Genomic DNA, 142,389 nt, shown 5'->3' with positions numbered 1-142,389 from the left:
CAACTGGGAAGGTCATATACAGGGGTCATGTGACCTGAGGATGCTGCAACCATTGTAAAAATACATGCCAGTTGTCAAGCAGCTGCATTTTGATCACACGATCGTGGGGATGCTGCAATGGTCATCAATGCAGGGACCCGTCAAAAGTCTCTTTTTTTCAGTGCTGTTGTAACGTCAAAGGATTGCTCAACCTACGGTTGCAAGTCAGGGGATTACCCATATTCTTTTACCCAATGTAACCTGTCCAGAATCTTGTAGCACCTGATATCCAGAGGTGTTGGTCTTCACATCTGCGTGTAGTTTTCCCTTGGCCACGGTAAGACAAGGTTGCCTTTTGAGTCTTTGGGCTGATCCAAGAAATTTCCAGCCAGCCTGATTTGCAACAGCCGTAAATTCCCCTGCACTGGTGGTGATGGGTAGGTAAGCCTCTACTCTTGTCACTGATCTGTCACCTGTATATATGGGGGACACAACAGTTATGCAAGAAAGGAGTTGAAGGCGCTCTGTTTTGCAGCCACCGGATAAAATGCCTGGTTTGCTTGTTTAGGGACCCGGTTCTCTATCTTTGCCACTTCAGTGAAATTTACCGTAGCTTACACGAAAAAAGATTGTGAGCTTTATTAAGAGTTTCTCCAGGGCAATTTTGCTTCCCAGATGTTATATATCTTTGATTTTCAGGAGCTGAAAAGGCAGGACGAGAAACCAATAGCTAATAAAAAAAAAAGCACAGGGATATTTCTTAACGTGCTTTTTTTGCTTCATTTTTCTTTACAGCTTTAAAGAACAAACACAACAATTCAAGCCCCAAGTAGAAAAGCCTCACAAGAGGAAAGGCTTGCACCGAAAAGCAAGGTTTTGCAAAAGGCAAAGGAGAGGTGAAGCTTTTTGAACAGCTGATCTTTGCAAATGTAAAACCCCCAACTGGACCACAGACAGTTCTACAATTGGGGGGGGGGAGAAACCACCTTTTTATTGCAATGAGGTTATTTATAAGCCACAATTTATTTTATGAATGCTAATATGTATGCAGGTAAGTTCTAGACCAGGGGTAGGCAAGCTTCGGCTCTTTTATGACTCATGGACTTCAACTCCCAGAATTCCTGAGGAATTCTGGGAGTTGAAGTCCATGAGTCATAAAAGAGCCGAGCTTGCCTACCCCTGTTCTAGACTATAACCAAAAGAGAATTTCCATTGATGATGATAACTTTATTGTCACTTTGAATGTACACCAATCGGCATACATCAAAATGAAATTTCATTGCATAGAGCTCTCAAAGGGTCACCACCTCCGAAATATACTCCTTGTTCGTGGCCCACTCAAATTTCACGTTGTCCATTTTAGTCTCTAGGGAGTGAACGATGGCAAACAGGACAGATGGAAATGGGGCTCCATGTGGATTAGCCCTCAAGTTAGCTTGTATTCTGACAACCTCGCCTTCTTTCCTTTTTCTGATGCTGACTCTTCCACCCTTTCCTTAAAGAGGCCTTGCTTCTTTTCGCCCCTGGAGCACGCTGCTGCCGCCGCCACCAACTCCTCCGAAAGCCTCTCTCTCTTCCTCTGGGCCTGCCGACAGCCTCATCCAGTTCCTTCGCTCCATAAGCTCCAGGTCCTCTCCTCCTCTGCCTCCTCTGGAAACAGCCCTGATTTGCAGTAGAATCCATCACTGGGCCAGCAGTCAGATCTTGCTGCTGGCAGAACAAATTTTCAAGAGCCAATGCAGCCACAGCCATTCCAGGCGCCGCCATCTTAGAAATCATTGCTAAACAAGGTGATAGTTAAATAAGATGAATCTGATTTTACCACCTTTTTTTGCAGCATTTGTTAAGCAAATCAATGAGAACAGAGCTGGAAGGGACCTTGGAGGTCTTCTAGTCCACCCTCCAGATGCCATTTCTCAAACAAGTGGCTGTCCACAATCTCTTCTTAAACACGTCTAGCAGTGAAGTAATCACAGCTTCTGAAGGCCTGTTGTTCCACGGGTTAATTGTTCTCACTTCAGTTTGCTAAGTGAATTATGCAGTCTTTTAAGCAAATCCAGCTTTCCCCATGGAATTTCTTGCTGGAAGCCAGTTGGAAAGATCACACGTGGGAATCACCTGACCTCAGGACGCTGCAACTGTCACAAGTACATGCCAGTTGCCATGCATCCAAATTCCAAATTCACGTGACTGCGATGCTACGACGAGCATTAAGTGTGAGAATCGGTTGCAAGTCCCTTTTTCAAGTGCCACTGTAACTTCAAAAGGCTGATAACAAATAGCTGTTGAGACAAGGACTATCTGTACAGAGCAGGCAAAGGTGTCTGAATTATCTAAGTTGCATAACTCTGGAATATTATTTAATAGTTGGGGGAAAGGAAGTTTGAGATTTGACTCAAATATGACCTGATTTTTGGGGTTAGAGATGTGTCAGAGGACTTGCTAGAATCTGAGACACTCAATTCTCTGCATGGGAAGCGAAGGATGCAGCCCCAAATACGGTCAAATCTTATTTCTAATATCGATGCAATCCAGATGCAGGTTTTGGCTTTTGAGCTGAAAAGGGACAAAGGGTTTTCAACCTCCAGAGATTTTGGACAAGAACCCTCACCCTGAGCTCTGGTTCTCGTTCAGCGCTAAAACCCATTTTGCCCTAAGCAACTGGGGTGGCCATCTCGGCAAGGATGATGGGAACTGAGGTCCAAGTAGCAGATGGGTTGCTCCTGGCAAGGCAGGTGGTTTATAATCCCTGATTTTTTTAAAAAAACACACGAAACGAAACATAAGAACGTTTTAAACTGCCCGCGACTGGACGATGCCCAAAGCAAACGCAACTCAGGAATACATGATGGTGCAAATATTGATCTTCCCACTAAGCTGCTTCATTCAGCTGCTCAATTTCGCTGATTCTGAACTTCTTCCGCTGCCTTTGCTGAATGAGATGCAACGTTAGCAAAGGCGTGATGGATACACGTGTTAAATCTCGCCCCTTTGGACCGAGAGATCAAAGCTACGTCGCGAATGCAGGCTGGCAAGAAGGGAAACATCATAAAAGCGGCGCCGCCTCCTTTATATTTCTCCCCCCGCCACTGCTTCCCAATGGTTTCTTCCGAAAAAGGCGGGGCTTCCTTTTATATTCGGGGCGTCCTATCGGCTTCCCGCACGATTCCGGTCTTTCTTTCGTATTCGTTTGCCCATCCACCCCCGTTTTTTTGCGGAACGTTGGTATGTTCCGCTCCAAGGCCTGCGCAGGCCGTGCCCTTTACGCTTCCGTTGCCGCATTCTGGAAAGGGCTCTGCGCCCTCGAGAGGCAGCGTGGGAAGCCCGGTACGCCGCTTCCGTTAGAGAGCTCCGCTTATTCCCTAGCGAGACTTACGGCGGCGTGCGTGGGGCGGCGCGCCCGAGGGACGGAAACGGCGTAGCGGACGCTCCTGGCGGGACGTGGCGGCTGCGGAGAGCCCGGCCGGAGGCGGCCAAGGACGGTAATGCTCGCCGGCTCCGCTCCTGCCCGGACTCCCCGGGTCTCTCGGCGGAGGGCGGCAGAAATCTGGGGTGCCTGATGGCAGCAGCCGGGCGGGGGGGGGGAGGATCCCCTGGTGGGCCCCGAGTAGTACTCCAGAGCCCATCGTCCCCTACCCTCTCGATGCCTTCCTCCTGGTCGTCTCCAAATGGGCTTGGGCCACCCCGTGGTTCCCAGCTGATGAACATCTTTCAGGGCCCTCCAGGTCGATGGGACTCTAACGCCCATCATCCCCAGTCACCACGCTCCCCTTGCTCTCAGGTAGCCCCCATCATCTCGACCTCTTCCTTTCCCCATCGCTTTCCGGGCTTGTGAAGCTGCGGCTCCCATCATCCCCAGCCCACTTGCTCCTCTTCCCTCCCTCCAGCTATGCTGGACTACAGCCCCCATCGTCTCAGGCTCCTTCCTTTCCTGCAGCTCCCATCATCCCCAGCCACCACAGCCTCTTTCCCTGTCCCGGAGAGGCTGGACCCTCATGCCCAGCCGGCACAATTGGACCCTCGCTCACCCTGGGGATGGGCTTTTCTGCCTCTCCATCGTCCCCAACCGGTGGGACCTCCAGATGTGGCACAATCCAGATGCTTAAAGACTAAAAAAACCCCATCATCCGCCTACCTCTCAACCCCCCTCCCCCTCCCAAAGTGAATAATACTACGGTAACATCCATTCACAAAGCCACTCACAAAGCCACACTTTGCGTTTCTATGTATGGCAGAGGTACCAAAGCTAATACAATTAATAATAAGAGTAATAATAACAATAGTTACCCTTAAATTTTATACAGGCCATCGATCTTTATTCTTTGAACTTTTCTTTAAAAAAAAAAAAATTCCACCAGGCCATTCCTCGGAGTCTCTCTCCCTTTTGAAGTTGCCAAGGCACCCAAGGAAGCCACAACTGGAATTCTGGAATTCTCCCCCCCCCCCGCCACAAAAGGGGCAAATGACCCACCCTCAAGTAGGCTTGTGGGCAGCTTCCTCTGTGCAAACTCTACTGACTCGTGTCCAATTCTTCCTCTCCAGAGTGGGATCTGTTCCCAGATGGATGGTGACCCCTGAAGCCCCTTTGACGGCTACCTGCCTTTGAGAGCCTCTCCGTCTAACCCTGGTCCGTCCTCAGCCTTGGCGCGGGACTTCGCCATGTGGCACAAGGCCCTGGCTGTGGCTCTGCTGGCCTTGACCACGGGTTATGTCTTCTGGCTGGACCCCACCTTGCAGGATTCCCTGTGGGGGCATCTCTCGGGCTCCTTCCTGTACCAACTTCGGGGGGATCCGGGGTCCTTGGAGAGCAGCATGGCGGAGGCGTGGGACGCCCTCATCACCCAGCCAGCCAAGCAGTGGGGCAGAGTTGCTGTGGGGTAAGAATGGATCGACCGCTCATTTGGGTGATGTAGAATTGAAGGAGGCCTAAATTTAAGGACGCCTCCCCCCCCATGACTTTGCTTGTCAGAAGGTCACGAAAAGGGGATCACGTGATCCCGGGACACTGCAATAGTTGTAAATATGTGCCGATTGCCAAGCGTCCAGATTTTGATCACATGACTGCAGGGATGCTACAAGGGTCTTTTAAGTGTGAAAAACGGTCATGAATCACTTTGTGCCATTGTAACTTTGAACGGTCACTAAGCAAACTGCTATAAGTTGAGGACCACCTGTGTCTCAGAAACTTTACAGAGAGGAAGCGTCCCAACTGGGCGTTTTTGCAGGGATGGGTCTGCCAGGCAGAATCCATCCATGGGTGCCTGCTTTGGGGGTACAAGGGATGTGGTCTGTTTCCATCATGGGGAAAATTTCATTTTAATGTGTGCCGATTAGTGTACATTCAAAGTGACAATAAAGTTATTCTATTCTATTCTATTCTATTCTATTCTATTCTATTCTATTCTATTCTATTCTATTCTATTCTATTCTATTCTATTCTATTCTATTCTATTCTATTCTATTCTATTCTACTCTACCCTACCTTACCCTACCCTACCCTACCTTACCCTACCCTTACCCTACCCTACCCTACCCTACCGTAACTGTTGGGTGGAGGGGAAGGCCTGGTCTTCGTTTTTCCAAAGCGGAATTGCCATCCCTTCCGAGGCAGAAGGCCCCGTGTGCAAATTGGAGGGTTTCACGCAGAGCCTTGATACCTGAGGTGGTCTCTCTCCCTTCTTCGTTTGCTCTTCAGGGTCAACGCCTGCATAGATGTGATCCTGTCCGGGGCGAAGCTGCTGCAGGCCCTCGGCTTCCGCGGCGAGGGCAGGAAAGACCACTCTGTCTTGCGTTCTGCTGCTGATCTGGAAGAAGCCTTCCTCCATTTCATGGGGCAGGGGGCTGCTGCGGAGCGGTTCTTCAGTGACGCAGACGCCTTCCACCGCATCGCACAAACGGCGGCCAGCTATCCTGGCGCCCAGGTGGGCTTTTCGCTTGAGAAGGAGGTCCTCGTGACTCAGTTGGTATCAGGAGTCCGAGGCCTCTTCCGGAGGCGTGCGAGATTTGGACCCCAAGCAGGGATGCTAAGGATCCAAAGCATATCCGGATGGCCCCCGACCTCCGCACCTTCCGACGCGAATTAAAAACTCACCTGTTCCAGCAGTCGGGCCTGGCCTGATAGCTCTAATTGGGGTCCCAGTTTGTATTTTACTATTGTTTTTCTTCACTATTGTTCATTCTGTATGCCCACCTTATTCTGTACACCGCCCCGAGTCCCTCGGGAGAAGGGCGGTTTATAAAAACAAATAAATAAATAAATAAATAAATATACGAACATGTTCCAAGGCTCCCTTAAGCCAGTGTTTCTTAAATAACTACAGGTTGATAGTGAATCTTCTGAAATTTACAGCTATGTAAATTTCTGCAAAGTCATGCTAGTTCTTGGCTGCCAGCTGCACCAGAAGCTGTAAATCCACTGTGAGTTGACAGCTTATTTTACCAATGCTCAGATCTCACTTTTAATTTAGGACTTGATTAATGGCTTTAAGATTCTTTGTTTTGTCACACTTGTGTTTAGCAGATGTTTTGAGAGCTCAAGGAACGTGTGTGTGTGTGTGTGTGTGTGTGTGTGTGTGTGTGTGTGTGTGTCCATTTTTCCTGGTTCTATACAAACAAGCCCACAAGTTTATCTCACTTGCACTTATTTTGGGAGAGACGGTAGCCGACTGGAATTAGCCGGATATCTGATGCTCAGAATGTGTTTCTGCGAGCAGGAAATGTGCTGGTTCTGGTGGGGTGTGTGTGTGGAGTGTCGCTTATCAAGATTAGTTGTCATTTTCTTTAATTGAGTTGGCATTCTGTTCCTCATCAAAAGAATATGCCCAGCAGATGAAAGAGCTAAAATAAAATGGAAAGCAAGTCAAGGCTGCAAGAGTCGGCAAATATGTCAAGGAACCGAAAGCTTGAATAAAGAGAATAAAATCCGTAATAAAGAGAACTTCGCAAGCAATCTTGTCTGTTCTCACCATCCTCTTTTTGCCCCCTCTCTCTCTCTTCAATTTTATGTTCTTATAAAATTGCCAGTGCAGAAATCTGCAGCGTTGGAAAATGGCATTGACCCATGAAACCTTATGCTTCAGCGTAATTGGCTGGTTTTTTAAAAATGCCACCTATCTCCCTCTTGTATTATGACAGTATTGGCAAAAGGCTTAACGGTGTCCCTTCACTGGAAAGTGGGTCCAATGACTTCTTACTCTCTTGCAGTTGTATGTTGGAGGAAATGCTGCTCTCATTGGCCAGAAAATTGCATCTCATCCTGGCTTAAAGGTAAGCTTTATTCTCCGCCTGTAACTGTAAATTGTGTTGTCCCTCCGGTGTTTGTATATCATAATGAGGCTGACAACATTCACAAATGACGCCCGTCTGCTCACTGCATTTAGATCTCAAGCAACAGCACAGCAAAAGAATCAAGGGCGCACATGAACAAACTTGACTTGGCAGGCATGCAATGATCGACTTTCATATCCTGCTTTTAATTTTATCAATAGGAAAATGTTTTGCCGGCGTATCCTACGCCTCTTAAATCCGGATCGGGATCCAAATCGGAAAATTCATTAAGAACCTAGCCAATCTGAGAAGAAGTTATTATCGGTCTGTTTACTTGTAGGTTCTACTTTGTGGCCCGATTGGGCCTAAACTTCACGAGTTGCTTGACGAGAATGTAATCGTCCCTCCAGAATCCCTGCAAGAATTAGATGAATATCATCTTATTTTGGAATACCAAGCAGGTATGTGCCATTTGAAGATCCGAAAGGCAATTGGTAGGGTAGTGTAAACGACTATTATATATATTATATATATGGCTGTAAGCTACAGCTTCAATCCTACGCGGGGAAAAACCCGAATGACCAAAGATCCACATACAAACACCCGCGAAAACCTCAGAAAACACACACACACACAAACACACACACACACACACACACATATATATATAACCATTATATCTTAGGTTCAGATTTGCAACATGGTCCTCACAGAACTCCGATCGATTACATTGAAGTCTAATAGAGCAATACCCAAATGCAGAAATAGTAAAAATAATAATAATAATACACCGCCCGCCCCCATATTTGTCAACATTGCAGAAGTTTTTAAGATGCACTGCCCAGTTGCCCATGTGGGAACGCATCCCTGTCACTGGTAACGGATTGCAATCTGTCACGGGTTTCCTTTTGAGCTTGGTTCGGTGGGGTCAAAACAGAGAATGAGAGGCAAGCAGTGAGCATGCTCAGTAGCAGTCTGCCCAAGGTGAAAGGTTTGGCGATGAAATGGATTGGTGAGACTTGTTCTTTCCTCCGGACTTTGATCTGCCACATTAACGTTTTGCAGCCTGCAATATTTTGAATCCACCCAGGCCTGAAAGGTCCAGTAGTGGAAATATGCATAGCTCTGCTTTAAAAAAGAGAAAGCACAGAAAACCTGACTGCATGTTCACGTGATTGAGATCTACGGTGTTTTTGCACACAAAAAAAAAGACGTTTACAACTATTATTCCCTTAATGAGTGTGGTGTTTGCTTAATGGCTGCAGTGCTTGCTTTATGACCGCTGCCAGAAAAATCATATTATTGAGTTGGTCAAATGACCATCATAGCTTACAGCCATAATGTACAGGCTCCCATTACGGGCCTGTAAGTTACTTGACTAGCAGAACTTCCAAAACTACGAGTGGCCTAATGGCAGGCTTTCCGCAGAGAGTGTTTATGCCTTTCCTGATAACCGAAGTTCAGGAGAAACTGTTAAGAACTGTCCCAAAAGCAAGATGTGTCTGCAAAGATTCCGTGTAATGATGGGCTTTTGTGTTGTGGTGTGTGTCTCTTGTGTGTGCTTATCAGGCGAAGAGTGGGGAGAGCTGAGAGCCCCCAACGCCAACCGATTCATCTTCTCCCATGACTTGTCCAACGGGGCCATGAACATGCTAGAAGTATTTGTATCCAGCCTGGAGGAATTCCAGCCAGACCTGGTGGTGCTTTCAGGATTCCATATGATGGAAGGACAGACCAGAGAACTATGCCAGAAGAGGATCCGAGAGGTAGGATCCCAAATGCTTTGGTTTCTCGTTTCAAAATTTCCCCAGAAGTGTTTTTGCCACTTAAAAAGACTAGAGATGGAGCTTCATGGTCAGGATGCTGGGAATGAGGTATGCTGCAATGCTGAGGTTGACAAACCAAAGTTTGCAGGCAAAATGTGGGCCACCCGGTGTTTGTATGGTCCACACACGAGTTAGAATATGGTCAGATGGTCAAGCCTGACCTCAAGCAAGCTCCTAGGGTGAGGGGAGGGCCTCCTGGATAGTGGTCTATCAGCAGCCTCCCTGCTGGTGCACCAATGCTGTCCATTGGCTGCCTTGCTCCTTGGCCCACAGATCTGTCAGCCATGCCCGCAAAGATGGAAGGAGGACAGGATCTGGTCCTTTATAGATAAAGCTTGCCAACTCCTGCTCTAATCCATTATCCTCCAGCTTGGAGCATCTCCTGGTGGTAGTGCTGGGGATGATTTTTATTTTTTATTTATTTTAATTCCATTTATATCCCGCCCTTCTCCGAAGACTCAGGGCGGCTTACAAGCTTAGCAGTAATGATGGGAGTGGGCATCCAGCATGATGGTCTAGGAAGATGAATCAAAGACTTTCTTTTGCCCTGCAAAGAGATATGCTTGGAGGTTCACCAACCACTCATTGACGCAACAGCCCTTCAGTCGGAAAGAAGTTGACTCCGTTGGGTGGTCTCCCTCTGCTATCTTCCTATTTGCCTTTGCTTCACCTAATCTGAATTTTTTGGTGTGTGTGTGTGTGTGTGTTTCTGTAGGCCGTAACTTCCATTTCTGACATTCCCACGGACGTCCCGATCCATCTGGAATTAGCCGGTATGACCGACCCATACCTCATGAGAGAAATAATTCACCAGGTAAATCACAATTGGTGGATCTCTTCTCACCTTCAGAAGAGATGGAAGTTGTGAGATGAATTTAAAGTATCTGGGATGCTATAGACAAAGGCAGAGTTATTTAATGGGAAGGGAAGACCTTGGCTGGAGATTACAACCCGCCTGCTTTACATATTATGAGTTGGGAACCAGCATGGTCACAGGTCAAGATCCAAGGTCTACCAAAAGGCAGATCACCACAGACTGCACAGGCCAAAAGTCCATTCTATCAGATGGCAAGGATCTCCGGCTGTCTTTTGGCATGCTTGATCCAAAGTTATGCTTTAATTTCCAGTATATCTCATGCCTTAATTCAGGAGTGTCCATCCTTGGACACTTTTAAGACTTGTGGGCTTCAACTCCCAGAATCCCCCAGCCAGCCACACCTGAATTCTGGAAGCTGAAGTCCAAGGTTGGACACCCCTACCTTCATCTTTAGACGTTGGGACTCCTCCAATGCCAACCTATCACTTGGTCTGTCTGTTAGCAGATCTTCCCTCTCGTGAACTCCATCGGCTTGAACGAGCAAGAGCTGCTGTTCCTCAGCCAGGCAGCCTCGGGACCTCACTCCAACTTAACTTCCTGGAATGGCGTTCCAGATGTGGCTGTTGTCAGTGACATCATTTTCTGGATCTTGAAAGAACATGGGAGGACTTCAGCCCAGGTTTCGGATCTCACCCGGATCCACTTCCATACTTTAGCCTACCACCTCCTGGTTACCGTGGATGGGTATTGGGGCAACCAGGTGGCCGCGGTGGCTGCTGGAGCCAGGGTGGCGGGGACCCAAGCTTGTGCCACCCAGACCATCGACGCCAGCAAAGTCTTCCTGAAGGCACCACTGGAGTTTGCCACTTCCAAGATGGAGGGGGCCTCCAGCGTCTCCTTAAACCCGAAGGAGCCCATCTCGGTATGGCATCGGAACGCCATTTCTTTCCACTACACCCCCGTGCTGGTGTGTAAAAGCCCTCTGCGGACTGTGGGCCTCGGGGACGCCATATCTGCCGAAGGACTCCTGTATTCAGAAATCCATCCTCATTAACCCCTGAATAAAGAGATCACTCCATCCGTCAAACCAAGCAGGTAGGGGCTGGAATTCAGACTAGATCAGGAACCCAAAGGGGCGAAAATATAAATGCTACCCAGAACTTGGGATTTATTGCCACAGGAATGTTTATAACGCAATGGTTAGGTAGGAAGGGACCCTTTTTGGACGGAGCGAGAAAGCCAAGTTTATTTAATTTTTTTAACAAATTAAGTCCATTTAATTTGCTCTAATTTCTAAACGGGATGTTGTTTGTTGGTGCCTGTTTATTCCAGGGTGGGATATAGGGATTCTTTTCAAAATCTTATCGGCCAGGCAGAAGTTAAAAAAATAAAATAAAAATTATTTCTTCACATTCCCGACATAGCAAAACCCAACCTTCTACTTGTTTGGAAGACCAATGTAATTTACCCTTTAAATTTTCTACTAAATAAAAATAAACTACTAAAATAAAAAATACTTCCATAGATTCCAAAGATGTACCAGCCTATTAATAGGCGAGGCAAGGGTTCTCCTCTTAGGCTCATTAAAGTGACCAAGGCTGCTGTCGAAATGTCAAGAGAAGTATTTCCTTCGCTGGATAATGCTAATTTCTTCTCTTTTTTTTCTTTTGCGGTTGCTACTTTCAAAGGTCTCTTGTTGGCAAGGGGATTCTCAAATGTGAGGCAGTTTTGTCTCCTCTAACGGTGAAGGCTGGGGGTAAGGACGGGAAAGGAGAGCCTACCGTATAACCGCTGCAGACATCTTAAACGTAATAGGCAGAACAAGTGGCAATAAATCTGGGCAAAATGCCGAGGTATATCTTGCTGAAGCCTTAACGTGGCCCTTAATAAACAACCAGAAACAATGTTTGTTTTTTTTAAACTGAACTTTGATTAAGAAAACTGAGCTTCTAGCATTTCTGGCTTGCTATATTAGCATGAGGTCTTTGGATCTCAGGAAGATGGATTTCAATTGTTCATCCCCCACCCTTTTTTTTTTTGCAGTACAGCATAAAGACAGTGCCTAATATGAGAGGGTCAGCCACATGAGTTATTTACATAAATAAAATCCAGAATCTGCCAGGAGCTTGGCAAAAGCCAGTGCAGGTGCAAGGCTTAGGGGCAGAAATTCAGATCCAAATCTGTGCTCAGTAATTCCCACTTGGTAGGTTAAGACTTCAGTGGTTGTAAATTACATGAGAGCTGTGTAAAGAGTAAAGCAAGTGGGTTTACGTCCCAGAGAGGAAGGGCAAGATTAACATATAACTTAATAACGGAACTGAAATGTTCAGATTAGCCTTTTGAATGTGACAAAATGGGATGAACGCTGGGAAACCTTAATAATGTACATAGGTAACTCTTGACTTAAAACCATAATTGAGCCTGGAATTACGGTGGTAAGTCATTGTGGTTAAATGGGTCGTCATGCAGCTGCACCCGATTTTGTGAACTTTTTGTGGCGCTGAAGCAAATCCATTTTATCCAATGGGCGTTTTTGTTTTTTGTTTTTTTGCTTTTTGCCAGAAAGCAAAAAAGAAAATGTGCCCAAATGTCAAAAATCGCCCAAAATTCTGGTTGTGTGTCCACAGAATGCTACAAATGGCTGTAAATAAGAGCCAGTTGCCAAACGCCCAAAAATATAATCACATCACTGGGGGGGGGAGGCGTAATGAGAACTGCAAGCCGAGTCGTAAGTACCTTTTGTGGGGTCCGTCATAACTTCAAACGGTCGCTAAGCAATGTACTGTGCCCCATTGACTTCCCCCTTTTTTGTGAATGTCATTGTAAATGTATTCAGACTCAAGGTACATATAGGGTACCGCCGGTTAATGAATGCCGGCGGGTTATTCCCAGGGGAAGGGCGTTCTCTGTGGGCGCGCCTGCCCTATGGAACCAACTACCCACGGAACTTAGGACTGCCCCCGACCTTCGCTCATTTCTCCGGGACCTGAAAACTTGGCTCTTCGATCTGTTTGGTCCAGACTGTGGGATTGTTAATTTAACTGGGTTTTAGATTTACTATTGGGGCTTGAATTTAATTTGTTTTAATTGTTTTTAATTTTTTGTATTCATGGTTTTAACTGCCTTGTAAACCGCCCTGAGTCCTACGGGAATAGGGCAGTATACAAATCCAATAATGTATTTTAAAAATTTACACACACACACACACACACACATATATATATATTTCATTCCTCTGCCACTATTGGGAAAAATGTGCATATATATATATATATATATATATATATATATATATATATATATATATATATATATATATAGAGAGAGAGAGAGAGAGAGAGAGAGAGAGAGAGAGAGAGAGGGGGGGGGGAGTCTGCACTGCTTATAAGGTTGCATTGCTTCTATTCCACAGTGGCCACACGGGAAAAAAACACTCCACAGTTGTTGCTTTCACTCCTTGTCTTAGTCCTTTAGATTTCAGGTCTATTTCATCCTCTTCACACCTCGCAAGCCTTTTTCAACCATTTAATCCTAGTTAGTCGTCCAAGCTATATTGGGAGACGTCATCCCTGCTGATAATGTTCCTTTCACACGTTTCCTTATCTGTGGCCTTTCTCTTTTACTGCATTCCTTCTACTTTGGAATAGCCAGTTTACTTGAGATCTTCCAAAACGGAGGCCCCCAACTTTGGGGGCACCAGGGACTGTTTCCGTGGAGAGAGGTTTTTCTGCGGACCGGAAAGTGCGTAGTTTTGTGTGCTGACTGCATCCCGCGGATGGGGCTTTGCTTGTTTGTGTGGCCCGGTATTGGTCCACGGACCGGGGGTTGGGGACCACTGTTCTAAAGTATATTTTGGTATCCAAATTGGGGGAAAAATGTGCACATTTTTGGCAGATTCTCAATAGATTTCCCTGCCCGTTCTGCTAGAACAGTGTTTCTCAACCTTGTCAAAACGTGTAGACTTCAGTTCCCAGAATTCTGACTGAGGAATTTGGCAAGGTTGAGAATCAACACACTGGAGCAGGGTTCTCCAAACTTGACAACTTTTAAGACTTGTGGACTTCAACTCCCAGAATTCCACAGCCACAGCATGGCTGGCTGGGGAATTCCTGGAGTCCACAAGTCTTAAAAGTTGCTAACTTTGGAGAACCCTGTACTAAAGCAAAGCAGCAATACCCGCTGAAGATTTACACATCTTTCTTTATCCTCCTTAACATGACCTCCTTCAAGTGTGTGGGAGTTAAAATTCCCAGCTGACACATGAGGTACAAAATTCTGCAGTTGCCAAATACAGTTGAATTGGGAGGCTGAGCTAAAAGGGGGTGGTACAAGATTTCTGCTAAAGAAATTATAATTATAGATTTGTGAGCTTTTCTGAATCTCAGGAGGCTTCTTCCTATGGTTCCTTTGTACACAGGGCTTGCCTTATCATTTTCATTCAGTTCAAAATTAATTCACTGTAATCCAAATTCTCAGGGAGTTGTCGGCTGGAGGTCCAAATGTAGGATCCAGTGCTTTAAACTGCATCGATTAAATGGGTAAAGCAGGGTTGTCCAACCTCAGCAATTTTAAGACTTGTGGACTTCAAGTCCCAGAATTCCCCAGCCACTGGTCTTGCCCAGTTGCCAAGGTTGGGCACCCCTGGGCTAAAGCATCGGCATCCATTTTCTTGGTGCCAGGCAGTTGTGAAACACAACAGTTGCAAAACTCAGCTGCGATGTGAAGACCGCGTTTTTCTTCCTTTCTTTTCGATAAAGAATAGCAGGGATTGAGTGGACCGTTTTAGGAGCCTTCTCTGAAAAGATGTCTCGAATAGCTTTTCTTGCCAAAGTATTCTGCCTGCGCCGTTCTTCTGAAATAGGTATTTTTTAAAAATCATGTACGAGGTCTCAACATGGGTGTAAAAATGCTAGGGCGCTGCACCGTGGTGTTTTCAATAAATGATGTTTTGCATTTAATGTACAAACGTGGCCTCGCCTGGTTTCTTGTTTTTGTTTTTTTTAAATACTTCACAGGTACCTTAAAAAGCTTAGGGAATGAGATGCTACTGCTTTTCATCCAAAGAGATATAGCTCTCTACGGTTTGTAAGAAAGGGACTTTAGTTCCCTGAACTTACCAAGAAATGCAGCTGAAGCTGTGAAGCTGTCCACAACGGGGCCAATGCCTTTCACAACTTTAGCTCCGTTCTTGCTTACGTGGAGAGAAATTACTTCTGTTAGTAAGTGTCGGGCTTCTCTCTACTTTCCCGACATTGTCAATAAAATTCCGAGCATTTGCCACGGTTTCAATGTTTCAAGCTTCAGTTTGCTCTGAGGATAATTCTCCTGAGCTGAGCCACCCTGCCCTTCCGTGCTAACTCCTCGGTTTATGACTGTAATGGAGCCTGCCTGTCATGATCATCAGTCGTGACCGTCGTAAAACAAGACTGCTGGCTATGGTTGTTAAAATGAACCAATGGTTCGCTATGAGCCGGTTTTCAGCAGAGCTGTTTTGAAACGCAGCCGTGACTATAGGCTGCCACACATACTTCACAGCTGCTGCTGGTTGTGCACCAGCCTAATCACCCTGTAAGGGACTTCAGTAGCATGGGAAAAGTAATATAGAGAAAGGATTTCAGTCAACTCATCACGTTTTTATTTATACAAAAAAAACCTTAACCCATCCAATATGTGTACTTCTCAATTTTAGCGTACGTTCTGCCGAAACGAGCACATAACGTACTTCTCTACTACGTCATCTAGTAGTAAATTCCACCACCAAGTGATTGGTAAGAGGATGGAATCTGCTCCTCTTAGGGCAGGGGTAGGCAAGCTTGGCTCTTTTATGACTTGTGGACTTCAACTCCCAGAATTCCTGAGCCAGCAGCTGGCTCAGGAATTCTGGGAGTTGAAGTCCACGAGTCATAAAAGAGCCAAGCTTGCCTACCCCTGTCTTAGGGGTTTCCTCTGGGTTCAAAAGTGGCAGGAAACATAGAAGTCCTACAAAAGCATTTGCCGCACAAGTAGCTGGATTCCACCCAGATTCAACAATCCCAAACAAGTTACTTGTCTAGGAATATACAAGTAGATTCCTCCGGTTATGGTTCAACAGAACAGCTGGATCATGAGATCAGAAATAGCAATAGCCTTAGACTTCTATACCGCTCCACATTGCTTTACAGCCCTCTCTGAGCGGTTTACAGTCAGCTTATTGCCCCCAACAATCTGGGTCCTCATTTTACCGGCCTCGGAAGGATGGAAGGCTGAGTCAGCCTTGAGCCGGTGAGACTTGAACTGCTGGCAGTCGGCAGAATTAGCCTGCAATGCTGCATTCTAACCACTGTTCCGCCACAGCTCGTACGGCTGGAAATGCTACCAAAAAGTAACTAGAAAGGGCTACATTCTGAAAATCTAGAGACACCTCTTAGTAGAAACTTAATCAACTCACTTCTCTTCCTGTTAATGAAGGTCCAATGGCTTCCAGGGAAATCTGCTCAAACCGTGTTCCTCTCTTCATCTTTCATTAGTCTACGTGTGGAATGTTAAGGGAACAACACAACGTCTGAATATCTCATCGGCTAATGGTGTACGGCAGGACTGCTGCACTCTTTGGTCTGGTGCAAAGTTTGTAGGATACTTAATGCACCCTGTCCCTATTGCACCCAACAGGTTCAATACAGCGCTCTACGAGCAGTTCCAGGTTGGCCCTCTCCTCAAGACTGCTCGGCTTGTTCGATGGGTTGAATTTGTTCCTGTGGTTTTAGAGTAGATGAAAGTTCCTCGGGAGTCGGTTGCTTGGGTTTAGGCTCCGAAGGTAAGGAAGGAGCCTTTGCCACATGAGTTGAACTTCCAAGAACTGGAGAAGGAGAGAGCACAAAAGTAGTGACACCAACATTCTTCTCTTCCGGTTAAAAAGCGGTGAAATGCACATTGATATTCTCACTTCTTTTATGATGCTGGAAGGTCAACGTTTCTGTACTTCATTCTTTTATTTCCTCCACTTAAGTTTATTTTATGGATCTGTTATGCTCTCTCATTATCAAAAAAACCCGAAAGACATTTGAGACACCTGGAAGCCCCCTTAGGATTGATTGATTGACTGATATTTCATATTTCCTAGCTGTCCCATTACCCTCAGAGAGGGGGGATGCACTGGAGGACCCAATTAGGGCTTCGTCAGACAAGAATTTTCCACTTTCCCATTCTTCCTGGCCACCCTTTTGGTTTTATTTGCTTCCTGCTTTAATTAAAAAAATTCTCTTATGTACAATGTTACAACTCTGAATTTGGTTCTTAAATGACTCAACTGCTTCTCCTTCCCTATTCCGGGGCCACCACCTTGAAGAGACACTGCTGGCATTGTGCAATGTGCCGTAGGGTTCCTTTCTACTTCTTCCTCTCAAGCATTCATATTTTCTCTTTCTCTCTCTGCTTCCCTGCCATCGACAAGACAAAAGGGAAATCTTATGCAGGTACTTTTCTGCACAGCCGAGTCGAGATTTCATTCTTATCCTGCCTCCTATTTGGGTCAAATGGACTCTGCCCGTTAATGTTTTTTTTTTACCTCCGTTATGTTGTGTTTGTGGCTCTAGTTGGGGTGAAATTGTTGTGGTTTTTAACCCTTCTATGGTGCTGGGAGTCACTTGGGAGGTGACATGGTTTCAATAGTTATTTAAAACATTTATATAACCGCCCATCTTTCAAACCATTCTAGGCAGCTCCCAATCAAGGTAGATAAATACCTGATACAAAGCAGAAGAGACGACAATGGAATCAACATACGATGCTCTACCTGCCTGTAGTTATGGTCCTTTTAATCTAAGCAGGGGCAGCGCTAGATACAAACATGTGGCTAGACCAGGAGTCTCCGAACTTGGCAACTTTAAGACCTGTGGACTTCAACTCCCAGAATTCCCCAGCCAGACATGCTGAAGTGGACAGGTCTTAAAGTTGCCACGTTTGGAGACCCTTGGGCTAAACCAGCCATTACCAAGACAGGTCAGAGGCCACTGAAACCAAGCTTTACTGCAGGGGTCTTCAAACTTAGCCCTTTCATGACTTGTGGACTTCAACTCCCAGAATTCCTCAGCCAGGCAAGCTGGCTGAGGAATTCTGGGAGTTGAAGTCCACAAGTCCTCAAAGGGCCAAGTTCGAAGACCCCTGCTCTACTGAGTAGCTCCCAGATCTAGGGGTTCTTGAGAAGAACAGAGAAGGCAGGATGGGTTCTGCTTAAGCCAAGCAGCGCCGGAAGACCTACCTCGGCTCATTGTCTTTGCATACCCAGCTGCGGAAGACATGGCTTGTCCCAGAGCTTGATTGGAACCCAATGGCTGTGCGCTGGGTGTGGTGCCTCGCGGCTTCGATTTTGAGTCTTTCCCAGGTTTGGCCCAGATTGCCACCTCTCCAAGCTGTAAGGAAGTGCCCAGTCTCTGGGCTATGTCCACCATCTGACCACGCAAGAGGAAAAGGAGGAGGAAAAATGAATGCCTGCTCCAATCCTGCAGCAGATTTTACCCGAGTCCCACACCAATTTTTGCCTTCACCGAAGGAAATAAGAGAACCTTGAGAGGTGCTCGTATGGCTGTTCAGAAAAAGGTCTCCATTGGCCAGCGGTTGCCAGGAGCAATTTTAATATTTGAATATAGTTTTCAGATGCTCACTTGCAGTAACAGAGGTGTCTTCTCTAACAGAACACCTCTGATGAAGTCAACCACTCCGCTCCCCTGCTGTGGAAGTTCCCATTAGTAGTTTACAACCAACCTACCTCGGGGTCAAAATCCAGGGTGCTCTCTTTTAACGCGTGGACCTTTCTTTGCATCTCGTAGTACTGAGCAACAGCCCCCGTCTTGTCTCCTTGATTGTACAGCAGGATTGCGTAATTCAGACTGATGAGTGGGTTGCATCTGTAAAGCAGAAGAAACACAGTGTAGTCTTAACCTTGAAATGCCAAACATGGTATTTGGCCGGTAAAGGGCAAAAGTGAAATTCAAGGTGCTGGTTATCACCTATAAAGCCCTACATGGCCTGGGTCCGGGATATCTGAGGGAACACCTGCTGCCGGCATCAAATGCCCTTCGCCCAGTGCGCTCCCACAGGGAGGGTCTGCTCAGGGTCCCGCCGGTAAGAGACTGCCGGCGGGTGACACCCAGGGATAGGGCCTTCTCGGTGGGAGCGCCTGCCCTCTGGAACCAGCTGCCGGTGGAGCTGAGAACTGCCCCCGACCTTCGATCATTCCGCCGGGGCCTGAAGACCTGGCTCTTCGAGCTCTCGGGCCCAGACTGAGGAGGAATTTTTAATTTGGGGTTCTTTTTAACTGACTACAGGGTTAATTTAATATTTTTTAATTTGGTTCTTAATTTTTGTATTTTGGATTTTTAATTCCCTGTAAACCGCCCTGAGTCCTCAGGGAATAGGGCGGTATATAAATATAACTAAATAAATAAATAAATAAAAGTAGGCAAATGTGACCGATTGCATTGTGGTCACCAAATTCATACAGAAAGGATTACAGAGGCTTGATTTTTGTGATCTGGGTCAAGGCAGTTGGATCAGACTAAGGATAAGGAAGAGAGAGAATAATGGGATAACTGTATTGGAAGGGACCTTGGAGGTCTTCTAGTCCAACCCCCTGCTCAAGCAGGAGACTCTACACCATTCCAGACAAGTGGCTGTCCAGTCTCTTCTTAAAAGCTTCCAGTGATGAAGCACCCACAACTCCTGAAGGAAAGCCGTTCCATTGGTTGATTGTTCTAACTGTCAGAAAATTCCTCCTTAGTTCTAGGTTGCTTCTCTCCTTGAGAGGTTTCCATCCGTTGCTTCTTCTCCTTCTGGTGCTTTGGAGAAGAGATTGACACCCCCCCCCCCCCTCTTCTTTTGTGGCCGCCTCTCAAATATTGGAAGACTGCCATTTTGGGACTTGAAGGTCCACAGGTCTTAAAAGTTGCCAAGGATGACACCCCTGCTCTATAACCCCATCCCTTTTCATGGAGTTCAGAGGAAGCCTTCCCTAAAATTAAGTAAGTAGAGAATACACACGTGTCCAGCAATGAAGCTTTCTGATAGGCTAGCCTTGCATTTTCAAGATCTTCAAGATTTGTCAGGGCAACTAAAGTAAGGAAAGAGAGAGAAAAAAGACAGAAGGGTTTATCTTCCTAATGTGGAGGAACTCTGAATTAAATTTTACCCTTGAACCAATGACATTTTCATTTTAAAGAACGGAGGCCTCACTCTTAAGGTGAAATTATCTTACCACAATTGTTTTAGCAAGGTTCGAGATCACTAATGAGGACTGTATGTCTAAAACACTATATCAATGTATACTAGCTATCGTAGCAAAGCAGATGTTTCTGGATGCCAGGAATCAGAATTTTAAGTAAGGAGGCGTGGAGGGCAGGTGCAGCATTGGTACCTGCTAACAACATGTAAAGTTCTGCCAACTTTGGCTGGAGGTGGACAGCTGCGCTGATGAAGTGGAACGCGGAAGCATACTGGTGCATTGTCAGATGGACCAGCCCAAGATTGTACAGGATCTTCCAATCAAAAGGTGCAAGGTAGTTTGCCCGTTTCAGGCAGCTGATGGCCTGTGGAAGAACATTATTTTGTCACTAGGGGATGTCCCCAGCCCACTTTCTGGGCCTTGGCTGCCCCTGCAAAACAACACTGTCCTTCTCCAAAAGAACTCCTACACTTCTGCTCGCAAATCCTGGCTAAGGTGAAGGTAACTAAATGTAATTCGATCTACTCCGATTGATGAAACCATTGAGAGACAGCTTGGTGTAGTGGTTAAGGTGCTGACCTAGAAATCAGGAGATGGTGAGTTCTAGTCCTGCTTCAGGCGTGAAAGCTGGCTGGGTGACTTTGGGCCAATTTGCAAGAGACAGCGAGTTCTAGTTCCACTTTCGGCACAAGAACCAGCGGAGTAATTTTGGGCCAATCACCAGAAGACGGTGAGTTCTAATCCCGCCTCAGGCCTGAAAGCTAGTTGGGTGACTTTGGGCTAATCAGCAAGAGACAGCAAGTTCTAGTCCCGCCTTAGGCATGAAAGCCAGCTGGGTAAATTTGGGCCAATCAGCAAGAGACAGCGAGTTCTAGTCCCACCTTAGGCAAGAAAAAACAGCTGGCTGAGCCAATCGCTCCCTTTTAGCCCAATCCACCGCACAAGGTTGCGGTTGTGGGGAAAACAGGAGGAGGAAGAGGTATTGAGTATGTTTGCCGCCTTGAGTTATTCATCGAGTATTAAAGGTGGGATAAAAATCAAATAAATAAATAAACACTCGTTCTCTGATAAAGCGATAAATCAGTCTGTTTGTTAGAACCTAGTGAAGTCCATCCTGTGGCACAACGTGTTCGCAACGCAGGAGATCCGTTAACCGCTTTCCCCCTTTATGAGTCGTATCAGCGCCGAGAGTAAATCCAGTGGCCCACACAGGTACATGCGTGCCCGTGCACACAGACATGCCTTTCTGTCTTCTGCTGAGCTGGAGAAGGCAGCAGGCAAGGACAGTTGTCCTTGCCCTTCCTCTTCCCCAGCTGGACAGTGCTCCCAACACCGGCCACGTGAATCTGAGCTGGGTGACACGGCGGGCCTCTGAAGGTCACGTGTGACTTGCGAGACACCATAGTTCATACACGGTCATTGTTGCTAGAGAAGAGCCAGTGACTATATAGCTAAACAGTTCAGATTTTCAAAAAGAGAGAGGTGTCGGGGATCCTAATGGCTCCGTGGGGAATCCTCTTACGACAGGCACCCACCCTTGCAACGGCTGCGTGTCAAACAGGGCATGTGCCCCTCCGAGGCACACGGCCCCAACCTGGCGAGACAAGGTTAGAGGTGTTCCGACTGAGAGCTTCTGCCGCCTGATGAAGTCTTTGCAAATCCTCCAGATCGGGAGGCTTTGGCGAGAATGCCAGAGGCAGAAGGCAGGGGGGGGGGGGAGGAGACGCAGCGGGGGTCCCTTCCTTGCTGTTTTTCATTTTCTCCAAATGTCGGGGCAAGCCAGATCCACCCGCCTCCCCTCTCCCTGTGTATGTGCTACCCCCCACCCCCCTTTCCCCCAGCCAGAGGCCTTGAAAGGAAAGCAAATGTACCGGGAAACAGACAGAGTAAAAACAGTGAGGAAAGGGCCTCCGTCTCTTTCTTGCAACCCAGGAGCAGAGCAGCACGAGAAACACATCATACAACCATTCCTTTAGCCACTGTTCAAAACTACAAGAGCAATGAAATAAAAGGGACGTACGACGTAGCGCTCGCACCTAGTATTGTATCCACACAGTCACACAGATCAAAATTCAGGGGCTTGGCAACTGGCCTGGATTTATGACAGCACCCTGGTGTGTGTGTGTTTGTGTGGGGGGGAGGGAGGGAGGGAGGGAGGGAGGGAGAGAGAGAGAGAGAGAGAGAGAGAGGGAGAGGGAGAGAGAGGGAGGGAGGTGGGATGGCCGTTTGCAACCTTCCCAGCCAGCTTTTGACAAGTCAAAGTCAACAGGGGGAACTGGATTCACTTCTCAACTGCAGTGATTCGTGTAACCATCATGGCTTGGTGGCACAGTGGTTAGAATGCAGGTCAATGCAGGCCCTTCCGAGGTCAATAAAACGAGGACCCAGATTGTTGGAGGCAAAATGCTCACTCTGTAAACCGCTTAGAGAGGGCTGTGAAGCACTGCGAAGCGGTATATAAGTCCAAGTGCTATTGCTGTGGCAAAAAAAGATTGTAAAACCAAGCGTGACTCCCGCCACAATGCCATTCTGGTCCCAATTGTGATGGTAAGCCAAGGACTACTCATACGTACCTCCCTGGCATGGAGGAGGAGAAAGACTCAACGGGAAACAGAGGGAGAGAATTTCTTGTCTTCCTCCTATCGAAACGTACGGGGGGGGGAGACAAGTAATAGGAAGGCAACAGACTTACCGCCACGTATTTCTTTTTGCCAAAAAAGCACATCCCAATGTTGTTCCAGAGCAGAGGGCTCTCAGGAACGGTAGAAGCCACGGTCCGGTACTTGCTGAGAGCCATATCAAAGTCCCCGTGGGTTTGCATCATGCTGCCAGCTGCCAAAATGGCCTTTAAAAGACAAGAAGCCCACATGAAACAGGCCAAGGACGGAAACGTTTCGTGAATAGAGAGTAAGTAAATACGCTACGACCCCTTCATGGATTACAGTGTATGTATGGCAGTGAAAGTTGGACCATAAGAAAGGCCGAGCGCCAAAGAATTGAGGCCTTTGAACTGTGGTGCTAGAGAAGACTCCTGCAAGTCCCTTGGACTGCAAGGCGATCAAACCGGTCAGTCCTAGAGGAGATCAACCCTGACTGCTCTTTAGAAGGCCAGATCTTGAAGCTAAAACTCAAAGACTTTGGGCACCTAATGAGAAGGAAGGACTCACTGGAGAAGAACCTCATGCTGGGAAAGATTGAGGGCAAGAGAAGAAGGGGACGACAGAGAATGAGGTGGCTGGACGGAGTCACTGAAGCAATAGGTGTGAGCTTAAATGGACTCCAGAAGATGGTAGAGGACAGGAAGGCCTGGAGGAACATTGTCCATAGGGTCGCGATGGGTCGGACACGACTTCGCCGCTAACAACAACAAATACGCTACGAGCTCCATATTGTCAGAGGGCCCCAATGGAGAGGTTGTCGTCTTAAGGTTTCAGGAATGCATCCGAAGGTCAACCTGTGGCCCAAAATGGTGAGAAGAGGTAGGATATTGCAAACCAGAAATAACTGAATTCTTGCCATCTGGAAGCAGGGAGACGAGAAAGGCGGTTCACAATCTTCCATTAGGCTTGTTGTTATAAAGTTCTTTATTTACATGCATACAGGGGTAAGCAACGTTATGCAAAATGCAGGGAAGGAAACAGGAAGCCAGGGAAATCTAGGCATGAGGTATGCGAAATAAAAGGGATTAGCTAAATTTAGTTTAGACCAACACCCGTTTAGTAGGCCTCTGCCTACCAATTATGCTTGCTTTTGCTGTGAGGATGCACTACTTAATACATTGAGGATCTCAACTCTATTCACCCCCAGGTTTCATGGAAACCACTCGCTTTTCCTTTTGTGTATCTGTTTTGAGATTCCAACCACATTCGTTCCTTCTTTCTCTGCTTTCCAATTTTTATAAACAGCCTAGCAAGAATAAATTGACTTGTCACTTGCAGCTATTCATTTCCTAACCTCCAAGACCATCACATTTACACATTTAATCGTAAATACATTAAACAAATAAGGGGGGGAAGACCATGTACCTGAATTCTATCTCAGCATCAAGCCGTTTGCTAAGCAATCTGTGTATTTTCATCTCTCTTTTACTTCCACCTTAAGCGATTCCTGGCTGCATTCAGCATTAACTTTATATGTGTGCAAAAACACTCATAACTTAAGCCTGTCCTCCTAATCCCCCAACTTACCTTATAGTTGCAGGGATCGAATGTGAGTGCATTGCCGAGGTATTCAAAGGCTTTCTGATAAATCTCAAGCTAAGAAAAGAGAAAGCAGGTAACTTGGCATGTTTATCACTAAGGGTTATTCTACCGTCGCTGCATCCAGAGAATAGTAGTCCTACACATATTTCGGGTCTAAGGGGAAGGAGGGAGAGTCTTCAGTCTACAAATTAGGTGTGGGGTGGAGGGAGAAAAACAGTGATTTACTTTCCATGCAAAGAAGGGAAAAACATCTACTACCAACTGCAGGTAGTCCCAGACTTACAACAGCTCCTTTAGTGACTCCTCCAGGTTACAACAGCATTGAATCAAAGTGACTTAGGACTTTTTCACACTTACGGCCACTGTAGCATCCCCAAGGTCACGTGATCAAAATTCAGATGTTTGGCGATTGGCACATTATTTATGAAGGCTGAAGCATCCTGGGGTCACATAAATCCCCTTTTTGTAAACTTCTGACAAAGTTAGTGGGGAAAGCTGGATTTGCTGAACAATCCTATAACTAATGATGATGGGTTTTTAAATATGTTTTAATTTTTAACTGTGTAGTTAATTTATTTTGGGGCTGTTATTTAATTCTTTTTTAATTTTTGTATTGTTGTTTTTTATTGTTGTTAGCCGCCCTGAGTCCTTCGGGAGATAGGGCGGCATATAAGTCCCAAAAATAAATGAATAAATGAATAAATAAATAAATAAATAACTCAATTGCAGCGATTCACGTTGCAGCGTTGGCAAGGAAGGCTGTCAAACGGGGCAAAGCTCACTTAGCAACTGTCTTGCTTAAACAGAAGAAATTTGGGGCTCAGTTGTGGCCGTAAGCCGAGGATTAGGTACCTAATGTAGGTACCTAATGATTTAATGACCAACTTTTCCTACCTCGAGGTAAAGCAAGCCCAGAATTGTAAGGAGCTCTGTGTTTTCAGGGGAGAATCTGAAAAAAGAAAAACCCACAGAAAAGAGATTATGGGGTTTCAAGGTGTCTGTTGCCATCATTAAATCCAAGCGTTCATTCGTCTGCAGCGGAAGGAAGAAGCTTCGTAATAGGTGGCCCCAAACGCCGGGGAGTCGAAGTCCACAAGTTTTAAAGTGGCCACGTTTGAGGACCCCTGGTCTACATATATAATTGCCCCAAATGTTTAAGTATTGAGCTTGGATTTTAAGATGAGTTTGACCCTCTGATGGAACGCCATCTTTCCCGCCTCTCCCTCCACCCCTAAAGAGAAGAAACGAAGACAATCGCTTACTCCACTGCTTTTTTATAGATTTCAATGGCTGCATCTCTTTCCCCCTCCATCAGGTGAATTCTCCCCAGAGTCATGTATGTCAGGTCATGTCGGTTGAGCTGCAAGGCGTTGTTCAGTTGATCTTTGGCCTGAACGCAAGCGAGAGAATGGGGCTCGGTCTCGTCACCCTGAACCAGTCCCAATGCTGCTCTTATCTATCCCTCCCCAACAATGTCAAGCAACTGCTGCAGGCGAGGGGGAGGGAGGGGGGGCACACAAAATATATCAAATATATCTTCTAGTCTAACCTTTTGCTCAAGACCGGAGCCTTATCTGCCCTGTATGGTGCTACTTCCAAGCCTTTAGTGCTTTATACCCCCAGCCCTCCTGTAAAACTAATTAGGGATGACATGACAGCAGTGGTCCAATATTGGAGGGGCTGCCACAAAGAAGAGGGAGGGGGGTGTCAACCTATTCTCCAAAGCACCTGAAGGCAGGTCAAGAAGCAACGGATGGAAACTAATCAGGGAGAGAAGCAACCTAGAACTAAGGAGAAATTTCCTGACAGTGAGGAACAAATAATTAGTGAAACAACTTGCCTCCAGAAATTGCAGGTGCTTCAACCCTAGAGTTTTGGTTTTTTTAAACAAAAGATTGGACAACCCTTTGTCTGAAATGATGTATGGTTTCCTGCTTGAGCAGCAGGTTGGACTAGAAGACCTCCAAGGTCCCTTCTGTTATTAGGTTACTATTCTGGTTCATTACACAACAGATGCTGCTAACCGAGCTAGGGTGGGGTGGAACACTTCGGGCTAGAGTTGCAATGAGTTTGAGGAAACGTAAAGAGACGCAAGATCCCAGCAGGGTTTTATAGGTCGTCCTGCCCAAAAGTGCTGAGGCCAGCAGGAACTTCAGGATTGATGAACTGCGGTAGAGGCGACGGTGGGTTTTTTCCTGCTCAAACCCTCCCCGTCAAAAGGCATTGATTGGAAGGCCTTATTTTCTTCTCCCCCAGTCCCAGCCGGTGGGGTGGAAGGAAAAGGTTGCAGGTTTTGATATTTCTCCCCCAGGCACATTTAAAAAGGGGGTTGGGGGTTGGAGAGAGAGAGAAAGCCTTATCATTTATTTATTTAAAAAAGGGTTACTTTTACGTAGCACAGCACATTTGTTACTAAAAGGTATAAATAGCACAACACTCTGTAGACTTCATTATATTTTATAGGCTGGTATAAGTTAGCGTAAGAGGGACAGAAGAGCCAAATACACTAGCAAGCTTCCCTTTTAAAGGCAAACTGCACCAACGCGCAAAGGAGAGAGAAGGGAGGGAACACCGTTTTCATGGCTTGAGAGAAGCCAGCCAAGAATTCTCCCTTAATAAAATATTGGCTTGGTCTTAGCAACTAGAACAAAACAAAATAGGTTGTTATTCAGGGACTGCAACGTTACTGGAAGAGGCAACCTTCCAGTACAGGGAGCAACATAACAAGCTAAATATCTGGATTGGAGAGATACGGGAACCAGCTGGGAACTGAAGCTTCAAGATAGCATAAGCCTAAGTTGGAGATTCTTTTTCACAAGGCAGCTTGAAGACTCTGAGTAATGAAATGCAAAGTCTGGCTTTCTCATCAGAACCAAGAAACAGCTTCGAATTCTGGAGGATTTCTGGAAAGCTGAGACCTTGACCTATAAGCCATGGATTGCCTGGCATATAATATAGCTGAACGGCCCGTTTTTTTACCTTGTTGAAATATTTCAGCTGCAGGTAGCAGACACCCAAGTTATGAAAGATCTCCTAGGTATGAAAAGAAGGGAGGTTTATAAAGCACTCAAGGAAACGGAAACCATTTCTTGTTGCGTATTGCAAAACGCTGATGTCAAGCGCCTTATTTACCGCAAAATTCAAGCAAGGACACACCTTGCAAGTAATCTGAAAAAGCAGGAAGGATGCAATTTCATAGCTTGTCCCAACCTGCGGCTTGCTCTCTTGAAGGCCATCCTAGATGAGAATGCTGGGGGTTGAAATCCAACGTATCGGAAGGGCAGGAGGTTGGGAAAGGTTACCAAAGAAGACATCAATATAATGAAAAGGGCAACTTAGTAAAAATTTAGCCAAATACGTCAATTAAATTTTCTTCTCAGACTATCAGCCTACATGGTGCAGTGGTTGGAAGGCTGAACTAGGAACAAAGCACCCCACGTTCTGGTCAGTTCCAATCATAATCTAGAGCAGAACCTCAGATGTGGAGACTTCCAATTCCCAGAATGCCCCAGCCGATCGGGAATTCTGGAAGTCGGTCCACCCATCTTAAAAGCGGCTAAGATTGAAAAACGCTGATTTGGACAGTTAAATTTGAATGTACTGTACGGATGCAGAAAATAAGATTTTGGTTCAATAGCAATATTGTGCGACAAACAGGTGGATCTGTTTAGCATATAATATATTTTTCGGTTTGCTGCCGAAATACTATGAATTGCACAACTGGCCAACATTTGAGTCCAGAAAATATCCACCACAATGAAAGAATGCATGCTAAGAGGATATGGGTCTATCCACTTAGAAAATTATTTCTTCCGGATGGGGAAAAATAGGAAGATGGGAGCCTTGTTGTGTATATCAATCAGAAACAACCCTGCCTCATCTAGTTTGTTCTTCCTCTGGAGATGGCTGGAGATCCCATCACAGACTTTACTTTATAGGCCCTGAACCCAGCCTTAATCCTTACCAAAGAACAGCCTCTCCTTGCTCACGTGTTCATCCCATGTTAAGCCAAGCTGTACACTTATACAGGTAGTCCTCAACTTACAACCACAACTGAGCAAAATATTTATGTTGTTAAGCAAGACATTTGTTAAATGAGTTTTACCCAACGTTACAACTTTTTTTTTTTGCCACAGTTGTTAAGTGAACCGCTGCAGCTGTAACATGTTTCCTTAAGTGAATCTGCCTCCCCCATTGACTTGGCTTGTCAGAAGGACACAAAAGGGGATCGCGTGATTCCGGGATACTGCGACCGTCATAAATATGAAGCAGTTGCCAAGTGTCTGGATTCTGATCATGGGGCCTTGGGGATGCTGTAATGGCCGTGTGAAAAACAGCCCTAGGTCGCTTTTTTCAGTGCCGTTGTAACTTTGAGCGGTCACTAAACAAACTGTCATAAGTCGAGGACTACCTGTATGGCAGAAACAGGGTACTGGAGCCGCATTTCGTCTTGCAAGCTACATTGAGCCTTGGTGGAGCAGTGGGCTAATGCCTCCTTAAGTAACACCAGCTGCCTGCAATTAGTGCAGGTTCGAGTCCCACCAGGCTCAAGGTTGACTCAGCCTTCCATCCTTCCGAGGTAGGTAAAATGAGGACCCAGATTGTTGGGGGCAATAAGCTGACTTTGTAATAATGCCGCTTGGGGTGTGTGTGAAAGCCCTAATAAGCAGGCATATACATAGAATGAAGGCTACTGCTAAGCTTGTAAGCCGCCCTGAGTCTTCGGAGAAGGGCGGGATATAAATGGAATTAAAATAAAAAATAAATAAAAAATCCCTGTGCACCAGTTTCATTGCAGATGTTTCTCCCCCTGAGTCGTGCTTTTAAAAAGTGGCTGCTGCTTGTGTAAAGAAGGGGGGGGAACGTATAAATCTGGTGTGGGGTCCTTGACTGATTTGTCCACATCCAATCCCGACAATCCTATTTAGTAAGGAGGAGAGCCTCACACATACCCAGTCCTTCTCGTTGTGTTGAGCTGCATCGTTGTAGACTTCAATAGCTGCTTTGTGCTTGCCCAGAAGGAACCTGCAACACATGCCCTCTTTCTTATTTTTTCCCCCAGCTTGATTATGGGAGAGGAAAGGGATTGTCGGTCGTCATGGGATCAAGGAGCTTTTAAGGAAGACACTTGCACTCCCAGACAGAACCGAGCAGGCGAGAGCTGCCTAAAGAATGGTCATCTTTACAGCCAGAGAGGGGTTGTATAAGTGGTCCTTGACTTACAACGGTTCATTTAGTGATTGTTCAAAAGTACAACGGCACTGGAAAAATACGGACTTGTGACTGTTTTTCACACTTATGACCATTGCGGTATTCCCCCACCGTTCATTCAGACACTTGGCAAACTGACTCCTATTTATGACGGCTCCAGTGTCCCAGGCTGGGTCGTGGGATCCCCTCTGGCGACCTTCTGACAAGCAAAGTCAATGAGGAAGCCAGATTCATTTAACGACCGGGTTACTAACTGCAGGGATTCATACAAGAACTGTCGTAAAACGGGGCCCAACTCACTTAACAACACAAACTTTGGGCCTAACTGGGGCCATAAGTCAAGGACTACGTGTAAACTCCTCTGAGGTGGGGGAAAAACATATTGCTCAGGATAATATGCCAACAGACAGATTTATTATTATTTTTATTATTATTATTGGAGAAGGGCAATAATAGAATGAATTATTGTTGTCTTCTGGACCTGCTCGGGTGCTTCCTTGAAGCATCAGGATCATTGCATCCCTGAATCACTGGATCCCTGAATCATTGCTCTGATCCAGCTGTTCTGAAGCACGCAGTCAAGTAAAATACACGCTGGGAAGCTGGATTACGCACGTATGGATGCAAATGACAGTGACACCATCTTCAGACGTCCTATCTCATTCCATGAGGCACCGTGGATCAGGGGTCCCCAAACCGTGGACCGTGGCCCACTGCCAGGCCTTGGGCTATTGGCCACTGGGCCACATTGAGTGGGTGGCTGGTGCATGCGTGTGTGCACATGCGGGCAGCCCCACTCGTGTGAGCTTCACCGCAACTGTGGCAGATGTTTGCAGTGAGTCCTCATGGCCCCATGCGCACAAGCAATGGGTGTTTGTGTGCGTGCGTACGCATGGGCGTGCGTTTACCCCTCCCACAAGACCATCCCTTCTTCCTTCCCCTCTTCCTGCTCCAGGCCACCAACCCCCAAACGTTGGGAAACTCTGTGATAGATAGGAAGAATAAAATGACACTTACAGTGAGCGGGCCACCTGCTTGAGGTTGTCTGCACATCGAGGCCTGAGAATCGCACAAGTCTGGAAAAGCTCCAGAGATTCGTGAATTTTTCCTTCCAAGCGAAAGATCAAAGCTAGGAGTAACATTGCCATAATAGCCCATTAATCAGGAGGATTCCATCTTCATATTTTAAGATTAATATTTTAATTTCTGCTAATGCTTTACGGAACAGTTCTGTCTTAAAGGACAGCCTCAAAATGTTTCAGAGATGCACATGAGTAAGCAAGATCAGGTATCCTGTTCTTGGTTATACTTCTATTCAAAAACTGGCCTCCCTGGAACTATTTTTCATTTTAAAAACACCCTGGAGTTGCAGCAAATAACCTGATGAGGGACATATAGATTGCCCCTCGGCTGCACGGAGACACGATCCAGATTCTCTAAGTCACTCCAGGTAAATTAATTTTTTGAGGTTTGAATTTCACGTCTACCCTTCACCAAACAACCAGCAATGGTGCAAGTTGTTCTATAAAACAGGATGTGCTGGATTATTCAAGCACTGTAAGCTTCACTTCGATGATCCCCAAAGAGGTGCTTGTGTGTTCTTACAAAACACATAAATGCAGCTTGAAGTCTGTTTAATCCCCAGGGTCGTTTTCGCTTACCTTGAACATAGACTGCGTATTCACACATTCCTTGGGTTTCCTGCAGTTGCTCCTTGATAGCAATCTGAAGCGCAAAGGAAGAGAGAGATTCAGGAATGGGAATTTTTGATTTGGAGAAGAGGCAGGAATGTCATCAGCTGTCCAACTGACCAGTCCTTTTACAACAGCAACTTAACTCTGAGTTATGGAAGGTCGGTCTCTGGGGAAGGTTGGCACCGAAACTTAAAATGGGTGTCCTAAGAATAAGAGATGGTGCTAGGCAGCGCACAGGATGTGCATGCTTTTATTACCATTATGTTTTCTATTATAACAATGTTGCCTTACATTTTTGATCAAACCAAAGACCATCTGGAACTCTGAGCTTGTTAAATCAGAGCAAAGAAGGAAGCAGACAGATCCAGCTGTGCCTGAAGATGTGAGATGAATGGTAACAAGGGATTCAATAGGACAGGGTAGAATAGGACAGGACAGGGCAGGGCAGAACAGAACAGAATTCTTTATCAGTGTGATCGGACACACAAGGAATTTGCCTCCGGTACATAAGCTCACAGTATACCTATAAAAAGGGACGCGGTGGCTCAGTGGGTTAGGACGCTGAGCTTGTCGATCGGAAGGTTGGCAGTTTGGCGGGTCGAATCCCGAGTGCCGCGTAACAGAGTGAGCGCCTGTTACTCATCCCAGCTTCTGCCAACCTAGCAGTTCGAAAGCACGTAAAAATGCAAGTAGAAAAATAGGGACCGCTACGGTGGGAAGGTAACAGCGTTCCGTGCGCCTTTGGCGTCTAGTCATGCCGGCCACATGACCACGGAGACGTCCTCGGACGAGCGCTGGCTCTTTGGCTTTGAAACGGAGATGAGCACCGGCCCCTAGAGTCGGAAACGACTAGCACGCATGTGCGGGGGAACATTTACCTTTACCTTTATACCTATAAAAAGCAAGTCGTAGGTCATAAATCATAATTACAATCATTAATCGTAAGTTACAAACAACTGATAAATCATAAGAAACCCAATAGGAGAAGATAGTAGGCAAGACGAGAAGATGAGAAAAGATGAGAAATGAGACTGAGCCGTGGGAATTAAGTGTTCAGCAGAGTGATGACTTGGGGGGAAAAACTATCTTGACGTCTAATTGTTTTGGCATGCAAGGGTTGTAAGTAAAAACAGTCCTTCGTCGGGAAAAAGGCCGCCTGACTGAACGCAACTTAGGTGTCACATATTTCTTCTCCTCTTCCGTGACAGGTTTCATACTGCCACAAAACACTTTGCGACTTGATGCCGATATCTCTGACAAACTGCCGGCTAGGGAAGACTTATTTTTTTCCCCCACCATACAGCATTATCCGCAATTTATAGAGTTATCCCAAAGAGGGCCCCAATCAACTTCAGAGCACACACCGGGTGGCAATCCTGGTTGGCGCTAACCACAACTAGTCACACTAATTAGGATTCTTGGGGGGGGAGGGGAAAAAAACGGGCTGTGCATAAAGAAAGGAGGGGAAGCCAAACCCTGGTTTGAACAGTCATGGAAAACAGAACTGAACGCGCCATACGCTGGGAACAAAGACCTGGGTTTTTCCCTCTTCTCTTGTTGACAGGGCTGTTCAAGGTCTGATATGTTCCTCTGGGGCTGGGGCTACACTCAGACTTACTTACTTATTTATTTATTTTATTGAATTTGTATACCTGAATTTGTAAATCTAAAACCCAATTAAATTAACAACCCCACAGTCTAGACCAAACAGCTCAAAGAGCCAAGTTTTCAGGTCCCGGCGAAATGAGCGAAGGTCGGGGGCAGTCCTAAGTTCCGTGGGTAGTTGGTTCCATAGGGCAGGCGCACCCACAGAGAACGCCCTTCCCCTGGGAATAACCCGCCGGCATTCATTAACCGGCGGTACCCTGAGAAGGCCCTCCCTGTGGGAGCGCACAGGATGATGGGAAGATGATGCCGGCAGCAGGTATTCCCTTAGATCAGGGGTCTTCAAACTTGGCCCTTTTATGACTTGTGGACTTCAACTCCCAGAATTCCTCAACTAGCGTGCCTGGCTGAGGAATTCTGGGAGTTGGAGTCCACAAGTCATAAAAAGGCCAAGTTTGAAGACCCCTGCCTTAGATAGTCCGGACCCAAGCCATTTAGGTCATTACCAGCACCTTGAATCTCACCCGGAGATGACTGCCCAGACAAGTTTCTGCAGTCTTCTTGGCAACATTTCTGCAAGTGATATTTTTGGCCCTTCCCTTCTTTCTAGGGCTGAGAAAGAGTGACTGGCTCAAAGTCTCCCACCCGTGCCTAAGGCAGGGCTGGCCCAGGGGATTTGATGACTTCACCAACCTCGTTCCTACCTTACACGCATCGTAATCTTTGTGGACGTAGTACAAGTGGATCAGCCAGTTCCTCTTCTCCAGAATGGGAAGGTCGGGCGCTGCGAAATAGGACGGCAAAACAAATATTTAGAGCGGTGCTTCTCGACCCCGACACAACTTGAAGATCTCTGGAATTTGAACTCCCAGAATTCCCCAGCCAGAGATCTTAAACCTGGCAAGGTGGAGATTTAAATACGCCACTGACTCAACCAGGGCAACACAGAGCAAAATCTGCTTTTCTTGCCGAAAACATAGCAGGGGGCACCAGCAGGAGACCGAGGCCGTGCTACGCAGTGGGGAAGATTTTTGAAACATCCCTGCAGAAGAAGCTGAAGATGTCACAAAGTCTTGGCGACCACTATTCCTATCAAACGATCTTGCGTTCCCATCTCCTTTTGGAGTTGTTCAGAGCAATTCGTATCTCACCGAAAACAGCCTCACGACGGAAACGAAGGTGATACAGGCAAGTCCTCGGCTCACAACAGTTCGTTTAGTGACCGCTCAAAGTTACAATGGCACTGGGGGAAAAAAGGAACTTGTGACCGTTTTCCACACTTTACGGCCATTGCAGCATCCCCAGGGTCACTTGATCGGAATTTGGGAACTTGGCAACTGACTCGTATTTGTGACGGCTGCAGAATCCCGGGGTCACCGGATCCCTTCTTGCGACCTTCTGACAAGCAAAGCCAATAGGGGAAGCCAGATTCGCTTAACGACCGTGTCACTAACTTAACTGTGATGATTCACTTAACGACCGTGGCAAGAAAGGTTGTAGAATGGGGCGAAGCTCACTTAACAAATGTCTTGCTTAGCAACATAAATTTGGTGCTCAATGGTGGTGGTAAGGAGGACCACCTGCAGTCAAAGAAATGATCTCTTTTATCTAAGCCAACAAATAGACTAGACTAGGCTAGAGCTGGAAGGGACCTTGGAGGTCCTCTAGTCCAGCCCCCACTTAAGCGGGAGAACCTATACCCGTGGTGGCAAACCTGTGGCACGCAGAGGCCTCTCTGTGGGCACGCGCGCCGTCGCCCCAGTCCTTGGCCTTTCAGCTGGGTTTTATAAAACCTTTTCGCTTTAGGCCTCCACCGCCATGTGCAAAAAAAAAAAAAGTTCAATCGATCAATTTCAACTTCTCGCAGGGGAAAAAAAAGATCTTGCAAAGTTGGAATTGATTGATTGAACTTTTTAGTCCCACCCAGTCTGCTATTACCATTGCAGCCACACCCACCCGATGGGCCACGCCCACCCAATGGGCCACACCCACCCAGCACCCGACGATACATAAGTGGGTTTTGGGTTGCAGTTTGGGCACCCGGTCTCTAAAAGGTTCTCATCGCTGACCTATACCATCTCAGACAAGTGACTGTCCAGCCCAGCCTCATCAATATTTCAGGTCAATGGCAGAAAAGAGGTTCCATAAACTGAACACTGTCACACTCAAAAAACAAAAAATCCCTTTACTGGGCCACTCCAACTGAGTTCCTGGATGAGCTGCATCTGTAGGAATACGTGATCCTTTATGCCAAGGTCTAAGGCTGGGTGGGGGGTGTTTCCCATCTGCCAACCCCACTGCCCTTCCAAAACCAGCTGAGGCACGCCAATTTTCCTGGGGAGAGATGGGGGGAACGACGACATTACACACTTGGGCTGCCATTGCGTGATTTCTGCCGTTTACAAAATCATTGCAAACTGGTTTCCTCTTATTTTTAACGACACACAGGTTAACCCGAATTTTAGTTCTTATTCTGGTCCTGCCGCTTCGCACTTTTTTTTTTTAAGATTATAACCGCTGGCTTGAAAAAAAATTGTTCACAAAAACCCCCATAAAGCCTTTTAGAGATAATTACTAATACTTTAAAGTGGGCCCTGAACCAGGAGTAAATTTCACTCCTTTTTTTTAAAAAAAAAAAATTCTGCGGAGCATCAGGCTGGTTATTGCTAGAAGGGCGGTGAGACTGAGATAGCATGGCGAATCTTTTCCTCTTACTGTGGGGGTGTTTTTGGGGGGGGAGGAGAGAAGAGGTCAGCTCTGGCTCACAATAGGATCATTAGGAGGGAGCCCCCAGCTACTAATCCCGATCCAGTATGGCTGTTCTGTGGTTGGCTTGGAAGTTTTTAAGGAGACGCCGCCGCCATTCACATCCCACCAACAGGGCTTGACGTGCGCCAAACTCATCCCTGCAGCTGAGATGGGGGAAAGCCAAGGTAACCATAGCAACTAAGAGGGAGGGGGGAAAAAGTTTGCAAGTGGATATGATGATAAAGGAGCTCAGCAGAAAACAAAATGGGGTGGTGGGGGGAAGCTGCTGAGACAGCAAATGCAGAGGTGAGGGTGAGGAACAGGATCGTTGTCTAGGCGGGGCAGGCAGTTCACAATGCAAAAAAGCTTTGCAGAGAAGAGGTGTGTGTGTGTGTGGGGGGGTCCGAGCTATTCTCCAAATCACCTGAGGGCAGGAAGAGAAGTAAGCTCATCCAGGAGAGATTAAAAACTAGAACTAAGGAGAAATTTCCTGCCACTGAGAACAATTGTGGGAAGCTCCAATACTGGAGGTTATTAAGAAGAGACCGGACAGTCATGGGCCAGGAATGGGATAGGGGTCTCCTGCTTGAGCAGGGGGTTGGACTAGAAGACCTCCAAGGTCCCTTCCAACTCTGCCATTCTGTGTTCTGAGTTGAGGACAGGTTGTCCTCGACTTGCAACAGCTCATTTAAGGACTGCTCAAAGTGACAACGGCACTGGGAAATGTGACCGTTTTTCGAACTTGGGACCTTCGCAGCATCCCCCCAGGATCAGGTGATCAAAATTCAGACGGCTTGGCAACTGGTTCACGTTTAGGACGGCTGCAGTGTCCCTGGGGGTCATGGGTCCCTCCCCCGGCCCTTGGGCGATCTTCTGACATGCAAAGGCCCATGGGGAAGCCAGAATCACTTCACAAACCAGGTCACTAACCTGTCAACGGCAGTGATTCAGTTTTAACGACCGCGGCGAGAAAGGTTGTAAAATGGGGCAAACTCACTTAACAAAGGTCTCGCTTTGGGGAGGGGGGGGCTCAACTGTGGTTGTGAGTGGAGGGCTACCTGTAGTTCTCAATTCGCGTCACGAAAGATCTCCTTCCAGATGGCACCGACTCAAACGGGGCTTCAGACTATGTCTCCCATTCACCTTTCCTTGAGCAAAGGCAACTGGCTTGTTTCAAAAAATTTAAAAAAAAAATCAGGGTAGGTGGGGAGAATAAACCATCTGAAATGGGTTGCTTGAGCGCTACGGTGAATGCTAATCACTGCAAGTAGACCTCTGGAGCATTTTCAATATGTTGGACTCGCATACTCAATTCGACCAATTTATTTGCAAGGTGGCAGGAAGGATGAGGACTCTCTCTCCCTCCCCCCCCCCTCTCTCTCTACACACACACACACACACACACACACACACACACCTACATGTATCTCTCTCTCTATACACACACACACACACACACACACACACATATCTATATGTATCTCTCTCTCTCTCTCTCTCTCTCTGGAATCACTGCAGTCACCTTCAGCTGCACAGGAGCTTCCCTGCCAACCAGTGGACAAATTTAGTGCTTTTCGCAGTCTCGCTGCAAGGTGGGGAGCATCAGCGGACGGTCTAAGAGCTGGTAGTCAGCATAATTTCCCCAAGCACCAATATAAGGTGCTTCCCTTTATTTATAGGCCCGCTGGTCAAGAAAAACTGAGATGCAAGTTTGTCGCGCTGTAATTTCTTTCGGTTCTCATCTACTACTCAGCGTATTTCGATCTCAAAACCCAGCATGCAATTTAGGATCTTCTGCAGGGGAAGCCAATGTCCTGTCACTGAACTCCACTTCTGGAGGCAGGTTGTTCCACTGGTTAATTGTTCTGTCAGGAAGTTTCACCTGAATTCTAGGTTGCTTCTCTCCTCGACTAGCTTCCATCCGTTGTTTCTTGTCCTGCCTTCAGGAGCTTTGGAGAATAGCTTGATTCCCTCTTCTTTGTGGCAGCCCCTGAGATACTGGAAGACTGCTATCATGTCCCCCCCCCCTGCTGCTTCTCTTCATTAGACTAAAGGTAAAGGTAAAGGTTCCCCCGCACATGCGTGCTAGTCGTTTCCGACTCTAGGGGCCGGTGCTCATCTCTGTTTCAAAGCCGAAGAGCTAGCGCTTGTCCGAGGACGTCTCCGTGGTCATGTGGCCGGCATGACTAGACGCCAAAGGCGCACGGAACGCTGTTACCTTCCCACCGTAGTGGTCCCTATTTTTCTACTTGCATTTTTACGTGCTTTCGAACTGCCAGGTTGGCAGAAGCTGGGACGAGTAACAAGTGCTCACTCTGTTACGCGGCACTCGGGATTCGACCCGCCAAACTGCCGACCTTCTTATTGACAAGCTCAGCGTCCTAACCCACTGAGCCACCGCGTCTCTTTTCATTAGACTAGAAATGCCCAATTCCAGCAACCGTTCCTTATATGGTTTAGCCGCCAGTCTCCTGATCATCTTTGTTGCTCTTCTCTGCGCTCTTTCTAGACTCCCAACATCTTTTTTACATCGTGGTGACCAAAACTGGATGCAGTATTCCAAGTGTGGCCTTACCGAGGCATTGTAAAGTGGTATTGACACTTCACGTGATCTTGATTCTATCCCTCTGTTAATGCAGTTTGAAGTTCTTAAATTGCATGGCCTACAGGAGGGTCTTGCTGTGGCCAACTCGCCACAGTCAACTCGCCATAGCTAACTCACCATGGGACAAGAGTCACACGAACATTGAAAAAAATGGTGAAATAGAATCATTAAAGAAAGGATACCAATGAAATGTGAACGACAAAAATTACTTTTTAAAAAATGTACTTTAAATAATTGAATTGTTGAATGGTCTCACGGCAAGTTGACTGCGGTGAGTTGTCCCATTCTGCCTGCAGACAGGCTTACTGCTTCTATCTCAATAATTATAATTATTAGGATTTTCTAGGCAAATATGCCTGAACGGTCAGTACCTCTCAGAGCAGGTGATCTTGCAATATTCCTCCAACTGTTCTACCTCTGCTTCAGCTGAATTTGCAAGGCCTTAACACCATCAAACTCTTCCTGTGAAACACATTTGTAAAAATATCCTTCGCTGCATCCTTCTTCCTCAGCCCCATTTCTATCCTGCAGACGGTCCAACAAATGAATCAATAAATCTCTTTAAAGCACAAAATCTTGGCAACCGCAGCCTCAGCAGCTCCAAATATGGAATGTTTGCTTTCCTGCTTTCAGACAAAGCCAACTGTTGCTGTTTCTCTACTTTTAGCTTTGCTTTGTTGCGCTAAAAATGTGAGGAAATAAAAAAAAGAGTGTTTCCATTTTGTGCCTGCATTTGAATTTTCTAGGTTGGGGGGGGGACTCATGCCTCCCCTTTCAAAGAAGCCAAGAAAACTGCAGGAACAAGGAGAGAGATGACAGCAACAGAGGTGCAAGGGAAGGGTCCTGGCACACCTTCAACAACCTGACATTCATGTGAATTGGTCTTACACTGACAGCCAGGTGCCTTTGATGGCCCTCAGCAAGGAACAAGAGAGAATTAGAACATGCATATCTGTTTTTTTCCATTTTCTTTGCAGACCATTATTTTAAAATTACTGGAATATTGCATTCAGTTCTGGTTGCCACGATATAAAATGTTGAGACTCTAGAAAGAGTGCAGAGCAGAGCAATAAATACTAGGGGACTGGAGGATAAAAGATGGAACGGTTGCAGGAATTGGTATGTCTAGTTTAATGAAAAGAAGGACTAGATCAGGGGTAGGCAACCTCGGCTCTTTTATGACTCGTGGACTTCAACTCCCAGAATTCCTGAGTCAGCTATGCTGACTCAGGAATTCTGGGAGTTGAAGTCCACGAGTCATAAAAGAGCCGAGGTTGCCTACCCCTGGACTAGATAGTGGTGTTCCAATATCTGAGGGACTGCCGCAAAGAAAGGGGGGTGTCAACCTATTCTCCAAAGCACCTGAAGGCAGGACAAGAAGCAACGGATGGAAACTAATCAAGGAGAGAAGCAACCTAGGACTAAGGAGGAATTTCCTGACAGTGAGAACAATCAGTGGAACGACTTGCCTCCAGAATCTGTGGATGGTCCACCACTGGAAGTTCTTAAGAAGAGATTGGACAAACATTTGCCTGGAATGGTATGGCGAACCTATGGCACGGGTGCCACAAGTGGCACGCACAGCCCTCTCTGTGGGCACGTGCGCCATCACCCCAGTCCTAGGACTTCAGCTGGGTTTTATAAAACCTTTTCGCCTCCACCGCCGTGTGCAAAAAAAAAGGTTCAATCAATCAATCAATTTCAACTTCCTAGGGGGGAAAAAAAAGTTGGAATTGACTAGTGAAACTTTTTAGTCCCACCCAGTCTGCAGTTACCACCACAGCCACGCCCACCCAATGGGCCACACCCACCCAATAGGCCACACCCACCCGGCACCCGATGATATATAAGTGGGTTTTGGGTTGCAGTTTGGGCACTCGGTCTCTAAAAGGTTCGCCATCGCTGGTATAGGGTTTCCTGCATGAGCAGGGAATGGAAGACCTCCAAGGTCCCTCCCATCTCTGTTTTTCTGTTAAAATTATAATTCTTTTAAAACAAGAGAACATGGAGAAATCACTAAAGCTACCCAGTATTATATCTGACTGCTTTAAAAGTTTGCCAGCCAAAGAGAATGCTGGCAAAGATCAGGGATTGGCGTTGCGGTCCAACATTTCCTCCACGTTCCAGTTGGTAAGGCTGATTTAGAAGGGCGAGGCTGATCAGAGACACAAAAATCAACTCTCTAACCAGAGGGGTCTTAATGGCATCACGCTGTACATAATCCAGATACGGTATCTGAAGGTTAGAGGCCTATTTCTTCCCATTCTCGCACGCGGAGCAGGTAGCTTTGAAATCTCGGTATTCCCAAACCACTGCTATTGTCTCAGTGCTTAATGTTCTCTTTGTTCGCTTTTTTTTTCTCCAAACTGCCACTGGAATCAACTCTAAATCAAACAATAAACCTGTATGGCTTACAGTTATTTACAGTCAACTGGGTTTAATAAAACCCGTCATAAACAATTCCGAGGCTTGCAACAAAGCTGTAATTTATCTCGCTATCCTGTATTAACAGTCCCCCGTACACCAGAAAGGCAAAAGTGTGATTGAAATGGGGAAAGAAAGAAAAAAAAAGACCATTTAAGCAAACAAAGAAAAGGAAGACATTGTTTGACTCTGCATCACCCCCTAGTGGAATACAAGCAGTATGGCAAGGGCTCTTTTTTTCCTTTCCAGAGGTCTGGAAAGACAATGTGGAGACTTCTGCTATTATTATTTCTAATAATAATATTGTCGCCTGATATTTGTCACCCCAAACTTACACCCATTTGTTTAGCAATGGTTGGAATTTACAACAGCACGGGAAAAAGGTTATGTATGAGCGGTCCTCAGACTTACAACCCTCACAGCATCCCCGTGATCATTTGATTGAAATTTGGGCGCCTGGCAACCATCGTGAACTGACGCCAGCTGCAGTGTCCCGGGATCGGGTGCCCTTCCTGGCCAGTTTGGGGGAAGCTGGGTTCACTTAACGACCGCATGGTTCAATTAACAACCACAGTCATTTGCTTAGCAGCTGGGGCAAAAACAGGTCGTAAGATCAGATGCCCTTCACGGAACAACCGCCTTGCTTAGCAGTGAGAATCCTGGTCCCAGCTGTGCCGTAAGCTGAGAGCTAGCTGTAGCTACACCAACAGCGGCATTTGCAGGTATCAAAATGATTGAGAAACACGGCTGTGCGGGGTTCAATCATGGCTGAAACCGAACTGTACAGCGGTCTTACAGTTAAGTGCTACCCCATTTGCTAGACTCGCAGGCAACCTTGGCTCTTTTATGACTCGTGGACTTCAACTCCCAGAATTCCTGGGAGTTGAAGTCCATGAGTCATAAAAGAACCAAGGTTGCCTACCCTGACGGGGCGGGGGGGGTGGGTCAGTTTACACAACTCATTAAACCAAAGCCAATAAAAACAATGATAAAGCCATTTTACTCTGGCAGAACACAGAGCATACGAATCATTTAAACAGTTTCAAAAGAGAATGTGGGGAGGGGGGGAAGAGAACAGGATTTTCACGTAAGATTATATACATTGATTTTCTTCTTCTTTAGGTCTGAGTATTCCAGTAATATTAAAACAAATTTAAAACTTGAACGGTTCTTCTTACAAAGTCTCCCCAAGTTAAATCAGCTTTCGTAAGACTTGTGTGGCAACATAAGCCTCCCAGTATACAATCCAGTCCATGAAGCATACAGTATTTGTTTTCCATAAATTCTGCCACTGTCTTAATCTTTCCACTGAAGTAGAGTTATAAAACAGGCGAGCTCTATCCCTCGGTGCTTAAAAAGTCCTGGAGGGTCTTAAAACAGAAACTTTTTGTTATGCTGCAATCTCGCAGACAAAAGCAGTAGCAGTTAAAATCCCCGATCACCGTTGGCCCTTTTGAAGTCGGAGCTGGCATGCTTCGAAACTCCTGGGGTGCTACATGTTGGATGTGGAGAATGCTACGAAATGCAGCTCTGGAAATGTGTGACAAAAAAAGCACAGCCAAAGAAAAAGGCATTCTCATAAATAATCATCTATCAGCTCTGCCTTTGCCCAGCAGGAAATTCAATCTACCCCAAACCTTATTCTATCCGAAAAGATTTACTCTGCTCCGCTGTTCCGCATTTCTTTCAACAAGAGAAAAATTCAAACCAGCCATTCCATTTAGTCTTCTGCTTCTGTACAGTTAAAAAGCCTGTGATGAATCTGTCTAAAAACCAGGATCCTTCCAGCTGATTCTTTCCTTGCCTCTGAAGCTGTTCACAGACTTTTATGGCAGTCTGAATGGATAATGTCACCGTCTAATGGTACTCTCCCGTGTTCTCCTACTGCTCTCTTACATTCATCTTTTCTCTCCACCGCAAATAAGAACGGCAGTGCCATTTTTAGCAGAGGCAGGCCAGGGAAGAGGCAACTGAGTCAAGATGGCAAAAACTGGGGTGCGTGGCAAGTTGCAGATGCTGTACTTTACTTTTCTCAACAGATTTACTACACTCATGTAGTAGCAATGATGCCATTACAGACAGTCCTCAACTTAGAACTACAGTTGGGACCAGAATTTCCCTTGCTAAGACAAGACAGCTAATAACAACAACAACAACAAAGTTGGAAGGGACCTGGGAGGTCATCTAGTCCACCCACCTGCTCAGGCAGGAAACCCTATACTATTTCAGACAAATGGCTGTCCAGTCTCTTCTTAAAAACGTCCAGTGATTGGAACATTCACAGCTTCTGGAGTTCTTAAGTGAGCGATACCCGACACCCGTCGAAGTACAGGATGGCTTAAAGCTGTGGTGGTGAACCTATGGCACGTGTGCCGTCGCCCCAGTCCTAAGCCTTCAGCTGGGTTTTATAAAACCTTTTCCCTTTAGGCCTCCGCTGCCGTGTGCAAAAAAAAAAGGGGGGGGTTCTCTCTTTTTTTCTCTCGGGGGAGAAAAAAAGATCTCGCAAAGTTGGAATTGATTGATTGAACTTTTTAGTCCCGCCCAGTCTGCCATTACCACCGCAGCCACGCCCACCCAATGGGCCATGCCCACCCGGCACCCAAAGATATGTAAGTGGGTTTTGGGTTGCAGTTTGGGCCCTCAGTCTCTAGAAGGTTCGCCATCACTGGCTTGAAGCAAGGAAAAATGGACTCCAAGGGATCCGAAGCTTTACAGAAGTCGGTTCGAGTTAAATTCTAGGCCACAAATGCCCAGCAGGCAGAGTGGTTTAGTAAATTTCCCAAGTTTACTTCCAACAAGTACACTTTCCAATAGACTATTTCAGCCAGAGTTATTTGCTCTTGCTGCTGCTAAGCTGCAAAACATTATAAAAGCCGGATCCTTTTTATTCCCCCCACTACATCTGATTTAAATTATTTTAAAGGGAGGAAGTTTATTCTTAATACTCAACCGCCTTTGCATTACTCATAAATTCCAGAAAGACAGCTTTCCTCTGTTCTTCTTTGCCTGTTTGGGAACAGTGCACAAGGCCAGTTCCTGAGCTAAAACTGCCCCTGCCAGCTCTTCTGATTGTGATACATTATGAAGGGGTAGGTAAAACAGGCACTATTGCATTATATCGCTCAATGTTTTTGCTTCGACACGCATCTAATTAGGAGACTTAGTGAATTCTTCATTTTTGAAAAAAAAAATAATCTTGAATATACTGGAAGGGCAATTAGGTAACATCAGCACTGTGAGTAATGCAAGACCTTTCCAGTTAAGGACTTCAGTGTATATATGGCTATAAAACCGTACCAGCAATAATGACAACCAAAATACCACATATTTAGATTAATCAAAGCACCCACAAAACCAACGGTTAAATAGTTCAGAATCATACGGCTGGGTATTCTGAGATTAAATGACCGACACCCCCCCCCCGCCGCCCAGCTCCACCTCACTCATTTATATAAGAAATATTCTGAATAGGATACATGAAACCAAAGTTATACATCTCTGTCATTATTAGAGGATATATATATATGGGGGGGGGAGAGGGGGGAAGGTGCTATGTGGAAGTTCCCACCTATTTTATTCCAAATTAAGTACAGATTACCTTTCCTAGTGGCGTCTTTTAAATGTTAAAGAGCAAAAAGAAGAGAACCAAATCCTGGGATCGCATCAGACTTGGCCCGTAAAGAGTAAAAGGTAAAGTTTCCCCCGCACATGCGTGCTAGTCGTTTCCGACTCTAGGGGCCGGTGCTCATCTCCGTTTCAAAGCCGAAGAGCCAGCGCTTGTCCGAGGACGTCTTCCGTGGTCATGTGGCTGGCATGACTAGACGCCAAAGGCGCACGGAACGCTGTTACCTTCCCACCGGAGTGGTCCCTATTTTTCTACTTGCATTTTTACGTGCTTTCGAACTGCTAGGTTGGCAGAAGCTGGGACGAGTAACAGGCGCTCACTCTGTTACGCGGCACTCGGGATTCGACCCGCCAAACTGCCAACCTTCTGATCGACAAGCTCAGCGTCCTAACCCACTGAGCCACCGCGTCCCTTTTGTAAAGAGTTAAGAGACTGGCAAATCTGAATGACTTTACTGACAACAGGCCGTGTAAACTGGTCCAAGCAGCCATGCAGGAAATCTATCTGTTGTCCTCTTCCCAAAAGGGAGTGGGCCGGCCTAAAGCAAGACTCAACCTAATAAGGGAGAAGAAGTGACAATATTTTGCCTCACCCCATTATCATGGCAGAATCAAGCTTGAGTTAAGCACTCAACAGAACTGCCCATTAGCCGGGCAGAATGACAGAGTCATAGAGTCAAGGGTGGGGCAGAATGATAAGAGTCATAGGGCTGGAAGGGACCTCGGAGGTCTTTCTAGTACAGTCTTAAAAGTTGGGGCAAGATTAAATTAAATTAAAGGGAAGTGTTTTTTCTTCACATGCTGACAAGTGAATACTTTGGAGACAGTAGTTCAAATGGCTAAAACAACTAGAGAGATATAAATCAGAACAAACCTCTTCCTGGTCTGGCTCTGGGAAGTTCTGTGGCTGCTGATGCGGTCTGAAATTATATAAAAAAGTGGAAAATGTCAGAATTAGAAACTTAAAAAGAAATCACCTTATTCACACTCCGGGCTTAAAGAGGAGAAAAGCCAACAGCCCATTCTCATGATTATTTTTTGTTACAACTGAGAATTCAAATGTATTGTACTACTGCCTCTGGACACGAAGGTCCGATTTAGCTGTTATACTTAAATTCTAGTACTTTTTAAAAGTTATTTATCTAAAAGCCCCTGCTCTTTTGCTCTTGCGAATTCAAAACACAAATATTTTTTACCTTGTCTATTCTAAATCTTCCAGATTTGAATTTTGTTTCTGGGAGATGGAAACTCTTTGAACTACTACAGTAACTGAATTATGCTACAAATTGTATCCAACTTTGCCATCTCACCACTTTATGTTTCCTTTTTTTCAAAATAACTCCCCTTCCAAAGACAACTATACTCTTAGAGGGAAGGTATTTTATTAACAAAAAAAATTGCTGATAATCAGCTGGGTATTAGCAGATTAGCTATCATTAGCAATATAATAGTTTAATTCCCTTCCCTTCTGCTTGCTATCTTCCCTCTGTTATTATGAAATCTGAACATTATGAGGTGCAGAGTTTTTAAATGTGAAATACAGTTCTCACTTGCCTGGTGGTTACCAACAACAGTGGCATGGAAAAAAAACCCAGAATTTTTTTTTTAAATTGTGGAGAAGTCATTCCTGCTTTAGTCTCTCTGTGTGTGTGTGTGTGTGTTTGTGTGTATGCATATATGGACGGGACTGGACTGCACTGGACTAGACTAGAATAATGATAGGAATAGAATAGAATAGAATAGAATAGAATAGAATAGAATAGAATAGAATAGAATAGAATAGAATAGAATAGAATAGAATAGAATAGAATAGAATAGAATAGGATTCTTTATTGGCCAAGTGTGATTGGACACACAAGGAATGTGTGTGTGTGTATATACACACACACACACACACTGCTCAAAAAAATAAAGGGAACACTTAAACAACACAATGTACTGTATTTAATAGTGGGATGTCTTATTTTCTGTTCCCTTTATTTTTTTGAGCAATATATATATATATATATACACACACACACACACACAAACAAACATACATTCATAAATACACACACAACCAAGTTCCTTGTGAAATTTATAAATGCAGAGCAGCTAAATCAACTGCCAACTATGTAATTAAATATACAAAGTGTTATTCTAGGTCTCTATAAACACTCATCGAGGAGGATAAAAATGAGATCAGATAAATGAAATGCAGGGAACACAGGGAGTGGTAATTACCTAATTAATAAGGTAATTGTCACAGCCAATATTTCCTGCATTTCATTTGCTCTGATTTCATTGGTTACAGTTCTTCCCCTTCCTATCAATCATCTCTACTCAGAACAACATCTTGTATATATCATTGCACAATATAATCATTAGACATTAAGGTGCCTTCAGATAACTTCCTTGTTTTTGCTGCAACAACTTAATTCAGCGACCCTTTTGGAAACTGGGAATGTATACACACATCTTAAGAACAGCGTAAGGTGCTTTAGTCGCATTTCTTTTTAGCAAGTACACATTGCTTTGTAAACCATTTCTGTTCTCCTCCAAAGGCTGAAGATACACCAGGGATAAGAAGGGGCAGAACTGCCGATTAGGTTCAAAGCAAAGCATAAAAAAGTCACTAATCTCTTTGTGAGCTGAGTCTTCCTTTGCAGGCTCAGCATTCAGCTGAAACATGGCCATTTGGAGAAGAAACAGTGGCATTAATCATAGGCAGCCACGTCACTAGATCAAGAGAACAAAGCAAGGAGGAAAGTATTGTTTTTCTTTCCAACTGATTTAGCCTTCGCCCTGAACTTCCAATAAATAAGCCCCACTTTCTACCCCCCTCTCAACCAGCACAGGCTCCATCAGCTAAGTTTCTAGGTGACATATACGTTTACCTAATAAAAACCCAGTTATATGGAATACACCTTGTCAACCACAAAGGCAACTTCAAGTACTCCAGAGGTATTGGTGGTCTACAAAGACTGACTTACAGCAAAATCCTGTTTTGTTTGAGACATCACCTTAAGGCAGTCTTAAAGGTAGGCAGTTGAGGGAGTGGATGGATTCTTTTCAAAGAAAACTTCATCCTTGCATATGAATGCAAAAAGGAGATGGCCTACATTTTACAAATCTCTCACAAACTTGCTGGGTGCCTGAGATTCTGTTTAGACGCTTCCATGTGGATTTCTTGCTGATGATCCCATAGCAGGGCTGTTTCAGTTGGGTTTCGCTGCTTATGACATTATTTTCCCTGGGTGATTTTAGCTGACAGCAACTCCATCTTTCTTTTTAAGATTTTCTAGAGACCTAGTTTGGTGTGGTGGGTAAGATGCTAGCATAACATCAGGAGACTGTGAGTTCTAGTCCTGCCTTAGGCATGAAAGCTACCTGGGTCCTGTTGAGCCAGCCACTCACTGTCAGCACAGCCGACCTCACAAGAGTATTCTTCTTGCTGGACAAAAGGGGCCCAAATAGTATGAATGTTCACTTCCTTGAATTATGTATAAAAAGAATGGGATAAAAATCTATTCTATAACCAATAGTAAGCATTGTTGGGGGCAATAAGCTGACTTTGTAATAATGCCGCTTGGGGCCCCCCCGAAAGCCCTAATAAGCAGGCATATACATAGAATGAAGGCTACTGCTAAGCTTGTAAGCCGCCCTGAGTCTTCGGAGAAGGGCGGGATATAAATGGAATTAAAATAAAAAAATAAAAATTAATTTAAAGGATGTTTCCCAGATTATTCTAAAATGTGAAGTTTTGCAAGGCTTTATATGCTGCTATGGTTTGATGCTGTTTTACAAGATATATTCATTGGTGATTAACTTAATGATTGATTGATTGAGATAGACAGACAGACAGACATTTCAAAATAGTTTAGAATTCACACAAAAGGGTTCGAACTCTGGAAACAAGAATAAGCTTTGTTTAGTTAAACTGTTGCTTTGATTTCTTATAGCCCTTGTGCATCACTGCTCAGAGAGGAATCTTTACATTTAAACTTCAAAGTTGTTTTACAATCATTGCTGTTAAGCACTTCCAACTTTAACAGCACTCTAAGATAGTACAGAACAAATAGAGAGATTTTTAAAACCAGTTTGAAGCTCTTCCCATAATACCTTGAGATGCAGAGTTAACTGTGCTGAATGAGAATGGTGTTCTGCTGAAAAATTCAGTCTAAAAATCTTACCCCAATTAAAATGTCAAACTTTCCTATTGTAGCACCAAATATAGTCAAGCAGAATAGATAATCAGTTGGCTCCTACATTGTAATTCTTTTGCCAAAGACAGCATGCTGTGCTAGAGCTTTTATTAAAAGAACTATTAAAAATCCTGGAACGTGTTCATAAAGAACCAAGATTTTAAGTACACTCTCCAACTGTGACCATCAAAAAAAAAAAGGCACATCCATGAGTCATGTCTTTTGAAGAGAAATACTAAAAAAATATTTTAATAAATTCCTTATTAAACCAGGTTGCCATAAACAGAAAGCATAGTTTAAAATCTTCAAAGGTACAGATGACTTTTTTGTGTGTGATCTTGTCTTTACATTTCACAGCAGAATGAAATGTAAAACTTCTGAAATTGTAGAATGGACTACGATATTATATTTTTTGAAACACTACTGAGGGAGGGAGGAAAGTACTGAGCATAGAAAAACAATAAAAAGATTATACATATTTATATTTATATTTATTAGATTTTTATACCGCCCTTCTCCCGAAGGATTCAGGGCGGTGTACAGGGCAATAAATATCAAAATACGAAATACAAAAGTTAAAAAACATTAAATAATTATGCCCGATGTAGTACCATCACCCTTCTGGGTACTACAATAGGAAAGCCACTGATTTATTTTTTTTAAACATTTTTGGGTGATTATCCAGCAACCATTACATCAGATAGTGGGGGAAACGGAAATTTATGTAAGATATAGAAATGGTATCTGAGGTCTATACTTTTCCTTCTCATGGCCCACTCTGTGGCTTTTTCACTTTATATCATCTTCTTAATCTCTAGACTTCACTGACCATTACGTATTGCTTAGATCCTTCCAGGAAAAGTGAGGAGAGCTTGGCCTTTCTCTAAACAGAAGCCTTGGTTTTTAGGGCACTAATTTATATATGTGGGTTTGATAATAAACAAACACTCTTCCACAAAATAAGGACTACTATATATTAGCTGTCAAAATCCAGAAGTCAGAACATTGCAGCAAAAACCTGGTCACACAGATCTATTTCAAATCAAGCCTAAAGATGGAATTAATTCTAAATGAAATTTAAAAACCAGTATTTGAACACATATTCCACCTTATAGACCATAATATGCTTATTTTCTCCTGTTTCCTTTTTATTCTTAAACACTGCCTGTTAGATTACAAGCTTAGGCTGTGGCTTTTTAAAGAAAAAAAACAAAAAACACTTGTTCAGTCAAACACAAACTAGTAAAAGATCTCAGATGTAGAAAAACAATAAGGTAGGTTCTACATTTAGGCAAGAAAAATCAAATGCACAGGTATAGTATAGGTGGTACCTTGCTCGATAGTAGTAACTGTGAGAGGGATCTCGGAGTCCTAGTGGACAATCACTTAAATATGAGCCAGCAGTGTGCTGCAGCTGCCAAAAAAGCCAACACAGTGCTAGGCTGCATTAACAGAGGGATAGAATCAAGATCGCGTAAAGTGCTAATACCACTTTACAATGCCTTGGTAAGGCCACACCTGGAATACTGCATCCAGTTTTGGTCACCACGATGTAAAAAGGATGTCGAGACTCTAGAAAGAGTACAGAGAAGAGCAACAAAGATGATTGGGGGACTGGAGGCTAAAACATATAGGGAACGGTTGCTGGAATTGGGTATGTGTAGTTTAATGAAGAGAAGGGTGAGGGGTGACATGATAGCAGTGTTCCAATATCTCAGGGGCTGCCACAAAGAAGAGGGAGTCAAGCTCTTCTCCAAAGCGCCCGAAGGTAGGACAAGAGGCAACAGATGGAAACTCATCAAGGAGAGAAGCAACCTAGAACTAAGGAGGAATTTCCTGATAGTGAGAACAATTAATCAGTGGAACTGCTTGCCTCCAGAAGTTGTGGGTGCTCCATCACTGGAGACTTTTAAGAAGAGACTGGACAGCCATTTGTCTGAAATGTATAGGGTTTCCTGCCTGAGCAGTGGGTTGGACTAGATGACCTCCAAGGTCCCTTCCTTCTTCTTCTTCTTCTTCTTCTTCTTCTTCTTCTTCTTCTTCTTCTTCTTCTTCTTCTTCTTCTTCTTCTTCTTCTTCTTCTTCTTCTTCTTCTTCTTCTTCTTCTTCTTCTTCTTCTTCTTATTATTATTATTATTATTATTATTATTATTATTATTATTATTTAGCATTCCAATGTAAAATATCATAGCCCTTCAGTGAGTTACCAAAATCTACTCAGATGGCCAGTGGGTCACTACAAAAGTTGCTTTGCAAAATTTCTAGAGGCTACTAAGGTTCATGCTTTTTTTCAGGTATCTGCTACAAAGGCATGACTTTTCACAGTTATCACATTTCATAACTAAACCTAACAATGTACAAGATAAGTACAATAACCACAACTTTTCCCCCATGGACCCTTGGCTCTGCTTTTCTTCCCTCCATTATTTTGACTGTACAGGTAATCCTCGACTTACGGCCACAACTGAGCCCAAAATTTACGTTGCTAAGCGAGACGTGTGTTAAGTGAGTTTTGCCCCATTTTACCACCTTTCTTGTCACGGTTCTTAAGTGAACCGTTGCAGTTAAATTAGTAACACGACTGTTAACGTGATCTGGCTTCCCCACTGACTTTGTCAGAAGGTCACAAGAGGTGATCACATGATCCTGGGACAATATAAACTGTCGTAAATATGAGTTGGTTGCCGAGCATCTGAATTTTGGTCACGTGACCAATGGGGATGCTGTAACGGTCGTTAAGGGTGAAAAATGGTCATAAGTCACTTTTTCCAGTGCTGTTGTTAACTTTGAACAGTCACTAAATGAACGGTTGGAAGTCAAGGAGTAGCTGTATCGATTTTTACATGGAAAGGTCTCCAAGGGAGGGAATTTGTCAAGGTGGGGAGCTTCCAGCTAGTTACAATTCCAGCAACCAAAACATTCTGCGGTCATCATTATATTTTCACCCCATTTTTTTTTATGTACAACTCAAGACAGCTGACGTTAGATCAATATTCCATGTAACAGAACTGAGTCTCCCGGTTCCTGGGCCAGCCCCTTCCCCACTGCACCAAACTGGCTCTCAGCATGGCAATATCTCCTGTCCATATTTCCCCTTTAAGGGCTGCACTGGCAGAAAAAAAAGAGGGGGAGGGTAGGCTTGAAAGAAAGGGAGCCAGGTTGTTGGGGGGGGGGGGTCAGGGTTATTGGGAGTTGGGCAGCGTACCAGTGGAATAAAATAAAGAGGAATAGACTACTTTTGAAAAGTAGTTATGGGCTGGGTAGGGAGACTGAGCAAAGAGGAAGCGGGTGTTTGCAGGTCTTGCAAAAGGGATGAAGAGGAGAAAGAGAAGAAAGGAGGCAGACCCTCACGGGGGGGGGGGGAGGGACTCCATAAAATCCCCCAGGTTACTGCACCCCACATGAGCCCTAATCTGCCTAGCCAGGGTTTGGGGGACAAGCCACAATAGGCTGACCTGGAACAAGGGGCTAAGCCATGGTCCATAGCTAAGAAGCCTAAGCAGGGGGTTGGACTAGAAGACCTCCGAGGTCCCTTCCAACTCTGTTATTCTATTGTAAACTACAACTGGCTGGGTTCCCACCGACTCAGACCCACCCCGACCCCAGCAGGGCCGGGCCTGGTGGGTGAGGCACCCCAAGAAGACGGTGGGAGGAAGGGCGAAGCGCCACTAGGCCACGGAAGGCCTGGCCAGAAGGGTCCCGTCCCTCCGGGGCCCTCCCTCGGCTCTCAGAAGGGGGAAAAGGCGCAACAGGTGGGAACCCCCGCTCACCGGTCGAGCCGTCACCTCCGCCATGGCGCCTCAGCTCCCAGCAAGCCGCCGCCAGCTGTCCGTTGCCTAGGTGACCAGCCACCCCGGAAATAATCGACGGAAAGGGCGCCGGGTATCCTGTTGCCACGGTAACATAGAGCTTCCGGTCCCTCTAAGCTCCAACCCTGAAGCGGCGGCGTGTGGAAAGAACGGAAGTGACGTCACGGGCCTCGGCCGGGATTAGGGAGGGCTCGAGGAAGGGATGAGCTTCTTTAGATTTGGCTGGCTTCTTCAGATTTCTCCACCCACCCCCATTTTTGTCACTTGGACTCGCCCACCGAGATGGGTGGACCGCGACAATAAGGGGGGAGCGAACTATTTTAAAGAGCCAGAGGGGGGCTAGGAAATAAATTATCAAAAATCTGCCTTGCTATTGCCTTTTTTGGGATCCTGCTAGCTCGAGGGACGGAGTTTTCCGCTATGGCTTATTTTGCATTTTTATGGCTCCACCAGGGCGGTCTAAAATCTTTGCATATTCCAACGGTGTTGCTTTTTTTAAAAAAATACTTTTAAGAATTGCACGGGGATTTCCAGATTTCTGCAAAGAGCTGCTAAAGCCGCTAGCATTGGGATGCCCTTATTATATATCACTTTTCCACACTTGGCAACTTTTAAGATAGGTGGGCTTCAGCTCCCAGAATTCCCCAAACCGTAATCTGGGAGTTGAAATCCGTATCTTTAAAGTTGCTGAGGTTGAGCTGCACAATTTATAGTCTTTTTCAACAGTGCTTAATTCTTATGGAACCGGTTTCCTTATTTTTTCCACCCAGAAAAGTCTTAGAATAGCCCTTTTGGGGGATCACTCTATCTGGAGAGCTTTTTTTTATGTTTAACTGAAGTCTACCAGGTGTTTAGACTGGATTTGGTATTTTTATCCACCTAGCGAGGCCTTCCCAAGGACCTGGGATAGGCAGATGTGCATGTTTGATGGTGTTAAAGGTCTCATCTGAGGATATAAGCCAGGGGTCTTCAAACCTGGCCCTTTTATGACTTGTGGACTTCAACTCCCAGAATTCCTCAGCCAGTGTGCCTCAAGCTGGCTGAGGAATTCTGGGATTTGAAGCCCACAAATCATAAAAGGGCCAAGTTTGAATACCCAATATAAGCTGTTCCAAGTAAAGCTGCCTTTTTGCAGTTGACCGATGATGATCTTGTCTGTGCTGATGGTGTCCAAGTGATGCTCCAGGTGTTCGGGGATTGCACCCAAAGCACCTATGACTATTGGTGTTATCTTCGCTTTCTTTTGTCGCTCAATTTCTATTTTCTATTCTTTTTTTTCTATTCTGTGTCCAGGTAGTGCCATGTCCAATTAGGGCTGTATTTCTCAACCTCAGCAACTTTAAGATGGATGCATGCATGCCAACTGGGGAACTGTGGGAGTTCAAGTCTACCCAGTTGCCCGGATTGAGAAAGTCTGTCTTACATGGTTTGCATAGTCTGGTATAAAAGTTAAAACAGCAAGTTCAGTGAAGCTGAACAAGCCATTCAGGTTTTGTTTACTCCTTAGGATGCCCAGCAATTAAGGATCCTGGCAGTAGGGCAAAAATTTATAGCCTTCGGAGAAAAAAATATGTTGACTTCATTTAAGCTTTAAGTAGGGTACAGTTCAAAGGAGAACTTGCATAACTAGGATGAAGTGCTCAATCTCTTCCTCCATAGTTAACCTCCATTCCCCTAGGTTTAATTTTAAACATCCATCATTAAGCAGAATGTAATGAAATGTATTTATCCAGGATGCAGGAAAAACTCTCTCCTACAATGTGTATTAGTTAGCCTGGTTGTGTTGTTCAGCACGGCTCGTGTTCAACACACCCACTGCAAAATTGCACTTGAGTTTAACATTTAATAAAGTGATTTAAAAATGTTCAACTGTGTAAGGAAGGTGGAAACAATATTCTGATCAGCACAAGAAAATGCTGCTGTTTCTATGGGAACAAGCCTGGGCAATATGGAGCACGTTGGCAAGGTTCAATTTGCTAGCTGTTGAAAATTAAAAAAATATTCAAGTGCAGCTTTCAAAAACCGTTGCAGCAGAACACAAGTTAAGAATCAAGGTCTTTTCAATGAACACTGACCCGATTCACGGGGATCTTCAGATTCTTTCAGTGCTGGTGTAAAAGATGTAAAAGCTTTGAGAATCCTCTTAGGTGGTGAGAGTTAGAAAATATAAGTTTTCCGGACTTGCAACAAGTGGACTTTACATTGTTAGTCATTCGATTTTTTTTCCACCCAAAGTCACTTGAGGGTTACTATAGGTCGGGCTGGCTTTGCATAGAGTTGTTTACAACAGGTTTTGCAGGAAAGATTTTAGACAGGTAACTAAGTAACTTGTTGCATCACTCAAAGAGGCAAAACCTTAAGAGCAAGAAGTCCTGATGTATAAATAATAAAATGTATAAAATGAAGCCATAAGCTGTATTGTAATGATTTAACTACTGAACTTCTGTTCCATCATTGTCTGAAGGTCATCGATCAAAGCTTGAGCTAATTTTTGTCTGGCTTACTATTTAATTTTTTCCCCTTCTCTTAGGACCCATTACAACTTTTAAAATTACACAGGACCCAAAAAGAGCTTGTCTGTAGGGTTGGATCTATCAATATTTACTGTATTAAAAATTAAAACAGATACATTTGCCCCCAACTTTTCACAATTGTTTCATGGGATTTTAATACTGATTTATTTTTCAACATAGACTGGCAAATAATTCTGCCCCCCCCCCCCAGTGAAAGGGATTCTTTGGGTCTTCTAGAAACCCTGGAAGAAGAAGGAACACTGGTTTAGCCAAGATTGTAGTATTACTAAAGGAAAAGTCAGCTATGTTATTCTGAATTTCATATGGGGGGGGGGGGACTACCAAAATCACATTAAGGCAGATAGGGGATGTGATGTGACTTTGGGCCAAAGACAAGGCAAAAGGCAGATTAGGCTGCATCTGAAAAGCTATACATCACAACGAGGACTAACACCTGATGGGTGTTTACCAGCTGTTCAACTTACCCAAGGTGTTTTCCCTATGGTGTAAGGAAGATGCCAAATCACTGCAAGCGAACGCTCAAAAGAAAAATTACAAATGAAATAACAAAATAAAAGTTTATTAGAATTAGGAACGCAGTTTCTCCCTCTGATTAGCCTTAACATGGAACAGTCCGCCAGTTACAATGAAGTCTAAGAACAGTTAATTCCACAGCATGAGGAGGTGCACTTTTTAAGATGGAGGGAAGAAAAATAGAAAAAGAAAAAGAAAATAAAAAAGAAACTTACAAGCCTTCGGTCATAGCCCAGTCCGCTCATCTTAACCATCTCTCTTACATGCTGGATTACAGGAGCGCTCTCTATACATGGGAAAGTTTGCCAAAGAACACTACTCTTTTGTCTCACACAATAACTGATTTCTAATACAGCAGTTGTACTACGACACTTGAGTTAAATGGTTCTGAAAACTTAAAAGACGATTTTGATACATAACACTAGCGATAAAACCCAATAAGGCAGCCACTTCGGTGGGGGAGGAGAGAATGAGAATGTGTCTTAGAGGACCCTCGCTCCATCTGCCCATAGTTATGGCAGCACAAGCCATAATTTCCATAGATTGCACCAACCAAGGTCTAAAAGTAGCCGAGAATTTCTTTCTTTTTTTTAAAAAAAGGTACTATTTGCTTTGTCTTCTACAGGATAGGAAAGCAAGGAAGGAGAGGAGTATAGGTCTAGAGGTAACCCTATATAACAGTGTATCTCAGCAACTTGAAGATGAGCGGACTTCAACTCCCAGAATTCCCCAGCCTCCTCCTGGCTGGGGAATTCTGGGAGTTGAAGTCCACCCATCTTTAAGTTGCTACGGTTGAGAAATACTGATTTAAATGATTTGCAAATCCCAATTTTAAGAAGCTCCCCTCCTGACCCCACATGAACACACAGGGGTATGAGCTCCTGAAGTAGAAGATGCAGTGATACAATGCTTCTATATACATTTTGTTAAAAACAAACAATATTGTTTAATAATACAGGGGCAATGGCAAAGTATTGAGAAAAAAGAGCCGAACATGAGACACCCCTGGGGAACAGAATGGGTTTATTCCATGCGGCCCACCAAGGAATGGACCACTTCTTCCATCGAGCTACTTCCAAGCAGGGCCGATAAAAAAGAAAATCAATGCAAAACGCAGACACCCGCACTTAACTGGATTGGAAGCACTTTGTCATGTCTTATTGGGAGCATGCAAAGATGAAGCCAGGAGCATGGCAGGAAACCTCACCATTCAAAGCAACGGGAGCGCTGACCTTGAATGCAGAAATTTTTGGATTAGTTACACATTTCCAAAACCATTGACCAATTCCAAACTTCCATTCCAAGCAGGAAGTCACAAAGTGAAAACAACCTTCTCTCTCTCTCTCCCCCTCCCTTATGCTGAAGGAGATTATTTGGGGTTTTGTTTTAGTAACTCCCCAGGGTAAACCAAAAGCAGGTCTTAAGTCTCATCAGATGCAAAGCTGAGCTGCCAAAAGAGGGAAGCTAGGTCTCTCAACCTTGGCAGGAAACCCCTTGAAATCCAATCGCGGATTGTGCAAAACCCTACACGTCCTGCAACTATAGAAATATTTGCCAGGGGGTGGGTGAGCAGGCTGTCCCTAACACACAACTACAAGTGTCACAGGCACACATGGAATTAGCTGAACAGATCCTTGGAAACTTGTTTCTTTTTAAAAAAAACAGAGGGGGAAAAAAGTATCAGAAAAGCAGCCCTTTTAGGTAAATAAGCTAGACCAGGGGGGTTCTTCAAACCTGGCCCTTTGATGACTTGTGGACTTCCAACTCCAATTCCTCAGCCAGTGTGCCTGGCACAGGAATTCTGGGAATTGAAGTCGACAAGTCATCAAAGGGCCAGGTTCGAAGACCCCTGAGCTAGACTTTGGGGTACATCCAGCCTCCCATCCACCCCTGAATTTGAAAGTAGAAAGCTCACTGGGAAAACTCACTACAAGAAGCTCCGATACAGTAATAAACAGCTTCCAAACGGTGCTTGAAGATAACTTTTATTACAAAAAAATATGAGACTATAAATGTATTGTATGATATTCATGATTTAGTCCTCATTCAGGAAAAAAAACACCCAATGGCTCCGGAAACTATAGACCAGTCTTTCAACCTCAGCAACGTTAAGAGGTGTGGACTTCAACTGCTAGAATTCCCCAGCCAGCTTTGCTGGCTGGGGAATTCTGGCAATTGAAGTCCACCTCTCGTTTAACATTCCTGATGTTCAAAAACCCAGCTACAGACTCTTGCAACGAGACGGAGTGTTTGCTGCATCAGGCACTTTTTCCTCGCCAACCATCACAATTTTTTCCCAGCAGCCCCCATCGTTTCCAAAATTGGACACGTTAACAAGGAATGTTCCGCAGACACTTTAACCCAACATGCCCAAAGCTTCCTATGAATGAATGAAGAGCCAGTCTCAGAATAAGATATTGGATTTTCGCACGGGCAAATGGCCGAGGCCGGGGTGTGTGTGTGGGGAAATGGGGCCGTTCGAAGCTGAAAGAAAAAAAAGGCAGCCGGAATTATACAACACTTTGATTTCCAAACGGGAAACGCACACCAAGCAAGCTGGAAGTGCCCAAGGGACGGTGTCCGTTGCCAGCAAGGAACACACCCGAACAAGGGATCAACTGGTTGCAAGGAAGGGGGGGGGGAAGCGGAAGAGGAACCCCCCCCGAAAAAACCCCCATTTATCTTGTTTGAGCCACAGAATGAGTTCTTTACAGCAGCGCACACTGCCCCCTCCCTATTCCCCCTCTCTGAATAAAAAGCAAACGGGGGGGGGGGGGAGAGAAAGAAAAAGGAAAAAATGCACGGCAAATAGACATCTTGAAGGTTTTTAAAGAATAAATATTTTTTTGTAATTAAACATTATGCAAACACGTGCCACGCTTGCTTTTTTATCCATGCATATGCGCTATTTACAATTTTGAAAAATACTGTGTTCTCCTCTTTTGTTTTTTTTGTTTTTTTTAAAAGTCATATACAAAGGGTTTTCTCTCTGTGTGTGTGTTTGTGTGCGTGTGTGTGGTTTTTCCTTGTTTGGTGCCCCTTCCTTCCCCCTGCCCTCCTCCCCCCTGCCCTCCCCAAATCATCTTTACAATAAGCCAAACAACATTCACCACCCATGAACTGTCGTGTATTTGTTACGGAGGGGTGGGGAGGGGCAGGAGGAAAGGGGAAAGGGGGGGCGTAGGGGAAAAAAATCATCTCATACCAAAGTACATCAAAATGGCTGATCGGACATGAACAGCAGTGTCAAGAAACTCTTTTAAATTTCATCGGTCGTATGCAGAGGAGGAGAGAGAAAAAGTCAGCTTGGAGAAGTAAGCTACCTTGCGAGTTAAAAGTCGGGAGGGCTGTTTTCATCTATCACACTTACCGGCCACCTAGAATACTGTTGTACAATGGTTTATCTACCGTTTTTTTATTACAATATAATTTACTTAATTTTTTTTTCCATTAACAAAAAAGAGAGAGGGAAAAAAAACAAACAAACAGAATTCCGGTACTATAGACCAGCGGTGTTAATAGGCATGGCGCCCCCTTTTTTTTCCGGTGTCTGCGTGTGTGGGTTTTGTTTTAATGGTATGAGCACTCTAGATGGGAAGAGATTTTTTTTTAAGAGTTCGTTTTATGCAGGGCACTTTTCAGTCCTCAATATATTCCCACAGGTCCTTTTCATAGCCTTCATGCACATGTTGCAATAACACCCTCCGTCGACTCTCGCAGTATCTGTAAGGAAAAAGGGAGGCGAGAGCTTTTAGATGCCCAGGCGGAAACATTTCCGGGCATAATACATTTAAAGGCAACAAGGTTTTTGCCTTTGGGTGGAGTTGAGAAACTGGGGTGGGGTGGTGGTGGTCTTTCCAGTCATGTGCAAATAATTCTTGCCTCTGTGCAGTTCAAACAGTGAATCTCAACCTTGACTACTTTAAGACGTGTGGACTTCAACTCCCAGAATCCCCCAGCCAGCCATATTTTGCTCAAGTGCTGGCTTCTCTAAACTTGGCAAGTTTTAACACTTGTGGACTTCAACTTCCACAATTCCCCAGCCAGCCACGTTGGCTGGGGAATTCTGGGGGTTGTGGTCCACATGTCTTGGGAGTGGCCAGGGTTGAGAAATACCGAGTGAAGAGGCCGTGGCCCTGCTTTGCAAATCCATTTAGCGATTTAAGACCTGCAGGAGCGATCCTTCTGCAGAGGCCCCCACAATGTGCTTTATTCAGCCCAACGGAGAAGCCATTTTCACAATCGGCTTCCAGACTTAATAAAATACAATCCTTCAGAAGCTGAACTGGGCCTTCCATCTCTCAGGAGAGGAACATGCACTTCTTTCGCCGAGATTTTAACCGTTAACTTAATTTCTGTTTTGCATGTTTGGGGTTTTCTTTCACTTCAACTGTCTTGAACGTTTGCTTGGATCAAAAGTGACCGCAGGAGGAATACGTTTTCCTGCCAACCAACCTTTGTGTAGCTTAATTCAAGATCAATGATAAACATTTTGAGCCGTGCTATCCGAAACAAGGATTACCTGTATTTATCTTGCACTTTCTGCTTTATATCCTGCAGTGAATCTTGAGATATATCTCGTTCCAGGTACCCAGAAAGAACCTCGGTAGCATTCTCCAAATCTGCTTGATTATTCTAAAAATGCAAAACACTCTGATAAAAACTTAAAAGTAACTCTTTGAGTTTAACAAAATAGCAAAAAAACAAAAAACGTTCTTGTCAGTTTAGTATTTTCCATTAGCAGGCAGGCATTAGAGCGGTTTTGGAACCTCTTCAAAGCTTAAGCTATTTCTCTCCTATGGGCTTTTCTTTAGAGAAATCAGGAAACATCTGTCTTCCTAAATCTGATTAAGAAACTTGGCATAAAAACAGAACTACGTTAACACAGTGTTGAAAAGAAAAGGCCTGGTTATTTGAGAAACCACCTACTTTCTTCCTGTCCAGTAAAATCAGGCCGTCTGAAAGCACTTCAAATCCATCTGACTAGACAGTACCAACGATGCCGTCCCTGTCCAGGTGCCTTTTATCTGGAAGAAACACCCTCTGCCCCAGAAATCCAAATGGCTCCCACCCGTAGGACATTCAGAAAGTTTGGTTTGTTGTACAGAAAGTCCTTGACTTATAACAAGTGCCATTGTAATTTGAAACCATGGCCAAATGAAATGGTTGTTAAGTCGAGGATTACCGGTACAAAAGTTGCCTGCCAGACCTACAAAGGAGAATATTTGTAGCTCAGGGTTGAAATGAGGGGTCCTTGGTGCTTTCTGAGCCTGGCTGTTTTCTTGCAGACGTTTCATGACCCAACTAGGGAACATCATCAGTGCTAGAAGGATGATGATGATGAGGAGGAGGAGGAGGAGAAAGACTCTGGGGTCCTTGGTGTTCTCTGAGCTTGGCTGTTTTCTTGCAGACGTTTCATGACCCAACTAAATAACATCAACAGTGCCAAGAAAACAACCAAGCTCAGAAAACATCAAGAAACCCACAGTCCTCTCCCTCCTCCCGCCCTACTCTCTTCTAGCACTGATGAGGTTGCCTAGTTTAGGCAATGAAACGTCTGCAAGAAAACCCCCAAGCTCAGAGAGCACCAAGGACCCCGGCTGGACCTGTATGATCTACGTTGTTAATTCTCCAACAAAATCCCAGGGCAGTGAACAGAACTGTCAAGCATCCTGGGAGATTTCCAGGGAACAGACGGGCCTCTTACCTCAAAGATAATGGATTGATTATTCTTTTTGAGGTAGAAGGCAAAGACGTAGGTGTACATGAGCGTGGCACGGCACTGGCAGAGGACGTCGACCGCTTTTTTCAGGAACTGGACCTCGATCCAGGACATGTTGTGCTGCTGCATCTCCTCCATCTTCTGCTTGACTTGGGCGTAGAGTTTGTGCTCGAAGCGCAGGCTCTGCATGTGGTTCATGTAACGGTTGCAGTAGAAGAGGTATCGCTGCAAGGCGGCTCTTGAGCGCTGCGTTTTAATTCCCCATCAGGCAAAACGGAAAAGCGAGAATTAAAGCAGAGCAATACTGAGAGGCTCCCCGTGGGAGGGAGGGAGCCCAAGGCAAACAGAGGCCCAGCCTTTGCCTCATTCAGCAAGTTCTCCAGGTGAAGCTCTGAATCTGACACCCCCCCCCTCCCCTGGCTCGGAGCACCACCAGACACAACATCCCCTGCCAGCCAAATCCAAATTAACTTAAATAACCTTAAGCGGCTCAAATTTCATAAGGTCGTAGAGACTCAAAAAGATTTTCAAGCTTGCTTGCTTGCTGGCTGGCCAAATTTTATTTAGACAGGGGTGTATTTATTTGTTGGGTGGCTGAAAAACGGCTGGCGCTCGAGCGGATGGGGAGAAGGTGATCCCTGCGTAGCCCCAAATCTTGAAGAAGACTCCAGGTTTTCTGCAGCCCAGAGAAACAGCCTTCGCGATTAAAAGTTTCAGATCTGTAAACTGCCGAGAGCTCTTACGGATTGGGTGGCCTATAAACGGGAACAAGAACGGGCCTTTTCACAATACTAAAGATCTAACAGCTTGGTTTCTCCACCAAGACACAGGAGAGGAAGGTCTTCCGGGCAGAAAGGATGGTGAGAAGCCAGAATGTAAAATAATAAAAGAAACCACCTAAAGAGCAGCACCATCCAGTGTACGAAGTCTACCCGCAGCAAAACATCTCAAGAAGAAACTGCCTCAAGGAAAGAAAGGGTGAAAGCGTGAAAGCTCGTTGTGTGTCCTCGTTTTACCAATTAGCCGGAACTCTTGACACCAGGAAGCAATGAATAAATTGGCCACTTGGTGTGGATTTAAGGCTGGAAGCTAACCCTACTCCACGTTCTCCATCTGGTCAACAAGAGAGAGTTGAGCAAGCAGTCAACAGCTTCCTGATGCAGACGGTTGCCAAGAGTGATGAACTCACCTCCTGGGCATCCCTTGCTGCCTTGGCATCATCCTCGTTGTAGCGGTTGCAGTTGTACCTGGAAGAGGTTTATGAGTATGTAGATTTCTAAAACGATCGCTCTTATTTCTAGCTGTCAGCCCAAGTTCTTCCTTTCCTTCCTTCGCTTATTATTGTAAACAGGACAAACTCCCTTGTGATGTTTTTTTAAGAGCCTTCAGGGCCTACAGCTGACTAGAGCAGTGATTTCCCAACCTTGACAACTTTTAAGGTGAGTGGACTTCAATTCTCAGAATTCCCCAGCCAGCAAAGAGGAACCGTATCAGATCCAAAGCATCCTATTTGGGATGCCAAAAAACCAGTGTGAAATAGTTAGAAGTGAATTTCAAATCACACCATGCTGAGCTGATGACACGATATTTCCTCAGTTTATGCAGTCTAAGCAGAGAACGGCCTGTTTGCTCAAACTGGTTTTGAATGGTTCTCTCTACAACTTCTTGGCGCATACTGGCTGGGGAATTCTGGGAATTGAAGTCCACACGGCTTAAAATCACTAAGCTTGAGACAAACTGGACTAGGGCTTCTCTCAAGTTCCTATCTTCTCACCACAAGTAATATAGTTATACAGAGAGAGAGAGAGAGAGAGACATATAATCCATACGCAGCAATTATCTGCTGAGGCTCACTCCTTCTACAGAAAAATGTTCCTAACCATCCAACAGCCCAACACCCCCCCCCCAAAAAAAGCATTTATTTAAACATACCAGGCAGATCCATGCGGCTCCCATGGGCCGAGACACACCCAGCAAAACTCTGCTTTACAATTCTGGTTCCGACAGACCATGTGGTTGCAGCCGCCATCTTTTTCTATGGTCACATGGCATTTGGGACACTCCTGCAGACAACAGGAAGGGCGGTGGGATCAAAAAACTACCAGGCCATCATTCTTTCTATCGAAAACTTTATTATTAATCATCCCTGTTATTAGTTAAAAATAAAAAATAAAACTGAAGGGAGGTAAGTCCGCTGAGGGTGGATGAAGTTAAAAAGTTCTTTGGACTGCACTTTTAGCCACCTTAAAACAGCACAAAAAGTTGGCCTTGTATAATGAGAACACCAGAAATAAGAGTTCCACTGCTTCCAGGTCAGTGACAGCTTTAATAGAAAAAATCTTCATGCAGTATACACCATTTACTCTCTGTGTCAAATTACCGATAGATTAATCTACCACTAATTGTTCTTAATTTATAACTAGGCCTTGTAAACAGTGCTTCCCCATCTGGGCCATTTTAAGATGTGCAGACCTCAGCCCCCATGCCAAGCTGGGGGCATTCTGGAAGCTGAAGTCCACACGTCTGAAAATAACCGAGGTTGAGAAACACTGGCTTATAAAACGAAGCGGATTCTGAACACGTCGGCAAGTCCTGGGAGAAGAGTGGTGAAGATGCTTAGCAGCTGTCTTAGAAGCTACGGGAAGGACCACTGTAGTCCAGCCTTTTTTTTGTTGTTGTTTCTGGCTAACAAAATGCTGCCAGGATGCCTGAGACTACAAATTCTCCAATCAACCTCTCCTTCCTGAATTTATCCAAATTCCTCTCACAGCTATTCACGTTAAGTGACCATCAACATCCCCCCCAAAACCTGAAGTTAAAAAGTCCACAGAGGGCTGTGTAAACAATGGCTTGAATCAGGTACACCAGACGGCCCCAAACTCAGTAACCCAATAGAGTAAAACTCGTCTACTTTTTCTCCACACTGCGTATTTTTTGTTTTTTTTTACACACCTTAACCACTTCCTCTTCTCCGCCACCGACACTTGAAAGACCGTACAGAGTTTGTGGGACAGCTTGCGATGTCTACAAAGCATGAAACGGGCCACCAGTTTTGAGTGTGGGGGCCCATTTCCAGAAATCTGAGATTAGAAAGGGCTGAGTTATCTCGGGAAGCCCTGCATTGTATTTTGCAATTTGCACCGAAGGACTCGGACAAAATTTGCCTGGACCCTGACAAAGGCGCTGTAGAACAATGCGGCAATGGATCATATAGCTGGACTAGATCAGAAGACACTTTCCTGCCTTTCCAGAAACCACAAATACGGACACATTCCCGATCTGCATTGCCTTCAATAAGTGCAAATTTGTTAGTTCTCCTCAGTTAAGACAGTAACTCTTGATTTTGCAGCAATTTAAAAAAACAAACAAACCCCAAAAACCAGACATAATAGATACTGGTACTTTTTGGCTCTCCAGTTATCTAGAGAGAGGAAACCACAGAGGCTATTGTTTACGGCGAAAAATTGTCACTCACTATATGCAAAAAGGAACTGTCAGATTTCATGGAATGTTCTCGTAAGGGAGAAAAGAGACTCTGTATTGTGAGGGTGTCAAGCCAGAGAAACAAACCACCAAACCTTTGTGTTTGCTGCAATCCAATTCGAAGTTTCACTGTCATCATCACATTTCTTAATCCATTTTTTCAACCACTGTCCGGGAGAGAGAGAGAGAGAAAAAAAATCATAATTGTCCTAATGGAATCATTGCAGGCTTCCTAAATTCAGAGTTTATCGGATGTCAGGGACTGCCTGCAGAAATAGGGGTCATGCCCCTCAACTTCTCTACAATAAGCAACTTGGTAAAAAAAAATTTTTAAAAAAATTATTTTAAAACATTTGAGGAATAAATGACCATCTAAAAGCAGAAGGGAGAAGGCAAGAAAGGGCAGGGCAGGGTTTAAAACAAAACATCGACGGACGTAAAGTTTACAGCTATCGGAACATTTAAAGTTCCTTGTCTCACAAATGAAAGAACTAGCTGAATATGTGCAACTGGGCTCCTATTATCTTGAGAAGTAATCGTCAAAATTTTATTTACTCATTCAAGCCACTTCAGGTCCAAAGCATCGTTCTCAGGACCCCCCCAAAAAGCAGTAGGAAATGGAAGTGAATTTCAAATCTCGCCATGCTGAGTTGATCATACATATCAGTTGATACAAAATGATTTCTAAGCAGAGAACTGTGTTTGCTCACCCTGATTCTGAATGATTTAATTCCAACTTTCCTGGAAAAGGGTTAGGGTGGGCCATACAAAATATGAAGTGGGTGGGTGGGCAACCTGAAGTGACGCCCTCTGTCTCTCAGCCTGTTCTTCCAAAACTGTATTTCCAAGGTATCCTAAGACCCTTTCGTGTATTGCTGCTGCTATATTTATCCCCTGAAGCAATATTTATTGCTTTTCTATACTGCCACACGTTAGATGCAACCCAGACAGCTTTAAAAAGCTCACCTTGCATTTAACAGGATCATGCCAGTTCTCGCCACAGTTAAAACTGCAACAAATGTTTGAAAATATTATTAGACAGTTTCCCAGGTAAGCAACACTGGAAACAATGGAACTTTTAAGATGCAGAGGTTTGCTGCAACCCGCAAAGCTTCTCTGATGGCTGGCAGCCGGCAAGCATCTGCCTGTCCCCCCAAAATATTCAGCAGCCCGTGTTCACTCGGGTTTACTATCACAGGAAGCCAAGGTTGTATTTCTACACGGCTACCCTACCAAGCCAACGTAACAAAATGGTGTTCTACCGCCCAACCTGCTTACCAAAACTGACGGCCACATTTACAGCGAACAGGCTTAGCATCGGGATACTGTACTTTAACAACATGGTGGCAATCTGGAGCAGGACACCATTTTAACAGTCGATTGCACTGCAAGAAACAAACCCACCCATTGTTAGCACAGAGAAAGCCAAGAACAAAATCCGCACAGCCTCACTGCTTTTCGAGGGGGGTGGGTGGGTGGGTGGGGGTTGGTTTACTGCGGAGATGGCAGGGGCAGATTGCACTGAAAGATGGCTTGTTAACAGTCCATCTCATTCCCTTCTCTTGCCAGAAATCCTTTATCCAAAACTTCATCTCGATGGAGACCTACCCGGCTGTCATTTCTGAGCCTCTTCATATTCAAAGAGAATTGCACAGCATTAGTTAAAAGCAAGTGTTCGAAAAGGCAACTGGGCTTTCTTGGGAGGAGTTTTCCTCTTTGAAAACGTTTTCACTTTTCATCCAAGAAACTCATCCACGTTATTGTGAAGATATGAGAAGCTAGTAAGTGGTTTCCCTGGAAAGAGTCAACCAAACCAAGTGGCTAAAATACTTCTGTAAAATCGTGGCCTTCACGTGGGTAAGAATTTTAGATTTTGAGCCAAAGCAATGCTCTTAACTTTTTAAATGCTATCTGACAAACAGAATAATAGAATAACAGAGTTGGAAGGGACCTTGGAGGTCTTCTAGTCAAACCCCCTGCTCAGGCAGGAGATCCTATGCCATTTCAGACCAATGGCTGTCCAGGCTCTTTCTTAAAAACTTCCAGTGTTGGAGCATTCACGGCTTCTGGAGGCAAGTTGTCTCATTAGAGCCAGTGGTTTAGCTAAAGACACTCGCACCCAGAACGAGTATTCCGGCATCAAAAGCCGAGAATGGCACCAAAATGTGAACAAAGGCTAATCAATCAACAACCCCCCACACACATATTTAAACGGCTTCTAGCATATTTAGGGTTCCTAAAACAAAAGGAAGACGTTCCTTTATACCAGTCACGTCAGCATACAGTTTTAAACAGAACACTCACCTCTACAAAACTATTAGTTATTAAATGCTGGTACTTTAATTTAACTTTTGAATCTGTGATCAGGCGCCTACAAAAAGAAGAGAAAGATAATATTCCATTCAGAAAACCTTGTTACCTTAGAAGTCCAACCTAAATTATAACGCGTTTTCAAGGAAAACAACAGTCTCGCTTAGTAAAGAAGGCTCCAATATTTGAAAGAGTGGCTTTTCCCACACTATCTTGTTATTTGTTCTACGGTACCACCAAAAAAAAAATCAAATTAAATCTTTATAGGAAAGAGGGTCCTTCTGAAAGTGGCATTGTGACTGCAGAAAGCCCACTCTCTTGAGAGGTGCCAGCAACGACTCAGTCAAATGCCAGACCAAAATGAATGTGTTTGTCTGAGGCAGTTTAAACTCACAGGGTTTTAACTGGACGATTCCAGGTTTACAAATCAGGAAGCGAGTGGCTCAACCTTTTACATGAGTTACACCTGGGAACCCCCTACTCCCCAGCAGTAATCTCCTCCCACCATCAGTTTAATATGCAAATGCTAAGACGACTGAGAAAAGTCGCCACCTCAAAAGGGCCAAATGCATTAATTCAAACCCGACATTTTATTGCTGGAAAGGATTACGCAAGAGCCCAACATGTAAACCAGGGGTCTTCCAACTTGGCCCTTTTATGACTTGTGGACTTCATCTCCCAGCAACTGGGCCACACTAACAACTGGGCCATGGGTATGTAGGCAGCACACAAAACCACGCACTCTCCGGTCCATGGAAAAACCTCTCTCCACAGAACCAGTCCCTGGTGCTCAAAAGGTTGGGGACCTCTGTTACAGACCGCTTTGCAGCGCTTTACAGTCCTCTATAAGCAGTTAACAGAGTCAGCCTATGGCCCCCAACAATCTAGGTCCTCATTTTACTGACCTCAGAAGGATGGAAGGCTGAATCAGCCTTGAGCTGGTCAGAATCGAACACCTGGCAGTGGGAATGCAGAGTTAGCCTGCAATGCTGCATACTAACCACTGCGCCACCACGGTAAGCCGAACAAGCCCCTGCTATAGATGCCATTTCTCTTTAAGAATGATGCAACAGACCCTCTTAGTATGCCTTCTGTGAAAGGAGTGGCTTAAAAACCTTGACAGGTGACCCAATATACTTGTAATAATTTGTTTGTATGTACATCCTGCTTTCACTATTATCGGACGCTGCTCCCTGGATGCCTATTACTTCGCTTTAAAGCAAGCTAAGAGAGGAGGAAGCAGGCAGCAAAAAGCCCACTTTGATGGGAGGAGTTCCCTGTTCCTGGGGGGCCCACAGGGACGAGAGTCCTGGGATGCTAAACGGTGTGATTGACTCATCCCTCCATACAAGGTGGAGCCAATCAACGGGCATTAAGCTCAAGAAAATGCAAGTGTTAACTGAAATGGTGTCAACTGCAACACTTACATAACTGTATTGTCATCAACCAAGATATCACAGCCATGAGCCGGGCAGGAGATTGTCTAGCAAGGACATCCAAGAGGCGACGGGAAGAAGCAGAAGACAAAGAAGAACACATCTGATTAGTTTAGGTATTGATGCCTCTAAAAAAAAAATTCTACAGAGAAGCATTTTTTCTCTCAATTCCAGACCAGCGTAAGACTGTGCCTATTTATTTTACTTATATTCCGCTTTTTCATCTGAAGTCCAAGGTGCCTTTCATTTAATCCCCCACAGCCGCCACCTGTGAAGTAGGTCGGACTGAAAGCCAAGGCTTTTCTCAGTAGCAAACCTCCCAGTTTCTAACGCTTGTGCTTCTGAAAAGTGTCAGCAATGCACGTTCTCAGCGGCTTCCCAATTTTTGTTTTATTTTATTTATTTATTTGGGGGGGGGGCTCAGCAAAGGAACAGCTGGAGCATGATGCAGGCCTTTCTTTAACACTGTTAATTTAGCGTAAACGCAAGAAGGAAAAATTTTACCTGTCCCATGCCCTCCTCCATTATTTTGGTAGTTAAATATTCACTCCAGCACTGCATGCAAAACTTGTGTCCACACTCCAAGCCAGTGAAATACTGGAAAAACAAATCATCGTTATTAGCTTTACTCAATTTTCACAGCTCTGAAACTGGACGGTACCATCTTTTTGCAAGTTCAGAGTGACACAGCACAGCAACTGAACTTGTGGGCTTTGGGGAGGTCTTCCACCCTACATACACACGCACGCGCACACACACACACACACACACAGAGCGCCACACAGCCACAAACATTCATCCCAGCAGCCCCTGGCCCAAAGTGCCAGGGAATGCACACAAGCTTCCTGACCCCACTACCACAATCATGCTGCCTCCTGAGGTTTTCATACCAAAAAAATTGAAATTAAGATGGCAAAGTGAACAAGCTGGCATCTCCGCCCAAATCTCCCATTAAGGCGGCATGTTTAGAACTGGTGATGCTGCTGGACAGGACCAGATGTTGGGAGCTTTAGGCCCTGCTTTGTCCTAGTATATCCCCATCTAAAGCATCTGCCCAATCTCCTGGTCAATCAAAAGCACCTCCAATATTCTGAGGCTACAGGTATAGGCTGTCCTCGACTTACGATTGTAATTGAGCCCAGAATCACAACCAGAAGTTGTTAACAGTCATAAGGTGAGGCATACGGATGACCCGGAAGTAATTTTCTGAGGGTTTTTTTTCCCCCTTTCACGGCAATCATTAAGCAAACATTGTGGTTCTTTTACAGGCTGTGAAGCACCCGTTCCGTGGCCATCGTAACTTTGAACGGTCGCAAAACAACCAGTCACTAGATGAGAACCACCTGTACGAGGAAACTTGATCTGATCCAGAGAGGTCGCTTTGAATATTTTGGAGATCAAAATAGGTAACTATGGGAGACACCAATTCTGATTTATTTTTATTATTTTTTTTACAATTCTCCCACTTTAATTGTAATGCCAACATTGTACTTTGCGATTTTGCTGCTCAAGAGAAGCTGTATTATGATTCTGGTGAGCCTGAATTTCAAGCATCTGATGTGAGGAGATCTACTTGGCTCTAAAGCCCCATACAAGCAGCGTATTCAAAGGCCTTTAAGAAGCAGAAATCTGATCACAGGACATAATAAGCAGAGAGACAGGAGAGGGAAATGAAATTAGGATATTTAATGAGGGGGAATAAAAACAGAAATCATTGGTATATAATTAGGTCTCTTCTACTGCAGAAGAAAAAAGGAGTTTGAATATCTCCATTAACGAACAGCTGCATTTTTCTTCTTTTGCCCTCAAGGTTTTAGATATTACCGATAGGTATTATTTACAGGCAGTCCTCGGCTTACAACAGTTCATTTAGTGACCACTAAAAAAAGGTGACTCATGACCATTTTTCACACTTAACGACCGTATGCAGCATCCCCATGGTCACGTGATTTACCCTCAGATGCTTGGCAACTGACTCACATTTATGACGGTCGCAGTGTCCCGGGGTCACGTGATTTCCCCTTTTTAACGACCTTCTGACAAGCAAAGTTAATGGGAGAAGCCAGAGTTCACTTAACAACCAGGTTACTAACTTAACAACTGCAGTGATTCAACTGTGGCGAGAAAAGTCATAAAATGGGGCCAAACTCTCTTCACAACATAAATTCTGGGCTCAATTGTGGTCCTAATTTGAGGACAACCTGCATTTGGCATTTATTGGCATAATTGCACGATTTTAGGTCTTACCTTTTATCTGTAATTACACACACACACACACACACACACACACACACACATTTGGATTGCCAACACAGAGTTAAAGGGAGAGTGGTATAGCTATTTTGAGCTATTTAGCTCTCATCAGCCAGCCATACCGGGTGCCTCAGAAAAAAACAGCTAATACACACATTTTCAAGTTACAGACTGCACAATTTGGAAGGCACTCACCGAATTTGGATAGTTGAGATAGCAGATCTGACACGGCATGTCCTGTGCAGATGATCTGGTGTTCATCTGACGTGTTCGAGACTTTTTACTAGGATTAATGACATGACATTCTGCAAACAGCTTCTCCAAGTTGCCGTCAAAGTACCTACCCAAAAAGAATGAAGCCGAATGAATTTTTTTTTTAAAAAAAAAATCTCTCTGAAAAAAAAAGCATGCAGGAGCTCTGGGATCTGTATGTAAACCCAAACTTCCTGCGTTCTAATTCATCTCTTAGCTAGAAGAGGCAGATGGCCTTGGTTCTGTAAATCCATAAAACAATTGCATATATTTGTGGGTTTTTTAAAAAAAAACAACAGCAAAATGCACTGGGGAAAGTAGTGGGCCCACCCTGCTTCAAAAATCTCCTACTTCCAAGGGTCACTTTTCAGGGCACAAATCCCTGTTGCCTCAGTCTATAAATCTAACGTCTGTGTTCGGTCTCAGAACGCAACTCTGGGCAGCTTACAAAAATAAAATGAAACCATAAGTATATAAAATCACATTAAAGTTACAAATAAATACGAGCTATAATTAAAGAAACGTATGCCGCCAGTCTTGCCAAAGGAGACTCTTGACACAATGGCAAGGGGGGGGGGGAATTGTTGACAGACCTGAAGGACCAGGCTAGGGACAAACGTCCCGGAGAAAGATCATCACAAAAAGTCAACATCAATGTCATCACAATGACTAAACATCAATTTGATGACCCATAACCAATCAATAAACACATTAAAAAAATTCAACCAAAAGACTGCAGCCCCATGTACATTTCAAACAAATCTTGCCTTCAGCAATTAAACATTAAATTAAAACTGTTAAAGACAACGCATTTTCCTTCTCTCCAAACAAATGCCTATTAGTTCAGCATCCAAAGTTATGCTTCTGAAAAAAAATGTCAAACTGGATAAATTATCTGCAGCATCCCTAGCTATGAATAAACATTTCCTAGCCTCCCACATTGTCCTAAAAGTTACTTGAAATTGTCAATCAAAATCTGAAAGTGAAAACCACTGCTTGTGGATTAGCTCTCCAATATGAAAATTATTCAAAATGCCTACAAAGCCCTAATATTTTAAAAAAAAATGTTGAACAGGCCAACCTCTCAGCTCTGGGTGCAACTCCCAAGGTTTCTAGAGAAGGCTGCAAAAAATGCCAGTAGGATTAATTGCAACTAGATTAAGCCAGTGAATTAACTATAATGATAGGAAAGGATCCTGACTATAGCTGCTTGTTAAGCGTTTTAACTCATAAAGCTATTTTAGGAGCTGTTCCAAGCTTAGATTTTTATATCACACTAACCCAAGGTGCATTTCACCAGCCTGTTAACTAAGCAACCATATTTTGGTCCACCCAACAGATGAGGCTGAAATCATATTATATGTTTTCATATTATATGTTACTAAGCTAGTTCCGATACTAAGATAGCTTCTTATAGCCCTGATGGTTATGCCTCTATACTCACTGCTTCTATAAAAAAGATCTTTATCTCATGCTACTGTTATCTTAACTTTATTCCATAACAAATTCCAAATGCTAGTCTCTTAGGTAAGGATGGGGCGCATAATGGCACCACACGCTTTGTAAGTATGTTGTGCGAGATATGGAACTATACCACCCGGGATGACTTTATGAATTGTGTCAGGAATTTTGCAAAAGCCCAAACCAAACAATTTCCCAATAATTGGCCCATGTAAGGGCACGTTTTTTTTTTCCTCCTCTCCTCCCAAGAGACCTCAATGGGCTTCTTTCATTTCCAAGTAGCCTCAAATGTCAAGCCACGATGGGCTTGGCTCACCAACCTGCCCCGTTCTCTACTCCTATTTGTTTAAAGAAAGTAGGAACCACAATAGGGAGTACCTGCTATTCTGGCTACCTGGGAAGGAGGGGAAAGAAACTGCCTGGCTTACCTCTCCATCAGCTTTTCTTTATCCCAGTTGAAATGACTGAGGAGTATCCTGGTGATGGTGGCCGGGTTCTAGAAGAGGAAGGAAAGTCGTCATAAGGAATGTGACCAGCAGACCTGCCCTTTCTCCCAAAACTTCATTTCCCCCCCCCATCCAATTATATCTGATATAAACGTGATAAGTTATTTCAAAGGCAAATGCAAGTTTAAATCAGTTGGACGATCAGTACTGATCAATAGTGAGTGAAATCTAAAATTGTGGAGCCGGAAATTTTCTTAGGATACTTCTTCTGACTGTTGAATGGGTCTCATGTAGTTCCCCAATCCTCTAAAGCACACTAGGAATGAGGGGTCTTTGGTGCTCCCTGAACTTGGCTGTTGGTTGTCTTGCAGGTGTTTTATTACCCAAACTAGGTCAACTCCTCAGAGCTAGTAGGGAGTGGGGTCCGTGGAGGAGGAGAAAGACGAGGAGGAGGAGGATTGTGGGGTCCCTGGTGCTCTCTGAGCTTGGTTGTTTTCCTGCAGACCTTTCATTGCCCAAACGAGGCAGCCTCACCAGTGCTAGCAATGAAATGTCTGCAGGAAATCAACCAAGCTCACAGAGCACCAAGGAGACCTCATTTCAACCCAGAGCTACAAATATTCTCCTTTATTGGTACACTAGAGAGAATGTGAGGCCTGTGCAAGAATGGGGACTCACCCACCCCCTAAACACACTAGATCTGGAGTGCTTGCCCCAGATTGTTGGGGGCAATAAGCTGACTTTGTAATAATGCCGCTTGGGGGTGTGTGTGAAAGCCCTAATAAGCAGGCATATACATAGAATGAAGGCTACTGCTAAGCTTGTAAGCCGCCCTGAGTCTTCGGAGAAGGGCGGGATATAAATGGAATTAAAATAAAAATAAATAAAATTCATTTTTTTTAAAAAAAAATACATTCAGGCAATGTTAAGACTAGACTCCAACAGGCTAACTCAGAGTCCGACTAGCCTTTAAAAAATAAATAAATCCAGATTTTAAAGTTATTCTGAATGTTGCACGTATATTTACATATTCCACAGATCCCAGTGAAACTGAAAAGGATTACGAGTACAGATTTCCACAAATAGCCAGGTAAGGCATGTAAGTATAATCCTCTTAGCTATTAAATGTCAGTTTAATGTTTCATTGTGCAACTGGACTTACCATTGCATAAGAAAAGGATCCCTCCCTTTAGGCACATGAAATAGCTAAGCCCAGCCGACAACTACCAGGAACATTCACATCTCATAATAAACAGAATATCTGGGAATTTAGGCTTCATGCAAGCAAAGCAAACTCACGCGTGCAAGAAAGTAGCTCCCGCTTTGTTCCTCCTGGAAAAGGGATCTGAAAAACTAACCAAAAAGATGCCTCCCCTAGTTTACCTACTTACTAACTATGGCTTCTGGCTCTGGCTTGTTAGAAGACTAAGCCACACTTCTGGGGTTTGCAGGCGATATGTTTTCATGTGTTACTTAGTTATGTCTACTGAGAAGAAACCAAACAGATCAAAGGAGGACGCACCAGAACACCAGAATTCTTGGGAGATTAATAGACGAGGAATTCTTCCAAGGATTTATTGTTCGTACTAATAATGCAAAATCGTCCCATCTTGGAAAGTTTTTATCATCTACAATTTTTGACTTTACTCAGAGATTAAGTATGAAAAAGTCGTTTTAAATGTATCGATATAACCTCTATACACTTGAACGCCAGAGAATGCAAAAGAAACTGCAATGGAATACAGTCTGGTTTGATTATAATTCAAGTCTATTTTTAGGATATGTAACATAAATGCATGTATGAAATCAATCAACTCTGGTGAACACATGGATATATCCATGCAATTTTCTTGGCAAATAGTTCGGAAATATTTTGCCAACGCCTTCTTGGGGGATTTTGTTTTTTACTTCTCAAAACAATGAATTGGCCAAATGATCCTGCATCAGGGTTACATGAAAGGTAAAACTGGATGTTGAAAAGATTTCATCTGATGTTAGCAACAGAAGCACTTTTAAAGACAGACTTTTTCTACAAATATCTCTACAGAATTCAGGATAAATATCACATGCCTTCTCAAAATACAAACTAAAGGATCTGTTAACCCTAATCGTTAATCAAAAGCCTTACCTATTTTGAAAATATTTGCAGCCTACAAAACATCCAAGTTCAGTCATCTTATTCTAAGGCAACATGTTACATAATGCTTCTTTTCTAGTTAGGTCTGTGCTAGCATGATAATCTATGTACTCTAAGACTGCAAGGGATTAAAAAAAACCACAGCTGTCCAACCCCTGCAGACAGCCCTTCTGATGTTAAAAATATATCCAGGATCTGTAAGACCGTTTCAACATTACAAGCGATAGCTTTGGCAATGGTATTAATTTCTGGGATGGCTGTCATAATTAGTTTAGGCTCTATTTTACACCCACAGGCACTAAGAAACAATTTAGAATCGAGCACAATCTAAATGGGATAAAATACCAAATTTACCATGTCACTAAAAGATCACACACATAATATTAGGTATGGTTTGTGCAAACATAAACACGAGGATGGCAAATTGCAATGATAGTGTTTTCCAATTTAGCTGCAAATTTCTCCATTGTTCTAACCTTGCTTCTTCTCCCAAGAAACATCAGCTGCTCATGTTAGTCTCAAAACTATGAGAAAGGCTAGCTGGCTCAAAATCTACCAGTCACATTATCACTTAATAAGAAGCCTACAGTTCAAGTCCAACAATCAAACCAACATTCTCCAGCATCAAGCTATTGCTTGCCTATTCTTTACAAAGTATAAATTAATCATTCTCACAGAGCAGAGAAATATTAGTCCACTTTCCATCCACTGTAAAAAACAACAACATACAGCTATATAAAAGTAAACAAGTTGAATGTAGGCTTTACACATAGGTGGCAACAGGTCGATACACACTTTAAACAACTCGCTTTTAGTGTTGCACCACCAGGTAATCCTTCCAAATATTCAATATTCCAAATATTGATTTTTAACATTAGTCCTTTCCCATCTGGGATATCGGGCAGAGCAACAAACTTGGTTAAAATCAAAAGACCAAAAACAACAGCCCTGGCTTGGATGGCAAGACCTTTCAGAAATAGAATTGAGACACAATGTACTAGATACAGTAGATTAGCATGTAAATCATCAGTGTGAATTAGTTCACTGCTGGATGAAAAATATTCTCCATTTAGGAACTTGGGCTACAAGCAGCCTTCCTGGTCAAGACAGATTTTTTTCAACTTTGCCATCTAGGGCTGAGTCAGCCAGCTTCCTTACCAAAGGGAGAATTCGAATCTGGGTCTCCCTATTCCCAACAGCTCCAAGCTCCTTGAAATGCTCTGAGGCTTCATATTTACAAACTGTTAAAACATATTTTTGAGTACAAAAATGGAACCTGGCCCCATTACATTTAAGAAAGACCGGGACACAGAGACTTGACATAGCATCCTTGTATTAGGTACTCTGTCGATATTAAACACCAGCTATTTAAAAAGGAATGCAGGTATGTTCGTATATAAAAACATCAACGCCACCTGATAATATTCATTTTGCAGGATTTCCAGGCCATATTTTAATCCTTCTCAAACAATAAGGTTTACAATTTAAGGACATTGATACCTAAATGCCACTATTAAGTCCTTCTGACTCGGCTCTTGAAATTGGGCTAGTAAAACGGCCACCTGATTTGACAAGAGTGGCAATTTGCTCCTCTGTCAATTCCAGAATTAACAAAAGAAACAAAAACGAAGAGACAAACCACAAATGGCATTAATTCTAATGTTTATTCCATGGATGAAATTCAACTGACTACTTCGGCAACCAGCAAGAAGGGTCAAAAGTTGAGAGACTCATTCATATAGCAGTGTGATTCTAAGGTAAGACAGTCAGCTCACCAGTTGGCTTAATTAGCTCCCTGTTAAATTTGACCTTGGACCTGCCAGACACAAAGACATCCTTCACTGTCAATCTTTATATTGCCCCTGAATTGAAGATTACAGCAAGATAAGCTCTGGATTTGGACCTGTTCAATTAGAGCTGGAAGGAAGAAGGAATACAGCCCATTCCACACCCACTATTACTCACCCAGCTTTAACTACCACTCAGCTCTTGTAATTTGGCATCAGGCTCAAGCTATTCTTCCTTTTCCTTTAGCAAATCTTTACAGGATTAACGTTACCTTGTTCGGGAGTTCTCAACACAAAAGTAAATCAACACTATATGTTGTTTTGTTCCAATTGTTTTCCAACTTCCTAAAGTCAGAGCAAATCTCCAGGTAAGCACAAGGTTGTGAGTGCTATTAACCACAGAAGAGGACAGGGAAGAACTGATGTCATAGGAGAGTTCTGGTATACAGGCTAAAGTTCACCACCTCTCCCATTCTCGCCAAACGCATCATGAATGACCCTTGAAAGTTTTTAAAAAAAATATTTGCAGTGTTTCAGGGACATGAACAGAAACGTCTGGGCCCATCAAGCCAATTCTAAAGAAACTTGGGCTAGAGAGGGGATTTTATTGCAAGTCACGTCAACAGCCCCTCGACAAGGTCTTATGTATGCGATGCTACAAGTACACCATGCAACATTTACACAGAAAAGGAGAGGAGCCCCCTCCCCCCACTCCTTGTGAGCTGTCTGAATGCTCACTCAAGAGAAGACCAGGTTCCATTGCTGCTGAGGAATACTTGAAGAGCTCCAAGGTAGCAGAAAGATTTTCTCTTTTCCATGCAGCTTTCTCACCTGCTGAGCATAGATCACTCACCTGAATTGGACATATTTGTAGAATGACAAGATAACAGATTACCATTTCTCTTCTTCACGGGGAAATGGTCATCCCTAATAGATGTGGACAGCTATTTCCCCTCCCCATCCCATTCCAACCTGAGTTTCCTGATTACCTTCTGGGGAACAAAACCTGCTAAAAAAAGGAAGATGTGTAAATGTTTCTCTATGCATCTCTGACTCAAAATAGTCATTTTGCTAAAACCAGGAGAGTTTTCAAACAAAACCAGGAAATCAATTCAACCAAGCCTATCCATCATTAGCCCTCAGCAATGGGCATTAGCTCAAAGCAAATGAGAGGCAAAACCTTTGCACAGCTTAAAACACAGTAATTAAGGTCCACCTCTAATATGAATTGTCTTGAATGCGAAGAGCGCCTTGTTCCCTACAAGTCAACCTGACCATTAATTGCAGAAGCAAGACTGATCTTTAGACCAGACTCTTCCTAGACCAAATTAACACCTTTTACTAACGTTGGCAACAGGAAATCCAATCACACACCTGTGTTAAGCATTTTATTGTTTGTAACTTGTGCAATTTTGGATGCCAGTTTCAGCTGGAAGGTATAAAATGAGCAGATTATGAACACCACAAGCCTTAATCTTGGGATTTTTCCTAGCCTTGTTTCCAGCCTCAGCAATGTGACGTACAATTTGTGAACTGTAACCGTGTCATTGTAACTATAACCCTAACGTGAAATAGTTATTTATAAATGCTAAAAAAACAACAACTTTAGCCCCTGTTTACATCAATGATGTAAACAGCAAGCTATACAATCTCAATACACAGTCAATCCTATGCAAAATAAATTTGCCCACAATAAGGCTTTGTTAAGTTCCAGGAAATAATTCTCTTATTTCTACACCACTTTTGGTACCAATGGAAACGCCACTAGGTATTCAACTTGTACCCGACCTGAGTCAATCCCTTTCAACAATTGTGTACGCACAAGAGTCGAGTCCTGCGGAACAGTCCTGCTTCTCAAAAATGCCAAAACACTGAGATAGGTACACATTCCTGGGCCCTGCCCTCTTGTCACGTTGCCATCCTGAGCAGCTGCACAGGGTCGCCCACAAAGATTCATCTCACCATCAGTCACCGGCAGGACTGGGACAGTCGACCTTTTTCCTCTGGCTGAACCTTCTTAACCACAAAAAGCCTTCAAGAATATTAATGCATCAGATCCTTGGGGTGGGGGGCCCGAAATTACAGCCTGGGGTTCCCCTGGGGGGGATGCCAATACGAGGGCGAGGACTCCACCCCTGCCATTTTCCACCGAGGTCGGGGTGACCAGTCGCAGCTTACCTGGCGTGCACCGAACCCTGACACCGAACCCCTTCTCCCCCCACCCACCCCCCCACCCTTGAAAGCCCTTTACCTCCCTGCCTTTCTTGTGTAATCCAGCTGCAACGGGTCACCCCTTCCCTCTGCTAAGATTCACCCCTCTGCCACCAGAAAGGGGGGGAGGGGCACCTTAGTGACCACAAAGGAACTGCGGGGCAGGGGCAAGAGGGGGGGGGGTGCTTTCACCCTTCCTCGGCCTGCCTAGAGCGCCCCCTCCCTTTCCAGGCTGGGGCTGCCAGGCCGGAGGTCCTCCAGCCCCTTCTGGAGAGCTCAGCGCTGGGGGCGGCTGGGGGGGGGAGCCCTTTTCTCCAGGGGGGCGACGGAGGGGGCGGGATGGACCGAAGGCGTGGCTGGCGAGTCCGCTCCCGCCGATTCTCCCAGCGCCCCCTCCCTCCCTCCGCGGGGGGGAGGAGAGGCGGGGGAGGGGGCGCGCGCGGGCCGGGCACGCGCACCTGGATGACCTCGTTGACCTCTCGGATGCACTCCACCATGTGCTGCAGGATCTGCTCGGCCGTCAGCACCTCGTAGCGGTAATCCTCCTCCTGCTCGTGGCCTAGCCCGCCGCCCGGGCCCGGCCCGCCTAGCCCGCTGCCGCCCAGGCCTCCTCCTCCTCCGCCGCCGCCGCCGCCGGGCCCCAGGCCGCCCGTCTCGCCGCAGAGCAGCCCGTCGCGCTCGCCGCCCACGCCCAGCCCGGGCTCGACCAGCTCCACCTCGCCCAGGTCGAGGTTGTCGTCGTCGGGCTCGTCGTCGTCGTCGTCGGGCTCGTCGTCGTCCTCCTCGGCGCCGCTGTCCTCGCTGCACTCCTCGTCCTCGTCGAACTCATAGTTGTAGCCTTCGTCCGAGTCCATGGCGGCGCGCGCGCCGGAGGCCGCGAGGCGGCGAGACGGGCCGCGAGCGGGGCGGCCCCACCGGGATCCGAAGGCCTCGGCCTGGACGCCGCCTCCCTTCGGCGGACCGATCGCCAGCGCCCGCCGCCGCCGCCGCCGCCGCTCCTCCTCACAGGCGCCGCTGAGCCAACAAAGGGACGCGTCCGGCCCGCTCCGTCACCTCGACGCACGCCACCACGCACGCACGCACGCACGGCGGGACGCAACCCCGCGCCGCGCGGCGGACGGCCAAGGGCGGGGCAACGCCCGGACCCCTAAGCAGGCGCTCTCTCTCTCTCTCTCTCTCTCTCTCTCGCTTGGCCTTCGGGCGCGAGTGGGCGGGGCCCGGCGCATCGTCGCTCGGCGACATCCATCTTGAGCGTGGCTTGAAAGGGAATCCTCTCGCGGGAAGCCATTGTTGGGGGGGGCGCGCGCGCGCTCCTCTTTGCTCCGCCACGAGGGGAGAAGGGGAAAGGGAAAAGAAAAAAAAAGATGGAACGCGACCGCCATCTTGGGTGCGGCTAAGGCCGGTTAGAGGTGAATGAGAGGGGCGTCTCACGAGGCCCGCAGCTTAAATGCGAGCCAGGTTGCATTGCGGATCCTGCGGCTGGTTCAGCTCTGCCTTTCTGACTTCCTTGAGACCTTAATCGGCCTCGCGGGCTCACGAAACTGGGTTATGGAGTAGTCACACGTTAACACCAGTATGGCTTCATCGTGAACCCAGAACGTTGGGCTAAATAAACCATGGTTAAGCATCCTGGACAATCCCTAGTTTGGTTTGCTCGCGCGTCCCCCTCCCACTGCCCCCCACGCATTTATGCCTGGAGTTATTTTGCAGTTTTAATCTTTAAGGGGCTTAAAGACTTAGATTTTTTTTCCCATGCTGATCACCTTTTTATTTCCTAATGACCCGTAAATTCCCAAGAACTAAGCAAAGAATGTCAGGGATAAACGTTCATTTACAAATCGTGATGGCTGGTTTCTCACCAAGCCTAGGCCAGTGGAAACTTTCACTCAGAAGACCCTCATCCCACTTAAAAAGGACCCCACAAAGCTTTTGTTTGCATGGGTTCTACTTATCAATATTTACTGTACAAACAAAATTGACACATCCATACAATATTTATTGAATCTTGTAAAAGTAACAAATGTTAAAACCAATAAGGTATAACATAAATGTCCATTATCTTAGACCAATGTATAAATTAGGCCTTATATTTATAAATTCTGTACCTTAACTCTGAATGTCAGTATTTTTGTGCTGAATTTTCTGCCCTGAAAAATCAAATTATCTTGGGTTCTAATATATATTTCTCCTTTTTCACTACATCTTAACGTTATTCACCGTATCACTGAAGAATGTTACAATACGTTGTTATGTTATATGTTATTCACCGTATCACTAGGTAAGGCCATCGAGTCCAATGCCAAGTCTATGAAGGAATTCAAAAATGGCAGGACAGTAATGGCCAAAGTCTGCAAACATACAGTACACCAAAAAAAGGAAAAAAACCCTCAGATTCACTTTCTTTACTAAGTGGTCCTACTCTTAAAATAAGAGCTGTAAATAACAGTTATGAACTAGAGTAGGGAATTGAAAAAGCAACTTGAAAAAAGCTCTAACCACCCGCTTCCATGTTGCTGCTAAGAAAGCCATAGGGATGTGCCTCACAAGCTCCAAGGTCCTTCCTCATTTTGTGCTGCCATGCTGACTTTTTTGCTGGCAGGATGGAGCTAGATTTCTATCCGCAAGGCCAGTGGCCTGTTAAAGCTTTGCTTTGTAGAGTGAGATGGGCAGCATATAAAATTTATTTATTTATTTATTTATTTATTTATTTATTTATTTATTTATTTATTTAGATTTATATACCGCCCTTTCCCGAAGGACTCAGGGCGGTTTACAGGGTATTTAAAACAAGAAATACAAAAGTTAAAAACAATTTAAAAAATTACATCAATCTCTGAAAAAAAGTAAAAACCCCAATTAAAATAATTAAAATTAAAATTCTCAGCCTGGGCCAGAGAGCTCGAAGAGCCAGGTCTTCAGGTCCCGGTGGAATGGAGGTGGTGGGGGGCAGTCCTGAGCTCCACGGGCAGCTGGTTCCAGAGGGCAGGCACACCCACTGAGAAGGCTCTCCCCCCTGGGTGTTATCCTCTGGCAATCTTACTGACGGCACCCTGAGCAGACTCTCCCTGTGGGAGCGCACTGGACGAGCGCCTGTGAGTATACCCATGCAAACTGACTTTCACATTTTGGCACATGAACCAAGTCCTGAGTTCGAAGATCAAACACTATATCGCTCAGTCATTGGGTCGCTGCTGTATATTAGTAGTTGGACTAGACCCGACATTGCACTTAGTGTTAATCTTTTATCACGACTCGTAGGCAAGGCAAAACAGTTTCATTGGACATGTGTTAAAAAGTTATTGAGGTATCTAAAACACACCAAAGACATGAAGTTGTTGTTGGAACCCACACATACTGATTATGCAGAGTTATGTTGTTATGCAGATTCAGATTGGGCGAGTGATAAGAAGTCACGGAAAAGTACATCAGGTTACATGATGTTCTTAAATGGATGTCCTGTTTACTGGCATGTGCGTAAACAGAATTTTGTTTCTTGTTCCTCTACAGAAGCTGAGTATGCTTGTGTGTCTGATGCATGCAATTCTTTAACCTGGTTTGATGCTTTAGTCACAGATATCTGGACACATCCGATTCGACCGATCACAGTGATGGAAGATAATGAATCTGTGGTTTATATTTCTGAAACACGTTTTACAGGTTCAAGGCCCAGACACATTGACATCCGATATCAAAACATAAGGCAACTGGTTAAACAAGGTTTTGTGACATTACAGTATGTGCCTACACGTGATCAAATCGCTGACATGCTGAACAAACCACTTCCTACAGCCCAGCATGAGTATCTGCGTGAGAAGATGTGCCTTACTTGAGTCTTCACTTTGCTGACGAAAGAAGGGGAATGTCACTGCACGTTTTTTTTGTTCGTCAGAAAAGTTCATTTCTAACTGTACATTTTCCCCTGCTCTCTGCACCTGTTGTGATAACTTATCTGGTAACCATAGTGAATCCCATATGACTGGTTATGTTATGGTTTCAGTCTGCTTAGTGCGCATGTCTAGACAAAGTTCCCAGTGTTTATCTTTATTGTTTTATTCCCTTTGCTGCTACTGACTGTTACGTTAGGATGTAGTGAGCTAGCTCTCTTTATAATACATATTTAGTTTTTATATTTAGTTTTTATATTTTTGTAAGTAAAAGGTATTTAGTAAGATTATGTGTCGTGTTTTTATTGCCTTCCTGCATGCACATCATGCATTCTCTGAAGCACGGTCCTTCGCCCTCTACAAAGGTGATTTTTACCTTGACAGGGAACTTGATTAATATAATGATGATGATGATGATGATGATGATGTTGGAAGGGACCTTGGAGGTCATCAAGTCCAACCCCTGCTCAAGCAGGAAACCCTACACCATTTCAGACAAATGGCTGTCCAGTCTCTTCTTAAAAACTTCCAGTGTTGGAGCATTCACCGCTTCTGGAGGCAGGTTGTTCCACTGGTTAATTGTTCTCACTGTCAGGAAGTTTCTCCCTAGTTCTAGGTTGCTTCTCTCCTTGACTAGTTTCCATCCGTTGCTTCTTGTCCTGTTTTCAGGTGCTTTGGAGAAGAGCTTGACTCCCTCTTCTTTGGGGCAGCCCCTGAGATATTGGATGACTGCTATCATGTCCCCCCCCTGCTGCTTCTCTTCATTGAAGAAGTGAGAGAGGGAGGATAGGGTTAGGGTAGGATAGGATAGGATAGGATAGGGAGGGAGGGAGGAAAGAAAATGGAGAATAGAGAAAGAAGAAGGGAGGGACGGAGGGAGGGAGGGAGGAGAGGCAGGGAGGAGAAGATAGAGAGGGGAGAAGGAAGGAAAAATAGAGAAGGGAAAGGAAGGGAGGGAGGGAGGGGAAGACAGAAAGAAAAAGGGGAAAGGAAGGAAGGGAAGATAGAAAAGAAAGAAAGAAAGAAAGAAAGAAAGAGAAAGAAACAAAGAAACAAAGAAAAAAAAAGGAAAGAGAAAGAAAGAGAAAGGAAAGAAAGAAAGAAAGAAAGAAGAACAAAAGAAAGAAAGAAAGAAGAAAGAAAGAAAGAAAGAAAGAAAGAAAGAGAAAGAAAGAAAGAAAGAGAAAGAAAGAAAGAAAAGGAAAGAAAGAAAAAGGAAAGAAAGAAAGAAAGAAGAACGAAAGAAAGAAAGAAGAACGAAAGAAAGAAAGAAAGAAGAACAAACGAAAGAAAGAAAGAAAGAGAGAGAGAGAGAGAGAAAGAAAGAAAGAAAGAAAGAAAGAGAGAGAGAGAGAGAGAGAGAAAGAAAGAAAGAAAGAGAAAGAAAGAAAGAAAGAAAGAAAGAAAGAAAGAAAAAGAAAGAAAGAAAGAAAGAGAAAGAAAGATAGAAAGAAAGAAAAAAAGGAAAGAAAGAAAGAAAGAAAGAGAAAGGAAAGAAAGAAAGAAAGAAGAACAAAAGAAAGAAAGAAGAAAGAAAGAAAGAAAGAAAGAAGAACGAACGAAAGAAAGAAAGAAAGAAAGAGAAAGAAAGAAAGAGAGAGAGAGAGAAAGAAAGAAAGAAAGAAAGAAAGAAAGAAAGAAAGAAAATGGATGGATGGACATAGACAAGAAAGAAAGAAAGAAAGAAAGAAAATGGATGGATGGACATAGACAAGAAAGAAAGAAAGAAAGAAAGAAAGAAAGAAAGAAAGAAAGAAAGAAAGAAAGAAAGAAAGAAAGAAAGAAAGAAAGACGCAGGGAGCCAGACAGAGAGAGACCCTTCACCGGGCGGCACCCACCGCCCCCTCCACGCAGAATCTCCCCATGGGGCGTCGCCCGAAGCGGGGGGGGGGCGCAGAACGGTCCGCCTCTCATGTGATCCGGCCGCGTCACTTGCTCTCCGCGGCTTCCCTCCTGCCCTTCGCGTCTCCGAGCCAGGCAGCCGCGGATCCTGCACAGATGGCGGTCGCGGTGGGCGCGCTGCTCCTGCTCCTGGCCGCCGGCTTGGGCGCTGCCGTGTGGCCGCAGCCGCAGGCGCTGCGCCAGGACCCCCAGAGCCGCTGCCGGCTCAGCTCCCGCCAGTTCCGATTCGCCCACGCCAACCACTCGGCGGCGGAGCCCGGCTGCGAAGTGCTGGACGGGGCATTCCGACGTTACTGGCAACTGCTTTTCCCTCCTGGGTACAAGGAGAGAACAGGTCCGGCGGGGGGGGGGGAGAGAGCAGCGGATCAGGGAGGGAGGGAGGGGGAAGCAGCGGATCGGGGAGGGGGAGCGCATTTGCCCCCCCCTCTCTTTCCACGCTTTCTAATACGAGGCCGCGTTCACACGACCTACTCCCGCTGCGGAGCTTCGCTGGGGTTTTCGCTCGGAGGGCTTGGCTTGGGGTTTCCCCTGCAGCTGAATGAGGGGTTGAGGTCTTGTTGGAGGATCGGACAACAGTGGACTTCGGATTATACCTTTATGCGACCCCCCCCCCCCCCCGCAAATCTTTCCCTTCTGAAAGTTCCTGAAGCTGGACAAAAGTTCACGTGTAAGCTGTTCAGCCCAAACTCATTTAATCGAGGATGGCAGGGCAGCCTGGCTACTTCTAAAACAGGGGTCTTCAAACTTGGCCCTTTTATGACTTGTGGACTTCAACTCCCAGAATTCCTCAGCCAGCTGGCTGAGGAATTCTGGGAGTTGAAGTCCACAAGTCATAAAAGGGCCAAGTTTGAAGACCCCTGTTCTAAAACAAGCCAGAAAGTTGAATGCTTCAGATAAGATTAAGGGCAAATTCTGGTTTCTGCTGACTTGGAAATAAACCCACACCCAACAAATGAAAAGGTTGTGTACTATATCATGCTGGCTAAGGATTTCTGGGAGTTGAAGTCCACAAGTCATAAAACGGCCAAGTTTGAAGACCCCTGATTTAAGTTACATGGTCTTCTTATTGGCTTGGGGAATGATGGGAGTTGAAGTCCACGCTTCTTAATGTAGCCAAGGCTGAAAAATGCTGGTCTACAGAGACCAAATACTGGAAATAGTCTGGATGGTCAGGAGACGGCAGCTTTCAGGATCTTTTTGCTAGCAATAATAGTTATCCTGGATTTTTGCACTCGACATCCACTCACCCAAAATATTTCTGACTTTAGCTGGTTCCATAAGCAAAAAATTTCCTAATGGCAGAAGGAGGAAATAATAAAAGTGAGCTGTACATAGCTGGACATAGTTCCTCATAACTTCATTTTTCTAGCACATATGGCATTCTCTCCTAAAAGATGGAATCTATCTGAGTCTGCTGTCAGATTTTGCACCTATGTTCAAATTTTGCTTCCTGAGACAGGTTGTCTTTGGCTGTGACAGTAATTGAGCCAGGATTATACTTGTAAGTCATTGCTTGTCACAAATCAAGGCATCGTGGAACTGAATATAATTTTTCAACATTTTTTTCAACATTTTAACTGAATCAATTTCCCCTAATGCAGGGGTCTTCAAACTTGGCCCTTTTATGACTTGTGGACTTCAACTCCCAAAATTCCTTAGCCAGGCACACTGGCTGAGGAATTCTGGGAGTTGAAGTCCACAAGTCATAAAAGGGCCAAGTTTGAAGACCCCTGCCTTAATGGGTGGGTTTTGGTTTTGTTTGTTTGTTTTTAACCAGAAAGCAGAAGCAAATGCTTAAAGCCAGCTAAAAAAAATGTTGCAAGTTGTAGTCATACAACTGCAGGATGCTGCAAAACAGCCGCAAAGGTGAGCCGGTTGCCAAGCGCAAAATGCAATCGTGTTACGCACAAGGTTGTGTAAATTCAGAAAGAAGTTGTTAGTAGCTTTTGTGGGTCTGTTGTAACTTTGAATGGTTTGTTCAATAACCAGTTGTAAGTTGAGAACCACCTGTAGACCCCACTTATCGTGCTGGGCTAAAGTAGAGACTTGACTGCATATAAGAACGGAACCCTTCACACAACAGTGATTGCCCAGTGCAGTGCAAAAGCAGAGATGCTTGTAGGTCAGTTCTCTAGGTTTATATTAGGGGTCTTCAAACCTGGCCCTTTTATGACTTGTGGACTTCAACTCCCAGAATTCCTCAGTCAAGCATGCTGGCTGAGGAATTTTGGGAGTTGAAGTCCACAAGTCATAAAAGGGTCAAGTTTGAAGAACCCTGGTTTATTATATTCTTGCTTCTTCCTTCCACCCTCTTGACAGACAACGTGGTTGTGATATCTTTACAAAGCAGCCCCCTCTTCCCTTACCAGCCTCAGCCCCCTTTACACCAATGTCAAGCCTTCAAGGTAGACGGTTTAAAACTGGTGGTGTTTTTTTTTAAAAAAAGATTTTTAATGTTTTTAAATTTTCTTTTTCTTTAAGAGCTTCAGGATTGTTTTGTTAAAAAAACCTCATTTATTTATTTATTTTTTGGGGGGGAGGAAAGAAGCTTAGTGCAACTTGTATTCAGAGAGATTCCCATGCTTAATTTCCCATTTTGTATTGTAGGGAGCAACATGGAGGATCTGTGTCCTAATCTTCTTGTCTCCGTGAGCCAAGCAGGATGCAGTGACTATCCCACCCTTGAATCTCCAGAGGACTGTAAGAGAACGGCATCTGATGGTTGGGTTGCCAACATTGAGCTTATGGTCAGCAGGGCGCCCTTAAGACAAACCTCAACCCCTCCTGGCTGTCATCTACCCTTTTATTTTCAAAGCCAGGAATATTCTTACCTAAGGGTGGGCAACGTGGGGTTAGTTGGAGAAGACATCTTTAATACTCACTTCAACCCATTTGCTATCATGTTTTACTGATCTTATTGTAGTTTCCTGGGTTCATTTCCTTGAACCGCCCAGAATCTTTGGGAGAGGGGCAGCACACAAGTTTAATGCAGAATAAAACATTTTAAAATATATTTTCTAATGTTATAGAATTATTATTAATCTGGAGAGAGAAAAAAGAGAAAACTCATGGGTTGTCCCCAGATGGGCGCAGCCCCATCCTTAATTCTTACCCCCCAGTATTTTTTTTTATTTATTTTTTAATTCCATTTATATCCCGCCCTTCTCCAAAGACTCAGGGCGGCTTACAAGCTTAGCAGTAGCCTTCATTCTATGTATATGCCTGCTTATTAGGGCTTTCGCCCCCCCCAAGCGGCATTGACCCCCTCTTCTTTGTGGCAGCCCCCTCAAATACTGGAATACTGCTATCATGTTACCCCTAGTCCTTCTTTTCTCTAGACTAGCCATAACCAGTTCCTGCAACTGTTCATCGTATGTTTGAGTCTCGTGGCCTTTAATCATCTTAGTTCCTCTTCTCTGCACTTTTTCCGAAGTCTCAACATCTTTTTTATGATGTGGGGACCAAAACTCAACCTCTTGTAAACTACTGCAGGCCGTCCAGATCTTAGGGGAGGTTCCCAATTTTAGTCTTGTGTTCCCAAAAGCAGTTCCCAAAACAATCCCTGAACTGACACATTCTCACTCCTAATAAAAAGATGATGTCAGCCATTTGCTTTGTGGAAAGCCAACTTCTAAGCTTTAAAATTGTTAACTACTGCTTTTTTGTTGTTGTTCCCCAAATAAACTCAGATAAGCTCAGCGTTTCGGTGGATCTGATGCTTCTCACAGCCACCAACGTCTGGGGTGCCCTCAGAGGTAAGGCGGGCACCACTTTTCCATCGCTGTCTTCGTAGTTCAGTATTCTTGACTTGGCCCAACTGATGTGGTTCTGCCTTGTTGCATAGGATTGGAGACCTTCAGCCAGCTTGCCTGGAGGGACGAAGATGGCACAGTGAGTAGGGGACATTAGGGTGGGGTTTACAATTCCTGTTCTGTGGTTAATTGCTTTGCTTGGGTGTGACTGTCTGTGTGGAGCGACAGCACCTATTGTGGTTTGCCAGTGGAGCAGTGTGGGGCCTACTTAATACACCATATTTAATTAAAGTCATGGATTAGTGCTATCCTGTCATGGACTTCAACTCCCAGAATTCCTGAGCCAGCTGGCTCAGGAATCCTAGGAGTTGAAGTCCATGAGTCATAAAAGAGCCGAGGTTGCTATAGGAGAAGACCTTTTGCCTCCCTGAAATGATGTGTATCCAACATATAACTCAATCTTTTTTTATTATTATTACGTTTATATCCCGCCCTTCTCCGAAGACTCAGGGCGGCTTACAAGCTTAGCAGTAGCCTTCATTCTATGTATATGTCTGCTTATTAGGGCTTTCACACACACCCCAAGCGGCATTATTACAAAGTCAGCTTAATTGCCCCCAACAATCTGGGTCCTCATTTTACCTACCTCGGAAGGATGGAAGGCTGAGTCGACCTTGAGCCTGGTGGGACTCGAACCTGCACTAATTGCAGGCAGCTGGTGTTACTTAAGGAGGCATTAGCCCACTGCTCCACCAAGGCTCTTGCAATATAACTCAATCTGCTCAATCCTTTTAACTATTACAACAGTTTGATCTGCAGCTGTTCTAAGTAAGTTGTTCCCTGTTTGTTGAGGGAACAATATAAGGCACAATAAGATGTTGCATAATAAGATGCATATATTAACGGAGAAAAGCAGGCATGGCTTCACCCTGGCTTATCCAGTTGTTAATGTTTTAAGGGCACAAAATAGGGCTTCCTTGTAATCTTTAATTAGGCAGTTAGATCATCTTTCCACACAGAATCTTTTTGTTAAAAAGACTCTATAATTGGAGTAAATTGGCTTACTTTGGTGGAAGAGTACAGTTCTGTGGGAATTGTTGCATCAGTTTGGGAGTACAGTTCGTCTCGCACAGACCTGTCGAACTCAAGGCCCGCGGGCCAGATACGCAGCCTGTGACGTGTTTAGATCTGGTCCGCAAGCAGACTAGTAGGAGGAGTTGATTGAGTAATTACCTCCTCGCTTCTTCTGGTGTCTTGTCAATGGCAGCCGTGCTAGAAGAGGAGGGGCAGCGGGAGCCTCTACAGCGCATGGAGCTGTGGTAGCGGTAACCGCTGCATGGATCTGTGATGACTCACAGCAGCCAGGTGGGCATGGCTGGGTAAGCCTGGCTGGGTAGTTGCAACTGTCCTAGTTCTACTGACTTGAGACGGCTGGGTCGGCCCAGAAGAAGTTGCTCCAGCTAACTTGATGTGGAGACCTCGCTTCCTCAAACTGCTGTCACTCAAGCCCATACATGCGCGCATACACACACACACACACACACACACACACACACAAAGCCCACATTCCAAGTTTGGGAACTTTTAACCACAGAGGAAGCAGAGGTCCTTCTCCCCACGCCCAAGCATGATTGGCAGCTTGCCAGCTCAGGTGTGGATCAAAGTCCTTGCAGTTGGAATGGTGCATGCGTGCGTGCGTGCAGCACGTCAAAGGAGACATTCTCCCAAGTTCAGACATCCGAGCATTGGTGTTTCCCTGTCCGGTTCCCCCTCCTGGCAAAGTAGGAGAGGCAGAGGGCAATGCTATTGTGCGTAGGAGCACGAAGTCAAACTTCTGCCTTGACAAATCTCTGGAGAAGAAGAAGAGGAGGCAGGGAATCCTTTTGAGAAAGATGCTGCCGTGCTGGGGCAGCTTTCCCTCGTGCAGCTCCCCACCACTCCTCCTCCTCCTCCTCTCCAGAAATCTTTCTAATTCAACCAAGAACTTTGGCGTGCTGCGTGCATGCACACACCATTCCAAGCTTGGAGACTTTTATCCACGTCTGAAATGGCAAGCTGCCAATCATGCCCAGGCGTGGGGAGAAGGACCTCTGCTTCCTGTCTGGTTAAAAGTCCCCAAACTTGGAATGTGGAGTGTGTGTGCGTGCGCACCCAGCCGTGCCTACCTAGTCACAGCAACCCAGCCGTGACCACCCAGCCATGCCCACCTGGCCCTTTGAAGGCAACCATAATGCTGATGCGGCCCTCAGTGAAATTGACTCCCCTGATCTATTCCATTTCTTGGAAATGGGGAAAAAATAGCAACCAGCTGGCTGAGAAAATATCTACCGACCACTCACATCCTGGACATAAGCTGTTTCAACTTCTCCCCTCAGGATTAAAGTAAACATACTAGGTGCTAAACAGCTAGTTCCCACAGCACTGTCTTAGGTCTAAGGATATTTACTCATGTAGTAGGCATTGCAATTATCCCTCTCATCTTCTCATCTCTCATCTTTTCTACTATCTTCTCCTATTGGTATCTTATGATTTATCACTTAACGATTGCAACCATGATTTATGACCTGTTACTTGTTTATTATGTACACTGTGAACTTATGCACTGGAGACAAATTCCTTGTGTGTCCAATCATACTTGGCCAATAAAGACTCCTATCCTATCCTGTCCTGTCCTATCCTATCCTGTCCTATCCTGTCCTGTCCTATCTTGTCCTATCCTATCCTGTCCTGTCCTGTCCTATCCTGTCCTGTCCTGTCCTGTCCTATCCTATCCTATCCTATCCTATCCTGTCCTGTCCTGTCCTGTCCTGTCCTGTCCTGTCCTGTCCTGTCCTGTCCTGTCCTGTCCTATCATATCTTGTCCTGTCCTATCCTATCCTATCCTATCCTATCCTATCCTATCCTATCCTATCCTATCCTATCCTATCCTATCCTATCCTATCCTATCCGAAGCTTAATCTAATTCAAGCTGTCACTTAGAACTCACTTTGTTAGCTGTTACTTTGTTCTCCAAAGGACTTTCCAGCTTAACCTGGGGGACAGGGAAAATTGTGTGGCATCTAAGTTTCTCGTAAATCCTAGACCTGAATATTTGAGGAGCTTGTTTAGTCCTCCAAATGGATGGCCTGATTTTTCACTCCCATTGGAGAAGGCAAGTTCCCTGGGAGACATCTATGCTGGGCATTGGGTCAACTGTGCTATCTTCTCCTTTATATAGTTCTACCTCAACAAGACAGATGTGGTTGATTTCCCTCGCTTCCCTCACCGAGGTCTGCTGCTTGACACATCTCGCCATTATCTGCCTCTGAGAGTCATCTTGGAGACCCTGGTAGGTGAATCTGGAAGCAATCGAGAAGATCCTAAGAGATCTTACATCATTTGCCCCCAGAGCTGAGGATGGCCCCTGACCTTTGGTCCTTCCGCTGTGACCTGAAGACATGGATATTCCAACAATCGGGCCTGGACTGACTGTAGTTTTAAATTTGGTTTTACTGGGTCTATTGTTGTGTATTTACTTCATTTTTTAAATTTTGTATTTTATGTTTTTAACTTTTTATTGTTGTGAGCCGCCCTGAGTCCTTAGGGAGAAGGTCGGCATATAAATTGAATAAATTCAAACTCAAATTCAAATCTTGGCCACACTGCAGCAGCTCTTGGCATGGTTCCCCACTGAGATGGTTCCCCATTGAGCAGGCTGTTATATTGGCTGACTTAATTCTTTTTTTTTTATCACCACCAGCATATTGCCTCCATGAACCTTGGGGGGGGGAATCTTACGAAGTTTCCCTCTTAGGCTTAGGTGGCACCACGTTGTCGTTACGAGGAAGTGTCCTCATGTCTGCACTTGAAATAGGAGGTTTGGTAGGACAGCCAGTGTGGTGTAGTTGTTTAGCGTTGGACTCCATTCAGCCGTGGAGAATGGGGAATCCTGGAAGTTGAAGTCGACCCACCTTGAAGTTGCTGAGGTTGAGAAACACGGCTCTACAGTATAAGAAAACAGCTGTGCAGAGCAATAATTCAGGGCAAAGATTTAATGGGTGAAGAAGACTTCTTAGGAGTAACCGCATTCAGAATTTTTCTTTTTTTTTAAAAAAATGTTTTATTGATTTTTAACATAGACCTTAACATTTAGCAAACATCGTGTTGTCTGGGTTAATGTTTAAAAAACAATAACAGTTTCTATAATTCTATAGTCCATATGAGAGCTTTACTTGATTTCTTCTTCTTCCAATAATATTCTCTTTTTGCCAACCTTAAATTAATAAAATTCTTATTTAAATAAATGACAATTAAATATAAACATTTTTATCATGTTTCTGCAAGTAATAACCACATCAATATAAAGCTTCTTTTTTTCATTGGTCATCTTGATTGCCTCATCATAAGTCCTGTTGACATGCTTATTCAAATTTGTTTTCCCCACAATATTCAAAAGATCCTTACTGGTTAAGACAGGGGTAGGCAACCGTGGCTCTTTTATGACTCGTGGACTTCAGCCAGCTGTGCCGGCTCAGGAATTCTGGGAGTTGAAGTCCACGAGTCATAAAAGAGCCAAGGTTGCCTACCCCTGGGTTAAGACATTCAGAAGTCCTGAATGGTCCCTGTGGGTTTTCTGAGCCACAGATGAATCCTTGGTCCGTCTCACAACGGTTGCTAACGAATGTCCCACCGAGCAGCAAGTTTTCCTAACCTTTTTTCGTTTCCTCAGGATGTCATGGCGTACAGCAAATTTAACGTGTTCCACTGGCACATTGTGGACGACCCGTCGTTCCCATTTGAAAGCATGGTGTTCCCAGATCTCAGCCTGAAGGTGAGCAGTCCCATCTCTCACTGAGTCTCTGCCATTTAGTCGGCAATGGGACTTGAGGGAATTTCCGCAGAGCTTTGAAGCCCCCGTCCCTCTCTTTGACGTGACAGCAGTGGGTGAAAAAGAGCATCTTGGCTGAAATGGGGGATGTCTTCACTCTGCAGCGTTCTTCTCCCAATGGAAGCTGAAGAGGGTTTTCTTAGGCCCTCTGGATTTTGGTTTTCAAGTCTCCATGCTGCTTTCTAGGCGTGTGAGATAACGCTGATGCGGCATGCAAGCAGTATTTGACCTTATTTTCTAGAAAAGATTTCTAGATCAAGGGAAGCAGGTGGCATAGACTTACGAATTTCTCACCCTCTGTCGCATGCTAGCTGAAAGAGCCTGGGTTGATTTGAGGGCCAGCAAGATTTATAATCTTTGATCAGAGTGAGATCTCAGCCAGCAGCAGCTCTTGAATGATAATAATAAAGTTGGAAGGGACCTTGGAGGTCATCTAGTCCAACCCCCTGCTCAGGTATAGGGATACCATTTCAGGCAAGTGGCTGTCCAGTCTCTTCTTAAAAACTTCCAGTGTTGGAGCATTCACCACTTCTGGAGGCAGGTTGTTCCACTGATTAATTGTTCTAACTGTCAGGAAGTTTCTCCTTAGTTCTAGGTTGCTTCTCTCCTTGACTAGTTTCCATTCGTTGCTTCTTGTCTGGCCTTCTGGTGCTTTGGTGAAGAGCTTGACTCCCTCTTCTTTGGGGCAGCCCCTGAGATATTGGAACCCTGCTATCATGTCACCCCTCGTCCTTCTCTTCATCAGACTAGACATTCTTTGAGAGCCACAGTTCTTCCCTCGAAATAAGATTTGAAGGCAGTAGCTCCTTCACTCCACCTTGACCTACCATTCAATTGAACCTTTGAGATATATGTGTGTGTGTGTGTGTGTGTGTGTGTGTGTGTGTATGTATGTATATACATATATACATACATATACATATACATACATATACACATACACACACACACACACACACACACACACATATTTGGACGCGGTGGCTCAGTGGGTTAGGATGCTGAGCTTGTCGATCAGAAGGTCGGCAGTTTGGCGGGACGAATCCCAAGTGCCGCGTAGCAGAGTGAGCGCCTGTTACTCGTCCCAGCTTCTGCCAACCTAGCAGTTCGAAAGCACGTAAAAATGCAAGTAGAAAAATAGGGACCACTACGGTGGGAAGGTAACAGCGTTCTGTGCGCCTTTGGCGTCTAGTCATGCCGGCCACATGACCACGGAGACGTCCTCGGACAAGTGCTGGCTCTTCGGCTTTGAAACGGAGATGAGCACCGGCCCCTAGAGTCGGAAACGACTAGCACGCGTGTGCGGGGGAACCTTTACCTTTATTTATATATTTATATTTAGGGATCCTATAACTCAGCCACTCACGTATACACTGCTAGAGATGTGAAGATGGTGATTGAATATGCCCGGTTGCGTGGGATTCGAGTCATTCCAGAATTTGACACTCCTGGACACACACTCTCTTGGGGACCAGGTAAGAAGTCTCTTGCGATGAGAAAACACGATCTCGGATTTCTTTGAACATGCATTGGTGCTAAGTTAGAATCTGAACAGACACGTGTATAACTTGAAAAGCGGTGTTGAAATTGCTCACCAGGAGGGAATATTCAAGGCCTATAAAACAAGATTGTTGCCTGCATTTTTGGTTGAAAAAAGAGGGAGAGGGCAAAGCTGGGTATTATTTAAATATGGCCATCTGGATTAGCCATTTCCAACCTTCGAAATGAGCTGGGTTGAAAATACCCTGAGAAGTTGTTAGGCTAAAGCAGTGTTCCTGAACCTTGGCCATTTTAAGATGCATGGACTTTTAACTCCCAGAATTCCCCAGTCAGTGTGGCAGTAATGGGCAATTCTGGGAGTTGAAGTGCACATACCTGAAAGTTCACAAGATTGAGAAACACCGCCATAGACTAACACGTCTCTTTTCCTATAATATCTAATTGCACTTCGTGGTTGTGTGGATGTTCTGTTTGTTTATTCCCTTTTCCTTCCTTCCTTCCTTCCTTCCTTCCTTCCTTCCTTCCTTCCTTCCTTCCTTCCTTCCTTCCTTCCTTCCTCCTTTCCTTCCTTCTCCCAGGTGTCCCAGGCTTGTTGACTCCATGTTACACATCCACAAAACCCATTGGGACCTACGGGCCGGTCAACCCCATTCTTAACTCCACCTACCAATTCATGGCTTCGTTTTTTGCTGAAGTTAGTGCCATCTTCCCAGATTTCTACCTTCACCTGGGAGGAGATGAGGTGGATTTTACCTGCTGGTGGGTTTGTTTTTTCTCTTGGGGAATCTGGAAGGGGAAGGATGGAGAGAAGGCGAATATATGGAGGGGTGAAGGGAAGAGTGTAATGGCGATGAGATGGTGGATGACCTCTTGGGAGGGAACCAGCAAAGATTGATGGTCATAAACCATACATTAAAAACCTCCCCTGTTCACACCTATTGTGGCACTAAGATAGATCCTGATGTAAAAATAAGAACATGCTCCATGCAAGGATCTAGGTGTCCATGCTTCAGAGGAAGCTTCGTGTGTCAACAACTTACTTAGGTATATTCATCTGTAGCCCTAACCGCCTGGTGGCAAATTTCACTCCGTTGAATCATTGGAGTCAGGATGAACACAGCTCAGTTAAGAGACCATAGGAGTGGTGATGTGAATGTGTATTAGAGACCTGCTAGGTTCATTTTAAAAAGGGACGTGGTGGCTCAGTGGGTTAGGACGCTGAGCTTGTCGATCAGAAGGTTGGCAGTTTGGCGGGTCGAATCCCGAGTGCCGCGTAGCAGAGTGAGCGTGTTACTCGTCCCAGCTTCTGCCAACCTAGCAGTTCGAAAGCACGCAAAAATGCAAGTAGAAAAATAGGGACCGCTACGGTGGGAAGGTAACAGCGTTCCGTGCGCCTTTGGCGTCTAGTCATGCCGGCCACATGACCACGGAGACATCCTCGGACAAGCGCTGGCTCTTCGGCTTTGAAATGGAGATGAGCACTGGCCCCTAGAGTCGGAAACGACTAGCACGCATGTGCGGGGGAACCTTTACCTTTAGGTTCATTTTGGACCAAGGCCTCATTTGTCCTAGCGTTGATTTACTTAAGTAACCTTGGTTCTATCTTTGGCTGGCCTAAGTAACCTTGGTTCATTGAGTAAGCCACCATCGGCGGTAGTCACACAGCATTCTGTGTCACAAATCACAGGGGCTGAGTTCAAAAACTATGTTAAATTGTATCCTGAGGGTTGGAATCACGAGCAGACCAAATATTAGCGCGATCGATCCTGCTTTCATGTAGCTCAAGGGTGTCCAACCTTGGCTACTTTTAAAACTTCTGGACTTCAGCTCCCAGAATTCCCCAGCCATCCCTGCACCCTCTGGGAGCTGAAGTCCAAAAGTCTTGAAAGGGGACAAGGTTAGCCACTGCCCCTCTGGGACAGCTGGTGTCTTTATTAAGCGTGAGGATGCTTCTATTTTTATTCGGGATGGCCTACCAAAGAGTCCCTTGAAGCAGCAGACTTTGGAAAACTTGAGGATCCAACTTTGATCCAGCTCTTCTGTTTTCACACAGGAAGTCCAACCCAGACATCCAAGCGTTCATGCAGAAAATGCAATTTGGCCAAGACTATGCCAAATTAGAATCCTTCTACATTCAAAGGTAAAGTGATCTTTCCTCTCCATTGCTAAGTATTTGCTTAGGGCAAGGAAATAGGGCCATTCTCGCTCCCACAGGCCCTCCCCCAAAGGTTGTGCCCCACTTCCCATCCCTCTCAGCCAAGCCAAGGTGCAGATCCTGTTAAGTTCTCCAGACACAGCTTCTAGCTAGACCAGGGTAAGAATTGTGCTGGGAGGCTGTCTCGGTTCAGCTTCCTGTTTTTTCTTGTTTCTCTTGTCTTTTGGCCTCAAGTTGAACTCCCATCCCATGTCAGGAGACACTCCTGACTTCCTCGAGAGTTGCCAAATGAAGGCAGGGATTTTTTATTTATTTTTTAAAAAAAGAAGGGTTTGATGCAAGGAAATTGAAACACGGGCTTATGAGTCGTTTTCTCCATCACTTGGTTCTTCTCTTTGCTCCAGGCTGCTGGATATAGTCTCCTCTTACAAGAAAGGTTACATGGTGTGGCAAGAAGTGTTTGATAATGGTGTGAAGGTAAGGATTGTGCTAGGAGCGCTCAAGATGCCCTGCAGTAGGCCTTTAGGGTGCTTCTCTTCTCTCCCTCCCCGAATTGCTTCCTGCCTGTTAAAGTGGAAATGTATGGTTCTCGAATGATGACCACAGTTGCCACTGGACTTTGGGGCGTAAACTGCTGTCATGTTGAGGCACCACGTCACCAGACCAAATTGACTGTTTTTACGAGGGATGTTAAGCGAATCACGCATTTATAAGTCAAATTAGGCATTGGACGTTTGGCTGAAAAAAGTCTCAAATTGTGGTTTCGGGATGCTGCAGCCAATCATAAATGCGAACCAGTTGCTAGGTGTCCAAAATAGGGTCATTGAACCTCAGGTGTGTGTGTGGGGTGTGTGTGTGTGAGCATGCAACATTTTACAATGCCTGGAAGCGCTTTACCACAAAGCACCTTTTCCGGGGCTGTCTTAAATCCAAACCATCATGAAATGACTGGTCATACGCCAAGGACTTACTCGTCCACCTGGGTCTGTTCGTGGGTATCTCCCTCCTTTTCTGCTCAGCCTAGCAACCGCTTGAGATGGGTTAAACTCAGAGAGAGGGAAAGCCAGTAAGTCACCCCCGTGGTGTATGTGGTCAGTTGATATTTTGCCAGGTGCAAAAGAATCGGGACTGCACGTTAAGTTGCAACACAGAAGATTTATGCAAACCAGCACCCAAGAATCTGTCAACAAATGGTCAGCACTAAATTGGCACTTAGATAAGGGTCAACAGAATTCACAGGTAGGCTGGACTTAGGTCGTTTGTGGCAATGTAAGGATTCTAAGCTGATGGCTCTTTTAACTCCACCTTCCAGCTCAGCCTATTTTTCTCCTACGGTACCCCTCCCAGGAATGTCAATATTGGAGCCCACATATCCTTTGCTATGCACATGCACCTCCTGTAGGTGCCTCTTCCTGGACCTCGGTCCCTGATCCATTCTCTGTTTTGCCCAGGTGAACCCTGATACAGTCATACACGTGTGGAAACAAAACCCCGTCACCTTTCAAGAGGAGATGTCTCGTGTCACGCAGGCTGGTTTCCGGACCCTGCTGTCCTCCCCTTGGTACTTGAACGTCATCTCTTACGGGCAGGATTGGTTGACGGCATATCGGGTGGAGCCTCTGGCCTTCAAAGGTGAGTTTTTGCCCCGTGTGGCCCTATCAACATATAGTACAATAGTAAGAATAATGCACGTAGGGAGCCAGTTTGGTCTAGTGGTTAAGGCGCCAGGCTAGAAAGTAGGAGACTCCGAGTTCTAGTCCTGCCTTAGGCATGATATCTAGCCAGGTAAATTTGGGCCATTCACCAGGTGATGGTGAGTTGTAGTCCTTCATTAGGCGTGAAAGCCAGCTGCGTGACTTTGGGCCAATCACCAGGAGACAGAGAGTTCTAGTCCTGCCTTAGGCATGAAATCCAGCTGGGTAAATTTGGGCCAGTCACTAGGAGACTGTGAGTTCTAGTCCCCCCTTAGGCGTGAAAGTCAGCTGGGTGATTTTGGGCCAATCACCAGGAGACAGAGAGTTCTAGTCCTGCCTTAGGCATGAAATCCAGCTAGGTAAATTTGGGCCAGTCACTAGGAGACTGTGAGTTCTAGTCCCTCCTTAGGCATGAAAGCCAGCTGGGTGACTTTGGGCCAATCACCAGGAGACAGTGAGTTCTAGTCGTGCCTTAGGTATGAAATCCAACTAGGTAAATTTGGGCCAATCACCAGGAGACGATGAGTTCTAGTTCTGCCTTAGGAATGAAAACCAATGGGGTGACTTTGTGCCAGTCCCTCTCTCTCAGCTCAGTCTATCTCACAGGTTTCTTTGGGTTGGGGGGGGAGAGAAGAGGAAGGTGTGTTGGTTATGTTTGCCACCTTGAGCTATTTGTAAAATTAATACAAGTTGGATAGGATATAAAGTAAGTACATTCTTGTCCAACAGGCAGCGCAGAACAAAAAAAGCTGGTTATTGGTGGAGAAGCCTGTATGTGGGGCGAATATGTGGATGCAACAAATTTAACCCCAAGACTGTGGTAAGAGACTGGGTCTACTATAGAGAGCGTCCTCTCGTATGGTATTGTGGTTTGGTATGCTGGTCTGACAGCCGCGGTTAGGAAAGTATTACAGAGGGTGGTGAGCACAGCACAAGACATCGTGGGCTGTCCCCTGACATCACTGGATGACATTGCCAGGGGTCGCTGCCTTGGAAGAGTGAGGAAAATTCTCAGGGACGACTCACACCCTGGACAGTATTTCTTTACTCTCCTACCATCCGGTAGGAAATATAGGAGTATAGCTAGCCGCACCAACAGGCTGAAGAACAGCTTTTATCCGTGGGCTGTTAGGCTTTTGAACGAGAAATAACTTGAGTGAATTTTATGCAGAATTGACTTGGGAGGCCGGTGTGTGGTGTAGTTGGTTCACATGGTATAGTAAGATGGAGGGTTTGTTGTCACTGTATGTTAGCACAAAGGGAGGCTCAGCTAATCTCAATGTATACATAGTTGTACTTTGACAATAAAGATTCATTCATTCGTGTTTGCCTTGCTAAGCTGCACGTTGTCTTGGGAAAGTGCCAGTCCCCTTCGAGGTAGACTAGACTAAAAAAACCAAAATGACGAATTCTGCTACGACTTTCATTACTGAGCCACAGCGACAGAATCTGGCAAAGCCAAAGACTTCTTCCCCTCTCCTTCCTTTTCTCTTCAGAGGAACCCGGGCAGGTTTCCTTGAGACGCTTTCTCAAGTTACATTTCCGGCGCCAGACTCAATTTCCCTTACCTGACTTTTTCTGTGAGTTGGGCCTCTTCCTCCTGCTTCTCAAGATTTTTTTTTTTTTTTTTTTACAGCCCGTGACCGATTGCAAACGAATCCAGTTGTGCAAAAAATAAAAATAAAAAATGTTTCTGTAGAAACGTTAGCCTGCCTCCCGCCACAAGCTCAGTGCGTTCCTCTTCCGTTCTTCTGATGCTCACAGGTGTCAGCTGGAGATGGAAACATGTTTAGTGGCTTGGCGCAGGAACTCAAATACGACTATCCTATAGTAGCTTTTGGTCCCAGGATGTCTGCAGGAAGGGTAGGCAACTAAAAGGGCAACTATGGCCCTCTTGGCGTCTGCATGCAAATAATTCACATTATGCCCTAGTCTGCTTCCTTTGTGCAACCACACCATGACCCTTGGACCATCGTATTGACGTCCTCTGGCTTTTCCTGGACATCGGCATGCCGATTGTTGATTTAGCGGTAATACAATTGGATGTTGCAAACAAACAGCGTTACTTGTAATTGAATTCTAACCTTTGTTATGGGAACAGATATGTAGAACGGAACAGAACAGAACAGAACAATAGAACAGAAGAATAGAATAGAATAGAATAGAATAGAATAGAATAGAATAGAATAGAATAGAATAGAATAGAATAGAATAGAATAGAATAGAATAACAGAGCTGGAAGGGACCTTGGAGGTCATCTAGTCCAACCCCCTGCTCAGGCAGGAAACCCTATACCATATCAGACTAATGGCTGTTGGCAGTCTCTTCTTAAAAACTTCCAGGGTTGGAACATTCACCATTTCTGGAGGCAGGTTGTTCCACTGGTTAATTGTCCTCACTGTCAGGAAGTTTCTCCTTAGTTCTAGGTTGCTTCTCTCCCTGATTAGTTTCCATCCGTTGCTTCTTGTCCTGCCTTCAGGGTTTTGGAGAATAGCTTGACTCCCTCTTCTTTGGGGCAGCCCCTGAGATATTGGAACGCTGCTATCATGTCACCCCCCTCGTCCTTCTCTTCATTAAAGTACTAGACATACCCAATTCCAGCAGCCGTTCCTTATATGTTTTAGCCTCCGGTCCCCTGATCATCTTCGTTGCTCTTCTCTGTAGTCTTTCCAGAGTTTCAACATTAATTTGTGAGCCATTAATTTGTGAGCTGTCTATGAAGGCTTTGTGTTCAGTTAAAGTAGCCTACAAACTCTCCAAATTGAGCAAAACCTCTGTATCTCCTCCAGGCCCAGAGCTGGGGCTGTTGCTGAGCGTTTGTGGAGCAACGAGACAGTTCGAAACCAGCAAGACGCTTATGCCCGCTTGTCACATTTCCGATGCACCTTGCTCAGGTAACGCCCTTCTTCCTCCTCTGTCTCCAAGCTCTACTGGGCCACATAAATCATTGCGATGGTTGTAATTTATTCCAGCATCTCATCGCCCATGACTGGACACAGGTAGTCCTGAACTTACATCCACAACGGCGCCCCAAATTTTGTTTGCGAAGCAAGACATTTGGGAAGTGGATTTTGCTCCATTTTGTGACCTTTCTTGCCACGCTTGTTAAGTGAACCACCCCATTGTGAAGTGAGTCACACGGTTGTCAGGCGCATCTGGCTTCCCCATTGATTTTGCTTGTTAGAAAGTCGCAAAAGGGGAATCGTGTGACACACACACACACACACACACACACACACACACACGGGACACTGCAACCGTCATAAATACGAGTCAGTTGCCAAGTGTCCGAATTTTGATCACGCAACCGTGCGGATGCTGCAACGGTGGTAAGTGTGAAAAACGGTCCTAAGTCACTTTTTTTCCCCGTTGTAACTTTGTAACTTCCGTTGTAACTTTGAACGGTCGCTAAATCAAAGTCCAGGAGTTCCTGTACTTCTGAAAAATTCATCTTTCTTGGCTGATGCCATGTATCAGTTGTCCTCTGTTCCATTTTGCTGCTGTACCAAAGACACTTGCTAATCTAGCAACGGATGTCATCCTTCCCCAATCTAGAAACCGCTTAAATATAAAGTGTTGGTTGAAAATTATAGGGGTTTTTCAGACCTGAGTTACACCATCTTTTTCTAGCTAAGATCTGCAGTTGGGTTCAGCTAGCACCCCACAGGTCAGACTCCCCAAATTAATGGGCAGAATCGGGAGAGGAAGTAAATTTTCCCAGTTATTGTTCATGTAAGTTTAAATAAACTGAAATAGGGATGACCTAATTATTCTCCAGCAGTTTGGCCCTTCAGTTGCTTTAACAATACAGTTGGGTTATCGTTCTGGCAAAACAGGTGGATAAATCTGTCACTCTGTCTCTGCTTTTAAAAGCTGCTAAACTCTTCCCTCAACAATATCTTCTAACAATACTTTTTTTTTTCCCCAGGCGAGGTATCCAGGCTGAACCCCTTTTTACAGGATATTGTGAATATGATGCACTTTGATTTTACAATCACCTCGTTCTTCCCCCCCTCCCCCCAAATATCTGTACTCTTAATATGTGCAGGGAGAATCTTTTTTAAAAAACAAAACAAAACAAATATTTCAATAAATCACTTCCCTATTATTTGAAACCTTTTTTTAGAAGAAGAATATGTATGTTTGTGTGTATATATGTACAGTATATATATATATATATATATATATATATATATATATATATACATACGCATACATAAATACATGTGTATGTATATACGTGTGTATATATAGTTATGTGTGTGTGTGTTTGTATGTGTGTGTGTGATATATATGTATGTATTATGTATGTATTAGTATGTATGTATGAATTAAATAAATTTGGATTGCTGACAAAGAATTAAAGGGAGACTGATATAGCTATTTCAAGCTTCTTTGCTCTCATCAGTCATCCACACCCTTCTGAGATTTGAACCTGGGCTGCTTTGCATGTTAGGCAGTTGTTTTAACCTCTAGGCCACAGGCTCTTTCTCACTTTGTCAGCTGCAATAGGGAGGGAAGAGACGAGGGGAGGAGATATGTCTTGAGTGTTTTGAGCACTCGCCCATATTTGGGTCGACAAGGTGCTCAAAACACTCAAGACATATATATATATATAATATATATATATATATATATATATATATATATATATATATATATATATATATATATATATATATATATACACACACACACACACATACACATCACATCTTATGTAATAAAAAGAACATCTGAGGGGGATGCAAAGCTTAGGTTTTCCTAAAGCTGCTGTTTGCCGAAATCCAAAGGGGGGGGCAGAAACATTCTTCTAAAGAAACGTAAACATTGGAAAGAATCTCCAGGTAAGAGCTGGATCTGTTTAGCAGCCATGGGATTGTTAGACACAAAGAATCAGGACCCTTTGTAAGGTCGCAGCATATATGATTTATTGACGCTTCTACACAAGACTCTGGTCAACTAATAGCGCTAAATTGACACTAGATAAGGGTCAACAGAATTCAAGGGGTGTGTGTGGTGGACTTGGATTGTGGCAATGTGTGGATGCTAAGCTGACGACACCTTTAACTCCACCTTCCAGCCCAGCCTGTTCTTCTCCTACAGTATTCCTCCCAGTAACCATTGGGCATTGGAGCAACGCAATGACTCACAGCTGATGACACATTTTAACTCCTCTCAGCTCTGCCTACCCTTTTCTATGGGAATAATGAGAGAGAGCTTGGCAGGCGTGGGAGAACGAGAACGAAGCGAGGTCTTGGGGGGCTATTTTCTCAACCCAATGATCTATTATGGCGATGGCAAACCTTTTAAGCTCAGTGTGTCAAAAATTGGGAAAATGCCTTTCTTTTTATTATTCTGCTGGCATGAATACATGTACACATACATACACGCACAAAAGAGAAACAATTCGTTGTATGTTTATTTTTTTAAAAAAAATCAGCCCACGTTTGTGATTCCCCAGGATTTGCCTTCAGAGGTAGTTTCTTTTCTGTCGATGGGACCCCCACAGCCCACCTGAAGCTGCTGCTGTGGGTCTCACGAGGTCGTTGTGGGTTGCTCTTGAAGCAGCTTCGGAGAAGGTTTTCCCGCCACTTCTGTGTCCTGAGAATACCGTACAAAAGCCGAGCCCATCCTTGGGTGATTTTTCGGAAGCTCCGGAGGCCATGCAACTCTCGTGCGACTTCCAGAAAATCTGGGGCATATCACGGGACCACATCTAGACCTAGACCACATCACCACCAGATGGATCTGTTGTTGTTAGTTGCGAAGTCGTGTCCGACCCATCGCGACCCCATGGACAACGTTCCTCCAGGCCTTCCTGAGCTCTACCACCTTCTGGAGTCCATTTAAGCTCACGCCTACTGCTTCAGTGACTCCATCCAGCCACCTCATTCTCTGTCGTCCCCTTCTTCTCTTGCCCTCCATCTTTCCCAGCATGAGGCTCTTCTCCAGTGAGTCCTTCCTTCTCGTTAGGTCACCAGAGTATTTGAGTTTCAACTTCAGGATCTGGCCTTCTAAAGAGCAGTCATGGATCTGTAGCTGGCTGACAAACCATACTCAATGAGTAGTCCTCAATGGCACTATATCCACATGGAGAGAAGTAAAGCAGTGGGATACCACAAGGCTCCATCTTAGGCCCAGTAGTCTTCAATATCTCCATAGACAAGGGAATTGAAGGGGAACTCATCAAATTTGCAGATGACACCAAACTGGCAGGAATAGCCAATGCCCCCAGAAGACAAACTCGGGATCGGGAAAGATCTTGACAAACTTGAACAATGGGCCCTATCCAAGAAAAATGAGCTTCAATGTGGAGAAAATCTGTGGGGTGAATTAGGAAAGTCTGGACTTGGGGTTTGTTTGTTTTCTTTTGTTTTGGCCATCAAGCTTAATGATCTGACTTGGTTTGGGTCACTTCTTTATAGCCAAATCTACTTTGCAGGACCATGGCGAGGTCCCTCGTGCAGGGATTCTCCTCTGCTTTGTTAAAGGAAAGGAGAAATGAGCACCTTGGGGTCAAATGGACAAAACTTTTGAAATCGTCTCAAGATTACGGCAGCCGTCAGGTCAGATTGAACGAAAACTCCCCAATATTCTTCCTCTTTGGCCACTTGGGAGTTTGAAGTCTAGCAGCGTTTGGGGATTTGCAGGAGGCCACCCTTGCAAAACCCTCAAGTTGCATCACTTTTGTTATTTTTTTTTTTGCAGGGTTTCTAAGCCTCCTCCTGCAAAAACTGGGCCAGTTTGCTGGCTTCCTGCTGCAAGATCTCGTAAGCTAGTTTGGATAATGCTGCATTTCTGGCCCTGCCCTGCCATCTCTCCCTCTCCCTCCCTCCCTCTCCCTCTCTCTCTCTCTCTCTCTCCTTCTCTCTCTCCCTCTCTCTCTCTTTTACCCGCTGGCATTTCTACCAAAACAAACACACCGCCAAGGAGACTCACTCTTCCTCTCGCCTACTCCGCCGTTACTTCTAGCAGTTCTGCCAGTGGCTGGCATTTGGCGTGCAATGCCAGCAGGTGGCAGTGCTAGTCAAGGGGATTAAAAGCCCCCCCCCCTCCCCTTTCCCCTCTTTTCTTCCCTTTTCCTCCCCTTTGGAGGGAAAATTTCTGAGTTCCTAGGATGGCAGAAGGAGTAGAGTAATTACTATGCACTGCTATTCTTTTCAACAATCGCTGTCGCTTTGCTTGGCAGTGCAAATTGTTACCTTTTGCGTGAGCCTTTGTTCCGATAAAAGAACAGGGTGGGGGACTTTGACAAACACATACACACATACATACACACACACACACACAGAGAGAGAGAGAGAGAGAGAGAGAGAGAGAGAGACTTTGCTCCAGGATTGTATTACACAATTTGCAGGTTGAGAGATGCAGAAAGGGAATTTACAGTGTGGGGCTAAACTCTCTCTGCAAGATAAACTCTGTAAACATTTGAACAAAGGTTAAAATTCTTTAGCCCACCAGCCTTGGAATGATCATGAGAGGCACAGGGAGAATGAAGGGAGTTCCCCGTTAGGGAAGTTTTTATTTCTATTCCTCACAAATCTGAGATTCAGGGTCAGAGAGAGCCATTTCCCCCTAATTTCGGCCACAAGTCTTAATAGCAGACTCTTCCCCACCCCTGCACAGTGGATGTCAGGCTTTACGAGACAATGCTGGAAAAGAGCCTGTTGCTTCCTTCCTTTTTGGAAATCATTTGCAGATCAAAGCCATCTCCCTCCCTGCCGAGAGAATAAACCACTTTTGTTCCACTCTCTAGATGTTGGTTTTCGGCATCTCTCTTGGGGAGGGTGTGGGGGAGTGGCATGTGGGCTTCAACCTTGCGGGCACGGTTGCCAAGTCTCCCTGGTTGGGCATTATCTCATCCACTCAAAGTAGTGGTTGCTGATCCCCAAGAGCGGGGAACGGGCGAAGGAAAGGTGAAGTTGGTCTCCTAGCAACTGTTTGCCCATTGGAGTAGCGGGGTCTCTCCTGGTTGCTAGGACGGTTGCCGGGATACAGCTATTGCTCAGCTGGGGTGGGTTGCCAGGAAAGAGAAGATGGAGGAAGAGGAGGAGGCTGGACAGGTTAGGCTGGGGGTGCATCAGGCCCTCTGAGGGAAGTGAGGCCATTTGTCCTCAGCTACACCAAGTAACCTCAAGGTAATTGGTTTGGAAACCCTGGCACAGTTCACACGTGCAATCAAACTAGGGAATTTGCTAGTCCCAAAATGGACTGAATTAACTGCCAGATCCATAAACTAAGCCAACTTGGAAGGTAAAGCAGCGTAATGAGCCCCCAACCATTTTTCAACCAAGATTGTTAGTCAGATCTAGCCAGAATGTGCCATCAAGGCTTCTCCCGTAGTGTGATGGACCAACTTAGCTACTGTGATGTGTAAAACCACATAGGATGGTTTGGCGTACTGCAAACATTTGATCGCTTACGGCACTAATAATTATTAGCTAATATTTCTGCAATGTCTGTTATTCACTCTAACGTTAGACTAACTCTAATGATTTATTTCGATAGGTAGTAGGAATGTCCATCAAGGAGAACTCTTAATTTTCTCTGCGTCCTCCTCCCTCCAACATCACCTCTCTCTAAATCTTTCTGCTTTGACCATTTCAAGACTGTTCTGTTGATGAGCACCTGTCTAATGCTGTGGACAAGACACATCAAATGTATTGATGGGTCAATCAATCCATCATGCTCTTTTCTAGCTATATAAGCACTTGGGTTGTTCAGATATGATGACATTTTTTTTCTTCATTGAAGAAATGTAACCTAGCAAGCGAATCCTTCGTATCGGTCTTTGCAATTCCAGACGTAGACCATGGAACCCACAACTCTGGGAAGCAAGCTGTTCCATTGATTAATTGTTCTCATTGTCAGAGAATTTCTCCAAGGAGAATACTAGTAGCTCAAGGTTGAAATGAAGGTCCTTGGTGCTCTCTGAGCTTGGTTGTTTTCAAGCAGATGTTTCTTCACCCAAACTAGATAGGAGGAGCAGCATTGATGATGTTACCTAGTTTGGATAATGAAACATCTGGAAGAAAACAACCAAGCTTACTTGTAGGCTGAATCTCTCTTTAACAAGCCTCCCTCCGTTACTCCTTGTCCTGCTCTCGATTGCTTTGGAGAATAAGTCAGTCCCCTCTTCTCTGGGACAGCCCCTCAAGTACTAGAAGACAGTTATCATATCCCCACCAATCCTTCTCTTCAATAAGCTAGACCAGGGCTAGGCAACCTTGGCTCTTTTATGACTGGTGGACTTCAACTCCCAGAATTCCTGAGCCAGCCACGCTGGGGGGAAAGAGAGAGGTTTCCAAGCTGAGCTGTGCTGGCTCAGGAATTTGGGGAGTTGAAGTCCACGAGTCATAAAAGAGCCAGGATTGCCTAGCCCTGAGCTAGATATACTTCTCAACTTCTCCAGCTCCCTCAAATGTTCATCATACGATTTAGCCTCCAGACCCTTTATCACATTTGTTGCTTTCCTCTGCCTGCTTTCCAGGAACATCTCAACATATTTTTTCTATCACGGTGACTAGAACTGGATGGAGTATTCCAAAGGCGGCCTTGCCAGTGCAGTATACGGCGGTACTATCACTTTTTGTGATCTTGATGCTGGCTCTCTGTTGATGCAGCCCAGGAACCTTTGACGGTCTCCTTTTGCTGAAAAATTAATGGCCAGGACTGAGTTTATCTACTGTACCAAATCATGATTCGGTCAGGATTTAGTGTGAGTGCAGTCTTTAGAGTCATCTTGAAACATTTTGCAAGCTTCAAATGACCTAAAGGGTCAGACGGGAGACAGATCTTGGAGACAATCCATGTGGTCGCTAAGAATTGACACCCATCCGATGGAACATAATCAATGAAGCCCTGAAAAATTCACTTCCGCGTGCTTGCTTGCAGTGCGTTTCATTCCTTTCTTCCTTCGCATGTTATTTATTTATTTATTAAATTTATTTCTCAACCGTGTCACCAGGAGGTGATCCAAGGACTGATAGCATGCAGACGCACATAGTTTTATTAATATTGTTATTTATACGTCTTGCACTTTTAATGCTTTTATCATACTGTTCTTTGCACCGTGTTTGGCTTCAAAGACTGCCTGCAGCCTCTGGTGACAAGTCTAATAAATAAATAAACCCTCAGAAAAATTTGCAGTGGGGGTGGGGGGGAGGTAAAGTGCGGGAAAAAAAGACACCTTAAAAAGCAAAAGGCATCAGCCGTCTTTCTCTCTTGCATGTACGTTTGATTTCATTTTATTTAATTTATCCAACTGATACCGCCACCCATCTCATATAAACATATAAAATGCATACCAACATGTAAACAAGACAATAGGAATAAGTGTTTAAAAGGCCACAGTGTACAATGGCAGCAAACGAGGAAATGCAACGCACCATCAAAGAGCAATCTGAGCAGCTAACCACTCAGCCCTCGTGCTTAGAAATGCATTCAATTCTTTCCCAAAAGCTGGTAAACACAGGACCATTAAATTTGGGAGAGGGAGAGGGAGAAGATGGTTCTTCCCCCCCACCCACTCAAAACAAATCCTATCAGAGCAACAGGCTGCTTTAAAAGCCACCTCAACATCCGGCTTGGGAAGACTCTAACTCAGAGTTTCTCAATCTCAGCAACTTTAAGAAGTCTGGACTTCAGTTCCCAGAATTCCCTAGCCGGTGTGCTAGCTGAGGAATTCTGGGAATTGAAGTCCCCGCCTCTTAAAGAAACAGCACTCTAAATAAAACTCTTTGTGGGGACTTGCTACATTCCTGCAAAGGAGGGGCTTTCGGACGCCAAGTTGATTTAGGATTTGAACTTTCGGCTGCCGATTCTCTTCTCTAGGGGAGGGAGGGGGGAAATCTCCCTGGGCTTCTACCTCAGTGGCACCTGCCCATGAAGGTATTCCATTGGCAAGACAGCAGGTGCAGGAATCCAATAGATAAATAATAACCCCCCACCCCGACCCCCCCCCCCCCCACTCTGCTGCAGAGATCAAAAGAACAGTGGGTTTTTAATGAAGCCAGCCTGGAGAAAGAGAGGCAATAAGAGGGGCAGAGCGGACGTCCAGGATCAATACCTACAATCCAATTCATTAGCTGGCTTTTAAAAGACACAGTCGACCTGTCGATAGCCCTGTATTCATCCAAAGCCCATTAGCTCCGAACGGATAGCTGTTTTCCTGGGGGCTGACAGGCAGAGATTGGATTCTTCTTCTTCTTCTTCTTCTTCTTCTTCTTCTTCTTCTTCTTCTTCTTCTTCTTCTTCTTCTTCTTCTTCTTCTTCTTCTTCTTCTTCTTCTTCTTCTTCTTCTTCCTCCTCCTCCTCCTCCTCCTCCTCCTCCTCCTCCTCCTCCTTCTCCTTCTTCTTTCTTCTTTCTCCTCCTTCTCCTTCTTTTTTCTTCTTCTTCTTCTTTCTTCTTCTTCTCCTTCTCCTTCTCCTTCTTTCTCCTTCTCCTTCTTCCTTCCTCCTCCTCCTCCTCCTCCTCCTCCTTTAAAAAAAACTTTTTTGAAAAGGGGCAAAGGGCCCCCGGGATAGATGTTTGAGGCCAGGGAGAAATTGTCCTCCCAACAAAAAATCTTTGGGGCAAATGGGGAAACTCCCCTTCTTGAAGTGCCTGAATATCTGGAAGAGGATATTTGTAGCTCCGGCTTGAACTGTGGGTTCCTTGCTGCTCTCCGAACTTGGTTGCTTTCTTGCAGATGTTTCATGATCCAACTTGGCAATGTCATCAGCGCTAGAAGGGAGTGGGGTTTGTGGACAGGAGGAGGAGGAGGGGGAAGAGGAGGAGGAATGAAGGGGAGAAGGAGGACTGTGGAGTTCTTGGTGGTCTCTGAGCTTGGTTGTTTTCTTGCAGATGTTTCATGATTCAACTAGGGAACGAAGTCTTAGCACTGATGATGTTCCATAGTTGGTTAATGAAACATCGCATCTGGAGAGGGCCCAGCACAGATCCGTGAGAAGGATTACCTGTCCATAGGACACAGAACCTCAAGCAAACCCTGAGACTGGATTGGCACAGACCATTGGGCTAAAAGACAGGTGCCAGTTTGCATGTCAGGGAGCGCCTTGTGAATGCAGCATCAGAAGAACAGCCCTGACGGTCCTCCAGATGTGTTGGCACAAAGATTGCCCAACAGCCCAGGGATCTGCAAAATGTATCTGCGTGTCTTTCTCCTCTGCAGATGGGCAGTTCTGCAACCCCATAGTCCTGCCCACCCATCCCCTCTCCGCCAGCCTGGAGGAGCCAAGAGGATGATAAAAATGATAATCCCTCCAGTCCCTTTATCCAAATCCAAGCATCTTGTTCTGCTGATTGACACCCGATTGGCAGCCAACTGGCTCCCGTCGGTACGTTTCACAGCAATGCCGATTCCCCGGCTCACAAGGACTGCTATTAACAGCACTATTGATTTGGCTGCAGTTCAGGCGTAATTGAAAACTCATCAGGAAAGGGGGCCAAATGTTGCCCTTTGCCTACCACAAAACCAAGTTTAAAACAGGGCAACGGGGAAGCTTTGTAATATCCCGGGGTTGTATCGAACAGCTTGGGAAAAACAGGGACAGGCAGCGACTAGGGCAGGTCACCAAGCTTTCGTTTTACCCCAGTTGTTTTGTTTTGTTTTTAAATTGAATTGAATTGAATACTTTATTGATTATTAATTAGACACACAAGGAATCTGCCTCCAGAACAACAGAGGTGGAAGGGACCTTGGAGGTCTTCTAGTCCAACCCCTACCCATGGCAGGAGATCCGATATCAGTGGTGGCGAACCTCTGGCACACATGCCAGAAGTGGCACTCAGAGCCCTCTCTGTGGGAACATACGCCATCGCCTCAGCCCCGCCTCCCCCCACAGCCCCCTCATCAGCAGCAGCACCCCCAGAGGAGACTCACCCCCGAGCGTGGCCCGCACGGAGCAGCGCAGCCAAGGATATGGCAACCAGGCAGCGGGGACAAGACTCCGCCCTCGCACCCCATCACGCGCAGGGACACGGGTGAAGGTGTAGCTGCCATGGCACTGCTGGGCCACCTGGGCGATCTGCGGCGGGCCGTGGAGGCGGTGGGTGGCCCTGCGGGCAGGCAAAGCGGGGGGGCAGAGCGGGGCGGGGTGGTGGTGCGGTTTTTGGGCACTCGGTCTCTAAAAGATTCACCATCGCGGTCCTATATCATTCCACACAAATGGCTGTCCAGCCTATTCTTGAAAACCTCCAGTGATGGCGCACCCACAACTTCTGGAGAGAAACCATTCCACTGATGAATTGTTCTCAGCGTCAGGAAATTCCTGCTTAGTTCCAGGTTAGGTCTCTTTTTGAATGACCTTCCATTCATTACTTCTTGACCTGCTCTCAGAATGGCCGGTTGAGGGATTCTGAGAGTTGAAGTCGACACCAAGTTGTCAAAGTTGAGAAGCACAGTATCGGAGCCTTCAAACTGCCTCTCTGCCCTGCAACAAGCTCTGGACTTCAGTCCTTGCGTGAAGGGGTCACCAACAGCTGGCTGCTTGTGACATGGGAGGAACCACAATTTTCTGGAATCTTTGATCCGTGAACATTTGGCAACAATTCCTGGGTCTCCGTTGCAGCCTAGGAACAAAGCAGTTCGCCAGGAGAGGACCGGCCAACATCGAAATGCAAATAGCTTCTCCCCACTTTGTATCTGATTTAAAAACAACAACAACCCCCCACAAGCAAGCAGCCTTTTTAAAAAAAAATCGTTAAAAATCTACGTTCTGCCAAGATTCAACTCAAGAACCAGAAGCTGCGTTTAGAATTGGCAGATGTCTCCCGCGAGATACGTTCCCCACCCCCACAATCGTGCACGACTAACATAAAGAAAGAAAATTAATCCTAGTAAAAAAAAACGTGGGTTTTACCCCCCCACCCCCCTGCTTCACATCTTAAGGGTGTTTACACAGTCCTCTTGAGTTAATAACAAGATGAAAACGATGCTTAAAAAAAACAAACATCCCAAATTACTTAAATTTGAAACACGGCAATCTGTTCTGCTATTCTATCACTGGGGTGTCCCTTAGAACCGATTTCCTTTGAATTTGTCTCCCTGGCTGAGCTAAGTAACCATGTCCAAGGTGGCTTATTTATTTATTTTCCTCCTTGCAGAGACCATGTGTGTGTGTGTGTGTGTGTGCTTCCTCAGAGCCCCCTGTTACTAAGGTCCACATATGAGGGGCTCCTCTCTTTTTTTCTTTTTTTTTGTGCGTTGGCAACTGTTCTGCAAAGGGGCAACTTCACTGATGGTAAGAAAGGGGGAAAGCAGCCTGATTGGGCAAGTTACCGATGGGAACAATGATTGGCCAGGCACAAACCCTGATTGGTCAGGTTACCGACAGGAGCCGTGATTGGCCGGGTTACTGATGGGAACCTCAGTTGGCCAGGTTACCGGTGGAAACAGTGATTGGCCCTTTCATAGGGACAAATCGCACAACAGTAACTCAGGTATGTTGGCAGAATGAGCAATATCATGGGGAGGGGGTGTAGAAGTCATCCCACCCACCCCCCCATGTTGCCATCGGTCTCCGAACACATTCAGAAGTGGCTATGAGAATAGGTCTCTAAAGCCGATAAGTCTGCTGCGTTCATTACGTTTTCTCCATCCCACGACATTGTCTCTTCTGTTACCAAGAGCACTGCTATAACTTCACCCATGATGTGAAGAAGTTGCGGTGCACCTATCTTAACAAATGAATAAACCAAACCCTCCATTCCCATTGACAGACATTTAGCCAGGGCGGAGAGCCGAATCCCCCCCCCCCAAGGATTGACAGGTCTAGCAAAGCGTATCTCACACAGAATCTTCGCAAGGTGAATTCCTTCTGCCTTGGAAAAGAGCTGGTGGTTTCTCCGAAGAACCACCACGAAGCTCAGGAGAAAAGGCTGAGGGTGGGGGGGGTCTCAGAGTGACCACCCTCCTATTTTATCTGGGATGATTCTTTGTCTGAAGGGCTCTGCGTGTCAGGTTAAAAATACAGCGGTCAGGAGATGTTGGGTTTTGGAACCGCCTCTGCGTGGCCACCCAGAGAACAGGCTTCATCGGTCTGACTTGAAGGTCATGCAAGTCACCATCTCCCCCACTCCTGTGAGATGAATTGTCTTTCTCCAATTCCCAACATTACTCCTCGACGTGGGTCTTAATCACGGCTGTCTTTGTTGAGCTAAAGGAAACTTGTCTCAAAGGTGCTTTTTCTTCTTCGAAAGGCAACTGGACTGTTTTTTTGCCTTGAGGAGGAGGAGGAGGAGGAAGACGAAGAAGAAGAAGAAAACATTTCTCTTCTCATCCAAGAAGCTTCACCCTAGAGAGGACTGTTGGCTTGAAAGAATTCCATCTATGTTAGAACTGTACACCCCTCTCTCAAGTGGGGGGGGGAGGGAATAAGACACCATCTACCTCCAGTCTACAATGCAGCCCTTGTAGCAGTTCCAGGAGGATCCTACAACCAATTGCACCCTGATTCAGGTAACCCTGAGGGCGCAAGTTAATCAATCAGAATAGAGCTGGAAGAGATCTTGGAGGTCATCTAGTCCAACCCCCTGCTCAAGCGGGAGGTCCTCTACCTTTCAACTACCTTTCAAATAGGTGGCTGTCTAGTCTCTTCTTAAAAACGTCCAGCGTTGGAGGTAGGGTGTTCCACTGGTTAATTGTCCTCACTGTCAGGAAATTTCTCCTTAGTTCTAGGCTGTTTCTCTCCTCGATGAGTTTCCATCCATTGTTTCTTGTCTTGCTTTCTGGTGCTTTGGAAAATAAGTTGAAATCCCGCCACCACCCCCTCCGCTTCTTTGTGGCAGCCCCTCAAATACTGGAATACTGCTATCATGTCAGGCCTCAAGAGCTCTCAGGGAGAATGCTAATGACCAGATGACTGCAAAGAAATACGATCCTTCCACCCATCCAACCCATCCTGTCAGAACGTATCCTTCCATCCTCCCGCCATCCACTCTCGATTGTCGGTACCTATCTTTCCATTCCCCCCCTCCCCCCGAACACCATAAGAACTGGTGAAGCTTCTTGGATGAGAAGTGAAATGCTTTCTTCAAGGAAAAAAACACAGTCCACTTGCGTTTTTTTTGGGGGGGGGGAAGAAGACCTTTGAGAAAACTAGAGCCTGGGTGACTGAGAATCTCCACAGACATCTGAAGGCAACTTGTGTCTCTCGATCGGTTCCTCAGGAGATGCAACTGAAGGGAATAAAGGGAACCGTGGGTCTGGTGAAAGCTGGAGTAGGTACAGCTGGGTCAAAAACAAAACACTCTCTCTCTCTCTCTCTCTCTCTCTCTCTCTCTCTCTCTCTCTCTCTCTCTCTCTCTCTCTCTCTCTCTCTCTCTCTCTCTCTCTCTCTCTCTCTCTTCTCTCTCTCTCTCTCTCTCTTTCTCTCTCTCTCTCTCTCTCTCTTTCCATCGTTTTGGAGATGCTGATGCATTTTATCCCTCCGTAACTGGGGAAAAACAAAAACAAACAAAACAAACCCAAGGTACATTTTCACTTTGTAAAAATTGGCAGCAGCTGAGCAGAGGGAACAAACCACGGTGAGTTGAAGGCATGGATTGTGCGGCCTCGGGTTTCAGTTAATAAATGGAAATTATAGACGTATTTTTTCTCTTCTCCTCTTCCCGCTGGAAATGAAATGAAATGGCCAGCCTCCTTTCCTCTCAGCTGGATGACCGGGCCTTTCCCAGGATCCAAGGCAACTGATTGTCAAGTGTGTTTAAAATCCAGGGGTTGCGACAAAGAGCTGTTAAGTGCAGGGGAGGCAGAAATGCGGAAAAACCATCCGACTTCTTGTTATTCTTCTCTTTGACCGGGGCCTCTGCCCTGCCTCTTTGAAGGACTCTGCACGGCCATCAACCTAACAAGGGCAAATTCTCCTGCTGCTGACCTTTTAAGACTGCGGTGATTTATCTAAGTTTACCCATAGTGGCATGTGATTCCCTGCTGGGGATTTAATTATTAACCCAGATTGTGCCAATAAAGCTGCAGGGGGGCAATTACTAGGTGGTATTTACGACCAGGTAGAAATGCCTCTCATTGTCTCTTGCCATTTTCTTTACTTCTTTTACCCTTCTTGATTTGTCCGAGTCCCTGCTTCCGTGCTTGTTTGTTTGTTTATTTATTTTGAACCCGCTTTTATTAGTTTTTTACAAATACGTTAAGGGGTTAAACAGGGTACCAGATGCTTTTTTTCATCCTCCTATTTTCCCTACAGCAACAACCTTGCTGCTGGTGGTGGTGGGGTGTTTGGTGGAGAGAGAGGGGGGAGCGCTGGGCCAAGGTCACCAAGCTGGCTTTGTGCCTATGGTGGAACTAGAATTCACCATCACCTGGTAATTGACCCAAAGGCATCCAGCTGGCTTTTGTGCCCGAGGTTGGGCTAGAACTCGCCGTCTCCTAGTGATTGGCTCAAAGTCACTCAGCCAGTTTTCATGCCTGAGGTGGGACTAGAACTCACCATCTCCTAGTGATTGACCCAAAGTCACCCAGCTGGCTTTAACGGCTCAGGTGGGACTAAAACTCACAGTCTCCCGGTTTCTAGCTTGGTGCCTTTACCACTTGACCCAACTGGCTCCATTTGGCTCATCCTCGTGGCCAAAGGGAGGCTGTGAGTTCAACGTGAAGGCAGTTTTGGGTCCACAGGCTAACAAAACAATAGATCTTTGGAGCAATCCATGTTTTCTCCAAGGTGCCACAAGGTCAGAAAACAAGACCGCTGGAGCTGTTATTATGTTGTTAATACCAAATCAAAAGTTTGTCAAAGATGTAGCCATTTTTACTCATGCTGATAACAGAAGAACATAGACATGAATTGTTAACGTAGGACTCTGTTTTGCATTTTTGGTTAACACCGCTTTGGTGACTTTGCTGCAGAATCTAATTTGTTCTGGAAGATGAAGTGGAGTTAGAAGCTTGGTAGATGCTAGAGATCATATCTCTGAGGTCCAAAGAGCAGTCAGATTGTAACCGTGGATACACAGTGCTAAGCCAAAATTAAATATATTTTTGGGCTTAGTAGGCGATGTGAACCTAGCCACTGTGACTTTTTAACAAACTATGGTTAACAAACCATGGCTTCTCCTATAATGTGCAAAGCCAAAGCCAAAGCCGTGTGATGTATTTTCTCCATGTATTTAATAGAACTGCACAATTTATTCATTTATCGGGTTATTTATATCTTGCCCTTCCTGAAATTTGGCAGTCCTACCATCTGATCCTCATGGCTTCTGGAACTGGGATTTAATGAAGGCGGTTCTTCCATTTTCTCCCCTCCCCTTCTCCCCCCCCTCCAAAAAAAGAAGGGAGAGATGTTTAATAAAGCTGCTCCATCACAATGTATCAGCGCACAAAGAGGGGACGGAAACATCTGTGCAAAAAAACAATATGTTGGCTTTAATATATTCTGCCCTAAAATATGGCTGATGTGTTTAGATTTTTGGAGACATTTTGTTCAAGGGCAATTTCAAATAATTCAGCCCTACGTTTGCTGTCCTTTCTTTCCCTCCGAAGCATTGTTAAATCCGTCGTGAATCATAACTAGGAAGTGCCTGCTTATTTGAGTCGCACTTAGTGCTGGAACCTCTGATTAACGAGGACATTTAAGTTACCACTCAGATGTTTCTCAGCTCCATAGGGTGTGGAGAAGTTTCTTTTTATAGCAAGGGGGGGCGGGGGGAGAAACAACTTTCCTTACTTCAGAATTGGCCTCCGTGAGAAGACCTCCAAAGCTTTTATACAGGGATAAAACCAAGATCAGGTGAGGCGCTAATACCACTTTAGAATGCCTTGGGAAGGCATGCAGATTGGGTTACCACGATGTAAAAAAAGATGTTGAGAGGGTGCAGAGAAGAGCAACAAAGATGATCAGGGGACTGGAGGCTAAAACAGGTGAAGAACAGTTGCTGGAATTGGGGATGTCTAGCCTAATGAAGAGAAGGACAAAGGGGGATGTGATAGCAGCCTTCCAATATTTGAGGGGCTGCCCCAAAGAAGAGGGAGTCAACGTATTCTCCAAAGCACCTGAAGGTAGGATAAGAAGCAATGGATGGAAAGTAACCAAAGAGAGAAGCAACCTAGAACTAAGGAGAAATTTCCTGACAGTTGGAACAATCAGTCAGTGGAACGACTTGCCTCCAGAACTTGTGGGTGCTCCAACGCTGGAGATTTTAAAGAAGAGGTTGGACAACTATTTGTCTGAAATCATAGGGGAGTGGACTAGAGGACCCCCAGGGTCTTTCCCGACTCTTCTGTTATTCTGTTATAAACCCTGCCAGAGGGGATATCTGCAGACACAATTCCAACACTGTTTTCGTAGGTCCTGACCTGACCTGGCCTGCTCCCGTTCTCAAGTTACCCACCAGAGAAAGAAAGAGCACCCCTCACCCCAACTCCTCCGTCTTCTGTCTTTCCCCCAAGGTCCCTGTGGGTTTATTTTTCCCACTGCAGAGCTAACAACAGCTGATAATGTTGAAAGTGGCAAAGAAACCTTTGCTTGGTTGGTTTCCACCGAAGTTTTCAGAGAAATACGAGGGAACTGTGATCAGATGAAGCACGCAGAGCCAGGGGACTAATCCTCACCCCTGTAGGGCTGGCTTCTGAAATCAGTCTAAATGTTTACCTCTATTGCAAAAAACGGGGAAGGGCGGGGGGGGTGGAAACACACACACACACACACAGAAACCCAACCTTCCTTGGTTTGAGAAGGCTTTCCTTTCAATGGCTGTTGCATAGCAGCATCCTCAACCCCCTCCCGCGTCTCCCCGCTTCTTCCAAGTTGGCGATCTGCTGCCAATGGCATGGAGCTCCACCGTTGACTGGAGGGTTGGGAAGCAGGAAGAACAGCCAACTTCTCCGATTGCCCCATTGGGGGCTGTATTTGAAGTGAACTGAAACAACGCTTAATAAGACTTTGCCGTGATGCTTGTTTATAGCTCTTAAGAGGCCCCTGGGAAGAGAGGAATCCATATCTTTGTAATCATGACATAAAATCTATAATGGTACGTCAGTTTTAAAGTGCCCCTTTTCTGCTCGGCTCATGCATTTATTAATTCTCGGCTGGGGTTCTCCCCCCACCAGGCCATCCGCCAATCGGGGCTACGGGGGTCAAGGGCCAAAGCTCACCTCATTTCTCTTCTCGCTTAAAAGAGATGGCAAGAGGGGGGCAAAGGATGAGGTGGACTCCAGATAGACGCCGCTGCGGTTGTACCTTCTCTCTTGTGGCTGAGCTCAAGTGTCTGGAGGATTGCGCTCTAGCCGAAGTCACCAGATGGCGCGCACAAGCCATCGCTCTTGGCTCTTGCTAGAGAACAGACCTGGGATCTTGGAAGAAACAGCATCTGTGGGCTGCAGTGGTGGCTTTGTTCAGCTCTGTTGGGGAACTCAAAGAAGGCAGGAGAACTTGGCTGCCAGGAGGTTAGTTCTCCAAGTTGCTTGGAAGGCCAACTTAAGGGATTTTTCAACAGGAGAACAAAATGGACACAGCTGGGCGTCGGTTGCTGAAGGACTATAATTGAAATGGACCCACTGGAAAAATGAAAGGGCCTGACTGGCATTGTTGTTAATCCTAATGCAGTTGGCGGGCACCTTATTGGGTAGGTCTCTAGACTCAAATACTGCTGATGCGATGTTGAGGCATTGAATTTTTTTTAAAAAAAAACATGTTTTGATTGCATTTGACAGGTGAAGCATGCATGTTGGGTATGAGGAGGCTCTTTCAGAAAAGTTGAACATGTATATGAGTAATTCCCCTTCCCCCCCCCCCTCAGGTGCTTGCAATGTACATGGTTATAGTCTGTGCATCATCCAGTAATGTACTTGGGATTCCATCATTCAGTTTTCCAGGTGCTTCCATTCTACTGGCTCAATAGAGTATTATGGTCTGGTTTTACCTTATGCTAAGTCATAGATGAACAACATAATGGCTAACATAAAATCCTAAACCAAACTAAAACACACTATGGCTTGGCATAGGGAGTGAATTATGTAAGCTTGTCAACATCAACATGATGGTGGTGGTTGGTGGTGGTGAGTTATAGGATATTGAGTTCTCTTGCCTGCCTCTTGCTGAGCCCCCACTGCCCTCTGAACCTCATTCTTGTGCATTGTGCCTTTTGTTTCTTCCTGGAGAAGAATGACGCTTGTGAAACTTATTTCTAAAATGACAACGTGGAAGCCGAGATTACACAAGTGGCTTCTTGTAAATCAGAAAAGTGCTCAAGAAAATGTTAAACTTGGTTTTATTCCTTGCAAAGTGTGTGTGTGTGTGTGTGTGTGTGTGTGTGTGTGTGTGTGTGTGTATTTGATTTATGATTGTTCCCCTGTCTGGAAATGTTCAAAATATACAACAGATTTCCCAAAGGAGAGTGATCCAGAATTTAAGATGATTCTCTCATAAAAGCCTATTAGCTGCAAAACAAAATCTGATCTACCTCCATTACCCTAAGCTCGCCGAGCCATGACTGTTCTCCCCTTTTAAAGTTGAATTATTAGCTGGTTAATATTGAAGTAATAGGCTTTCATGCCTAAGGCGGGACTAGATCTCCCCATCTCCTGGTGATTGGCCCAAAGTCACCCAGCCAGCTTTCATAACTAAGGCGGGACTAGAACTCATGGTCTCCTGGTGATTGGACCAAAGTCATCCAGCTGGCTTTTATACCTAAGGTGGGACTAGAACTCCCAGTCTCCTGGTTTCTAAGCCAGTACATTAACCACTACATTAACCCTCTTTTTAAAACAAGGCAGATTAAAGTTCAGCAGAGTGAATAAAGACAATTACAAACAATTCAACTAAAGTCATGGGTTGCAGTGAAAGAGTTAGGGTGGGGGGATGGTCGGAAAGGGGGGAAAGCTCTGTGGTGGGTCCCCCAAGCCCTATAACTCACTTCATCCCCGTCTGCTTTGCGCAACATGCAATCTCTCCAAAATTGGCTCTCTGCTCTCCAAAGTTTGAAGAAGGCTTAAGATGCTGGGATTGAGAAGCTCCAGGAAGACTTGCAGCCTTCCGGCCGTTGAGCCAGGAGCTCTTCCTGCAGTTCCAGCATGAGAGTTGCATCAACCTGTCTCTTATATCCAGAGGGAAAACAGCTTCCCAGCCACTTTTGGGAGACCTCCGATGGAAAACAGAGTGGGGACTTCCTTGGAAGTAAATTCCAAACTGGTCCAGATTCTGGGCAAGGGAGAGGCGAAAGCTGAGAAGTCAAGAAAAGCTTTCAGCTCGCCCAGTTACAGGTGGTGGTCAGATCACTGTCGGATGCTGCTGGCGAGGCGGCGCCTGATTGGTAGTTGCCGTGGTGACAGGCGCTGCTCCTGTTGCTGTGAACAGGATCTCAGGTTTGAATCTGCTGTTTCTAGGGTGGTTTGAGACGGGCATGACAACTGCTCCCTCAGAGATGCAGAAAACGAATCGCTCTGCAGGAAGAGAAGGGGGGGTGCGGTGTGTGTGTGTGTGTGTGTGTGTGTGTGTGTGTGTGTGTGTGTGTGGAGGTGCAAGGGCAACTTTTCTCTGGCACAACATTTGCAGGAATAACGCCTGTTTGCTGACTCACAGGCAGGCAGGCACCCAGTCCTAGCAGGCACACACAGCTCCCTAAAAACGCCTGGGGTGCAGCAAGTGGCACCCCTTTCCTCTTTGGCCTGGGGGCTGCTAAACTTAAAAGCCTATTTGTGTGTTGTTGTTTTTCCAGGATGGCTCTTGATTTTCCTTCCCTGGCAGCCAGCCGAGGGCTCTAGGGCAGTTTGCAATCCCTGCAATTCAAAACCAACAAACAAACAACAACAACAACAACAGTAACAACAAAAACCCAGCAGGGCTTCAAAACAAGGGAAGCGCAGGGAAGGAAAGAAAGCAGAAGCAACAGGTAGAGATAGGGAAATAAATAAATAAACAAAATAATAATAATAATAATAATAATAATAATAATAATAATAATAATAATAATAATAATAATAATAATAATAATAATAATAATAATAATAATAATAATAATAATAATAATAATAATAGAGTGAGGAGGCTTCAGCCAGCAGTTTGCAGATCGGGTGAAAAAGCCATGTCTCTACTGGGACTTCCCCCCCCCCCTTCCTCCAACGTTTTGCAACAGGGAGGAAGAGATTTAGACAACTTTCCAAAGTTTGGTGGGTTTTGCACTGCCTCCAATTGAGGCATCCTTCAAGCTGGAAGTCTCTTAAGTCCAAGCGATCCCCGGGCGATCTCCCACTGCAGAGTCCTCTCCCTCAAGCAAAGGCTCCAGACTCAAATGAGATCCTCAAATGAGATCCTCAAATGAGATCCTCAAATGAGATCCTCAAATGAGATCCTCAAATGAGATCCTCAAATGAGATCCTCAAATGAGATCCTCAAATGAGATCCTCTCAAGGTTTGTGGCTCAAAACCGCACAACGTCCCCTGTCCTTTGAGGACCAATTTGAAGTTACAAGGGATACTGGGGGGGGAAAAAAACTGCCTCGTGACCGTTTTTCAGACTTAAGACCTTTGCAGCGTCCCCATGTTCATGTGATCAGACGCTTGGCCACTGACTCATATTTATGACAGTCGCAGCGTCCTGGGATCACATGATTCCCCCTCGCTTAGCACCAGAAATTACAACAGCTCACTTAGTGACTGTTCAAAGTTACCACAGGACTGAAAAAAAGCGACGGAGGACCGCTTTTCACGGTTACAGTCTTGGTTAGCATCCCTGCACTCACGTGGTCAAAATTCAGACGCTTGGCCACTGACTCACATTTATGATGGTCGCAGTGTCCCCGGGGTGTGTGTCACGTGATCCCCTTTCGGCCACCTTCTGCCATGCAAAGTCAAGGGGGGGAGGGGAAGCCAGACTCACTTCCCAACTGGGTTACCAACTGAACAACTGCAGTGGTTCACTTAACAACTATAGCAAAAAAGATCGTGAAATGGGGCAGAACTCACTTAACAAATCTCTCACTTAGCAACCCGAAATCTGGGGCTCTGTTGTGGTTGTAAGCCAGAGGACTACTTATAATTTGCTCAGTGGGGTTCTCCTTAGCGCAAAGGCCAGAGAGTATGGACACCTTCCCTTCCCAGCCTCTTCTCCTGTGTGCAAAATCCCCTTAAAACAGCTTTTCAAGGCAACACACTAAGCTGTCCAATGAGGCATTAAGACAATTTGACTTAAAGATCAAATGGCAGCTGGGACAAGCTATTCAAGTGTTGTGCGCCATGGTTGGCCACGCGACGGATCGCATCCAGGGCCAGGTGCCTACATTTCCTGCTTACGGTCCGGGCTGGTTGCTTCTTACCTCCATGGTGGCCATTGAAGCATTCAGAGAAGCCAATCATCCTAAACTCCCACTTGGAAGGGTCTGATTACCTTTTTCTTTTTCTCCCTCTGTCCTTCTCTCCTTCTTTCTCTCTTTCTCTCTCTCTGTCCCTCTCTCTCTGTCCGTCTGTCTCTCTCTGTCTCTCTGTTTCTTTCTCTGTGTGTCTCTGTCTCTGTCTCTGTCTGTCTGTCTCTCTCTCTCTCTCTGTATATGCGTGTGTGTTTTAGGGGCTTAGAACATTGTGCAAAACCATCCCATTTGGTTAATTGGAACACCCATATCTTGTGCATGTAAAAAACGGTATAATTGGCAGCCCAGGGTTGGTGTGAATGCACCATCCGCCTGGGCTTCGGGATTTTTTCCTCGTTCAGTTCTACCCTCTTCCGAAGAGAGGAAAGAGTGCAGAGAGAAAGAGAAAAAAAGACAGAGGAGAAGACAAGATCTCATTTGATGATGATGATGATGATGATTTTTTTTAAAAAAAAGGATTTACATGATGTTGCATTTGGGGGTCCCCTCCAAGCAGTGGGATGTTGATTGTGTAAGGCTGAGCAGGTGCGTGGCAGGACCCTTCCCCATGCCGTGCACTCAGCCAGACAGCAAAGCTCAGCCATCTCCTTTTCAGGTTGCAAAGAAGATTGGCAGAGAATCTTATCTCGGCTTCTCTTCAGAAGTTGCAATTGATTTTGCCCTTCTCCATGAGGCTCAAGTTGAGACCAGGCTTTGTGGGGAGGGGGGGAAAAGGGGGTGGCAAAACGTGACATGATTTCACGGGGCTGGGTGGCTATCAGGGTGACTGACAGATGTAACAAGTTGGGGATTACACATCTTTTCTGATCGTTACAATCCCTGTTAGATCTAGTTTTTGGGAAGGAGCTGCTGACCTGCTGGCTGTAAGTCCAGCGGAGTCTCCTTCTTCGTCCTTGGTTGGGAGATCTTGCTAGAGAGATCTGGAGGAAGGCATAGAGGCTCAATGGTCAGCTACTTTTAAAAGTTGCTCTTTTGCAGATAATTTACAACAAGAATGCACAGCCTGAGCCTATGTGTTCTATGTGACCTTGAAAGCTGTGGCTACTTTACACGCAACCCTTACACATGTACAGAAATGAGAAGAAGACTTGTAATATACAGGTAGAGTTAGCAGTAAAAAGAAACCAGGCCGTCAAAGAACATGGTGGCTGGACACCATCCAAGCTGGCCCCGGTCAGAGCATAGAACAAGTCAAAGAAGCAGTGCAGGACCAGAAGATGTGGAGAGGCCTGGTCCATAGAATCACCAAGAGTCAGACACATCTGAAGGGATAACATCATCACCATGGCCAACTTAACAGAATAACAGAGTTTGAAGGGACCTTGTAGGTCTTCTAGCCCAAACCCTATACCATTTCAGGCAAGTGGAGGTCCAATCTCTTCTTAAAAACCTCCAGTGTTGGAGCACCCACAACTTCTGGAGGCCAGTCGTTCCACTGATTAATTGTAAATTTAATTGATTAATTAATTGCAAATTAATTACACTTATGGGGAAGTGCCCACAAGTTGTTTGTCGTTCTCAAAGAGGTTTCCTAGCCCCAAATTTTCACCTGTCCTTGGCTTCCATCACTTGTGGGGGGGAAGGGTCTTGAAGCTGTGAGAAACCCCCAACCGTCTCTTGGATTCCAACATGCAAAAACTGACTCAGTTTAGTCCCTCCGGCTAGCTACAATTTCCAGTTAGGGGAGGCTAATTTGACGTAGGAAAACCGAAATTAATTTATACAGCATGAAGCTTCGTTTAATTCACACCAAAACCCAAAGGCAGGCTGGGATTATCTTTTATCATCTTAACCTGAGCAGGGAATTATTGATTCGGGCTGTTTCTGGTGCTAAGAAATACATTTGTCCTTCGTTCCACACTTTGGTAATTACTTTTTTAATCTTATTTTTGACGTACGAGGTTTTGTACAAACATTGTAATCAATTCCCTCTCCCCCACCCAACTTCTCTTGATTCCCATTTCCTGCCAGAGTTTGCACGCGGGGCACACATACCCAAGTGTGAAGGTGTCGCTTGGCTGGATGGGGGAGGAGCAAACTCCTTCTTTTGCTGGAACAGTTAATCAGGAGAACGGTGAAAAACACACTCAGTCACAGTCCTGAATTCACTGCACTCAGCCCAAATAAAGGATATGTTCCTAACCATTGTTGATACAGCACACAAGCGTGCTTAAATAATCCATAGCACGGCAGAGTGTTTTCAAGCTTGGCAGCGTTAAGACGGGTGGACTTCAACTCCCAGAATTCCCCGGTGGGGAATTCTGGGGGTTGAAGGCCACCCTTCTTAAAGTTGCTGAGTTTGCAAAACACAAGCTTCGCCCAATGTAAGCACCGTGTCTTTCAATAGCTGATGACAATAACTTCCTTCAAATATTTCCAGAAAGAGCTTCAGTGGTTTCCTGTTTGTTCGTTCGTTTTTACGGCACTCTTTACGGCCAGGTGCAGTTTGAAACCTGGGGGGGGGGGAATTAGGAGGGGACTTCTGGGAATAAGTAGGAGCTTTACTGGTTTTGAAAACATAGCAAAGGCTTAGCCCATTTGTATTCCAGCAACATCCCGTTGGAGATCTTTAGCAGTGCTGTCCGTCTCTCCTCCAGCCTTTTTCAGCTTCTCACTGCCCCCCACTTTTTTTCTTTCTTTTTTTTTGCATCTGGGGTAGCCAGACATCCTGCCTGCTGGATACCATCCTGAGAAGTTGCTCCTTTGGGGGGGGAGGAGTCAGAGCAACCCCAATGCATCAGAAATATTGTCCGAGGTAACATATTTATCCCATTTAATTACAGTCTATGGGATTGCCCCTGGACAGCTGTGCCAGGCACAATCTCTGCCAGATATTCAAGTCAGGGGACTGTTTGTTTGACTGCATCTTAAAAGGCAATGAGCTGACGGACCAGATGGAGTGTTTGTCTCCCTGGCCAACATCTCAGCCCTTGAGGAGCAGATCTCCCCCTCCCCTTAAAAAGCCAGGCCCCTCTCTTCTTCCCCAGGGTGACCCGCTCATTGTACGTTCCATTCCTTCCTGAAATCACTCTGAGCAAAGTTTGGGGAAAAAAACTGTGGAGCCAATGGGATTGAGGTCGATCCCTGCCAATGGGCTGTGCCTTGTCATCCATTTCTGCCTCCAATTTCTTGGGAATATCTGCCCAGATTATGGGAGCGAGTGGCTAGTGTAGAGATGGGCATTCTAGGTGTGTTGGGACTTTAACAGGAATTGGACTGTAGCCTGCAACCGATAGCCTGTGAAATATTGAATGTGGTCGTATTGTGTTAATATGGATGTATTTTTATTTGTTATCTGTGTTTGTGTTTGTTGTTTCAAACCACCTAGTGATTACTTGCAGAAGTTAGATGTCAGCCCAGAATGCCCATGATGTAAATAACACATTGTACCTAATAAGGATATAATAAACAATAATAATATAAGGCAGCAAATGGTAACTTAGCAGAAAAGAGATATGACTGTTGGATCTGAAACAGAATAACAGAGCCAAAGGAAGTTTCCACAAGATGTAAAATTGGTACATCTTGGTAGCACCCAACAGGCTCCTTCTGTTTGTGTTCACTAGTTCCTGATACTTGAAGAGAAACTCTGGGATAACTTCATGTGCCCCTACCACATGAAACCCCTTTCCCCCCCCCAGAAGTATAGATACCCTCAACTCTCCTTGTGTCAAGTTAAGGCTGAACTCTCCTCCTGTCAGCTTAAGGCCCAATGCAATCTGAAGTTAAATTGTTAATTTAACTTCAGATTGCATTGGGCCTTAAGTTTTGTTTGCAACCTCGTCAGAGCTTTTAAGGATTGTGATGAGCCAATTTGTCGACTAAGCCCGACATTGTGGGATGAGAGAAAGTGGTTGGCTTGAAGTCACCCAGCCGGCTTTCATGTAGCAGTTTATAAATATTGTTAAATAAATATATAATCACTGCATGGTTACACCAAAGGTTTAGCCACAGTTAGAAGTCACTTGGGCTTGTGAAAAGATTTTGTTCTCTCTCTCTCTCTCTCTCTCTCTCTCTCTCTCTCTCTCTCTCTCTCTCTCTCTCTCTCTCTCTCTCTCTCTCTCTCTCTCTCTCTCTCCTCTCCCTCTCCCTCTCCCTCTCCCTCTCCCTCTCCCTCTCTCTCTCTCTCTCTCTCTCCTTCTCTCTCTCTCTCTCTCACTCTCTCTCTCTCACTCTCTCTTTCTCTCTCTCTCTCTCTCTCTCTCCCTCTCTCTCTCTCTCTCTCTCCCTCCCTCTCTCTCTCTCTCCCTCCCTCCCTCCCTCTCTCTCTCTTTCTTTTGTGTCCCATAGCTTGTAATAAATAAACCAATTCCAGCAGTGACCTAGACTCTGTGGCTTATTTTATTAGACTTTAATTAAAATAAACCATGGCTTAACATAAGATTTAAACCTGGGTATTAAAATTCATATATATATGAGAGAGAGAGAAAATCTATGACTGCTGTCCAAGGTCCTGAATTCATCTGTGCTGTTTTTCTTCTCTGACTCCTCGCTGATCATGTTAGCCAAAGTCTTCCTGTAGCCAGACACTGGCATGAAAGTGTGAGCTCTACTGAACGATGTTCTACAGATATTAACCAGAGTTATCTTTTAAAGCCACATGATACCATGCAACATACATTCCTGCCACAGCTGCATTTGTTTCTTGCAAAGCGTTGAATCAGAAATTGACTTGAAGTATGTAGTGAGGTTTTCCATAAATTTGTCTTTAGGACCAGTGCATATGCTTCAGAAGTGAGGAAGATGTTGCTGAATTAAAATTCCCAGACCCCCCAGCAGGCAAAACTGACTGCAACTCCTAGCATCTTGCATCATTGGCCATTCTTTTGGGGGATTCTGGTAGTTGTAATTCAAGAACAACTGGAGGGACAGAAGTTTCCCACTCCTTATTTACAAGATCCAAAATCAAGAGATGACCTAAATTTGTGGCTGACACTTAATTATTAGGGCTGCATAGCCAGTCCCTGATCTAATTCAAAATGTCAACTCAATGCAAGCTGACAGTTCAGTCCTCTTTGATTATTTGAATCAATTAAGAAGATCAAGTTGATGCAATGCTTCAGTCTGAAGTGTCAAATCAGGCTGATTCGATCCAGTTTTTAATCAACTTCAAAAGGGGGAAGGAGGCTTTGCATGTTTCTGATTGAATTTGATGATTCAGTCACAATCGTCAACTCAATCCAGAAAGTCAGTTTGATCCAGTTATTCATTTGAACTGCCTTTGAACTGAATCCCAACCTGAAGCTTTGCACAGCCATACTTATTATTAATAGATTAATAAATAATAGACATCAATGAGAAAAGACTTCCATATTATTGCCAAGAAACCCCGCACGGCTGTGGCCTTGCAGTCAACATGGACCAAAGTCAAGAGAAACTTTACCTTTGCTTACTAAGAGTGAAGATGATGAACTAGACTGTGACAAACTGAAGATCTTTCCAGATTGAGGAAATAGGCAGAAGGAACATACGAAGCAAGCCCTGGTTGATATCAACACATCAAATGTTATTCTGTGATGATGGTGACATTTTGATGATGATGATGATGATGATGATGAGGAGGAGGAGGAGGAGGAGGAGATGATAACAACATCTGGATCATTATGAAAAGTTGCCTCAAGATACGTTGTTGGTTTGTTACCCGAACTTGTTGTTTAGTTTCCAAACGTTTCATCCCCAGGCTAGGTAACCTCATCAGCTGAATTTTGGTTGAAGTGTCTTGTTTCAGCTCTCTTCTGCTTTTATAGGTCTTATGTGGTCAGTTGTCATAAGGCCTATAAAAGCAGAAGAGAACTTAAAACAAGCCACAAGTATTTCCCACCATTTCTAGCTGCCTCGAGAACTATGGGAGAAAACAAAGTGAAAACGCCAGGAATTATTACAGAAGGAATATGTACAGAAGAATTTGTCATCATTGTAGCCCACATTTTCAATGATGCGCAAATCTATGCTGGGTTTCTTTGAGGACATTGCACCATTTGGATACTGTCCAGGGCAAATGGAACTATAATTAACATTTCCTGCCTGGGAAGAAGCAGATTCTGGCCTCAAAAGCTCATGTCACAATCAAGTCCATCTCTTCTCCAACTGCCATTCCTAATCAAGCCACCAAGATCCATACTGAAGGCGATCACAGTAAACCCACCATCTAACTTCTAAATATACCCTTTAAAGACAATTATCAGCCTAATCGAGTCGTGGAAGACGAATTGGACTCCCTGGAGCTTGTCCTCTCTGAATTCCTCTGGGTATAGCAGGGCTGCTAAGAGCCTAATTTCTCACCCAGTGCTGGTGTACAGCTAAAGAGTGGCAGATGAGTCAGCTGGAACAATTCTACAGAGAGATAATTCTGGGTTGCTAAGTGAAGGTTGAAGAAGAGCACAGGTTGCCTTGATCTAGCTAACAAGTGTATCCTAAAGAAATATTGGATATGTTGAATATGGACTGGAATAAATCATCAAACAATCTCTATTCAGAATTACAGTAAAAGTAAAGATTTTCTTGTCCAGTCGTGTCTGACTCTAGGGCGCAGTTCTCATCTCTGTTTCTTGGCCAAGGAAATGAGTGTTGTCTGAAGACAACTTCCATGGCCGTGTGGCCAGCATGGCTATATGCCAAAGGCTCACAGAATGCTATTACTTTCTTGTCAAAGTGGTACCTATTTATCTACTTGCATTTGCATGCTTTCTAACTGCTAGGGGGGCAGGAGCTGGAGCAAGGAACGGGCACTCACCCCATTATGCAGAGATTGTGTCTCAAACCCAAACTGTCTTTCCAGTTGACCAGCTCAGTGTTTTTAACCGCTGAGCCATCACACCTCTAGAACTGCAGTAGAAGATACTAAATGTTGGAGCTTCCTGCCCCCATCCCACCCCCACTCTCCTATCCTTCTGCAAGAACCTGAAGACCTGGCTCTGCCAGTTGGTTTGGGGACCAAATGGGAGAGTTACCACCCTGGAGGTGGTTGCTAGCTTGATGGGAGACTCCACCTTTATTTATTTTATTTATTTATTTTATTTTATTATATTTATATAATATATTTATATATTATATTTATATATTTGCCCCCTCTTGGTCTCAGCTTTCCACCTGTCCATCCTCTTGGTCATCATATTGAAGTCATTTGTTCCCATTTGTCATTGTTTGTTTGTTTTTTCTATTATTTTACTTCTGTTCTGTGTGCACTCTTTTCCTTTTCTTATGTAAGCCAGCTGCGGTAGCCCCCATGGTGAAATAGGTGGCAAATAAATTTAACAAATAAATAAATAATCTTGCTTACTCATTAGGACTGTACCGATAACTACCATCTGATGGTAAGGAAGCAATTACCTCCTCACCGTGATAGTTGACACTCCATAGTATTGATTTGCTAAGTGTCTCCACCAGCTGGGACCTCCTCTCTCCTCCCATTTGCCTTTTGGCTTTGGGTACAAATCACTTGCAGCTGGAGCTCCTCAAGCATACAGTTCTGTGGTTCTTCTGGAGCTGTTGATAATCTTCTCTGGCCCATAGCCATCGGCTGAAGACTCTTTGTAGAGCTGGCATGTTCACCGTGCTTTGTCTGCCTCAACGCCCTGAAGGGATGAAGCCAGTTCCTCAGAAGTCTGCAACTGATCTGATATCCCTGGTAGATCTATGCAGGGGAAATTTAAACCTTCGCTTGCTCAGAAGTCCCAGTTTCTGAATCATTTCTGCATTCCTGCAAATGCTTAGACTTCTCTCTTCCCCCTTTCCACCATACCCCAACCCAGCTTGCTTTTAATTGAAGGTTTCAGCTATGTACAGCTCAACAGCAGGGAGCTGAGTTCACTAATAAGCTTATTGTCAAAGTAAACACCCCATCATGTTAAAAGCCAGGCTGGTCTTCTGTGTGGTTCAGGCCTTGTTTTCCTAACCTAAAACGAACTCGGATGAGTTTTCGAGCAGCCATCAGAGATGGCACTCTGCAACTCTCCTTTCCCTTAAATCGGCATCCAAGCCAAAACACCCCAAAGAAAGGTTTAGGATAGCATCTCTCAAATGTCTATGTCTTTCCCCCCCCACCTCCACCTCTTGCTTGCTTGCTGCATTCTGGTGTCTTTAATACCCCCATTAGAGGTGAAAAGCCATTTGTGATTTTACTAAGTCAGCTTTATCTGTCCCAGGAGGGGCGGAAAAAAATTAACTGGTTGACTTTCTGCAGTTCTAGAGTTGTAAACGTCCTCTCCATGCCTAAGCCATCAAAGATAGACATGTTTTTTTAAACCCTTCTTATTTTTCTTCCTCCCCCACTTTTCTTTAAAAGAAGGAAGAGTACAGAGAGAAGGAACTGCATGCATGTATGCTTAGGATCACACAAAATTCCTGACTCGTTAAAAAAAAGGGGTCTTCAAATGTGGCCCTTTTAGGACTTGTGGACTTCAACTCCCAGCATGTCTGGCTGAGGAATTCTGGGAGTTGAAGTCCACAAGTCATAAAAGGGCCACATTTGAAGACACACACACACACCCCGCCCGCATTAAAAGAAAGACCAGGCTTCAGAATTGAGGTTGGGTCTTACGTTTTGGTTTTCCTTTGGAAGCCTGGTGAACGACACCGGTTGGTTGGGCTACTCTGATTATTCTGGAACTCTGGAAAATGGGTTAATCCGGTAATCACATTAAAAGTATTGTGAATACAGCCTGGGTACGTGTCAGAAGAAGATGATAATAAGGGATGAAGTCAATGTTGTCCTGAAATCGGCTTTGTAATTTCTCAAGAGATTCCTTCCCGAGGAAAGTGGCTTCTCTCTTTCTACCCTTATTCTCCAAGTATCTGAGAATTTAATTTAAATTTCTTTGGCTAGTGTTCTGGAGGGTGACTTTATTATGCCAGGTGATTGTGTGGTGGCTGTTGTCTTCCATTAGGTCTCTTTCTGTTATTCAGAAACTTGCCTGCCTGCCTGCATTGCTCAGTCTGCAAAAGGCCTGGGAAGAAAAATGCCTTTCACCAAATTTTGGTGGTCCCTAGGAAGCCAAATCCATTCAGGCCAGGGAAGAGAAATTTGGGCCATGAACGTGAACATCTTCACACACTCCTTGGTCACCATCACCAAAGAAGTGTTAGGTTGTCAGAGACCATTTGTGCAGGGGTCACTGAAAAGCAACCCCTTTGAAAAGAGGCTTCCGAAATAAACGTTATGTCCTTTCTCAGAACGCTAAAAAAAATGCAAGATGTTGTTTCTGCGTGGCCCTAATTGGAAAAAGAAGCACAACCAGGACAAATATTTGGGGGGGAAAGGGGGGGCAGGGAGTGTTGGGAGCTGTCACGTTAAAAGCAGGGAGGCTTGCCCGCAGAACTGCAAGAATGCTGAAAACTTGAAAATGACAATAAAGGCAGAGTTCTTTTGTTGTTGTTGTTGTTAATTGCAGAAAACTTGAGAGGACAGAATCATTAGTGAGCCCAACCAATATTGACATGATCCAGATACGCCCGCGTATCCCCCAAGGATGGCTTTATGGAGCGAGCAGTCCAAGCCATCTTTTGGTCTCTCTAGCCGGCCTCTGAAGCACGCTGGCAGGAGGGCAGAACCAAGCATGCCTCTTCCTTAAGAACCTATATTCATTATTTTTTAATCCTCTTCCAATTAAGCTTTATTAAACTTTAACTAGTTAAATATTTCATTCTCTATTGCAGTAATAAACTGTTGCTGACTCTTGTTATATTTGCCCATGTTTAATATCCTGCTTAACAGTCTCTGATTGTTGGCCAAAAAAATATTTAATAACGGGGGTAAAAAAAAAAAATCTGGTTTCCTTTCTTTAGCGCAAACCAGTCGATTCAGCATATCCTTTGGTGGTGGGGGTGGGGTGGGGGTGGCTTTAGGATTAGATGGGATGGAAAGACCTAATGCTTTCCCCCCCACCACCATCACACAGACACTAATCATCTCCAAAGAGAGGCAGAAAAAATCACACACCTCACTCCGCCTTGCGAATGTTTTGGCCAAATTTCTCAGTGGGAAATATTTGGTTTAAGTTTGATCAGAAGGGAAGTTAAAGGAGAGGACTCGTTTTGATCAGGTGATTGTTTTGATTAGATCACTTCCCTTCCAACAAAGAATCCAAAGTGTGGTACAGAGATCCCTTTCACAACCATTTCCAAAGCACCAGAAGGCAGGAGAAGAAGCAACGGATGGAAACCAAGCAAGGAGAGAAGCAACCCAGAGTTACGGAGAAACCTCCTAACGGTGAAGACACTCAACCAGTGGAACAGCTTGCCACCAGAAGTTGTGGGTGCTCCGTCACAGGAGGTTTTTAAAAAGAGACTGGACAGTCACCTGTCTGAAATGGTACAGGGTCTCCTGCTTGAGCAGGGGGTCGGACTAGAAGACCTCCAAGGTCCCTTCCAGCTCTCTTCTGATTGATTTCCACTTCCTCCAAATCTCAGTGAATTACTTCCTATTAAGATGAACGTTGGTGTAAAAAAAAATTGAAATTGCCCCTCATCGTTGGACAACAGGTGTGCAGTTGAATCCTGCCTGCGAGCAGTCCTTGACTTATCACCACAATTGGGATGGGAGCTTCCATTTCTAAGTAATGAGGTCATTGAATGAGTCACTGCTGATCTATCTGGCCATGGTCATTAAGCAAATTGCTGGGGTTGTTAAGAGAATCACACGATCATAAAGTGAACCCAGTTTCCGCTGCACCATTGGCTTTGCTTGTTGAAACACACACCCACCCCAGGAAGGTTGTAAATGATGCTCAGGTGATCATCCTGGGATCCATCATAAATACATGCGGATTCCCCAGCACCTGTATCTTGATCACATGACCACAGGGATGCTGCGAGGGCCGTTGAGCGTGAGGACATTATTTTCAATGCCATTGGGACATCAAACAATTGTTAACCATCCTAGGTTGAGGACAACCTACGGTTAGATTCTGCACGGTGGGTTTGTGTGTAGGGGTTGCTCAACCAAGGCCCTCTCAATTTTATCATTCCTGGAACGAATAAATAGATAATAAAAAAAAACGTGATGATTTTCCCGGGTCAATTCTGCACGCTGATTAGGAGCACTTTGGTGAACAGATTCCCCCAAGTGCTCCTTTGACATCTATCCAAGGGTTCTCAGCTCCATCGTTGGCTGAAACATGACACCAGACTGCGAGTACACAATCCCTTGGAAACTGTATATATATGAATATTCCAGCACTGTCATGGCCTCATGGCCTCATCTGAATAAGAAATTGGAATGCATCAGCGTGATCCTTTTGAGTGCCCCATATCAGATGAATGAAGCCAGACCACAAGATCTGGGACAGAACCAGTCGCTCCCAAATTTGGAGCTTTCTATCCAGGTCTCCCGGCGATTGGCTCAACGTCTCCCAGCCGGCTTTCATGCCTAAAGTGGGACTAGAACTTACAGTCTCCTAGTTTCCAAGACAGCACCTTAACCACTAGGCTAACCTGGCTCTCTTCTTTACAATTTGTGAACAATCCTGTTTAATTCCAGGACATTCTTCCACAAAGATGCTCTCTGTATCTATTGGAGCACAAGGCTAGAAGGGAATTCTGGGATTGTAATCCCCATGCATCTGAAGGTCAGTAAGTTGCAGAAGGCTGGCCTGGTAGAACTGTGTGGTCTCAGCCATATTGAGGAGCAGCCCAACCACAGTCACCATATCTTCAGAGAGATGACACATAGTGATGATCTAACATTCCTTCTCAGCTCACCATGGAGCCCTCAGGATCCAAAAGACATGACATCCTCACGAAAGATTTAGGAACCCTTTGATGTTAAGTGTTCAAGGATGGAAAGCAACCTTCTTCAAAGGAGAGAAGAAGAAAAGGTAGGACATCAAGGAAATAGATTACACTAAAACTCACTCTAAAATAATCACGGGAAGATACTCTGTGCGTTAAGTCCATGGGAACACAACGTACAAAGCCATGCTCAAAAATATAGAATGAAAATACTAAAAAATACCAGAAAAGTATATTGATCAAAATACAACTTTTTATTAATTTTACTTTTTTTCGGGGGAGGGGCGGCGTTTACAGTGGCACTTTCCACATTGATGTTCCATCCATGCTCTTTGATATATTTTTTCCCACCTGGGGAAACTCTCGGGCACATTTACAAGGAGCAGCCTGATCTTGGGGCACATAAAACCATTGCCCACCCCTGGCCACAAAGCCACAATCTGCAGAAGCCACATTCTTCAATGGGCCTGCATTGGGGGTATTGAAACTCTTCTACCTTTTGGGAAGATAGGATGGTGAGTCCTGAGAACTCAAGATTTGACCAAGGCATGAGAGAGTTTCAATGTCTTCTCACAAGCGGGAGACAAAACCTCTCTCTGTAGGGCCCTTTGGCTGACTTTGAATACTCTTATTGAATTATTGACTGCCTGGATTCAGTTAATGAACTAACCGGCTTTGCTGAGGGTGAGAGAGAAGACTGTGGTCTTCCCAGCGGGGAGACCGTCCCGCGCTTATTTGTCTGATTGGTTTCCCAGGTTGATGTATTGAATCTAAATTGGAAGGATCCCCTCTCCAGGTCCAAAGCATCTACCAGAATGGCCACTGGAGACTCTGGGAATTTTAAATCTACCATGTCTGAAAGGGCCAGGAGCTGTCAATTAATCAATCAGAAAAGAGCTGGAAGGGACCTTTGAGGTCTTCTAGTCCAGCCCCCTGCTCAAGCAGGAGGTCCTGTCCCATTTCAGACAGGTGGCTGTCCAGTCTCTTCTTAAAAACCTCCAGTGATGGAGCACCCACAACTTCTGCAGGCAAAGCCGTTCCGCCGGTTAATTGTCCTCACTGTTACGAAGTTTCTCCTTAATTCCAGGTTGCTTCTCTCCTTGACTAGTTTCCATCCGTTGTTTCTTGTCTTGCCTTCTGGTGCTTTGGAGAATAGGTTGACCCCTTTTTCTTTGTGGCAGCCCCTCAAACACTGGACTATTGATATTTTGTCCCCACTAGTCCTTCTTTTTTTCTAGACTAGCCAAACCCAGATCTGAAAGATGGGTCTGGCTGAGAAGTCAATCAACTAAACTTGAGGACCAAGCTTTTCCAGGACAAAGACAAATCCCTTGATTTGAATCTTAAAATTCAACCCCAATTTAGGTCCTTATTTGCAATTAAAGTGTTTTGCTTTTGTTCCTTTTCCCTCTGGATTACTGGATACTCCTTGTGTTTGGAAAACCGATGCCCAGACTTTAGTAATCAAAGAATCCCAGCATGAGGCTAATGAAGCAATGGGGATTATTTGTTTTAGGCCCCTTAGGTAGCTTTTTTGTTATTTATTTATATTTTTTTAAAAAATAATTCATCCCCTGAGGATGTGACTGTAACGCCAGCAAGATTTATGTATTTATATGTCTCATTTAGAAACTTGCCTCTATTATTTTTATAAATAACTCAAGACAGTGAACATACTTAATATTCCTTCCTCCTGTTTTTCCACAACAACCCTGTGAGGAGGCTTAGGCTAAGAGAGAGGGACTGGCCCATAGTCAACTTTTGTGCCTCAGGCAGAACTAGAACTCACCATCTCCTGGTGATTGGCCCAAAGTCACCCAGCTGGCTTTCATGCCTAAGGAGGGACTAGAACTCACCGTCGCCTGGTGATTGACCTAAAGTCACCCAGCTGGCTTTCCTTCCTAAGGCGGGACTAGAACTCACCGTCTCCTGGTGATTGGCCCAAAGTCACCCAGCCAGCCTTCCTAAGGAAGAACTACAACACACCATCTTCTGGTTTCTAGCCTGGTGCCTTCACCACTAGACCAAACTGCTTCTCACACCATTTGAGGGTCTTGTTTTATTTTTTTCCCCTCCATCCAACCTTCCCCAGTGAAATAATATTCCTTAATGGCAAGGGATGATCTTTAGTCAAAAATCCTTCTTGCGATAAATACATCCCCCTCCTCTTCTAAATTGAATTATCCCTGTAGCCTTTCCCCGCTCTTTCTTGGATCCTTTAGGACAGGGGTCTTCAAACTTGGCCCTTTGATGACTTGTGGACTTCAACTCCCAGAATTCCTCAGCCAGCTTTGCTGGCTGAGGAATTCTGGAAGTTGAAGTCCACAAGTCATCAAAGGGCCAAGTTTGAAGACCCCTGCTTTAGGACGTCCCAACAGTCAGTCCGTGTTTCCCCAGCTGCATTTTTAGCAACAATAACTCACTAAAAAAAACCACCCCTTTTTAAAATTAAAAAATGGCCAAAGGGGGGAAAAAACGCTATCAAGTAGCATTTATGATTTGTTTTATTGGATATGCTAAAGAAGACAAAGATAGTACAGAAGGCCTGGGGACCTCAAGTGAGCACTCTCTGCACAGAAAACCGCCAGTATATTTGTCCAGTTTTAAGGTGAATAGGAGTTGTCTTAACTGCATTTCACACATTCCATATAAGGCAACTGTAGATCCAGCCAGAAATCCATAGGTGGTAATTAGTGTTGATCTTTGCCAATGGTTAAGATGACAAAGTTGGACAGAACGCAGAAGAAGGCTGCGTTCCTCCCGATCTTATGAGACTTCAGCTCCTGCTATTCTCCACCGATATGGTGCCATGAATCTCAGTGCAACAGGGATAGTGCCTGCCGCAGTGATGCTGTTACATTTCAGAGTCCTGCTTTGGAGAATGGACAGTTAAAGGGAATAAATGCTTTGGGATAACAAGGTTTCCCCCTTCCATTTACCCTTAAGATGGAGACGTGGATGTGCAATTAATAGGAATCCACTAAAATGTAACATGTTTTCCGAATGTTCTGCGAAGCCCAGCAAACCGATTGCAGCATGTTCTACAAATAGAGCCTCGGTGTTATTTTGTTTTTGGTTCCCCCCACCCTGAAATCTAACACACTTGAGATAAGCAAATTGCGGTGAGTTGAGGTCACACAGGGGGCTTTCTGTCAAGGCGAGGTGGGCAGCAGGGGTAAAGCAAAGGGGAAGTGAACCTGGCTAAAAGCAGGAAGTGGAAAGAACCAGATTATCCTCCCACTATTTTCAATTTCTATTACTTTCCTTCCCATTCCCCCCCCCCCATCTTCCCCTACAATATCCAGTCTTAACACCTTGAAGGTCAATTTTAAGCAACTGAAAGGTAATGGCAGAGTCCACGGCACCAGAAAAAGACATGTGGTCATGAGACCTGTGTCTGAATCTTAAACAATATGAGGAGTGGACCAAAAGTTGCTCTCCTTGCAACAAGGCAGCCTGGAAGGTGTTCCTGTGTGCAATTCTGCCAGGCTCACATCACCACCCATCGTAAGCTAACCATTCCAGCAGGAACTGGTTGCATTCAATCTGATCTGGCCCTCTCAATTCCTGGCAAGTAGATGGGGAAGAAATGGAGGTAGTGACAGATTTTATTTTCCTGGGCTCCAAGATCACTGCAGATGGGGACTGTAGCCAAGAAATTAAAAGACGCTTGCTCCTGGAGAGGAAAGCCATGGCAAATCTAGACAGCACACTAAAAAGCAGAGACATCACCCAGCCAACAAAAGTCAAAGCTATGGTCTTCCCAGTTGCAAGGTATGGCTGTGAAAGTTGGACCATAAGAAAAGCTGAGCACCAAAGAATTGATTGAGGCCTTTGAACTACGGTGCTGGAGAAGACTCCTGCGAGTCCCTTGGACTGCAAGGCGATCAAACCGGTCAGTCCTAGAGGAGATCAACCCTGACTGCTCTTTAGAAGGCCAGATCCTGAAGCTGAAACTTAAATACTTTGGCCACCTAATGAGAAGGAAGGACTCACTGGAGAAGAGCCTAATGCTGGGAAAGGTTGAGGGCAAGAGAAGAAGGGGATGACAGAGAATGAGGTGGCTGGATGGAGTTATTGAAGCAGGAGGCGTGAGCCTAAATGGACTCCAGAAGATGGTAGAGGACAGGAAGGCCTGGACGAACCTTGTCCATGGAGTCGCGATGGGTCGGACATGACTTTGCAACTAACAACAACAGTCCTCCACTTACACCACAATTGGGACCCGGACTTCTGTCACTAAGTGAGTTGACCCAATCTTACAACCTTGGTTGCCGTGTCTGTTAAGTGAACCATGCTGTTGTTAAGGGAATCCAGCATCCCCCATTGACTTGCCTTGTTGGAAGTTGCCTGGGGGAAGGTCTCAGATGGGGATCACGTGATCCAGGATGCTGTAACCATTTGTAAAGTCCGGCTGGTGGCCAAGCAATTTTGATCACGTGACCGCGGGGAGGCTGCAAAAGCCCTAAGGGTGAGGAGCGGTTGTAAACTCTCTATTTTCATCACTGTTGTAACTTCAAACAATCGCTAAACCAATAGTCCTAAGCGTTGGTGGGGCAAAAGAATAGAGGAAAGGAGGCATAAAGAATGATGAGACTGAACAGGATTCTTCTGCGGGTTGAGAGTTGATGCTTTCACACACACACACACACACACACCGCCTTGTGGCTAGGGGTCAGATCTGGGAGTCTGTGCAAATTAATTTTCCTCTTTAATCTTCCCCATCCAGCGGTGGGATTCAAATAGGTGAACGACCGGTTCTCTGTGTGGATGCCGCTTCCGGAAGTCCGTTCTGGGCCTGGGCAACAAAAAAAATAGCCCCCGGTTCTGCAGAACTGGTGGGAACCGGCTGAATCCCACCACTGCCCCCATCCACCCAGTGGATGGCCAGTGCATTTGGAGCTTGGAGGATTCCCAGTAAACCAGGTCACGATAGCATCCCTCATTTACAGGTAACGTTTGATATTTCCTATTCACAGATGGGGGTATTTATAGAGATGTGGGCAGGTGCCCTGAACAGGTGTGAAGGATTGTTTTGCTGAACACATCGGCTGGAAGTGACAAGCCCATCGAGGCAGAGCTGTGAGGAGACAGAGAAGCAAGAAATAGATGTTCTTGGGTAGCGACGCTGGATGCAAGCTCTTCAGGGCAAGGTGGGCCATGGCACAGGCCCAAGAAATCCCTTACGAACCAGCTGATACGCAATCTACACTTCAAAAGAGATCAGCTGACTCTCAGGTTTTGGCAGCGAACCAAGTTGTTGCCTATCAACAATAATCCTGCTGCTGCTGAAAAATTAGGGCAGGAAGGCTAAATTCTCTGGGGAGATCTCCCAGGCTTTGTGGAGGCTACAAGTGGCCCAGGGACCATCATCTTTGCTGTGTGATGGATCTCATGAGAACTGGCCACTGGTTCCTTTGAAGGTTTGCATGGGTGGCCTATTAGGGCTTACAGTAAAACAAGACTGTGTTAGTCCCCAGCGGCAAACAATGAGGAATCTTGTAGATGTTCTTCTGGCTAACACATGTTCTAAAAATGCATAAGCTCCAGCTTACAAAAGTTTCTGTCTTTTAAGAACATGTGTTAGTTGGAAAAGGTGCTACCAGATACTTTTGAGCTTGGACACGGTTTGAAGAACAGCCTCTCGTCCAGATGTTTTTCATCTCTGACTTACTGGTTGACCCTTGTCCTTGCTCCTATAGGGTCAACAATGAAATCAATATGGATTCTTGTTCTTTGGAGGAATTCACGCCATGGCTGGACATCAATCATCTGGGATAGTTTAACCTGGATTCTTGCATTGAACAGAATATGGCCAAAATGTCCCCTTCTACCTGGTGGATTCTATTGCTCTGTGGTACCATTCATATTTTTCCAGTTTTCCCGAGTGGCTGTCTACAACTCAGCCCAGCCCATATATTAATTATGGTTGGTTGCACAGTAAACCAGATGTTTAGACTGGATTTGACATTTTGTCTACCTATCAAATCCTTCCCAAGCACCTGGGATAGGGAGTTGTTGTTTAATAATAACTATAATTCTTTCTGTGTCCAATCACACTTGGCCAATAAAGTCTTCTCTTCTCTTCTCTTCTCTTCTCTTCTCTTCTCTTCTCTTCTCTTCTCTTCTACAATCCTATTCTTCTATTCTATTCTATTCTATTCTATTCTATTCTATTCTATTCTATTCTATTCTATTCTATTCTATTCTATTCTATTCTATTCTATTCTATTCTATTCTATTCTACAACTCTTCTACAATCTGTTTTATTCTATTCTATTCTGTAATTCTATTCTATTCTGTAATTCTATTCTATTCTATTTTCTAAATATATTGTCACAGATTGTAAACTGTTCCAAGTAAAGGTGTCTTTTGCAATTGACTTATGGTGCTTTTGTCAATGCTGATGGTGTTCAAGTGGTCTCCAGAGGTGGTGGTTGTCGTTGTTGCTGTTATTATTATTATTACTCTTGTTATTATTTCTATATCACTGAACAACTCTCAGTGATTCAGAACTTCCCATTTTCTCCAGCAAGGCAGATTTTGTTGCTTTCCAACATCAAGTTATCCCATCCATGCAAGTTTTGGGGTGCCTCAAGGGTGTCACGCTCTCTTCCCAACAAACATATTTGCTCAACCAACAAGGAATGTGGCTGTAATAGATCCTTAGGCCAACTTCTTATGCACAAATCTAAATACCCGCTCAGCCCTGAAGACACACACTAGAACATCAATCTGGGTCATGTGTGTGTGTAGGTAGGGATACAAATTGGAGCGATCTTGTGTTATTCTTGGCTAGAAACACCTAATCAATTATATTAAATTCTGTCCTGAGCCTAAAGCTTCACTCAATCTTTGGAAACAGCAAGTGAGGGCAAGGAACTCTGCACATGCTCATTGACCAGAAGAAGTTTGGTATTTACCATGCTGGTTTTGATCACTTGACCACAGGGACGCCCCAAGAGTCATAACTGTGAGGAGCGGTTATAACTCTCTATTTTCAACACCACTGTAACTTCAAACACGTGCTAAGTCGTTGTAAGCTGAGGACTTTCTGTCTCTGCTTGTCTCAGGTCCAATTACTTATCAGAAGAGCTGGCTGGCACTTGGCTCTATTCTCGGTCCTGCCAGTGAGGGACTAGATTCTTGAAGCCCACTACTATCAGTTCCAAACATCTTCTGAAACAGTGCTAGACTGTTGTAAGAGTTGTGTGTGTGTGTGTGTGGACAAGGAAGAATGCCAGACCCAGGAACAGTTCCTTTAACTCTCCATCGCCTGAGCCCCTGGAAGGTCCCACTTCTCTGTCACTCCACACACACCACACACACACCCAGAGGGGATGGGGTGAGTTTCACCAGGAACTCCCACCCCTCCCCCGAATAAGGGGAAGGGTCCCTTCCCGCCTCCCTCTGCAAGGGCCCCACTCCCCTGCGCCCACGGCCTTCCCCGTTGGCTCTCCCCCACACGCACACCGCCGGCCCCTCTCCGGAGACAACCCCCCCTCCCCGCCTCTTGCCCGGCTGAGCCCGCGCTGCAGCTCGGATCTACAGACGCTCGCTCGGCTTGCCTTCCTCTCCGGGCGCGCCCCCCCCCACCCCTCTCCCCTTCCTCCCTCCCTGATTGGCCGAAGCCTCTCCTTATGCTAATCATATGCGAGTAGTCCAGGGCTAGTCAGCTGACGTCACCGGGCCCAGTGGCCGCCGCCGCCGCCGAGGGAGGGGGGGGCAGGAGGGAAGAGGAGGAGGAGGCGGCGGAGGAGGAGGCGGAGGAGGAGGCGCAGCGGAGCGGAGTGGAGCGCCTTCCGTCGCCCAGGCAAAGCGGGGAAGATCCGGCTGAGCGCGGCGCGGGGG

General features: G+C 45.1%; 4 protein-coding genes across 15 annotated transcripts; 2 read left to right on the top strand and 2 right to left on the bottom strand.

The window, feature by feature from the left end:
- The first annotated feature begins 3,350 nt into the window (after positions 1-3,350).
- ADPGK (ADP dependent glucokinase) lies at positions 3,351-13,097 on the top strand. Of its 6 annotated transcripts, XM_081337073.1 has the most exons (9): positions 3,351-3,461; positions 4,522-4,856; positions 5,675-5,900; positions 7,183-7,245; positions 7,586-7,706; positions 8,815-9,011; positions 9,787-9,885; positions 10,391-10,983; positions 11,577-13,097. In XM_081337073.1, the coding sequence occupies exons 2-8, from the start codon at positions 4,639-4,641 to the stop codon at positions 10,940-10,942; spliced, it is 1,476 nt and encodes a 491-aa protein (XP_081193199.1). In that variant the 5' UTR covers positions 3,351-3,461; positions 4,522-4,638; the 3' UTR covers positions 10,943-10,983; positions 11,577-13,097. The 6 variants fall into 6 exon arrangements, with proteins under 6 accessions (XP_081193199.1, XP_081193200.1, XP_081193196.1 ...); XM_081337074.1 differs by having other exon boundaries at positions 10,394-13,097; XM_081337070.1 differs by having other exon boundaries at positions 10,391-13,097.
- Positions 7,435-52,237, bottom strand: BBS4 (Bardet-Biedl syndrome 4). 7 transcript variants are annotated; one of them, XR_014027642.1, is made up of 18 exons: positions 52,151-52,237; positions 45,071-45,116; positions 33,500-33,579; positions 31,158-31,221; positions 30,514-30,625; positions 29,238-29,310; positions 27,265-27,318; positions 25,548-25,675; positions 25,180-25,234; positions 24,271-24,339; positions 22,776-22,928; positions 20,276-20,447; positions 19,903-19,972; positions 18,632-18,770; positions 18,125-18,314; positions 16,316-16,723; positions 10,331-10,536; positions 7,435-7,660 (listed from the first exon to the last, which is right to left on the bottom strand). XR_014027642.1 is itself a non-coding variant. In XM_081337060.1 (16 exons), exons 1-16 carry the CDS (start codon positions 52,172-52,174, stop codon positions 7,611-7,613), a joined length of 1,479 nt encoding a protein of 492 aa, XP_081193186.1. In that variant the 5' UTR covers positions 52,175-52,237; the 3' UTR covers positions 7,435-7,610. The 7 variants fall into 7 exon arrangements, 2 of the variants coding, with proteins under 2 accessions (XP_081193186.1, XP_081193185.1); XR_014027643.1 differs by lacking the exon at positions 10,331-10,536; XR_014027644.1 differs by lacking the exons at positions 7,435-7,660; positions 10,331-10,536 and adding an exon at positions 13,238-14,740.
- Positions 52,238-55,266: 3,029 nt separating this feature from the next.
- On the bottom strand, positions 55,267-79,809 carry ARIH1 (ariadne RBR E3 ubiquitin protein ligase 1). Its single transcript, XM_081336975.1, has 14 exons — positions 79,193-79,809; positions 72,582-72,649; positions 70,636-70,780; positions 68,692-68,784; positions 68,179-68,234; positions 66,746-66,812; positions 65,720-65,826; positions 65,408-65,450; positions 64,537-64,608; positions 62,891-63,021; positions 62,148-62,205; positions 60,944-61,204; positions 59,759-59,871; positions 55,267-58,959 (listed from the first exon to the last, which is right to left on the bottom strand). Exons 1-14 carry the CDS (start codon positions 79,586-79,588, stop codon positions 58,875-58,877), a joined length of 1,695 nt encoding a protein of 564 aa, XP_081193101.1. The 5' UTR covers positions 79,589-79,809; the 3' UTR covers positions 55,267-58,874.
- A 4,529-nt stretch (positions 79,810-84,338) lies between these two features.
- HEXA (hexosaminidase subunit alpha) lies at positions 84,339-102,582 on the top strand. The gene is made up of 14 exons (XM_081337626.1): positions 84,339-84,854; positions 87,128-87,220; positions 88,210-88,275; positions 88,365-88,411; positions 91,490-91,600; positions 92,981-93,082; positions 94,482-94,614; positions 95,218-95,398; positions 96,693-96,779; positions 97,199-97,271; positions 98,246-98,426; positions 99,218-99,308; positions 101,278-101,382; positions 102,417-102,582. Exons 1-14 carry the CDS (start codon positions 84,482-84,484, stop codon positions 102,472-102,474), a joined length of 1,701 nt encoding a protein of 566 aa, XP_081193752.1. The 5' UTR covers positions 84,339-84,481; the 3' UTR covers positions 102,475-102,582.
- The last annotated feature ends 39,807 nt before the right edge of the window (positions 102,583-142,389 follow it).

The sequence above is a fragment of the Vipera berus genome (genome assembly GCF_964194415.1).
Source record: "Vipera berus genome assembly, chromosome: 12".
NCBI classification, from domain to species: Eukaryota; Metazoa; Chordata; class Lepidosauria; order Squamata; family Viperidae; genus Vipera; species Vipera berus.
The sequence above is the reverse complement of the archived record's forward strand: the minus strand, read 5'-3'. Positions and strand labels throughout refer to the sequence as shown.

Excerpts from the sequence above, each read along its gene's own strand:
- ADPGK (XM_081337073.1), top strand. The coding sequence starts at position 4,639 with ATGTGGCACAAGGCCCTGGCTGTGGCTCTGCTGGCCTTGACCACGGGT. Across the intron at positions 4,857-5,674 it reads TGGGGCAGAGTTGCTGTGGG|GGTCAACGCCTGCATAGATG; the intron begins GTAAGAATGGAT and ends TTTGCTCTTCAG. Across the intron at positions 9,886-10,390 it reads TGAGAGAAATAATTCACCAG|CAGATCTTCCCTCTCGTGAA; the intron begins GTAAATCACAAT and ends TCTGTCTGTTAG.
- HEXA (XM_081337626.1), top strand. The coding sequence starts at position 84,482 with ATGGGGCGTCGCCCGAAGCGGGGGGGGGGCGCAGAACGGTCCGCCTCT. Across the intron at positions 84,855-87,127 it reads TGGGTACAAGGAGAGAACAG|GGAGCAACATGGAGGATCTG; the intron begins GTCCGGCGGGGG and ends TTTGTATTGTAG. Across the intron at positions 99,309-101,277 it reads AATTTAACCCCAAGACTGTG|GCCCAGAGCTGGGGCTGTTG; the intron begins GTAAGAGACTGG and ends TATCTCCTCCAG.
- ARIH1 (XM_081336975.1), bottom strand. The coding sequence starts at position 79,588 with ATGGACTCGGACGAAGGCTACAACTATGAGTTCGACGAGGACGAGGAG. Across the intron at positions 70,781-72,581 it reads AAAGAAAAGCTGATGGAGAG|GTACTTTGACGGCAACTTGG; the intron begins GTAAGCCAGGCA and ends CTTTTTGGGTAG. Across the intron at positions 65,827-66,745 it reads TAACTAATAGTTTTGTAGAG|TGCAATCGACTGTTAAAATG; the intron begins GTGAGTGTTCTG and ends TGTTTCTTGCAG.
- BBS4 (XM_081337059.1), bottom strand. The coding sequence starts at position 52,174 with ATGGCGGAGGTGACGGCTCGACCG. Across the intron at positions 45,117-52,150 it reads CGGAGGTGACGGCTCGACCG|ACCGCATCAGCAGCCACAGA; the intron begins GTGAGCGGGGGT and ends ATATAATTTCAG. Across the intron at positions 20,448-22,775 it reads GCAAAAAGAAATACGTGGCG|GCCATCAGCTGCCTGAAACG; the intron begins GTAAGTCTGTTG and ends GTTCTTCCACAG.